We start from the raw sequence: 120,325 nt of genomic DNA, 5'->3' as shown, positions 1-120,325 counted from the left end.
AAGAAACCTTGAGCTGAGGACAAGAAACCCCAAGCTGAAGACAAGAAGCCCAGAGCTGAGGACATGAAACCCTGTGCTGAAGACAAGAAGCCCAGAGCTGAGGACATGAAACCCCATGCTGAAGACAAGAAGCCCAGAGCTGAGGACAAGAAACCCCAAGCTGAAGACAAGAAGCCCCAGAGCTGAGGACAAGAAGCCCAGAGCTGAGGACAAGAAACCCAAAGCTGAGGACAAGAAACCCAAAGCTGAAGACAAGAAACCCCAAGCTGAGGACAAAAAGACCAGAGCTAAGGACAAGAAACCCCAAGCTGAGGACAAGAAACCCCAAGCTGAAGACAAGAAACCCCAAGCTGAGGACAAAAAGACCAGAGCTGAGAACAAGAAGCCCAGAGCTGAGGACAAGAAACCCCAAGTGGAAGACAAGAAACCCAGAGCTGAGGACAAGAAACCCCAAGGTGAATACAAGAAGCTCAGAGCTGAGGACAAAAGTAAACCCAAGCTGAGGACCAGAAACCCCAAGCTGAGGACAAAAAGCCCAGAGCTGAGGGAAAGAAACCCCAAGTGGAAGACAAAAAAAAAAAAAAACAGAGATGAGGACAAGAAGCCCAGAGCCTAGGACAAGAAACCCCAAGTGGAAGACAAGAAACCCAGAGCTGAGGACAAGAAACCCCAAGTGGAAGACAAGAAACCCAGAGCTGAGGACAAGAAACCCCAAGGTGAATACAAGAAGCAAAGAGGTGAGGACAAGAAAACCCAAGCTGAGGACAAGAAACCCCAAGCTGAGGACAAGAAGCCCAGAGCTGAGGACAAGAAACCCCATGTGGAAGACAAGAAACCTTGAGCTGAGGACAAGAAACCCCAAGCTGAAGACAATAAGCCCAGACCTGAGGACATGAAACCCTGTGCTGAAGACAAGAAGCCCAGAGCTGAGGACATGAAACCCCATGCTGAAGACAAGAAGCCCAGAGCGAAGGACAAGAAGCCCAGAGCTGAGGACAAGAAGCCCAGAGCTGAGGACAAGAAACCCCAAGCTGAGGACAAGAAACCCCAAGCTGAAGACAAGAAACCCCAAGCTGAGGACAAAAAGACCAGAGCTGAGGACAAGAAACCCCAAGCTGAAGACAAGAAACCCCAAGCTGAGGACAAAAAGACCAGAGCTGAGGACAAGAAACCCCAAGTGGAAGACAAGAAGCCCAGAGCTGAGGACAAGAAACCCCAAGCTGAGGACAAGAAGCCCAGAGCTGAGGACAAGAAACCCCATGTGGAAGACAAGAAACCTTGAGCTGAGGACAAGAAACCCCAAGCTGAAGACAATAAGCCCAGAGCTGAGGACATGAAACCCTGTGCTGAAGACAAGAAGCCCAGAGCTGAGGACCTGAAACCCCAAGCTGAAGACAATAAGCCCAGAGCTGAGGACATGAAACCCTGTGCTGAAGACAAGAAGCCCAGAGCTGAGGACCTGAAACCCCATGCTGAAGACAAGAAGCCCAGAGCTGAGGACAAGAAACCCCAAGCTGAGGACAAGAAACCCCAAGCTGAAGACAAGAAACCCCAAGCTGAGGACAAGAAACCCCAAGTGGAAGACAAGAAACCCAGAGCTGAGGACAAGAAACCCCAAGGTGAATACAAGAAGCTCAGAGCTGAGGACAAAAGTAAACCCAAGCTGAGGACAAGAAACCCCAAGCTGAGGACAAAAAGCCCAGAGCTGAGGGAAAGAAACCCCAAGTGGAAGACAAGAAACCCAGAGCTGAGGACAAGAAACCCCAAGGTGAATACAAGAAGCAAAGAGGTGAGGACAAGAAAACCCAAGCTGAGGACAAGAAGCCCAGAGCTGAGGACAAGAAACCCCAAGCTGAGGACAAGAAGCCCAGAGCTGAGGACAAGAAACCCCAAGCTGAGGACAAGAAGCCCAGAGCTGAGGACAAGAAACCCCATGTGGAAGACAAGAAACCTTGAGCTGAGGACAAGAAACCCCAAGCTGAAGACAATAAGCCCAGAGCTGAGGACATGAAACCCTGTGCTGAAGACAAGAAGCCCAGAGCTGAGGACATGAAACCCCATGCTGAAGACAAGAAGCCCAGAGCTGAGGACAATAAGCCCAGAGCTGAGGACAAGAAACCCCCAAGCTGAGGACAAGAAACCCCAAGCTGAAGACAAGAAACCCCAAGCTGAAGACAAGAAACCCCAAGCTGAGGACAAAAAGACCAGAGCTGAGGACAAGAAACCCCAAGTGGAAGACAAGAAGCCCAGGGCTGAGGACAAGAAACCCCAAGGTGAATACAAGAAGTTCAGAGCTGAGGACAAGAAAACCCAAGCTGAGGACAACAAGCCCAGAACTGAGGGCAAGAAACCCCAAGTGAAAAAAAAAAAAACAGAGCTGAGGACAAGAAGCCCAGAGCCTAGGACAAGAAACCCCAAGTGGAAGACAAGAAACCCAGAGCTGAGGACAAGAAACCCCAAGTGGAAGACAAGAAACCCAGAGCTGAGGACAAGAAACCCCAAGGTGAATACAAGAAGCCCAGAGCTGAGGACAAGAAACCCCACGACAAGAAGTCCAGAGCTGAGGACAAGAAACCCCAAGCTGAGGACAATAAACCCCACACCGAGGACAATAAGCCCAGAGCTGAGGTCAAGAAATCCCAAGCTGAGGACAAGAAGCCCAGAGCTGACTACACCTTTGACTCAAATCTTGATTAAAGTTTTATTTGCCTTTATATTTTTGTTTATTATAAAAAGAAAAGTAACCAATTAAAATCATTTTATTTGATTACAAAAACTGACTAACAAGGCTTGATTTATAGTGTTTTTAAAGACGGTATACAAGAACATACCACAGAGAAGACTTCTGACCGAATTGTAAGTCATTTAAAATGCTTATAATTTAGGTCAGACTTGACTTACTTTACCTAACCTGAGAATAATAAAAAAAATAAAAATAAAAAAAACGTTAAAGGTGTTAAGATCAAAGTGCACTACACAAAACAATATGTATGAAATAAATGTATTTTAAATACATTTTGGTATAGGTTGTTTTCACTAGGGAACAGATGCTGTAAGGGCAGAATTTCCAAAGACAACTTTTGCCTACAGTGCAAACGTAACAATGAGCAATTTGAAAATAAAATTCATTTGTAAAATATTTAAGAAATACTTAATTAAATTATTTTTGTTTAATCCTCAGTTGACCTGTTATGATTAAATGTAAATGTACAATGTAACAGTTAACTGTATTTAAATTCTAAATGTTGAGTATAAAAATAGTATAGATACAAGTTTACATGAAATGTGTTTTAAGTTGAAAAAAAAAAAGAATAATTCACAATCATGAAGTAAGTTTTATAATTATGACCTTTAACTTTTCAATAATTTAACCACACTTTGAATATCAGTATTGTTTAATTCAATTCAAATTTATTTCTATTGCATTTTCACAATTTTACATGGTTGCAACGCAGCTTACATACAAATAGAATGTAGTTACAAAAGTAAAGATATGTAATTATGACAAATAATAAAAACAAAATATAGTCAGTTTGAAAAGGTGAAAGAAATTCATGTACCTGATCAGAAGTTTTATGCATTGACATGTATTATTCCTAATACACTCCAATGCACCTACTGTGCTAATACACTTTTCCTTTTAATGGCACTTTAATGGCCCGTTAAACATTGAAAAGTCCAATTATTATGAATTATTAAAATGATCCTGATCAATCCTCAAAAATTACACAAAAATGTGTCAAATAAATGAAGAAATGTTAACTGCATTAAAAATAACAACATAAAATGTATTAAAATAATTTCAATTCATGCGTCACATTTAAATCCACAGCATAATGCGAGACCGTCAAACCGCCAAATCATTTCATTGCGTTTTACATCAGGAGCAGTTGTGCAGTACTTTGAGAGTTGAATCGCACGGAGACAATCGACAGAGAAATGTTACGGATGGTTTTATTTCATCCGCACACACTGAGACACAAGCAGTTCTGCATGTTCACATTCTCTCACCAACAAACGGAACTGTCTGTTTTAGTGTGGCACAAGAATAAAACTAATGTTATGCCGGTCTATGCAATTGCTTCCTGCAGCATTAATGAAAGATCATGTCAGGAGGGAAGCAAAACATTTTGCAGATGACATTTAATGTTGTGTCTGCTGGCTTTATTTCTTCAACAGCTTCAATTTTTACGCACTTTCGTGTTCTATACAGGCCGTTTCGCGTTTATTTTCACACACCGCTTGCGAAGACAGAGCTGCTTGTTGTCCCAGCCAACCCAACACTACACCACAACTTCTCCATTCAGCTAGGTTCGTCATCCATAACTCCATCAAGGTCAGCCAGGAACCTTGGTGTTGTGATTGATGATCAATTGAACTTCACAGACCACATTGCTAGAACTGCCCGGTCCTTCAGATTTGCCTTATACAACATTTGGAGGATCAGGTCCTTCCTATCAGAGCATGCTAAACAACTCCTTGTCCAAGCGCTTGTTCTATCCAGACTGGACTAATGCTCTCCTGGCTGGTCTTCCAGCTTGCACTATCAAACCTCTGCAACTGATCCAAAATGCTGCAGCTAGAGTGGTCTTTAACGAGTGAGAGCACACGTAACTCCTCTCCTCACAAAATTGCACTGGTTGCCAGTTGCTGCTCGCATCAAATTCAAGTCGTTGACGTTTCCCTACAGAACAACCACTGGCTCTGCTCCCTTTTACCTCAGACTTACGTGCCATCCAGAAACTTGCGCTCTGCAAGTGAACGTCATCTTGTGGTGCCATCAAAGAGGCACAAAACCTTGACTGTTCCCTGCTGGTGGAATGATCTGCCTAACTCAACCAGACTGCTGAGTCCGTAGCCATTTTCAAGAAACGGCTAAAGACACATCTTTTTCGGCAACACTTGATCCATTAATCCTAACATTTTCTATTCTATATCTATTTATAAAAAATAAAATTTAAATTAAAAAGTACATGTACTGCGTTAGATTAAACTGAGAAGGGTCATAGCACTTGCATATTGTTGTCCTATTCGTTTAACTGCTTCTATTGTTCTCATTTGTAAGTCGCTTTGGATAAAAGCGTCTGCTAAATGAATAAATGTAAATGTAAATAATAACTGTTGTCCTCAACAGATGGCCAAGGTCACATGTAAAAGTGTGAGGCTGGTACAGCTGGTTGTTTGACCAGAAATGCTTCCATAAGCATTTGACTCTGGGTGTGAATCAGGCTGGAGATCTCTCTGGGAGAAAGATGCTTATGTTTTTTCGACACAGCAGAGTGAACTCTTGCACTCCTGTGTGATGCTGAAGCTAAGTGGCTAACAACAGGGCTGGGACTTTGGGACTCAGTGTGAGCATAAAACCACAGAAACTCACAGTTACGCTTCAGAGCACAAGGCTTCACTTTCCTTCATCATCCAACTGTTTCCCAAATATAAGGGGGATGAGAGAGGAGAAAACAAAAAGTCATGACTAGAAGGAGAAAGAACGGATGGTACAATATACAATTTCACTTGGCTCACAGGAGATGTTATAAGACATGAAGTCAAACGTGCCAGGGCTTCTGTCCCAAATTGATATTAACATAAAATTCAGTGTAGTGATACAATATTTCTCATCTGCTGCTGTTGATGAGTAATAATCATGTGTTTCTTTGCTCTGACTGTTTTCCCTTTGTTTTGTTGAAGTTAGTTGAAAACTTGACTATACAATATTTTAATGCATTATTCATTTTAATTTGTTTAAATAGTAGGCTACTTGCATCTTTGAAAATGTAAAAAAAAAAAAAATGTTAAAATAGCCTAGTTAAATAATTAAAAGGAGTGGTCAATAAAGTTGTTAATTCTGACATCACGCGCCACAGTTTCTGGGTCCAAAGTTCCTTCAAATCCTAAAAGCAAATAATAGACAGTGCTAATAAACACTCGCAGTTTGCTGTAGTGCTACAGAAAAATCATGATCCCAACCGTTATCTTCATGCCGAAATTTAAGTTGGCCAGACAGTAATTCATCCTTTCTGAATCGTTAAAGGATTAGATCACTTTAAAATGAAAATGTACTCACCCTGCTTAAAGCCACCCTAGGTGTATATGACTTTCTTCTTTTTAGACGAATACAATCGGAGTTGTATTCTGTCGCGACACGCGCGACAGTGACCGTTGGCGACTGGATGGGGCGTGTCCAGCGACGCGACAAAGTTGAGATCTGTTCAACTTTATGCAAATGAAGAGCGACTTTCGGGAGCGACAACCAATAGGAGTGAAGTCAGTAGGGCGCACGTGATCCGTCACTCTTCAGTGCCGAGTCCGACCGAGGCAAGATGAATGAGGAGTTTATTTTAGCAGTCAGAAACTGTCCAATAATTTATGATATGTCTCCGTGTACAGTGGTACTCGCCGTGCTGACTCCGAGCCTGAATGGTTTCGTGAACTCAGAAAGACCAGTATTTGCCCATTTGCTGCAGTTAAATAGCCGCGCCCATATGGAAAGAATCTATATGAGGATATATGCGCATATATGAAACCTATATGCAGTTTATATGCACATATATGCTGCATATATACAGCATATATGCACATATATGATAATATATATGCTGCATATATGCGTATATATGCCACATATAGGCATAATTGAGGTGCATATATGTGCATATACAGGCCATATAGGTCTCCTGTATTGCTTCTTTATATATACATATAAGCCCTATATGTACATACAAGATATGTCTCCTATAGCTCATGGCAGGATGGTCATTTTGTAGCTCATATCTCACTTTGGAAACTGTCATACATGATGCCTAGCTCAGATAGGCACATCTATTAATTCGAAGCTCACGGAGCTGAGATCAAAAAGATAAAAAAAAAAAATAAAAAAAAATTCTGTTCAGTTTTTTGTCTTATTTTTGTTCTTGTACTATTTGATTGTTCTTAAGTAAATAAATAATGTAAATTTCTACATTTTGGGGTTTTATTTATGTTGCCTACACTGTAAAAAAAAGTGTACTTTACAGGTAATGGTCTGTATTTTTTTTACAGAATTTTACCGTTTTGTCATTATAGTGAATGCCTGTTATTTTACAGATATTTGCTGTAATTTAAAGGTCCACTATTAAATTTACAGGTAATTGCTTGTATTTTGGTTTTACATCAATTTACGTTTTTTAAGGAACTTGTCTGTATTTTTACAAAGTAATATTTTACAGATTTTTTTCTGTGAAATTAGAAAACAAAGAAAAGAAGGTATAACTGCAGAAATCTGCATCTATTCAATATGTTGTCCTTACAGATTATTAAGCATGTGGGGGTTAAAGTGAGGTTTTTTTTAAGGTTAAATAATAGTATTTGTACATACAGCCTACCCTACATAGGCTACAGTAGACCTGTATTGAATTGTTTTTAGGCTATAGTCTTTTAATCTTGTCTTGCAAATAGATGCTCATTTTGATCATTATTTCATTGTCTTATTCTCCCATAATTTCATGTATATTTTATTAATATTTTTCTAAATCTCCGTTGCTGCACATTCAGGGCTTTGTGTGTGTGTGTGTGTGTGTGTGTGTGTGTGTGTGTGTGTGTGTGCGCGCGCGCGCACGCGATGACGCAGATTCAAATTCGCCGCCATTACGTTTCCGCTGTTTAGTCCCGCCCACAACGGTCAGCTGATCAGTCGACTTTGGATCTGTATCAAGTGCAAGTGGGAGATTTGAATTCAGTCTACTCTCCTGAAGTGGATTGTGAGATTAACAGGGGTTCAATATGACACCTCATAATTCAAAGCAATCGTGTTCGTCGAGAGCAGCCGTGAGCAGGAGCCCTAGCTGTTGTCAGTTTGGATTCTTCGGAAATAGCACCCTTTTCAGTGAGCCTGGTTCGTCACAGCGGACATCATGCCAACCGATCACCGGCTGAGGTAAGAGTCTGCATGTGAACGATATTTTATATTACATTTGTGTTAAGTTTACGTTACAGTTTTCAAGCTAACATTAGCATTTTAAATGATGTTCAGTTAACTGGCGAGAGCTGGAGGCAAAACACTGAAAATGTAGCATGCATCTTTACATTTTCCATCTGTTTTAAGAAAGATCAGTTGAACCCACACCTCAAAAAATACCTAAAACAAGCTTTCGTAGACTTGTTATACATAAAGTCCGTTTAATTGTGTATAAAATCTTTGTTAATACGCGATAGTATCTGTCAGTAAATCAATCTCTTAAATGGCGGGACATTTTTAAACACTGTCTGGAAGCTGAAAACTCTTCTCTTAAAAAATAGTAACCACGTTTTTGGCGGATTTTTATTACCATTTTTAATAACCACAGTTATACTACAAATAGGCCTAACGTTACCAAGGTTTTTTTTTTTTTGGTTAAACCATAGTTAATTTTCATAAGGGTTAATGTGGTTATCAAGACCGTTAAGAAAACGAATTCAGCAAATACTGTACTCGTTGATGATACAGGAAAACACATGAGGCTAGAATATGAACACCACATGATAAATTCCATATTCTGGCTGCATGCTTGCCAACACGTCAGTTGAGGTTTTGCATTGTCCCAGTGGAACATATTCTGACATATGCAAATGTAATACTGAGTTGTAAAAAAAAAATATATATATATATATATTTGTGATTTCAGGTCAAGTGGAAAGCAGAATGATCATGGCAAACAAGGTATGGGAAGAAGTAATTTAAAATATTGTAATGGCCGAGTCTTCTGATTCCATATGATTGCACTAAAAGTGGCAGAAAATTTAATTTGTTTTATACTATATTTTCCCATGTGAATATTCATTTGATCCTTGTGAGGCCACTGGAGCTGCACAAGGTTTGGTTTTGCTTCAGTAAGACCACGATTGTGTTAGATTCCACCCATCTATTATTATTATTTTTTTGTATTGTAACTAGGCTCTGTCATTTAGAAACATGGGTTTTCCTATCACTTATAATGACATATATCTCTACCTTTCATTCCAGCCAGAGGATCTGACGGTTGCTGCTGGCATCTCAGCCTACCTGATGGAAAATTCTTGCTGGATGAATGACCTTCACCTTCAATTCAACCTTGCCAAGACAAAACTGCTTATGGTTTCACTTTCAGCCAAACCATGCGATCCTGCTGATTTGCCTTATACAACACCAGAAAGATCCGGCCCTTCCTATCGGAGCCACACAACTCCTTGTCTAAGCTCTTGTTCTATCCAGACTGGACTATTGTAATGCTCTCCTGGCAGGCCTTCCAGCATCAGTCAAACCTCTGCAACTGATCCAGATGCTGCAGCAAGACCTAAACTCACTGCTTCAGATCTATGTGTCTCCAGAAGCTTGTGTTCTGCAAGTGAACGTCGCCTTGTGGTGCCATCATCCCAAAGAGACACAAAACCACTTTCACTGACCTTTACCTGGACTGTTCCCTGCTGGTGGGATGACCTGCCCAACTTAACACATTTTCAAGAAACTGCTAAAGATCCATCTTTTCATAAACACTTGACCCAATAATACTAAATCTTTGTTTTAATAATAAATAAATAAACTTGTATACTGTGCTACACTAACTGGGACTTGTCACTGCACTTGTTGCTTCTATTGTTCTCTTAATTTTTAAGTCACTTTGGATAAAATGTAATTGTAAATGTGTAAAATAAGTTATATTAGAGTATAAAGGCATACAGCAATTGCCTTTTAATGTAGATATTTTTACATGTTCTAAATTATATACTAAGATTGTATTTCCTATCATTCACATATCTTGATGTTCAGTGTTTGTTTAATGAGTAATACTGTAAATGTGCAGGTATTTTGTACTTATACGTTTAATTAATTTAACAGAAATTGACTGTACATTTGCTATTATTAAGTACTTAATTAGAGATTGGTCAAAGTTGTGAAATTGGAAATGCCTTAACTGTAAATATACAAACTTTGAATTTGAATTTATGTATTTAATGCATTTTTATACATAACTTCATAGTTATTATACACAGGAAAAACTATATATTAAAAGATAATTACTGTAGATAGACAGCATTATTATAAAATAACTTTATAAAACCCTAAATTTACAGTTTAACTTGAAAGTTAAATGTTTTTTTTTAAATGTAATTTGACATCATTTATCCGTTTTTCCACGGTTTAATAAGCCATTATCAACAGTAATGTACTGTAATTGAATAAATTTTGACTGTAAAGTCAATTCTGTATTTTCACTGTTTTTGCCTGTAATTTTGTGAAATGGTTATTTGCTGTAATTTAACGGAATCCGTCTGGAAACTTTGCTGCCAGAGATTTACCGTTTGTATACGGGATTTTTTTTTTTTTACAGTGTAGGCCTAGTAGCTATGGATTTTAATAATTTTACTAATATATAGTAGGTAAACATATAGGTGCATATATAGGTGAACATATAGGTGCATATATATGTGAACATATAGGTGAGCATATATAGGTGAACATGTAGGTGCATATATGTGCATATATGTACATATAATATAGGAAAACGGCCAATTTTATATATGTCACATATATTAAAAACATATATCAAAACATATATTAAAACATATATGTTTATATAGGTTCTTTCCATGTGGGCGATAGCAAAGAGCACTCGCTGTTTCTCATTCAACTTTAATATTATGCATTTTATGTAGTGATTCCATTTATATTTAGACTTTTCCTTCCAAAATGTTAGCTTGTAGTGACAAGAAAACAGATTTGTTGTCTACAAACATAACCATAACATCTGTGAATGGCACTCACAAACAGTAGGCAACCAGTAGTTGGATGCAGCGACTAAAGCCTTGTTTATACTCGACGCAGCCGCAAGATCGCGAGGCGCGCGCGGCAAAAATGACGTCATTGACCGTCATTGGGCGGTCTCGCGCGTTGGGTTCGCAAGACCCAATTTCGCCTGGCGGTGTGCACGGCACTTTTTGTAACATCGCGCGCGGCGCCGCATCCGAAGATAAACGATTTCGAGGCGACTTTGTCCGAGCTGGTGCGTCTGTACCAGCATGTTTATGATCCTTCCATGCGGGACCATAGAGACAGTCAGATGGCACAGAATTCCTGGAGGGAAATTGCGAAGACGTTGGGGAAGGAAGACGTATTTTGTCGAAAAGTTTGGAAAAATCTTAGAGACAAATTTGTCAAAGCCAAGTTTTAGCTGACATGCTTGCAAAAGTGGACCCAAGGAAGAAGCTTGATGTAAAGTTCAAGCTGAATCAGGTCCTTTTTGATGCACTGAGGGACAACGATGCATAGACTTTGTTTGCCATTAGGCTACACACATTACAAAGTACTTAGAATTTTAAATAATACACAATAGATATTTTTTTTAAATTCATTTACAAAAGAGATTTGTATTTATAGTTTGCTGTGAAATAAAAACAAAAACTAAAGATTTTATTTTGTGTTTGCATTCTTAAATGTCTTCATAAATAAAAGTGAGGCAGTACACTGATGGTAACAGACAGTGATTAACCTCATTCTTTTGTCTCTATACACATAGAAACATTTACATTGATGGCGACCAATAAAAGCCTCTCATTTTGTGAATAGAAACACATTTCTATTAAGCACCCAGTTTGCACTTGTCTAAAGTAACTGCTTACATTTACAGTAGCAGAAGTTTGCCCTGCTGATAAAATTAAAGTTTAAACACTCTTCAATAAGGCTTCAGCTGTTTTATTTAGTTTGCATGCAGTGAAAGTACAATAAACCTACTGCATGTAGTTTTGTATTACAAACTCAGTTACTGTAAATGCTATATTAACAAAAAATAAAAACTTATATTTTTATTAACATTGCCAAAGAGTAAAAAGGTAACGCATGTTTTTATGTTAGTTAATGCCACATGACTACATTAGTCAACATTTTAAGTGGATCTTAAAAGTTTATCAAAGTTGTCTTAAGACAGCAACAGGTATCATTCAAAAATAATTGTAGAATTTTGATGAAAGGTTTTGATCCACGCAAACTACTTATTCACTGCTGTTTCCCGGTGGTTTAGAGGTAAATTACTCCGAGTCGCCCCCTGTCGTTTCAAAGAATAACACAACGGCGCGCGCGTCAAGTATAAATGCCTCGTCCGTCTGGAGAGGTGCGCGCGCGGTCTGCGGTGACTCGCGCTCTTGCGGCTGCGTCGAGTATAAACAAGGCTTAAGTCGCTTGTAGTGTGAACGCAGCTTAACTGTTACTACAAATTTAAAGCTCTTTCTGATTATGCTATGCAAGGCATGGGACAATGTTACTTGTGGTAAATCAAGAAAACAAGTGTTGAGCTATATAACAATTATTCGTTTTCTGATGATAAAGCTATCCAAACATTTGCTCACCTGTCTAATAAAACATATTATAAACGGTTAGTTCCTTGATTCTGATTGGTCAATAGCTGTGTTTTATTCACGATAAAAGGCTATGACCGCTTCACCCAAAGGTTCTATGCATCACTAAGTTAACAACACCCCTAGCAACCACTTAGTAATTTAAACATTATGTTCTCATTTATTTTGAAGCTTATAGAGTATCATGAGAGATCGAGTTCGCTAGAGTACCTGCATTAACAGTAGGCTAGATATAGCATTTTCCTACAGGTCAGTCCTATTCGTAATAAAAAAAATTGTTTGAATGTCTGTTGCATATCTTGTCCTTTTAACAGTTAAGGGGTTCTCTTACGAGAGGTCTCTCGTACTTGCGTAAGATATCTTACGCTAGGGGAAAACCTCTTTTCCTCGAGATATTGAAGCCAAAAATTATCCTTAATTTTGCAATAATGTAAAACGCATTGCAGCAGCATGCAGACATGGGCGAGACAGCTCGCGCGCCCATTGGCTGCTCTGCGGCAACTGCACCAGCCTATCGATAGAGGCTCCTCATGACGTCAGAACCAATGAGGGCGCTTCGCGCCCATTACGTCATGTCCCGCCGAAATCGGGTGGGGCCAGGGCTATAAATACGGCCCAGAGAGGCTGGTTTGGTCAGTTTTTCATCTCTTCAGCGGGCTCACGCATCGCTGGATCCTGAGAGGAAGCCGCGCCGTCTGATTGCAAGCACCCAGCGGGATTAGTGCATCTGAAGCTGCTGGTCGACATCTCGCCGCCTTCAGTCGCCGTTTCTGCTGACGCTTTCCGGCGTACATATCCTTTTCTCTGTTACTGTGTTTTGTGTATGTGTGTGTGTTCGCCGCCGCGACACACACTCTCATTGCACTAAAAGAGCCGGGCGTCTTTATCAAGACGCCCCTTTCCCCCCCCAACCCGCAAAGCTCGCCGGTGCGCCCGCTTGCCTTGCCTGCTTGGAGGATGATACCTGCTCTCCCTCTGTTCGAGCCGCGCAAAACGCGCCGTTCACAGGGGATGTCAGGAGCGGACGGTCACGGGGCTAGTTTTCTCTCTCCCTCTGTTCGAGCCGCGCAAAATGCGCCGTTCACAGGGGAGGCTGGAAGCGGACGGTCGGGGTTAGTTTTCTTTACGTACAAGAAAGCTACTTCTGTGCCCCATTCACGCGTCAAACGCCGAAGAAAACATGTTGACGCTCTTATATGCTCGTGCATCTGAAAGCCTTTGTGTTCTCCCCTGTGGCTCAGTGGCGGAATCTTTGGTTTTTCACACGAGAGACCGGAGTTCGAATCTCGGTCTAACGGCAGATTAATTATGCCTCCAATGCTTCGCTCTGTCAGTTCCCTGAAAGGCGACTGCAGATGTGCATTTTGCAGCCAACGAGCGCGTTGTACAACCCGCTCGCCTGCACCCAAACACCGTTTCTATGGTTTCCGTGCGTCACTGGCGAAAGGAGAAAAGAGTGATAATGTCCCGCTGCGGCCGGGCCGAATTCTATTTCTTACACATTTCTCATTCCCCTCTGAAGTTCAGGCGACTGGAAATGTCATACTGCAGTGAGCGAGCCTGTTGTAATGCACGCGCGCCTGCAAACAAACGCCAGCATGTTGACGCTCTCTGTTTCTATGGCAACTTCTCGCTCGTTCAGTTCCCTGAAAAGGCGACTGCAGATGTGTATTTTTGCAGCCAACGAGCGCGTTGTACAACCCGCTCGCCTGCACCCAAGCACCGTTTCTATGGTTTCCGTGTGTCACTACCTCCATTCTCACACATTTCTCTGGAAAATGTCAATATTGCAGTGGACGAGTCTATTGTAATACACGCACACCTGCAAACAAACGCCAGCGTGTTGACGCTCTCTGTTACTATGGCAACTTCTCGCTCGTTCAGTTCCAGTAAATGCGACTGTTCCAGTGTATTCTGCAGTAAATAAGTCGGCGACACAGCCCGCTTGCCTGCACACAAACGCCGCTTTACGGCTACCCAGATAAATCCCATAGAGTGTATTTTCTGGTGTTCCGGCCACGGCCGATGGTGTTATGAGTGTAGACAAAATGCCCAGTGCTCATTCCTACACAGAAACACAGCCCGTCACACAGGGCTCGCGCACATGAAATCGACCCAGATCGATTGCGCATTAAATGTGGTAAATGTGCCCACTGCCCAGTGCCCACAAACACTACGTTCTGCATGTCTCAAGGTTTCTGTAAAACGAAACCAACATGCATTCGCTCTGCTCAGGCAGACAATGCTCTCAGTGTTGTAAATGTGCCCGCTATCCCACGCCCACATTCAAACATGGACATGACAGGTCTTACGGGACTCGCCCAGCCCTCCCCCTCTCGATTGACCACCGCAGAGGAGTCGAGCGCGGGCAATCTGCCCGCTGTTATCAGCGCGCCCCCTGCCTCAAATGTCATAAGCGCGACGCTTATGTTGCAGCACACTGAAGCCCCTCTGTCGCTGAGCGACCAGAGCGCGCTTCGCATTCAACCCCTAGCCATTCGTGCAAACGCATGGGCAAGGCTACCCGGGGTTTCGAAGTGGGTGCTAGACATTATAGAAAGAGGCTATTCGCTACAGTTCGGTCGACGCCCGCAACGCAAAGCGGCGCGAATCGATACTACGGTGAAAAAGGAAGTAGCACACCTACTTCGGGCCGAAATAGCGAAGTTACTGAGCAAAGGGGCTATAGAACCCCTATCACAAGCTCAGAGCGAAGGGGGCATGTACAGCAGATATTTTCTGGTACCAAAAAAAAAAAAAAAGACGGGGGTCTCAGACCCATTTTAGATCTAAGACGACTAAACAAAGTACTTCTGAAACGACGGTTCAGAATGCTCTCGACCAAGAAAATCCTCTCGCAAATTTGCCAAGGGGACTGGTTCGTGTCGATAGATCTGAAAGACGCTTATTTTCAAATACAAATAGCGTCACGTCACAGGCGATTTTTGAGATTCGCCTTCGAGGGCCAGGCATATCAGTTCACAGTCCTGCCATTCGGCCTATCCCTGGCACCTCGCGTATTCACGATGTGCATGGATGCAGCGCTCGCACCCCTCAGGCTCCGAGGCATACGAGTGCTGAATTATTTGGACGATTGGCTGGTTCTAGCTCGATCACAGTCGGAGCTCATAGAACACAGGACCATATTACTCGATCACCTCGAGAATTTAGGTCTCACAGTCAATTGGGCAAAGAGTTCACTGTCTCCCAGTCAGAAAATATCTTTTCTGGGCACAGATCTGGACTCGCTGTCTATGACAGCACAGCTGTCGCCGCAGCGCAGACTAAGTATTCAGCGCATGACAGAGATTTTTTCGCCACGGCACTTTAGTCCCGCTCAAAAAGTTTCAAAGGATGCTGGGTCTCATGGCTTCAGCATCCTCAGTGCTTCAGCTGGGTCTGCTTCGCATGCGCCCGCTGCAGTATTGGTTGAAAGCGCGCGCCGCGCAGAGCTTGGACCTCGCGCGCCTCAAGGTCGATCAGAAATGCGTCGCAGCTCTGAAACCTTGGACAGTGACCGACTGGTACCGGTCAGGTGTAAGCCTGGGGACTTCCTTGAGTGTGAAGGTGGTGTCTACGGACGCCTCAACCTCGGGATGGGGAGCGCTGCTCGAGGGCAGACCGTTATTCGGCCAGTGGTCGGAACGGGAAAAGCTTCTGCATATAAACTGCCTGGAAATGATGGCAGTCGACAACGCGCTGAGGCGTTTTTGGTCCCCAGATAAAAAGACACCACGTCTTGGTCCGTTCGGACAACATGTCAGTGGTGGCTTATATAAATCACCAAGGAGGTATCAGATCCAGAATCCTTCACAGGCTGACGGAACGCCTCCTGGTCTGGGCTCAGCACAACCTGCGCTCGCTCAGGGCAGCGTATGTGCCCGGCCATCTGTATGTGGGACCAGACAGACTGTCCAGAAACAATCTGCCGACAGGAGAATGGTCTTTACATCCACAGACAGTCAAAATGCTATGGAGGACATTTGGCAGAGCGGAAATAGACCTATTTGCGTCTCAAGAGAACGCTCATTGTCAGGAATTCTTCTCCAAGAGCAGGGATGCGCTGGCTCACGCTGGCCCCGCTGCCCGCTCTATGCGTTTCCCCCTGTCACGCTCCTACCCCAGGTGTTAGAGCGAATCAGGGAGAGTGGATGCCCAGTGCTACTCGTCGCCCCATTTTGGACAAACCAAGTCTGGTTTCCAGTCCTGAGGCAGCTGACGAGTACCGCCCCGTGGCCGATACCGGTGAGGAGGGATCTCCTCTCGCAGGCGAACGGCTCGATCTGGCATCCTCGCCCGGAGCTTTGGTCCCTACATGTGTGGGCCATCAACGGGTACCCATTAACCTCCCAGCGGGAGTGTTAAACACGATCACGCAGGCTAGAGCTCCATCTACGAGGCGGCTCTATTCCTCAAAATGGTCTGTGTTCACTAGCTGGTGTACAGCGAGTGGCACTTCACCCTCACGCTGTGGGGTGCCGGAGGTTCTCTCCTTTTTACAAGAGCTTCTGGATAAGGGCAGAACCCCATCCACGCTCAAAGTTTATGTGGCGGCCATAGCAGCGTTCGCTGAACCACCGCTTGGCCAGTCATTAGGAAGGAACGATCTGGTAATTCGCTTCCTTAGAGGAGCTAAGAGGCTGAACCCGCCCAGACCACCCTCAGTTCCCGTTTGGGACCTTTCCACGGTTCTGGAAGCCATGAAAGGTGCCCCATTCGAGCCAATACAGTCAATAGACCTGAAACCCTTGTCTTTCAAAACAGTGTTTCTTCTGGCTCTCGCTTCAGTGAAGCGCATAGGGGATTTGCAAGCGCTCTCAGCGAGCACGACGTGTATGGAGTTTGGGCCGAATGACTCGAGAGTCATACTCAAACCAAAGCACGGATATGTTCCTAAATCCCTCAACACACCGTTTAGGGCACAGGTTATCTCCCTGTCGGCCCTGCCGGTATCTGAGGAGGAAGGGGACGCAGGCTGCCTTTGCCCGGTCAGGGCGTTAAGAGCCTTTGTGTCTCGCTCATCTGTTTTCAGACAGACGGAGCAGCTCTCTGTTTTGTTCAGCTGACGTTCTAAGGGACTAGCTGCGTCAAAACAGAGTCTATCCAGGTGGATAGTTGATGCTATAGCGCTAGCTTACACATCCAAGGGCCTGCAATGCCCGATAGGTTTCAAAGCGCACTCCACAAGAGGTATGGCCTCGTCGCGGGCTTGGTCCAGTGGGATTGCCTTGCAAGATATCTGTAGGGCGGCAGGCTGGGCCTCCCCGTCTACATTTATAAGGTTTTATAACCTCGAGGTTCCCGCTTTGCAAGCTAGGTTGCTCTCGGTTTAATTTTTCAGTATTGCCCGCCCGATGCTGTCGGCTCGGGATGCTGAAACTGCTAGAGCGTCGATCACTGATCGCCTATATACTTCTGTGGGCAGTACGTAAGTCCCCCATATTTACCAGTCCAGGCTGAGTTCGCCCTGGCTGTGTGGAACACTTGATATAACATGCTCTTATCAGAGCTCAATATTACAGGAATGATGCTATTCTAGCCCCTCTTCCCGGATTCTCTGTGAGTCCCTTGTGATTAGGCACTGTATGAGCCCCGGGCACCTGCCCTTGGGACTTTAGTGTTATGTCTCAAGCACGCACGGCGTTTTACATTGTGTTCCCCTAGCGTAAGATATCTTACGCAAGTACGAGAGACCTCTCGTAAGAGAACGTACTCGGTTACTAACGTAACCTCGGTTCTCTCTAGAAGAGGGAACGAGTACTTGCGTATCTTGCCGTGCATGCGTCATGTTCTGATTCGCTTCAGCGATGAAAAACTGACCAAACCAGCCTCTCTGGGCCGTATTTATAGCCCTGGCCCCACCCGATTTCGGCGGGACATGACGTAATGGGCGCGAAGCGCCCTCATTGGTTCTGACGTCATGAGGAGCCTCTATCGATAGGCTGGTGCAGTTGCCGCAGAGCAGCCAATGGGCGCGCGAGCTGTCTCGCCCATGTCTGCATGCTGCTGCAATGCGTTTTACATTATTGCAAAATTAAGGATAATTTTTGGCTTCAATATCTCGAGGAAAAGAGGTTTTCCCCTAGCGTAAGATATCTTACGCAAGTACTCGTTCCCTCTTCTAGAGAGAACCGAGGTTACGTTAGTAACCGAGTACGTTTTCCGTGCTTGTCATTTGCATCAGTTTCAGTCCTTTCAGTATAAAAGTCTTCAAAAGACAGTATTTGCTGCCATCTAATGGCGAAATAATGTAACTTCTGTTGCTGTTCACGGTCAGGGACTATTTTTTCCAGCGGAAGGAAGGCTTGGTGATTTTACTACATGAATTGCATTGATACATATTTTTGGGCTTTAATATTGTGCGGTAACCGTTTTATAAAAGCAATACGGTATTCGCGATCTCAAACATATTCTCAAAACTATCATTTTCAACATCTTTAAAATCAATATTTTGACCGCTGAAAGCTTCTTCACCAGATCCACCATCAAGTGACAGTGACACTAATATTTTATTGCGTTCAGTACTTGCTCTGCAGTAAATCGCTGAGCCATTTCAAGTTTTGATGATCTATTTTTTTGTTTTGTTTTTGCCTGCGGTAACTCACTTCATCATTATGTATCAGACATGGCTACCTTGTGGAATAAAGGTGAATTGCACTTATTCAGTCATCAAAAATTGTATTATTGTTGTGCAGAAAAAATACACTTTCACTGTTACACACCTCGGGTCATTAGTGACCCTATACAATTTTTACAAAAAATTAACGGGAAAACTTTTTTTTTCTTCTTGTTATATTGTTTATAATAAATTGATTGAGGAATACTAAGAAGGTTGATGTCTAACTTTAAAAAATGAACGAGGAGAAAGGTACTGTATGTGAATGACATCCCAGGTCACTAAATACCTGAGGTATGTTTTTACGGGTTACCTAAAGCGACTTTGGCCTTTCCATGGTTTCCACGGAAGTAAAACCAGAAATCGAAGGTAACGAGGATATGACGCCATTGACAGCCGATGCAATGACAAGGGCCGTTACTTCGGTTAAAATAGCTGATTTCTCTGGATTTAAACATTGTTGGAAACATTTGGGATAATGTAAGCACACAAGTCACAAAATATATCACATTGTTCTAGTGGTTTTATTATGTTAATCCAAAAACCTTTTTTATATTGTCTTACATAATCTTACATACAAGGCATGCAAATGAATAGTGTTCATAAATGGCTGTTGAGAGTATTTTAAGAATTGTTACATTTCACTAATATTCCTAACAACTACTGACATTTCAAATCACTAAACTTCCATGGAGAGGAATTGCTTTCTCCAGGTATTGTAGACCTCTTCGAAAAGTACCATGTCCAAATGTGTCCAATGTCACAGATTTGCAGCCCCAATGGATGTTCAAAGTCTTGTTTTATAATGTGCAGGGGAGTGAAGCAGTGTGGTCGATGATGATGTGCATTCTAAAGTGCTTTCATTTTTAATAAAGATACAAATCAAAGGGGGATAAAAGAGTTCAAGAGAGAAATGGCATGGTGTCCTTGAAGCTAGAGGCAGGTGCTTAGCGTCTTGTCATGACCTCATAGGAAAAGTACAGCACATTGCTGTGTTTATTAACTTCATGTGCCTCATTACATTCTATGAGAAACATTTATTTTCTTCTTCTTTTTCTTTTTTATGGCTACATAACAAGAAAAAGAAAATCCTTGATGGCAGTTATATGAGACAGGATATTTAATAAAAGGGCATGCTATAGAATCCAAGCTTAAAAGATTCGAACTGCCCCAACAAACAACAAATGTTGACTGTTGAGTTTTGTTGGATCAGTTGTTGTTTGTGAGGGTGAACCGGACTTAAGTCTGAATGAAATCGCCCCTGAACAACATAAAACAAATCTCTGTTATCATTTATCTGCTGCCTGTTATTTTATTTAACCTCTGAGATCAATATATGACCATCTCCCATACACAATGACAAAAGGATAATTCACGACAGTATGAATAATTTATTTATTTATTATTATTATCCATAAAAACAGGTTTACAGAAATGAAGCAAGCGACAAGTATTTGTGATGATTATCAGGGCCAGTATATATATGGAAAAGCTAATAAAGACACAAAAGCTGTGTTTACATTTACAAGTCTTCACATTTAGTTTTGCACATGTAAGTAGCCTTCATACTTTGAATGAGATTATAACATTATTCCCCGATGCTGATGTACAGATCAAACGTTAAATCTGAGGTAGTAGAAATATATTTCTCTCGGTTGTTCAGTTCTCTTACGAGAGGTCTCTCGTACTGTGTAAGATATCTTACGCTAGGGAAAATCCTTTTTCCGCGAGATATTGAAGCCAAAAATTATCCTTAATTTTGTAATAATGCAAAACGCGTTGCGGCAGCATGCAGACATAGGCGAGGCAGCTCGCGCGCCTATTGGCTGCTCTGCGGCAACTGCAGCAGCCTATCGAGCGAGGCCTGGCGTGACGCCAGACCCAATGAGGGTGCTTCGCGCCCGCTGCATCACGTCCCGCCGAAACGGGCGTGGTCTAGGCCTATAAATACCGCTCGCAGGCAGCTATTATCTGATTTTTCATCCTTCAAGCGAAGCACACGCATCGCTGGAGCTGGAGAAGAAGCCGCGCCGTCTGAGAGAAAGCACCTTCAGCGGGACGAGTCACTGAAGTCGCTGGCCGCGCCGCCTTCCTTGCCTTCCTGCTGCGCTATCCGGCGTTATATCCTTTCTCTGCTACTGTGTTTATGTATGTGTGTGTGCTCGCCGCCGCGACACACATTCTCATTGCACTAAAAGAGCTTTTTAGTCCCTCCGAGGATGGACTGACCTTCAATTTCTCATACATTTCTCAGTTCCCTGATCAGGCGACTGGAAATATCAATATTGCAGCAAACGAGCTTGTTTTAATACAAGCGCGCCTGCAAGCAAACGCCGAAGAAAACATGTTGACGCTGTTATATGCTCGTGCATCCGAAAAGCCTTTGTGTTCCCCCTGTGGCTCAGTGGTGGAATCTTAGGTTTTCTGCACGAGAGACCGGTGTTCGAATCCCGGTCTAGCGACAGTTAAATTATGCCGCCAATGCTTCGCTCTGTCAGTTCCCTGAAAGGCGACTGCAGATGTGCATTTTGCAGCCAACGAGCGCATTGTACAACCCGCTCGCCTGCACCCAAACACCGTTTCTATGGTTTCCGTGCGTCACTGGCGTAAGGAGAAAAGAGAGTGTTTCTGGTCCCGCTGCGGACGGACCGACCTCCTTTTTCTCGTACATTTCTCATTCCCCTCTGAAGTTCGGGCGACTGGAAATGTCAGTATTGCAGTGAGCAAGCCTGTTGTAATACACGCATGCCTGCAAACAAACGCCAGCACGTTGACACTCTCTAATAATACTTGCGCTAACTGAGTTACAATGTGTCTCCCCCTGTGGCCCAGTGGTAGACTCTCAGGTTTTGGCGTGCGAGAGACCCGTGTTCGATCCCAGGTCTACCGGCAGATAAAATTATGCCGTCAATGCTCGCTCTGTCAGTTCCCTGAAAAGGCGACTGCAGATGTGTATTTTGCAGCCAACGAGCGCGTTGTACAACCCGCTCGCCTGCACCCAAACACCGTTTCTATGGTGTTCCGTGCGTCACTGGCGTAAGGAGAAAAGAGAGTTTTCTGGTCCCGCTGCGGACGGACCGACCTCCATTTCCTATACATTTCTCATTCCCCTCTGAAATTCAGGCGACTGGAAATGTCAATATTGCAGTGAACGAGCCTGTTGTAATGCACGCAGGCCTGCAATAAACGCCAGCATGTTGACGCTCTCTGTTTCTATGGCAACTTCTCGCTCGTTCAGTTCCAGTAAATGTGACTGTTCCAGTGTATTCTGCAGTAAACAAGTCGGCGACGCAGCACGCTTGCCTGCACACAAACGCCGCTTTTACGGCTACCCAGATAAATCCCATAAGTGTGAATTTTCTGGTGTCCCGGCCACGGCCGATGGTGTTCTATGTGTAGAAAGAATGCCCACTGCCCAGTGCCCATCTCTACACACAAGCACAGCCCGTCACACAGGGCTCGCGCACATAAATCGACTCAGATCGATTGCGCATCAAACGTGGTAAATGTGCCCACTACGCAGTGCCCACAAACACTACGTTATGCATGTCTCACGTTTTCTGTAAAAACGAAACCAACGTGCATTCGCTTCACTCAAGCGATCAATGCTTTCGGTGTGGTAAATGTGCCCGCTATCCCGCGCCCACATCCACGCACAGGCATGACAGTTCCTACGGGACTCGCCCAGCCCTCCCCCTCTCGGTTGACCGCCGCAGAGGAGTCGAGCGCGGGTAATCTGCCCGCTGTTATCAGCGCGCCCCTGCCTCAAATGTCACGAGCGCGACGGTTGTGTTACAGCACACCGAAGCCTCTCCATCGCTGAGCGAACGGAGCACGCTTCGTATTCAACCCCTAGCTATTCATGCAGATGCATGGGCAAAGCTGCCTGGGGTTTCGAAGTGGGTGCTAAACATTATAAAAAGAGGCTATTCGCTGCAGTTTCGCCGACGCCCTCGCCTCTATACGGCGCGCGTCGAGACCACGGTAAAACAGAAGTAGCACATTTACTTCGAGCCGAAGTGGCGAAACTATTGAGCAAAGGGGCCATAGAGCCTCTCTCTCAAGTTCAGAGCGAAGGAGGGCTATACAGCAGATACTTCCTGGTACCGAAAAAAGACGGGGGTCTCAGACCCATACTAGATCTAAGGCAACTGAACAGAGTGCTTGTGAAGCGACAGTTCAGGATGCTCACGACCAGAAAAATCCTCACGCAGATTCGCCGAGGAGACTGGTTCGTGTCAATAGATCTGAAAGACGCGTATTTTCAAATACAGATAGCGTCACGTCACAGGCGATTTTTGAGATTCGCCTTCGAGGGCCAGGCATATCAGCACACAGTCCTGCCGTCCGGTTTATCCCCGGCACCCCGTACATTTACGAAGTGCATGGATGCGGCGCTCGCACCCCTCAGAATGAGGGGCGTGCAAGTACTGAACTATTTGGACGATTGGCTGATTCTAGCGCAATCTCGCTCAGTGCTCATAGAGCACACGACCATTTTACTCGATCACCTCAAGAATTTGGGTCTCAGAGTCAATTGGGCGAAGAGCTCTCTGTCCCCCAGTCAGACGATATCTTTCCTGGGCACAGAGTTGGACTCGCTGTCCATGATAGCCCGACTATCACCACAGCGCGCGGTAGACATTCAGCGCACAGCAAGCTCGTTCCGCTGCAGCGCGTCTGTCCCGCTCAAGAAATTTCAGAAGATGCTGGGTCTCATGGCCTCAGCATCATCAGTGCTCCAGCTGGGCCTGCTCCGCATGCGCCCGCTGCAGTTTTGGCTGAAAGCGCGAGTCCCACGCCAAGCGTGGGCATCTGGTCTGCTTCGCCTCAAGGTCAATCAGAAGTGCGTCACAGCTCTGAAACCTTGGAGAGCGGACGACTGGTACCAATCAGGTGTAAGCCTGGGGACTTCCTCGAGGGTGAGAGTGGTGTCCACGGACACATCCACCTCGGGATGGGGAGCGCTGCTCGAGGGCAGACCGTTCTTCGGCCAGTGGTCAGAACGGGAGAAGCTCCTGCACATAAACTGCCTCGAAATGCTGGCAGTAGACAACGCGCTGACGCGTTTTGTCCCCAAATAAAAGGACGCCACTTCCTGGTCCGCTCGGACAACATGTTTGTGGTGTCCTACATACATCACCAGGGCGGCCTCAGGTCCAGGAGCCTGTACAGGCTAGCAGAACGCCTCCTGGTATGGGCTCAGCGCAACCTGCGCTCGCTCAGAGCAGCGCACGTGCCAGGGCTCCTAAACATAGGACCAGACAGACTGTCCAGGAACAATGTTCCGGCAGGCGAATGGTCTCTACACCCACAGACAGTCCAACTGCTGTGGAAGAAATTCGGCAGAGCGGAAGTAGACCTGTTTGCGTCTCAAGAAAACGCTCACTGTCCGGATTTTTTCTCATGTATGGCCCCGCCGCCCGCTCTATGCTTTTCCCCCCCGTCTCTCTCCTGCCTCAGGTGATAGAGCGGATCAGGGAAGAAGGATGCTCAGTACTGCTTGTAGCACCGTTTCTGGGAAAACCAACCTTGGTCCCCAGTTGTGAGGCAGTTAGCGAGCACTGCCCCGTGGCCAGTGCCAGTGAGGAGAGACCTCCTCTCTCAGGCCCACGGCTCGGTCTGGCATCCTCACCCGGAATTGTGGTCCCCTCATGTCTGGGCCATCAACGGGTACATGTTGAACTCCCTAAGGGAGTATTAAACACGATCACGCAGGCTAGAGCTCCGTCTACGAGACGGCTCTACTCCTCGAAATGGTCAATGGTCCTACTAGAGCTGTTGGATAAGGATGGACCCCTTCCACGCTCAAAGTTTATGTGGCGGCTATAGCAGCGTTCTCAAGAACAACGCTTGGTCAGTCAATAGGAAGGAACGATTTAGTCATCCGCTTCCTTAGAGGGGCTAAGAGACTGAATCCTCCCAGACCTCCCTCAGTCCCCGTATGGGACCTTTCTGCGGTACTGGAAGCCATGAAAGGTGGACCATTCGAGCCTTTACAGACGATTGATCTGAAACATCTGTTTTTCAAGACTGTGTTTCTGCTGGCTCTCGCTTCAGTGAAGCGCATAGGGGACTTACACGCGCTCTCGGTGAGCGCGACGTGCATGGAGTTTGGGCCTAATGACTCAAGAGTTATACTCAAACCTAAGCAAGGTTATGTTCCGAAATCCCTCAACACACCGTTTAGGGCGCAGGTTATCTCCCTGTCAGCCCTACCGGTCCCTGATGAAGAGACGCGGGCCTCCTTTGCCCAGTCAGGGCATTGCGAGCTTATGTGTCTCGCTCGTCTGTTTTCAGACAGACAGAGCAGCTCTTTGTTTCGTTTAGCGGGCGTTCTAAGGGACTAGCCGCGTCGAAACAGAGCCTATCCAGATGGATAGTTGATGCTATAGCGCCGGCATACGCCTCCAAGGGCATGCAGTGCCCGTTGGGTGTCAGAGCGCACTCCACGAGAGGCATGGCCTCTTCGTGGGCCTGGTCGAGTGGGATTGCCTTGCAAGATATTTGTACGGCGGCGGGCTGGGCCTCCCCGTCTACATTTATAAGGTTTTACAACCTAGAGGTTCCCGCCCTGCAGGCCAGGCTGCTGTCGGTCTAGTTAACCAGTATTATCTGACCTGATGCTATCAGCTCAGAATGCTGCATCTACTGAGCACAGCTCGATGATCGACAGTGAAAAGCAGTAGCACAAGATGTGCCTGGGCAAACCGTACCCCGCCCTGTCTGTATGATGAAATTCGCGTCTAAGCGACGCTGCCATATGTGGAAGAGTGCGGCTTCGCCCCTCCCTCTTCCCGGACTCCCTGTGAGTTCCCTGGGTGATTGTGCACTATATGAACCCCGGGCTTTCGCCCTTGGGTCTTTGGTGTCAGATCTCAGCATGCACGGCGTTTTGCATTGGGTCCCCTAGCGCAAGATATCTTACGCAGTACGAGAGACCTCTCGTAAGAGAACGTACTCGGTTACTAACGTAACCTCGGTTCTCTCTAGAAGAGGGAACGAGTACTGCGTATCTTGCCGTGCATGCGCACGCTCTGGTTGCTTCGATGATGAAAAACCAGATAATAGCTGCCTGCGAGCGGTATTTATAGGCCTAGACCACGCCCGTTTCGGCGGGACGTGATGCAGCGGGCGCGAAGCACCCTCATTGGGTCTGGCGTCACGCCAGGCCTCGCTCGATAGGCTGCTGCAGTTGCCGCAGAGCAGCCAATAGGCGCGCGAGCTGCCTCGCCTATGTCTGCATGCTGCCGCAACGCGTTTTGCATTATTACAAAATTAAGGATAATTTTTGGCTTCAATATCTCGCGGAAAAAGGATTTTCCCTAGCGTAAGATATCTTACGCAGTACTCGTTCCCTCTTCTAGAGAGAACCGAGGTTACGTTAGTAACCGAGTACGTTTTCTCAATTTTATAGCAGTGCTGTGCTAGACTGGGGCTTCCCTCTGGATTCTCCTGCCGGCAGACTCTTAATGTAGCTTAATGGACTAATACAGTGATATAAAAGTCCAAACTCGCACCTTATTGGTAATGTAGGCTATACTATATAGGTTACAGGCAAGCAGATGGACTCAGGAATTTCATGCTAAGTGTTTCCCAGTGAAATACTGGCATAAAGTTGGCTTGACATCGAACGTTTCATATTTGCATCTTTAGGGACCATCTCTAAAGTTACATATGACAAGTTGTATACAGGATTCTAACTTCAATAGCATTTGAAGAGTTAGAAACTGGAATACCAATGTCGTATGTAACTTTAGAGACGGTCCCTAAACTAATATCAAATATCAAAAGTTCAATGTCAAGCCAACTTTATGCCTTTATTTCACTGGGAAACACAGCGTAAAACTTTGCCCGTTACGTTTATATTGCTACAGAGTCCATCTGTATGCCTGCAGCCTATAGCCTGCATTCCCTGCAATAAGGTACGAGTTTGGTCTTTTATATCACTGTGTTAGTCAATTAAGCTACATTAAAAGTCTGCAGGGGAATCCCGATGGAATCCCCAGTCCAGCACAGCTGCTATAAAGTTAAGAAAACTGAACAACTGAGATCAATATATTTTTATTACCTCAGATTTAACGTTTGATCTGTACATCAGCATCGGGGAATAACGTTATAATCTTAAACGTTGTAACCGTGAAGCTGCACTTGCACCTCGATCCTGCTGGTGATGTCGACATTATGAATCGGCAATCTATTGATATTCCTGCAGTTCCCCGATGTATAATGTTGAATTGAACCACTGAATTTGTGGAAGCGATTTTGTAAAGTGAAATAAAATGGACAAAAAATTGCCTGTCGAATATTATAGGTTGTATTTTTAATTAGAATTAACATTTTATAAGTGAAATCTGAAAGGTGAATATGGATTATTGAATTTTTAATAATGTGTGTGAAATGTTTTGAATTGAAATATTCACAGCTTAAATATTCAACCATGTTAAATTTCAGCCCATAAAAATGCAGTCCCTAAAAATACAATGCATTAAAATGCAAGCACGGGTAATGCAATGCATATTTTGTTCAATTAGTGCAATTCAACAAGCTTTTTTCTTTCAAAAACATTTGCCATTATTTTACTTCCATACTCTTTTGGAAACAGATTGACAAGTTTCCCAGCTAAAGCCTGTGCACTCTCTACGATTCATAATTGTGCCATCTGAAACAAATGGTTTCTTTCATCATGAGAAGAAATTGTCAGTCTTTGCTTGCTTTGTGACATGCTAACCTAACTGTATTTGTGATGAATCCTTGCCTCTGACAAAGTGTCATCATGTAGCTGTGTGTGTGTGAGAGAAAGAGACATTCACTGTTCATATATGATACAACGCATATTATGTATTGTTTATACAGTCAAAATTACCTTTAGTTTGCTCTAAAAAATAAGTTTGTGCTTGTGCTGTTTCATTTTAATTTTGTATGTACCAGATAAAAACACAGACTGGTGACTTACTTAAAACGTCCTGCTGTTGTTGATAATGTCGAGTGTCACAGATGCATATCATACAGTCTGACATTAAAGACTGTTGATTTCGCACCAGCTCATATGTGACCCTGGATCACAAGTCGCACAGGTATATTTGTGTCAATAGCCAACAATACATTGTATGGGTCAAAATTACTGATTTTTCTTTTATGCCAAAAATCATTAGGATATTTAAGAAAAGATCATGTTCCATGAAGATATTTAGTAAATTTCCTACCGTAAATATATAAAACATTTATTTTTGTGAGTGAATGCAGCACAATTGCGAACATAAATGCACAACTTTAAAGGGTTAGTTCACCCAAAAATGAAAATTCTGTCAGTAATTACTCACCCTCGTGTTGTTCCAACCGCGTAAGACCTTCGTTCATCTTCGGAACACAAACTAAGATATTTTTGATGAAATCTGAGACCTGATAACTTCTCCGTAGGCTGCTAGGTGGCCCAAACTTGCTGGCCCAGAAAAGTTATTAAAGAGATCGTTACTACAGTGGCTCAATCTTAAGTATATCAAGCGACGAGAATACTTTTTGTGCGCAAAAACAAACAAAAATAACGACTTTATTCCACTATTCATTTCCTTCTCTCTGGGCCTCGTAAGTGTTTTTGCGCAGCGCGTCTGTGTTACACGTCACCACCACGTAGGCTCACTATTGGCCGACGCTGGTCATGTGTGTGACGCGCAGCGCAAAAACACTACGCGAACCGACTAGTGGCCCAGAGAGAAGGAAATGAATAGTGGAATAAAGTCGTTATTTTTGTTTGTTTTTGCGCACAAAAAGTATACTCGTCGCTTGATATACTTAAGATTGAGCCACTGTAGTCACTTGGACTATATTAACGATCTCTTTAATAACTTTTCTGGGCCAGCAAGTTTGGGCCACCTAGCAGCCTACGGAGAAGTGATCAGCTCTCAGATTTCATCAAAAATATCTTAATTTGTGTTCCGAAGATGAACGAAGGTCTTACGCGGTTGGAACAACATGAGGGTGAGTAATTACTGACAGAATTTTCATTTTTGGGTGAACTAACCCTTTAAAGGCGATTTTCTCAATGTTTAGATTTTTTTGCACCCTCAGATTTCAGATTTTCAAATAGTTGTATCTTGACCAAATATTCTCCTATCCTAACAAACCAAACATCAATGGAAAGCTTATTTATCAGCTTTCAGATGATGTACAGATCTCAATAAAAAAAAAAAAGACCTATGTGACTGGTTTTGTGGTCCAGGGTCACATATCATATCATATGGTCTGAAAAGCAAAAAGCATAATTTAAGATGTTCTGCAGATGATAATGGAAAGACATGCTGATCCCTGAACTTGCTCATAGTTCCAGACTAACTGATTTTTGAGCTGCTTAACAAATTGAAAGTCGTGCTGCCCTTGAAGGTGCCTTTTTTCAATGAGTGTATAAGAATATAATCATATTCTGTAAATGAACATTAAAGGTCACACACACATGCAGTTTCTATAATCTAAATCTGCTACTAAAGAGTGCTACGTATTGATTACATTGGCTATGGGTCAGTCATGTCTGTGCCTTTTCAGGCTGACTTTCATCTAAAGTAATTCTGTGCCAATTCTGGAGTGTTTTAATGACAAGTATATAAATAGTCAAGAATGAGGACAAGCCTCAAAGTTCTTGTTATTTTTTTTCTTTTCTTTAGAGAGATACTGTGAAACTATAGCGATGAACAGACATTATTCCAGGTTTAATCAAGACATGTTGTTTTATGTATGAAGTAATACAGCATTTTGAATTTTTCTAATGGTACAAAATGGGTCAATGTGTTTGGACAAGCTTAAGATACTCTGCAATCCAGTTAATGTTAAACAGTGGAAACAGATAATCAAATTCTGAGCACATATTTACTTGCTCACTTTTTTAATATTCCAAATGTATTTAATATGAAGCTTTATAAAGAGCAGTTTGAATCCATTAATTTACTATTTCTTTCTTTAGATGAAATATAAATTCAAGTCATGCACAATTCATTTGCTAATGACACTAGTTGCAGCTAATAGCCCAGTTCATTTCTAGCTCTTTTATGGGTGTAATGTAACAAATTTAGGTCATAGGTTACTGGATAAGAGGATCTGTCTGAAATAAGGCAAAGGAAGACTCATTAATAATGGCTTAAGCAATTAAACGTTTTTGTCTTTTTTTTTTTTAAGTGTGAATGTAATTTTCCCACTATGCTTAATTTGACAGAATCAATGTTAAAATGCACACTTGATTTACATCCCACACTATCATTATGTAGGTGACTCGGGTCAAGACATTTGCAAGTTGTGAATAAATCAGTGGTATTTCAGTCCTTGATAGCTCATTTAGTAAATCAACATTGAGTTCAGGTGTAAGATGGATGTGTTGGAGGAGAGAGAGAGAGAGAGAGAGAGAGAGAGAGAGAGAGAGAGAGAGAGAGAGAGAGAGAGAGAGAGAGAGAGAGAGAGAGAGAGAGAGAGAGAGAGAGAGAGAGAGAGAGAGAGAGAGTTGAATGATTAAATGATTAAAGGTAACCAATAATCATATATTTAGTAAATAAATGGACTATCAATTTTTAAAAAGGACGAGAAGATCTGTGTTTTGTAGACATCAAAGGCTGTAAAATTAGAAAACAATATTAAATATTAAACATAATCAAATGTATAAATAATAAATAAAATAAATAAAATATTTGTTAATAAAATAAAACATAAAATTGTTTGGTTTTTTTTATAATAATAATAATAACAATATTAATGCATCTCAATGTTGTCTTTTGAACAATACATTTTGGTTGCCATTTGATGTGTAATGTAGTCCAAAACCAGTAGAGAACATCTGCACTACATATCATTATCTCTCTCTTCTCATCCCACATCTTTCTTTTCCTACATTCTTTACCATCTCTTTTTTGCTATCACCCCGATTCCTTATTCCTTCTCTTCGGGATGAAGGAGACGGATTAGGCGTGCAGCCCAGGTGGGGAGGCATTCATCTTTTCCGGCCCAAATGCCAGCTGGAGAGGTGCCCTACAAGCGCTTGAGTATATCAAAGGGGTCCTTTCTGAGGCACCTAGCATGGCGAATATGGATGACAGGGAAAGAGTTTCTCAAACTAGTGCACGAGAAGAGCTCAGCAAGCAACAAAGAAATTGTATTATTTCACAGAGAGAATCGATGTGGAAAGCATATCAACTCGGATCTAGTACTTCAAGTGTGTGTCAATTCTATAAAGAATTCAGGTATTTATTCTTACCAATTTTCATACTTATCAGGAGAAGAAACTGTTAGACAAATTAACACCATGCGTGCTAATGTGAATTATTAGACAAGAGGCCATTATTATTCAAGGGACCACTTGATGAGTAAAACGATTTCCGCAAATGTGCTCAAGAAGCTATTTTACAGCCATTACACCAGGGATCCAGAAGAGAGAGGCATTATCAGCCTCTTGCTCAGGGCAACACAAACTCTCTATTAAAGCCCCCCACCTCTTTTGATCCTACAGCAGATTTCCAGGGGTGCATTGAGCCAATCTGGCAGATGCAAGAAAGCCAGATGCCAAAACTGTGTGTGGATCATCTCATTGAAAGATTTTTGACTTTGAATGCAGATTTCCAGCTTTGTTAATCCACACGGCTTGGGTTCTGGCTTTGGCTAAGGATCTTTGATGATGGAAATGTACACCAATCAGGGCTAAAAACAGCACACAAATCTGGAGCTGAAAACTATGGCGCTCTCCAAAAACAAGAGATTGGCTAGAACGGATCGTGATTCTGTCAGACTTCAGAGTGAGTAAGATTCAGATTTATAAATGCAGTAATTACTGCTTCAATAGCCGAAACTGTTCAGAGATGAACTCATAGAACTAATTAAAAGAGGGTCTGAGTATATCTTTCTCAGTATTTCAAGATACAGATGTAATGGCATGGCATGATCTGTAAGTATTCAGATCACAGTTCACATGTTGACTACTATCTATGACCCACTGGAGAGCACTGTCAGTGAATTATGTTAGGTATGACTAGTATCATATGCTTCCAGACATTGGATTACTGGAGCCTTTAGGTTATTTGAGTAGTATGTGACATAATTCAAGATTTGGAGACAATGTATGAAAATATCTGATTATTTTTCCACAGAACAGCTACTTGGTGTACTTCACTGAACGTCTTACTATTTTTTGCATATTTATATCCATTTTTTATAATGGTAAATTGCTTAATTATTTATAAATATTATTTTAAGAAGACTTATTATACCTCCAACATCATTCATTTTAATTACTTTTATTTTATTTATAGCTATATATAAAATATAAATATATAAATATTTATATTTATAGCTATATATTTTAACAAAAGTTTGGCTCCTTTCCTAGAAAAAAACAAAAACAAAAGTTTGCATACACAAACTGCATAGGACTCAAGAACAGTGAGTCATTTAAATTGGCAAGACAGCAGTAACTCTGCTATGCAGGTGTGAGTCAGTTCAGTTTCTATCTATCTATCTATCTATCTATCTATCTATCTATCTATCTATCTATCTATCTATCTATCTATCTATATATATTATATATATATATATATATATATATATATATTTGTGTTGTTTGTGTGCTACTTTGTTTTCCCTTTTACTCTAGAATGAAAGACAAACAAGGTTTCTCCTCTGTTCTTATCGTCTGTACCACAACTATCCTGAAATTGACCTTCTGGTCCACCTGGGAAATATATTGGCTTGCTGGAGGCTGCAGGCCTTAATACAAGCCCAGCGTAAGAGCTGTCAGCCAGCCTGATTACATTCATATACACAAACACCTGCTGCCATCACACACAAACGCTCCACCATCTCATCTCTAGGTTTCTGCTTCTGACTAGAACTGTACACAACTGAGCATGAGATATGTATATAGACAACTCCAATTAAAACAAATAATTGAGGCCTTGCACACATGCAGTGGCGCAATTGCATATCCATACGTATTCTAAATATAAATGTTGATTATAGCCATGCAGTTTATTACCCTCACAAGAAGAAAAGTCCCACTCACTCTCATTCACGCACACACACACACACACACACACACACACACACACACACACACACACACACACACACACACACACACACATACTGTACAATCTCTCTCTCTCTCTCTCTCTCTCTCTCTCTCTCTCTCTCTCTCTCAGACAAACCCGCCGTCTCCCGAGCAGAGACTGTCTGCCCCACTTTCAAATGGGCAATTTTTCATCAGGCCCCCTGAAAATTTCTCTATTCTTACCACAGGAAAGCTAATGCACATCATCTATCTCAGAGCAGCCAGCAGGAGCCAGAGAATCCATGCTTATATATGGTCTCATTAGCCAAGCAACTGATACCTCAACAAACTAAATATGTTGGTCGGTGTGATCTTACAGCAGCTGGCAGACTTTGAGGATGGTTACTCTTACAAAGAGACATAAAAGATTGTGGAACCTAAACGACAGACAACATTTTGGACAATAGGCACTATTTTCACAGACATACCTGGAATTATTGTGACTGAGAGATTTGTGGAATATCATTTTCATGTGCAAACAGACATGCATATGACAAATCCAACGCTACCTCATGACCAAATCGTACGAGTGAGTAAAAGGTGGCTAATTCGTACTTTTGTCTAAACCCCAGTGATGGGTTTAGGGGCGGGGTCAGTGGTAGGTCATTCGTACGAATTCATATTGGACAACTCGCAAAATATGTACGATAGCCACCTCATAAAATTCGTACGAATTGCCGTGAGATCAGGTTGGACAAATCCTGTGTTAATCTGAGTGCAGAGCATATTTGTAGAACATATACTTGCAGCAAGAGTGTTTTGTTGAACTTATTGTTGACTGAAGCTTTGTATATTTGCAATTCAAAAATTAAACATTATCACTTAAGCATAAATAGGCTATCTCTTTAGGGGCCAAACACACATGTTGTATTTTTGTATTTAAAAAACACAGGGCAATGGAATAAACAATTTTTTTAAATGCAAGTAGAGAAAGCTTTTTTTTTTTTTTTTACTTCTTTTAATTTGAGTGATTCCCTTTAAAACATATGAATCCCCTGCATCACTTTTAGGAGGTGTGTTCAGTTCACAACCATGTGAAGGTTTTGGGTACTGAAGATGATGGGTGAGATTATACGTGTTTAACGTTGCGTTAATAATTTGACCACCACCAGTGACGCATCTGCCTGATTTGATATTAATGCAATTTATGTTACAGAATGTTTGTTATTTTAATGTGCTATGGATTGCATTTTGAACCATGGTAAAAAAATATTGGTATGACTGTCTGTCAATACTCGAAGTGGAGCATTCCACTGACAAAAATCCATTGCATTATTAGACAGTTTTCTAAGGCTGTGCGATTTATTAAAACCATTTAAAAATCATAATGTAGCATATCATAGTGCTATCATTTATAAACATATATGCTAACACAGGAGAATACATATGTTTCTAAATATGCAAATTGATGTTCACCGCGATTGCAAAATAAAAGTTTAAAACCTTGCTATGAGTTTGCATGTTTTGATGTCCACATGTCAAGAAATGACAGTGGCTGTAGCATTTCTATCGCAAAGAACTGGAAAAATATCAAAGATTTAGTGGACTTTTTAATTAAATGCTGTTTGGCCAAAAACAAGGAATTGATCATGCTGTAACGTGGAACAACAACACTCACCAAGACGTTGGCGCCCTCTGCAGGCATTTGTTATAATACATCATGTACATAAGTTGATTGTTTATATTATATACATCATGTATTTTAACAGTGTGGTTCAATAAAACCATAAAATTACTTGCTTTTGATACTTTCTTTAAATCAATTATTATTGCCTCATTGTTAAAATGCATTAAGTAATTTTAAATCACAACAACACAATTCTTCTTAGGGCACCCATTTGGCCAGCAGCGGCCCTGCGCAAGTGGATTCCAAAAACACATTTTGTGTGAACGGTCCTTTATGCATGCCATCATTTTAGTGTGCACCTATAAGTAAATAAATACCTCGACAGGACATTTGAGAATTACAGTGTCTCTGATCTACCCACAGCAAAGCTGTGAGGCTTTTTAAAGAGGAAATTGGAGCTCCTACATTTTAAAAGCATATAAATCTGTCTCTTCTAAAGCTTTAACTGAGTCTGTTCTAGAATGACCAAAGATGTGTCCCCTATTTCAAGATTTTAAAAAAAAAGAAGAAAAAAAAGCATTGCAAAGTAAAATGGATAGCAGACATTCCAGCCGTCTCGCTCCTGCAGCAGCTTAAAGATTAAGACCCGAGAGTCAGTAGGTTGAAACGCAGGTTAGAACTGTCATTAAGCAAGTAATGAAATGATAATTTGCTGCTTGACTTATACCCTGTAGCTTAATTGAATAATCATAGGTTGCGTCCTACATCACATACTCTCGAGTAGGTGCTTATTTTGAATAAGTAATTACTTCACAACCACTAAAAAAGTATGTTCTATATAGTATGAATGTGTGTAGTATGAATGTAATCTAGACATACCTCATTTGCTATCATCACGTGACCTACCAGTGTCAGTTACATCGCTTCACTGTCATTCACAATGACAGTGTGAATATCTGTCATATTCCCTCACGTGATAGTAAAGTGTCCACCGTATGCAAACTTCAGAATCTTGCTGGAAGTAGTAGGTTATCCGGTTACTTTTAGCCTACTCTTTTATGAGTGCTGTGAATCCGGACATATTACTTTTGTCACTATAGTAGGGGTGTTTCAGAACGGTTCGGTACGTATGTTTAGGGAAAAAAGGACTACTGTCAAATAAAAATAAAGAAAATAAGAACAAATAATCAAACTACAGTACAAGCACAAATAAATACAACAGAGCAAAGATACAAATAAAATAAACAGTGCTTTTCCAGTGTCTAACAGTAATACAGAAATGTAATCAAATGTAGAATACCATTGCATATAATCGTCACTCTTTAGATTAAATAGAGATTAATCATTATTAAAGTTACAAAAGCTATTCAGTCAAGAGCTGAGTGTGATTCAATTGTTTTTTGTTGTTAGATTAGCATTAAAAACACAGACAGCAGGAATATTAGGGTGCTGTCACTTTAAGACATAATGCACAGATCCAGTATACAAATACTGATACACATGCGTTGTCTTTCTCGACTGTTTACATGCACTCATCTACTATGTTTGCTAGGATACTCAGCAAGACAGCATATTGATGATTTTTGTGTGAATTTGTCCATTCAAGTACAAGACTTGAAAGAGAACCTAATATTTGCACACTGTCTGAGACACGGTTTACCGTTTGCGCGCTTCAGTGCACACACACAAATCTTCACACAGCATGCGCGCGTTCTCTTTCGCATCCTCTTGTGCTTTCATTTTTAAATTGGCAGGGCTTAAATAGTTTACACAGATGGCAACGTGTGCTGTTCAGGTCTCACCCACACACGCACTATCAACACCAGTCCTGGGAGATGACCATGTAAATGACTGTTCATTTTAGAGCATACAGCACTCGATTTTTTTTTACTGAGATCAGTTACACCCCTACAATGTACTACTTTTGCAAAAATTTGCAGGATTTAAAAAAAAAAAAAATTATTTCTACCACTTTCTTCTAAAGAGTATTGTGAAGATTTGTTGTGGATTTCTGTGCTTTGCCGAATGGATGGATAGAGAAAGTGCTGGAAAAAACTAATGGCTGATTTGAGTATGTGGGATTTTCCTATTCATGAATCAGAGCTTTAACACCTGTCCCCTGGGGTGGCACACTTTTATACAAGCTAATGCACAGAAGTTCAGGTTGATCTACTAATCTAATGTTTCTGCTTTTGTCTCCTGCTAATCGTTCGATATTACATAATCACATAAACATACACATTTTTAGTTGGGTGGACAAGTCTTATAAATCGTAACCCTCGGTGAGAGGACACACGCCCACAGAGCTCTCACTGCTGGAGCCCAATTACATCTCCCCAGCACATTAGCCAGCATTAGCGTGCATTAGCAGGGGAGCTAAGCCTCCAGTTCATCTCCTGGACTCTCGACCTCCTACCTACCAGAACAGCGATTAGCATGCCGGCTAATGTGTACTAATGTGAATGCTCCCATAGTGAAGCTGTCTCACTCACGTTCAGTGTAAAATTAAGACCCTCACTGAGCCTATCAGGCTGATTTGAAATCTTGCCAGCAAAGACACTTTTTCAGGAATAAGAGATAAAAACCAAGAAAGAGTGCTAACAAGAGCTGTTAGGACTGTTGATGAGAAGATTTTAAGTTATATAAACTTTAGTACAACTTATTAGGAGCTTTGTTTGGTGCATATGTGGGCAGAATTTTCTTGCTGTCACTTATGCGTACAAAAGTAGTGTACTCTCATGTCAAATTGTATTGTAAAAATCAGCAAATTTAGCATTCATTTCGTTTAATAACAGTGATTTAAAATTGATTTTCAGCACTTGAATGGCCACCACTGTCAGATATATAATACAGTGTAAAAAACATAAGATTTTGCACAGCGTTTAAACTAAGCGCAATAGTCCTTTTCTCCCCTCATGTTTGCAACTATAATAATGTATATTTTGAATTAAGGTAATTACCTGACAATCAGTCTACCAAGAGTTGATTTATCTTGCAACTGGTAGCAAGTAAATTATTGAAAGATTATCTTGATGGAGGAAGGCAGGAAAAAGGCTGACTTTGTTTTCATAAATATCTGTTTTGAAATAAGTTAGGGACACACATGTGAACACATATAAAACTAATGAAAGTATATCAATATTTAAATATCCTTTTTTAAAGATGCATATATTTTTGCTTTTCAGAGTTTATACATTGCCGTTTAAAAGTTAAGGTTTATTACGATTTTTTCAAATTAATTATTTTATTCAGAAGGGATATTACATTTATCAAAAGTGACAGTAAATACATATTATAATGTTACAGATGATTTTTACTTTAAAAAAAGGCTGATCTTTTGAACTTTCTATTCATAAAAAACAAAGATCTGTTTCCCCAAATGCTGATTTTATTTTATTATCTGTCAGGTTTCGTACAGGAAGCAGACAAGAAGGTAAGTTTAAAGTGCTTTATTTGCAGAACGGAACGGATCCAGTGGAGAATGGTGAGTATGCTGATAACAGATAAACAACGGTAACTTAACTCAATGATAATAATGTCTCAATTGCATAGGGATGGCTGACGCGAAACAGTCGTTCCGAAGCTTTGCGAGATCCCGAAGCGCAGATGTTTCGAAACACTGATCCGAAGCGTGATTCAAAACACCAATGTCACGTGACTATTGCCAAACGAAGCCTCGAAGTGTTTCACTAAGGCTACGTTCACACTGCAGGGCTTAATGCTCAATTCCGATTTTTTGAAAAAATTCGATTTTTTTGCAAGGCCGTTCACATTTCCAATTAAATGCGACCTTTTGTGATCTCCTGTGTGAACGTGAAATGACCCAGAAGTGACCCGCATGCGCAGAAGAGTACTCAACAGTCAACGACGTCACTTGTTGTTTGCGGAAGTAGCTAAACTTTAACTGTGATTCTCTCACACACACACACACACACACGAGCGCGCGCAGCGACCGTTACACAAGAGCCAGACAGCAGCCGCTGACCTATCTAATATCAGATTCAGCACAAATAAGTTAACATAACGTATATATAATGGCCGTGGGCTTTTTTTTATTTATTTTTTTATTAACGGGCTCGTCGAGGTCGACCCGTTCGGCAGATTTACCTCAGCTCGACGAATATGCAGTCCGTTTTCAAACCGACAACTACTTCAACGCAGGATTATGACGTTTTTCGCGTATCAGTGACGTGCGGGTCGGATACATGCGACCTGGCCGTTCAGACTGAAGTCGCATTTGAAAAGATCGGATATGTATCGGATTTGGGACCACATACCCAAGTGGCCTGGGTCGCATTTGAAAAGATCGGATCTGTGTCGTTCAGACTGTCATGAAAAGATCAGATACAGGTCGCATAGGGGCAAAAAAATCGGAATTGGGTCGTTTCAGCCTGCAGTGTGAACGTAGAAGTGTTTCATAAGGTATGGTCCGCCGAATCAGCGTTTGATTGACACGGTCGGGAACAGACCACACAATCGCACATCTGTATAAAAGTCAAATCAACGCATATTGACCTCGTGGGTTTTTGTGAGAGGAGTTTGATTTTGAGATAGCGGATTTTTGGTGATATAGTGACATAGTGTGATTTGATTAGTTATAGGCTATTTAGGCTTACATTTAAATTTACACAACACATTGACTGATAGGCTAGAGACAGACAGAGTATACATATGACACATTAATAGATACATAGATATAAATATATAGACAGCTAGATTAATAGATAGATACATATATAGATTATAGATCATACATATATAAATACATAGATAGATTATAGATAGATACATATATAGATTATATCTAGATACATATCTAGATACATAGATAGATTCATATAGATAGATAGATTTGGATAGGCTAGATAGATAAAATGGAGGCTCCCCAGAAGAGATGCCGTACATCTGTGGTGTGGGTGCATTTCCATTTAGAAACCCCAAATAAAGTGAGATGTGTGTATTGTGATATTGTGTCAACATCAGACCCATCATCATCACCATCACAATCAACATCAACACCAGTAGAAACACAGGACAGTTTATGGGGACTTTTTGATACTCGTATCCATCAAACCCAGATGATACACAATGCTACAGCTGATGCCACAGTGGAAGTGAAAAAATACCTAATGCGTATTTGCCCAGAACTCATGATCCCCTAACTTACTGGAAAGAGAGAGCAGTAATCTTTCCTCATTTGTATGTCCTAGCTAAAAAATATATTTGCATGCCAGCCACAAGTGTCCCTTGTGAGAGGATTTTTTCAAAGGCTGGAGAAATTATGTGTAAAAAAAGAAGTAGGCTAAGTCCTTCCACAGCAGAGAAATTAATATTTTTGAATAAAAATATCTAAAAAAAGTGAGACATTGTGGCTTGATTTCTTTTATTAATATTGTATTAATATAAATATGTATCAACAAGACCAGACCAGGAGTGAAGGGAGAGTGCTGAATATATAGGGCTTGTTAACGAGGGAGTGCAGGTGATGATGATGATGGCTGATAGAGTGCAGGTGTGCCAAGGAGGATGATGGGAAGTGTAGTGCACACACAGATGAGGAAGAAGACGGTGAATGTGACAATTATCAATGTTGTACTACCTAATATTGGTAGTACAACATTGATAATAAAATCAAATCAGCATATAAGAATGATTTCTGACGGATCATGTGACACTCAAGAATGCTGAAAATTCAGCTTTGCCATCTCAGGAATAAATTACTTTTTAAAATATATTAAATTAATTGAAAACAGTTATTTTAAATTGTAGTAATATATCACTATATTACAGTTTTTTACTGCATTATTGATCAAATAAATGCACTTGGCAGTTCAGGAGACTACTTTCAAAAACCTTCAAAAAATCTTACTGACCCTAATCTTTTGAACAGTAGTGTATATATTTTAGTAGTGAGTTCAAGGACAGGTACTTTTAGAGGTAGTGAGCAATCTATTGTCATCAAAAAATCAAATAAAAATACATTTGTGTTAAGAACATTCTGATTATATGATAGATTTCTATGTTGATTTTTTATTTTTTAAACAGATGATAGCTAAAGTTGTGGGACATGTTTTATCTCATGTCATGTATCTCATGTAATAATTAGTGTTGATATAACACTGTAAGAAACTTGCTTTAAAAGTGCTGATGGTGATGGGCTTCCCTCCTGGTGTTACTCACTGAAACTCATCTGTCACTTTGCTCAAAGTGAGCCTCCCTTTGATCGAGCACCGTTTTGAGTGACGTAGAACTGCTGGGCATGCAAACAATGTGCCTGTTACATGAAATGGATTGAAAATTTAATTAACCACTGCGTGGCTTCCTCTAATTAATTATGCTTCAAAGACGAGACATGAAGCACCGTATCATGATGTGCTTTCAGAAAATGTGACTACAGTTTCATGACAGGGAGAACGGTAAACTGTAAATTACAGGCACTGTATTGTTTACTGCTGTAAACACATACTACTGAGTGCTTGAGCGTGTCATTCTCCAGTCCCTTAGATTGCTGATATACTGTAATAATGTTATTTATAACCAACAAACTTATCAAAACACTTCTTCTAACATTGGAAATGATCAACTAGAGTCATTCAGTTGCACTCAGCTCCACTTCTTCTATTTAACTGAATACCAGCCAACAATATGCTGTTTGGTAGTTTATGTTAGCTTTGATTTATGAAGCACATCTTTCATAAATGTCATCTGCTGTCCATTCCCTTTCGTCTGGCTACGGTGATAAGCTAGTCGGGCTTGACTTGACATTCTCAGTTGAATGCAGGAGCACAGGTCACTTCCTCTTTTAATTTGTTAGTGCTGGAATTGTTTTGAACGGTTCGAGATTGAACTGCCAAACTGGATTTGTGGCTAAACCCTGGCTAAACCTTTGACTTGGTATTTGGCTCTGAGCCTCTTAGCATGTAAATGCAACAACTTACAGAAGGAACAAAACAGATAATGTGAAGGAAAAGTTATATTGTACAGGAAGTACAATATATTTAACACAGTCTTGACAAGTTTGCTGTTTTGTCGTTGAATCTTATGGCAGGATATTGTTACTATGTGAACACATGAAGAGCTTTACCAAAGTGTGTTATTGAAAAATGCATCTTGAAATGAGATAAAAATAGAAAGTAAATATGTGGTTACTGTTTTGATTTCTATATGTACTGTACATAAATATGTTATCCTTGAAAGAAAGTATTTATCCACCTTTAACATAAGAATGACGTGGCCATTTTTAATCTGAATGTGCAAGGCTTCTGGTCTCAGCCACTTCCAGTTATTTTAGCTGTACAAAAATAGTCTGTTTTGCTGTTTGTTGATGTTGCAAACTGGTATTTGTTATTATATATTGTAATTTAGTGTTGTAATCATAAACACACTGGTGGTGTATATAGTTTTACCATTTACTGCACATTTGTGTAATTCATTTAAAAAACTGCATGTTAAACAACACAGAAAACACATGCAAAATAAACAGCGCTATAAGTGGGAGGCTTATTCACCGTGGATAGAATAACAGTTCCCTTTCAAATGGGAACTCACGCTGTGTCCCCTAGAGGGTGCTATGGGGAATGCTTCGGCATGACCGGTGTCTGAAGCATGAGTCCAAACACGACAATGAACTTGACATTGGCAGGCGGCAGCCTATGACGTCACTACTGGTGCGACCGTCAGTATAAAAGGGCACCTGTGAAATATGTCATTCGCTTTCTTGTCTTCAGCAGGGGCCATGGGTGGCCAGTGCCACCCCTGATTGAAGCTTGGCCACCCCTCTGTCCACCCCTGTTGCACAAGCATTTTGATGGCTTTAACAGCTGTCTTTTCTCTGTTCAAAAAACTATGACACTGGCACAAATGCCATGTACACACTCCAGCTGAACAAAGTTGTCACTTCACCTATTAATATGGAAAAATAACAAGTCCCAAGGATGCCTATAATAAGTGGACATGGCAACGCTGAAAATGAGCGCTCGGTGAAGGAGCTTTACAAGCATAAACAAAACATTGCAGAGCAAGATGCGAGCGCAATGGTCAAACATGTACTTCAAGCGCATGTTTACATAGAAAAAGAATAGAAAAGTAGCGCAGTGGAATGGAAATGGACATGCTGTGGGATTTTTAATAACTTTTAAAAAACTTTAAACATTATTTTGCAACCAACTACGAGCCTTTTGATCGGTTATAGGCTACTCAAGAAGCTCGACCAGTTATATTATGGATTGATCGCTTCCGAGTTGTTAGACTTTGCGAAGCCTCCTTGGTAAGCTGTTCTGAGCGTAGGACGCCGATAGGCCTCCTCTCACTTTAGAGAGTCACCATATTCCGGCCTCTATCCCCAGAACTCAGCAGGCAGTAGTGCTGAGTTTGGGCTCTATTACCCCTTTCCCACCAGCATGATCCGGGTGCTAGTTCAGAGCCAGAGCTATTGCCAGTTCGTTGTTGGTTCGACTGATGAGCTTTCTAAGAACCAGTTTGCCTTTCCACAGGCCAGAGAGCCACCACAGAGCCAGATCTTACGTCACTGTATACATCTCATGTTGCCCAGCAATGCTAGCACGGCAGTGCCATACACAAACACACCAGGCTTGTTCAAGATGGTTTGGCTTCTCGCAGACCGATCGGCGCATGACATCAAAGCACAAAAGCACAAGGAGTCGTATGCTCTCCAAACACTCCCGCAGCTCCGATCGGTCCGCGCCGCCCGATGTATCTCGAACAAGCCTTCCATCAACAATGGGAGTCGTTGCGTTGCTATTGATGCTCATGGCTTTGCGAACCTACATCGGCATCCAAACACGGCGAATTCAACGCGTTCATGTAGCTCGCCGTAATTTGCATAGATGGAGATCACAATCAAGCTGCTATTAGCTCGATTAGCTGCTATTTAAAAAATGGCGGTCGCAAGTTTCTGTTCGTCTTGTTTTGTCATGGTAACCCCGCCCCCATCCCCTGACGCAAGTGGTTCTTACTTCTAGACCAGCAATGTTTTGGTGCTAATTAAGAACCACTTTTCCTGATTCAGAGCTTGTGCTTTGGGTGTCGAAGATCCAATAAGATTATTGGTTTGAGTCTTATATTCCCCGCATACACTGGTGCATGAATACATTAAATGGATGCATTGTTTGTCTGTTTGCCAGTTTTATTAACATTGTAGTTGTTGATTTTTGATGTCAAGTTTATTAACAACTTGTCTTGTGATGTCAAGATGTATTTGTTCCTCTATGACCACCTAGTTGATTGTCATCCTTGTCCTCTTGTATCATGTACCATGTGTTGAGGTCTGAGTGTGTAGAGAATTGTAAAGCTTCATGTGTCTTAAAATTTAAATTACATTTTACATGATCTTTTATTTTATTTAATTTTTTTACTTGGACAACAGACTAACAAAGAGCAGACATAACGCTGACACTATACTAATACTCTGATGAGAGTTAGTAGACATGTAGGTGCAACGTTACTTATAGTAAATTGAATGTGTTAAAGGGACCATCAAAATAAAGTGAAACCGATAGTTCTTTTATCTCTGTCATCCTGCCTCAGTGTGTGTTGGATTTACTTTGACAACGTTGCACCATATGTTGTAGATTTAATTTATTACCCTGATCACAGAGGGCCACCACCAATATGCATGGTTTTCTAGAGGGGTTTTCTTTGTAAATTACTCCTGGCACTCAGTAGTAATAACAAGTCATTGAGATATTTATTGGGAAATCCTTAGAATGTTCATTGGAAATAAAGGACATCCCATCAAATTAGGGTAGACTGAGCCAAGACCAAGGGGTGGTTAGCATGGGTCCAGTTAGCCCCTGCTGGTAGATTATGTAATTACATTATTCTTTGACAGCCATATTCAACCTTTTTGCAACCCACAAGGCAAAAAAAAAAAAAAAAAAATTATGTGCATACATACATACTTGATACATACTTGCATACATACATTCATACATAGAGAATAATTAAAAATATGGCTTTTCTACTTCAAAGTGCTATAGGAAGTCTAACATTTTCTTCTATTGAATATGCTTATTTCCTATTCTGAACAGATATTTTCATTTCATCAGGCTCTTAATGAGTTATGTAATCTTTTTGGATATCAGAAAGCCAGGTTTTCCCTATCAATCATTATTAGAAAATAACACATTTTAGAGAAAGATTGGTCCATAATTCATAAAGGTCCAGACTTTAAAGCTCTTGATTATATTTTGTACTTTTGCCCTTATAAAATGTACCATATTTCTTGTAATTGTGGCATTTGTTAAAGCTCAAATTAATTACAGTTATGACCATGCTGAGAACCGTAACTTATCATTAAAGCTCTGAACGCATGATATGATGCATATTAAATAATTCCTTATATGTTTCCTTTAAGTATGGGGGTGTACCATCACCATACATGCTTATACACCTCTATGAGCAACAGGTCAGAAATTATCAGCTCAGGTGTAACATCCCATATTCTCTGCAATGGCAGTGGCCAAACTCTTTCAGTGACCTCTCTGTACTTGGACAGCTTTGACTGCCGCCACAACATCACCTGCTGTTTCGCAGAGGAGTGCTAATTAAATTTGGAATCCAATTACAGCAATGGTAATGAAATTTCCAAATGGGGAAACTCTTAATCTGTTCATTGAGGTGTTTAATTACTAGTGAGTGTGTGAGTTAGAGATAGACTGCACCGCTGCATTCCAAGACGGCCGTCGTAGAGAAACACGAAGAAACGTGCCTGTATAGGTCTGTGTCCAACATTTGACTGGATCCACACAAAGAGCTTTAGCAGACCTTTTTCACACCAAGGGTTTGGTATTTGATGCCAGGCTAATTTGAATATCTGGAAAAATGAGAAACTGGAGAAGCTTGGTATAAAAAATGGGATTAAAAAGGAGGTAGTCTAGTCTTAAGACTTTAGAGTTTAGTGATCAACTGTTATGAAAGATTTATCTTTGCGTTTCTTTCTCTTTTTTTTATATATATATTTTTTTTTATCTCAACTTAAAATATGTGCTGCTAAAATGAACCTCGCTGAAATCCCTTCTTTTAACCCCAAACTATATAGGGTCAAAATTGTATGTCAAATTTTATTCTACATTTTTCACAAGGTGATCTTTTTGTCTGACACTGTCACCAACGGTTGCAGGAAACACGATGAAGATCAGGTATAATGTCTTTAATAATCCACTCAGAAGGTAATACAAAACAAGATAATCATATGAAACCAACCGATATGTGTAAACCTGACCAGACAATGGGTGATACAAACACAGCAACTTAAATAGCAAGGCAAACGAGGGTAATTAATGACACAGCTGAACTGAAAACCAATCATATCTGTTAACATGACACCTAAAGAGTGGCGGGAAAACTGAACAAAGGAAGACAGGAAACGTGAAAACAACCTAAAAGTCCATGATAATGAAACTAAGAATGAGTGTCTGTGACACACTAGTAATTCATCAGTTATAGCATATTTGAATGTTTTATGAAATAAACGCTTTCAGATGTAGCTATTTTTTTAAATTGTTTTATTAATAGGGCATTTGATATCTTAAAGCATAACTCCTTTTGAAATGTAAGTTCTGTGGTTTTCATGGCTCTGTTGGATATTGAGAAGAAGCCATAAACTGGTACTAAATAGCCCTATTAAAGGCAGTTTAGCGGCCCTCATATTGCTGTGTTGTTCGTGGTTGGCAGTCTTTGATTGTTCTCATGAAATGCTTGCTGTTTAGTGCACAATCCACAACACCTATTTGTAGTATGACATTTTAACTGCTGCTTTTACACCAGACCCTTAATAAAAGAGTTGTGCTGAATGCAAGCAGAGGCCATTTTCTTTTGTTCACATAAGCTATTAAATGCTCCATGGTTACTATGAGATATGTCCTATTTTAGACATAGGCTATAAAGAAACATATTTAGTCCTGGTACTGATACACAGAGCAAACGTAAAGCTGATTCACATGTGAAGCTGAAGTTTTTGTAGGTTCCCTGAATAAATGCACTCACTAAATGCCTTAAATGTTAAACATATGTTTCATATAGAGTGGGAGGATCTAGGAGCAAAAAACATGAGTTAAAAAGTTCAGATCGGGGGCAGTGATGCTGTCGGTTTACATAATGTATGTGGGGGCATGTTCAGCTCGATAAAACAAGCACATTTTTAAGAATATGGATTTTACACAACATCTTACACATGTGAATATTGCATTTTATCTGTGTAAAAACTCCACTATATTTACTTCACTGAAATTGCATTTACTGATTAACTTAAATGAACAACTTACTAACCAATGCAATTTAAGATATATATTTAATATCATTCAAACTTGATGCAACTTACAAGTGATGATACTGTTTTATTTTGTGTTCACAAATGCTGTTGCAGTTCCTTTAATGTCCACAAGAGGCAGAATGGGATGCTTAAAGACTTCTGCAATAAACCCATGAGGCTGTGCAGGGGTTGATGGGTAAAGCCTGTGGAGCACAAAGGTTCGGGCAGATAAGGCTGTTGTGTGTCCCCATGGTGAATCAATATTTTTCATCGTAGCAGCTTAGCCAGAAAAAGGAGAAGGAAGCGTTGGATTTCACAGCCAGAGAGCGTGACATTTCTGCAGGCAGCTTGCTCAGCCTCACAAAGTATCAGAAAGCTCTATGTCGCTCAGATTTCGAAACGAACACTTTTCCCGCACCGTGGATGAGTTACACTTGCTGTAAATTACACTCAGAAGGTGGCAAATAAAGAAAAGAAAAACAGAAAAGTAAACATTTCAGCAAGTATAAATTGACAGATTTAAAAAATGTGAAAGAGCCTGTAGCTTTTTCATAAATCTCACAGTAAAATATAGCTTTTTAATTCAGATTCTTTTAAATGACAGGAACTTCAAATGACAGATTTAATGTAAATTCGGACCACGAATCTGAAGTAATTTACCTCAGAGAACATTGATCTTCTTAATCATGTGTATAAATCACCTCTAACTCTGTGGTAAGTTAAAATACCACAAATACCATAAATTACATTTCTGCTTATGAACTTTCTTTAAATAGTATCTTAATCTTAAAAATGAAATAAAACATATATATTCTAAACCTTTTGTTTTTAAATTGTGGTCTCTGTTTGGGTATTAAGCTAATACACTCACCAGCCACTTTAGGTATACACCTTGCTAGGACCGAGTTGGACCCCCTTTTGCTTTCAAAACTGCCTTAATTCTTCATGGCATAGATTCAACAAGGTGCTGGAAACATTCCTAACATGTGAAACTATTAATGTCTGGTAAAATAATAAGCTAATCAGACATCTATACATCTCTGTCTAGAAGCTGACTCTTACTGTGAATTTTTTTGTCTTTGATGTAAAATTTACTGTTAACATATCAGTTTAAACCATATATGTAATCAGTTCTTAATAATAATGCATTCTTCTTGTCTTTGACTGAGTCTTTTGAAGGTTAATAGATGTCAATGCCTGTCAACTCTCATTATGGAAGTCTTCTATCCTTCACACATTTGCTTTGTTATATGTCCACTACAAATGTGTTATCCAATTCATTAAGGAACTCAGAAATATTGGCTTTCATCCAAGTGTCTTTTTTAAGACTGCAGTGCTGTGACATTAACACAAATTTTTAGGTTCAAAACCTGAGTCGTCTTTGCTTTAAATACCTCTTGTACTGGTAGAATCTATAATTGCAGCAATTATGTCACTTTATGACATCATAGTAATTAGCTTATTTCAATCAATGATTCAAAATATAACAAAATATAATTTGCATCTCTGCTTTAGACAAGAACAGTTGTATTTAAAGTTATGATTACGATAACTCACCATCATGGCTGGAAATTGATGCATTTATAATGTGATTATTGATCATAATACTCTAAAAGCCAGATGAGGTTATGACGTCTTAGTGAGGGACTTTCTGATCAATAGATGACAAGCAAAAATAGATGCTGTGCAGTTTTAACCAGGTTATCAAGTTATTGTTTACATGTCGGTAGTCCACAAATAGCAGTCATTCAGATAACAGCTTGCTATAGTCAATATCTCTCATCTTCAGTTGCACTCATGCACAATAAACTGCAATGGATAAAACTCTTTTTCTGCATCCTTTTTTGGAGTTTGACAAGCCTACTGTCACCATACACTTTCATTGTGCCTAATATTTATCTCGATCCAAACTTATCATAGTGTTCCCCAATAACTTGATGGGACCATCTCTGTGCTCGTATTTCACACTGTCATCTCGTATCCAGTGTGAAACAAGCACCTTCTCTGTCAGTCTCCGCCACAGCAGGACTTCAGGGCCCCTAGCCGACAGCTTGAAGTGGCAGTCTGCCAGAGGTCCTGTTATTTTTTACTGCTGTCGATAAGGCTCTAAACTGGCAGTAACCCATGACTACAGCTGATTGGCAAAACTCACCCATGGCCAAGTTATGGTGTGACAGTCCAATAATTAAAGAGCTCATGAAACTGGCCATGTTCAAGCTCGTGATCAGATAATGTGGTGCATCAGTGTAGATGTGAAGTTGCATGGTGGTGTGCCAACTGATGCTTTGATGTGATCATTTTGTAAATAGGTGAAGGAAAACATCTTTCTGATTCAATATGGTGCCAGACAGCATCATGCTACACTAGCATTCACATTTATTTACATTTGTCCCTAATTTTTCAGATTTTATTTTTGCGGTATACATGAGGTGTTTACATGAAATTGTAGCTGCCTTTATATTTTAGGAACAGGGTCTCTCGCAAAGGGATAATCATATTTGGGGCATCAGAAAACCCCCTGATTTAAATCGAAATCTTTTAATCTTTGTTTTTCTGGTAGTTTACTTTATTTAAAATGCTTTGGATGCCAACCTGCCCGTACACAAGCTACTCCACATTTGTCATCTGCATTTTTTTAATAGCCAAACATGTGACCATTACACCACTTATTGACAAATCTTCTCTGAAAGGAGTAAACGTCTTTTTTTTTATAGCTAATTAATCAACAAATTGCTTATATTAGTTGCATCATTAATATCAAACATTTATTCAATTTGACAACCTTGGGAAATTTGAGAAATTTAGCAACAGTCAGGTTTGCTCGTTGCGCAGTTCAAATCAAATACAAAAGCAAATCAATGAATTCATAAATATCTCTAACAAGCCATATAATTTTCTTAGCATTTGCCTAAGATGTCCAAGAAGGATGATAGCAATCAATTTGTTACTGCTGAGAAAATCCACAGCTGTACTGAAATCTGTGTGTGATATCCAGCAGCAAAGAACAAAAGCATCTGCTCATCCATCTATTATGAGGGAATGAGGTTTAAAAAAACCCAGCTGGTAAGCAGGAGTTCAGCTGTGAAAATAAAATCAATTAATTCATAAATATCTCTAAATTATTCACTTCTCTATATGGATTATAGATTGCATGCGTGTGGTAGAATTATGTAATAAGTCATTTAAAATTGTCCTTATTGAGCTATTGATCTAAGGGGAATCTTGGGTATAAAAATATCAGATTAAGAATTTACCTTTTTAATGTAATTTCAGAACATACATTCCTAAATGATCCCATGCAAAGCAAGGTATTTTTTGGTCATGATTATTTTTTATTTTTTTATTTTTTTTACATATACAGATAAAGAGAAGAGCTACTCAGCAGGATGACAGAAGCACCAGCAGAACTTAAGGGAGCGTTTTAAAATGCCTGCATCATTAACGGATCCCATGCTGCTAGAAGACTCAAACACCACACGCTCCCTCCAGAGATGTGACCTTCTCACTGGTCCCCAGGCAGCCTTCCTCATTAACCTGCTCACCATACTCTTCCAGCGAAGACTTACATAGAATGAAAGTTATGAAACCGTCTCGGGTTACGTTTGCAACCCTTGTTCCCTGAGAAGGGAACGAGACACTGCGTCGTTAGAAACAACTCTTTGGGGACGCTCCCTAAGCGTACGTCTCTGAAATATGAATTAAACTATTCCCATCCTGATTGGTGTTGCATCATGACATAACGTGACGGCATACCCGTAAGTATAAAGTGACGCCGGCACACACACGTGTTAACCTCGCGATGAAGCAGACGTAACCCGAGACGTTCCCTTTCGAGGGAACTCGCACTGCGTCGTTGGGGAATGAATGCCCACTATGCCACGCACCAGATATGCCTGCCCTAGTGTGACACTTTATCAGCACTCGGCGTATTGGGGAGGTGCAAACTATAAAACCTAATAAAGGTTTGTGGGGTAGCCCAACCGGCTGCCTCACAGATCTCCTGGAGGGGCACTCCCGAGTAGAGGGTCCTAGAGGAAGCCATGCCCCTAGTGGAATTAGCCCTCACGGCCAAAGGTGAAGGCAGATTGCGCACCTTGTAGACCGAGCTAATAGCCTGTACTATCCAATTGCTAATTGTTTGTTTGGATGCAGGGAGCCCTTTCTTAGGTGACCCAAAACACACCAACAGTTGGTCCGACCTCCTCCAAGAAAAGGACCTCTCAAGGTAAATACTCAGTGCTCTGACAGGACAGAGCACATGGAGCCTCTCTTCTTCTGCCGACACATGTGGTGGAAGATGAAATGCCTGCAGAACCGTAGACCGTGCCATACTGGAGGGCACCTTGGGCACATAGCCAGTTCACGGATGCAAGATGGCCTTAACTCCTCCCGGGGCAAACTCCAAGCAAGCTGGTAATATTGCCAGGGCCTGGAGATCTCCCACCCTCTTAAGTGAGGTAATGGCAAGGAGAAAAGCCATCTTAAGAGTCAGGTCCTTAGCTGATGCCGACTGAAGTGGTTAGAAGGGGGCCAGGGATAACCTTTCAAGAACCACCGCCATCCCTTAGAGGTCCTACCACTCCGGTTAGGACCTCTTTCCCGAAGCCTTCTTCGCCTGAAGGACGGCCCTCAGGTTGCCCTTCTGGTCAGAGGACTTCGAGTGAGAGCGTTTCCTCAGTTGCCAGGCTCCCAAGGGAGGGGGCTCTAGACACAACGCTCTCCTTCTGTTCTTGGTGGTATGAGGAGCTCAATGACGGCTGAGGCTGACCGCTTTGTACAGCCTTATTTGATTTGGGTCTTGAGCAGCGAGGGAGATATTGCTGGAACGCCGCAGATTGCTTCCTCACCTCCTGAAACCTGTCGACGACAGTATTAACTGCGTCACCGCACAGGCCAGAAGGCGAGAGCAGCGCATCCAGAAGAAATGGCTTGTCTTTTTCCTTAATACCGGATAGGTTCAGCCACAGATGTCTCTCCGTGGTTACCAAAGCTGCCATGGAGCGGCTGATGGCACGGGCCGTCTCCTTAGTAGCCCGGAGAGACAAATCTGTGGCTTTACGCAACTCTGCAATATCCTCTGGAGTTGGTCCCTCGCCCTCATCCAAATCTTTTAGGAGGTCGGCCTGGTATGCCTGCAAGATAGCCATAGAGTGCAGACATGAACCAGCCCGACCTGCCGCCATATAAGCCCTGCCAACCAATGCTGAGGTGTCTCAGCATGGTTTGCTGGGCAGCAACGGGGCTTTCAGGGATGATGCCGCTTCAGGACAGAGGTAAATAGCGAGAGCCTCTTCCATCTGCGGCATCTTCCCATACCCCAACTCTATCGCGCCTACTACATGGCTATAATCCACCACAGATGGATTCGAGACGCGAGAGGAGTGGGGTTTTTCCCATGATTTAGATATTTCATGATGTAGGTCTGGGAAAAATGGTAAACACCAGCGCTGAGGTTGTGAACGGTGCTGCAGGAATCGCTCATCCAGCTTGCTTTTATTCAGCGCTTCCTGCTTCTCATGCGGCCATGCAGCTGATGTTAAGTCTGGCCACAGCACGCGTCACAACCTCAATGAGCTCTTCATAGGCGGAAACATGAACCAGTGAGTCTATTTCACGTTCATCCTCCTCAATGCTGAGCACATCCACTTCCTCAGAAGCAGACAGCTCGAGCATCGGGCCCTCGTCACGGGCATAAGAAACCGCAGCGCGGGCTTCTGCACCATGAACAGGGGCCTCGGAACCTTCAGATGAAGAATGAGAAGGTGCCGCAGCTGTCTCATTCTCATCTGCAAGGCCCCTTTACGAACCCCACGATCTGAGTCTGGGCCCGAACTGCGGGGAACGCGAGCCTGGCCTTCATCATCGAAAATAGCCAGGCGAGAGCGCAGCAGTCTAATAGGGAGTGCTTCACAGTCACCACAAGCAGCCCCCTCAAGAGCTGCCCGGGCGTGCTGCACTTCCAAACAATTCACACATAGTTGATGTGTGTCCCCACCCGTTAGGAATCTAGGGAAGGGGTGCACACATCTTCTGAATTGTTCACTCGCCATTATAATAACTCTTTTTCTGATACGTGAAAAACAATACCAAATAGAACAGACAACAACAGAGAGCGCTTGCTGAAGAGCGAAAGCTAACTTTCATGCACTTTCATGCTCACTTTATACTTCCAGGTATGCCGTCGCGTTACGTCATGACGCAACACCAATCAGGATTGGAATAGTTTCATTCATACTTCAGAGACGTACGTTAGGGAGCGTCCCCAAAGAGTTGTTTCTAACGACGCAGTGCGAGTTCCCTCGAAAAGGAACATGAAGTTCAGTTGCCATGTCAACTCTCCAGGTATGTTCCACAGGGGATTTTTCCTGTCCGGGTTGGAGATGACATGTTAGATGTGATGTAAATGATTTATAAAATGTATGGATCTAACTGGGAGGAACTGAACAGTGACCAACAAACTACAGTAAGTGTGTCTATACCCGTGAGTGGAAGAATATACTGAGAATATACTGCACTTGAAATAAGTCCAGGTTAAAGAGTCTAGAGAGAACAAAGACAAGCTTCTGTAAATGTAATTTGTCATTTTATCTTTGACATCATTACTAGTTCATACACTTAATTAAACCAACATTATACCGAGTATATTTCTTTGAAAATGTAGAAATCTTATAGTGTTCATTGATTTCGAATATTTTTGCTATATCAAATAACTAAAAGCAGCAGAGGGAGACGTGCCAAGACTCCTTTTAAAATGGTTTTTAATTTCATATGGATCTGGAGTTGATTCCTGACCTCTTTATTCCTATCAATGAAATAATTGTCTAGTCCTTTAAAACTCCACTCATTGCCTTTGGTTTGAATATCTTAAAAAAATATTTTCTGAACAGGTCCTTATAGAGGACATTAACTTTTCCACGTCTCCTACAAATCTGAATGATTAATTAATGTTTCATAGTCTTAATTACAAGGTCAAATCCATCATGTGATACATGATACCGCACTGAGAAAACTACAGAAATCCTATGGCAAGGGTGTGTTGTTTTATCTGTCAAGAGTGTCTGTCGGTGATAGCCCAGAGCTAGCTGCTCTCCAGCGGAGCTCTGAACCATGCTAATAATACTGAGCTGGTATGAAGCCAGACTCCAGGAGAAATGTGGGAATGATCAGGTAGAAGAGAAGTGAACAGTCGAGAGTATATGTTTTGTTTTGTTTTTCTTGAGGACATGCCCAGAAGTCCACATTTAAACTGTTGAAGCAACAGGTTTCAGACCATTTCCAAATGTGCTCTTCTCATAAAGAGAAAATACAAAAGTGACTATTCAAAGAAGTGTTATTGGGGGTTATTATATATATTATATATATATATATATATATATATATATATATATATATATATATATATATATATGCATTTTTTTGCCTTGCTATGAATTTGACAGGTGATTCATGTCGGCATGTTGTCGTCATTTATTAGTGTTGCTCTCAAACAGAGCTTAAAATTTGTTACATTTCTAAAGATTTAAATTTCATAAAGGCCAGTGATTGAAAAGGCGAATAAAAAATTCCAAACAAGGACCAAAAACACAATAAAATTGTCCATAAGAAGTGTGCAGTAGCCTACAAGCTCTTACAACATTCCAAATTGGTATGAGGACACCTCCCACCAGGTTTGGTGTCAATTACACCAATGCCATTGGTTCTCATTTACCTCGTAAACATACTCGAGCTGTGAAGACTGGACAAAATTCATGGTGCTTTTTTTGTCCCCTGGTCAATGCTGCTTTCATTGTGTGGGAAAGTTGCACAAACATTCTTCAGAATTTCTCTTTTTTGTGTTCTACAGAATAAATTCAGTCACATAGGTTTGGAACAACATGAGGTGGGTAAATGATCCTCAAAAAACTCAGTGACCAAGAAGGAGACTCGGGAGGGAAGCCACTGAGAGACCAATGACAGAGCTGAAGGACTACAGACTGAGTTTGGAGAAACTCTGCAATAAACAACAGTTGTCCAGGTTATTCACCACTCACAGCTGGCAAAGAGTAAGCCACTGTTTTAAAAAAGAAGAAGCCATATATGAGATCTACAGTTTACCAGAAGGCATGTGGAGAATTATGAATCAAAATTTTGCTTTTTGGCCAACAGACTAATGCCAGATTTCAACTGAGCATTTATATTGATTAATCTAGTTTTGCTTAAAAACTGTAGGCTACTTGTACTTTTTATTTTATTTTATTTTTTATAAATAGTTGCTGGTAGGCTTGGTTTGATGGTTTGTTATTTTAAAAACATGTAAAGTGTGCAAATATTTGTGGGACAAGTGTAGTGCCGTCTGCCCTGGGGGTTCAAAGTCGTTGACTTTGCCCTCTCTCTATTTACACAGGCTAACATATTTCTCTTTAACTTCTCTCTGTTAATTTAATAAAAATAATAATAATAATATTAAAATTAAGTTAGCAAGTAATAGCCTAAACAAGATAAAGAAGATTTCGGCCATTTCGCGTTTGGTCGGGTATCATGTAGGCTATTGTCATAACAACGGTTGCCGTGCAAAAACGCAGCCTACATTGACTTTCTCTTATCATTTGAGTCAGTATGAGATGGAGAAAACGCAGTCTAACCAGCTGTAGCCTAGCCTACTTCATGCAAGTCGGAAACATGCAACTTGCAAGTGGTGGTTGCGGTCGAAAGTGATGCTTTATTATCGTCGATATACGCCTCGCGAAAGTAGATTTTCAGATACGAAATGATACGTCATTAAATGTCGTTAAAAAGGCTCCATTGCTCAGCTCGCGACCATTAAAAAAGCTTCTGCTTATTTATTTCCACCGCCGTGAACATCTGCGAGAGTCGTGAACTCCTCATCGTCCCTCGGTTTTCTCATCTTATGCTGTATAGGCTAGTCTTTTGTTTAGGACAGTGGGGATCATTTCACAACACTGCAAGTTTCCAATCGATTTCTGCTGCCACCGTGCTCGAGCAGCAGTGCTCAATTATAGGCTACTGGAAGACTTTCCCTGAATGGCCCTTCGCCCACGCGTTTGCAAACCAAATCTCTGTTAAAGTAGACCACAGGGTACACTATTCTGCACTGGCCGTCGATAAGCTCGAGCTGGACCATCGCCTCGCTCCTGACACTCCTGCATCCCTATCGACCAATCAGAGCCGCGGCACCGTCCCGCCCCTCCCGATCCCTTCAGAACACGTGATGCGGAGCGGTCTGGAAACCTGCCGCTCGCCTTCAGTGCGTTATTGTGGTTCACAGGTACAGAGGAATGGCCCTCCGCGATACTCTGATAAACTCACGGCTCTCCGCGAGCGCACGGACTGAGGACGGAGGACAGTCTCTCTAACCGGCGCTTCAGTGGATGTTGTAACTTCGGCATGTCACTCGAATGGGATATATGATTTTTGCCCCATTTGTGTCTCTTAAAAACACCCCTTGCGTCTTTTTTATTTTTGCCTTGCTTTCTGAACACCTCGCTTACCCACTCTCCTCCCGAAACCATCCCCTCCCCTGTCATCGCACCCAGTCCTCTCTCATTCCGCATCTGCACCTTCTCGCTTCGGGCGGATCCTTGCTCTGGTCATCTAGAAACAACTGCTTCATGGGGCACACTACTTTCGTCGGAAAATGTCCCCCTCTTGGCTTCTAAGCGCACCGGCAAAGTTGACAACATTAGGACCAGGGCGCGTCTGTGAGCAGTGTCGGGGGAACTGAGATGGGTGTCTCGGTGGCGGCGGCCCTACATGAGCCCCGAAGTCCGCACCAGTGGAGCCGGATAGTGGGACATTGGGTTTGGATTGCAGTCTTGTCTTTTCTCGCCACTTTCCCTGTGCAACAACTTGGCGCTTTCCCATCCTCTCTCAGCGACTGTCAGACTCCAACTGGATGGAATTGCTCAGGTAAGGTGTTCATATAGTCCGCTGCTCCTTGGGTTGGAGGGAATACGGTTTGAAGTTCCCTTGACAACGGAAGACGGCTGTTTATCGTACAAGTAGCATAAGTTATGGACCTAAATTGATCCTAATGTGTGGTGATGCAAGCTTTTGCATTTCACTGCTGCTCAAAAAAAAAAGAAAAAAAGAAAAGATGTTTAAAAAAAATACCTGTTTTAGTGATGGTCAGGATCGTATTTGGTGTGTTACCGTATAGCCTAGTTATTTCCTAATCGTCTTTTTAACCCTCACGTGATATGTAAATAATGATTTTTCATGAAAACAAAAATGTATCGCTAGCCTACAGTGTCTGACACCACATTTCCTACATGAATTGACCTGTTTTTCAAGTTCAGTGCGTTTAAAAGAAAACCAAACGGATGGTGTGTATAGCCTATGTCAAACACAAGTTTTCACCCATGAAGAGCAAGAAACACGTAAATTGGCTAATTAGCCAGAAAAAGTGGTAAATAGGCATACTTGTCATTCTGTCTTCACATGTGAATCAAGTTTCTGTGGATAATTTGAGAATCAGAGACTATTGCTTGTTTATTTTCAAACTTGGAAGATAACTAAGGCTATTTATCCGCATTTACCTAAAACTATTATTTCTATAGGCCTATTTCTGTTTTGTTGAAAGTGGTGGTGATATTTTGATGGTGATAATAGGTTTCAGCCTTGAATGTGGGCTACGTGTAAGAAATCATTTAGAAGTCAAGTCATACTTTTCTTGGTAACAATTCCATCAAGCCAGCATAATAATCTCCGTGCATCAGTCCGTTGTAGACTCGGATATTAAGTGGGATTTGATTTGGATTGCGCCGACCTCTCACCCTCACTGTCAGAGCGCCGTTCAGATGATTGCGGATGCACGTGAAATAATCATCATGCGCGCCCTGAGGCGCGAGAGACGCGCGGAACTCGCCGCATATTTCTGCGCAGTTTCCCGCTGTGGCGCCTGACTATCAATCAGCAGGTCACCGTGGGCAATTAGGTGTCGTTCCAAAACGTCTATCCTTACTATTGCCTGCACTTTGGTTATACAACTCATGGCAATGGCATGCATGAGACGTGGGAAACTCTACCACAGGCATGCCTGAAGGCCACTTCATTGTTTCCATGATTTACAAAAAGGTGTTGATAATGGGCTAGGCTGTATGATGCATTTTCCTAAATCCTTACTACAAATGCAATCATACAACCATTGCAGACTACGAAATATAACACTAATTGCCAGAATCAAGCACCTAATGGTCTATTGTATTCATTTTCAAACAGGTGTGGCCATTGTTTGAATTGATAGAGTTTTTAATAACTTATCTGATTGTCATGAGTGTCTAAAAGCTTTTACTGACTGTTTTTCAAACAGCTGTCAGTCACATTTGACCAGAATTTCTTTCTTCTGTGGAACACAAAATGAAAGTCAGTGGGACAAAAAAAGAAAAATACGATTCTTCTAAATAAATGTAGTGTCTTCTTACAAAAAAGTTGAGGGTGAGTAAATTATAGTAGGGCTATTTTCATTTTTAGGTGAACTATCACTTTAATTAATTTGCTGAATTAAGAGGATAGTGCAAAGAGCAAACAGAATGCCAATATAAATTGGCATTATTGCATTTATCAGGTCTGAAGAGAGGAATCCGTGTTATAAAACCTGAAGTTCCAACTGACTGAATATAGTTTAACTCACCAGCACTTAATTATGCGCTGAACACAGCAATAATGTCCAGCAAATCAAATGCAAGCCAGCTGTTTAGTCAACAATCCTAACTTGCGGCGGTTGGCAATGGACACAAGCGATGTGAATACTCTTGCAAAGTAAGGGCCTTTTTACTGAAATATCTTCCCTTTGCATGATTAGAATTCTGTAAGCTTTAATTGTATGTACTGACTCAAAACCCACGACCCAAAGGGCAGTACGCTTTTATTTGTATTTGTCATAGATATCAATAGCTCTCCTTTGGAGGACCTTTTTTTTGTTTTGTTTTTTTGTTCTTTTTTTTTTTGTTGCAGTTTTTGGTAGTTAAACTCTTAAAGGGATAGCCTAGTTCATTAAAAAAAATTATATAATGTTTACTCATCATTTACTCCTCCTCATCTTTCCAAACCTGTACATTACTTTCTTTCTTCTGTGGAACAAAAAAGAAGATTGTCAGTGTTTTTTATCCATACAATAAACGTCCAATGTTGAGAACCCCATGGTTCTTTCAAAATATATTCATTTGTGTTCCTCAAAACAAAGAAAAATAAAGAAATCATAGTGCAGAATGACATGAGGGTGAGTAAATTATGAAAGAATTAAAACATTTTCAACTGTTTTTGAACATTTGCTGTATGTCTGTTTCTGTTTTCGAATTATCAAAGTATTTTCAAATTACTTACAATGTGTCGAGATTTTTCAAAATGCACTCCATCTCTAAATAATGGTGTTGCGTAGTAGAGGATTCAGAACAGAATATGTAGAGAAATTCTCTACTACACTATATACCATTCTTAGAGATTTATATTACACCTCAAACAAAAGCTAAACACATTTTTAACTGATAACAATGTCCTGGGGTTTGAATTCCAGCTCTGTACTGGCCAGACATCTGGTCTGATGTCTCACTCATGGAGTTGTTTATACTTCACCTTTAGAATATTCGTGTCTCTACCAACTTACTCCTTTAAATTATTCACCTCAATGCAAGGCCGAAATAACAATATGCATCTCCCCTGATACTCACCCGTTTTGCACATCATGAGACGTAACATTGGCTCACACACTTCTAGTATGTTTTGATAAAATTACAACACTCTGTAGAAGAGCGAGTAGACCTGCAATACCAGGTGTTTGAGCTAAACAACAGTTCTTATTTCACTGCAGATGAAAGAAACAAGCAGCTGAAGGTGGTACTGGCAACACTTTTAATTAGGATTGTTAGAGCTCCATTACTGAGGTTGTTGGCTATAATATTGGAGGTGAAAATATGAATTAGTATATGCTAGTGTTATTCATAAGTATGTTATGAAGTTCTGTACATTCTCTAAACTGAATGCATTAATCTGCCCTTCACCTTGTCACTATAAAGCTACAGCTGTAACTCACAACCCATTTGTTTTATATTGCCATCCATTAGCCACTAAATAGCTTTTATGCAAAAGTGGCCAAGCCATAGGGCAAATTATGCTGCTCCAAACACCTATCCAAAAGCAGTTACCAAGGTTATACTGATTATACAGTTCTTTAAGGAAAGTTTTGCTACAGAATCTTAAAATGACTTGTTTGTGGGAAACCCAACTTCTGGGGAAATATGCAAATCTGGCCTTATATGGGATGCATAGGATTCCACAATAAAATGAAAGTAGCAAAAGACCGTTTCTTCCATATTGTGACGCATTCCAGTGTAACAGATTATCAAAAAATATTAAAATAAAAAATAGGGCAGGGACTTGGTTCTATGAAAAACTTGCTGATTGGATTTTGAGATGTGGGTGTCGAATATAGATGTCTAAACAGTCTACGTGATTGGAGAAGTCCGGCATACAAGGTATGACATTTTGATAAAATAAATTCTGAGTTTAAAAAATATATAATATCATGTTAATATCACATAAATATGAAACATATATATGGATGAATTGTTCACAATAAGATAACATGCATTAGCCTATGTAACATTTATTTACAAAATAGATTGGGTGCACATTCTTAAATCTTTTAATGTGAAGTGTGTCGTTTTTTTTATATTAAAATGTTTTCGTCTATATTAATCTGTCACTATTATGTTCTGTCCTGTCTGCACCTGTTCTTGTTTGTCCCTGATTAGTTCATCCTCCACCTGTGCCTGGTTAGTTCCCTCATTTCAGCCTGTGTATTTATACTCCCTGTTCTGTTTAGTCCTTTGTCAGTTATTGTTTGATGTAATGCTGTTCTTCATGTGAGTCACCAGAAAACTCAATTTTTTATCGTATCCAGTGTTCCTTATTTTCCTTCATCGGCTAAACGTTACTTAATCAGTGCTTAAAGACAGTGTAGCCCAACTCCAATTTAAATTCCCCAAAAACAACCAATGGCATGAGTTTGGGACAGGACTATTTGTGTTTGTGACCAATGTCAGAATGAAATATTTGAAAATTTAGTCATTATTTTGGCAGTTCTGCTTAGTGACATTATAGTGGCACAGATATTTATTGATGGTTTTAACCACTTTATTGTTACTTATTTGTATCATATAATACTATACTATAAACTCTATAACCTTCCTTAAGTCTATATCATGTACTTGTGTTTTGTACTAAATGTCAGTATAAGGCTGTTTGTTGGGGGGTTAAATTATTTGCCTGGCTTGTGACGGCTCCAAAAAAAATAAAAAATCGCCTCCGCAAATCATTGTTGCGAAAAGTCATGCATCAACTGATCTTATTTACGGCCGTGTGTCACGCAGGCTGTTTGCACAGCACATTTTGCTATACATACCTTGAACTTCATAAGATTTTGAACTTACAGAAAGTCTATTTTAGATTCAGGAAGAGTTGCTTTACTTGTTTTTTGTGGGCCGTCAGATAGAGCATCTTAGGATGAAAGATGTAATTTCCTGTTTGGCTGCTCTAATCATTGCTCTGTGACTTCAAGGAATGACTTTGAGGAATTTTTATTGAAATTTGCAGGATGTTTCTTGTTGTCCACACACATACTGTGCTTTCTTCGCAAAGAATAGAAAAACAGATATTATCTATTCGTGTTGACAACCAGGCTACTGAGAGATTGTCCTGCCAGAGAGACTTTAAAGAGAGCAGAACAAAATTCCTTTCCGCTCATGGTAACTCGTCCCTGCTCAAAAAGCATTTTTAACAGACTTCCTAAAGCTTATTTACAGTTAATCATATTATCTGACTGATGTTTGGTTAAGTTTAAAATCTGGTTAAGCATTTAAAGGCCTCTCAGTGTCCTTGATGAAGAAATTAACGTAATAAAATTTCAAGGATGCCACTGCCTGTTTCCAGAACTCATTTCCTCTTGTGTGACCTTCTAACTTTCTTCAGTCTCTGTTTTAACTTTGACATCCCAACCTTATGGCTTTGAACTTTTTGGTGGTCCAAACCAGGAGTAGGGGGTACATATATAAGCAGCTTCTTAGGGGGGGAATTGAAGGGATAGTTCACCAAAATGAAAGAATTAAAATTCTGTCATCATTTACTCACCCTCATTTCTTTCCAAACCAGTGTGACTTATTTATTTTGTTAAACACAAAGAAGATTTTTTGAAGAATGTTTCAACTGTTTTTTGTATTTTTTTCTTCCATACAATAATGAATGTTTGACTGGACAAAAAGCACTGAGACATTATTTTGTGTGAAAGACATTTTGTATAATGCTAAATGATATAACGTATAATGTATGCAGTAAAAGGAACACATTTCTTTTTCTTTTATCAAAGAAAGGGTACTTCAGATTTACTTGTGGGGCTGTGAAGGTTCATGTGACAAAAAAGGTTGGTAAACAAGTCCAGACTGTTGAATCGCTCTCACTATAATCAGTGTTTATTATGTTAGACGGAATATATCTTCTCAAGTGCGGTTGGTGGTTGACTCTTTTGTGTGTGCTTTTTACGTTTTCTGAAACGGTGGCACCTCATGTGTTGTTTTTTAACGGAATTTGCTTTCTCAGTGTAGCTAGGATGCACTGCTTCAGATTAATTAAACTGAATGGAGGGATTTTGTGTCTGGTGAAAGAGAATCTCCTGTGACTGTTCTTCTCCGATCAATTACACCATTTCCCCATCCTGCTCCTGTTGCCTCGTTGTTGAATGCTGCACGTCTCAGACATGCACTATCGTGAGGTCAAGCTGTATCATGACACAGCTATGGAAGGGCAGCCAAGCAATAGAGGTGTGACAAAATGCCTTGCATCTGTATGACTTCGCAGAGGTAGTGCTCGCATCAATAATGCAAGCAGATGCATCATGCTCGCTCAGACCGACGAGGTAGAGTACGTGCCACATCAGATTTGTGTGCCAAGTGCAGCTTCCAGAACAATTGTTTGATAATAAAGTTGCATGAACACAAAAGAAAATATTGATCTATACTAAGAATATATATATATATATATATATATATATATATATATATATATATATATATATATATATATATATATATATAGATATAACTTTTTTTTGTTTTGAAGAAAGTCATACTGGTTTGGAATGGTAAATTACCACTTTTGTTTGGAATGGTAAATGACCACTTTTATTTGTAGTGGTAAACCATCAGAGGGTTAAAGCACCAAAAGAGCCAAGACTTCTACTGATTCCGCCTTAAAAATGGTCTGTGATCCCCCTGAATGCGAGGAAAATATTTTGTGTAAAAGGTATTAGACTCAAATTAAGGCATGAATTCTTATTTTATCAGTAAGCTGAGGGATTGATGATGGTTTTGACTAATTAGCTTTGGCAAATACTCTGACTTGTATTTGTTGCTTCAGTAAGCTGAATTGATTGAATGTCAGTTTATCACAGCTCCTTAAGAACAGATTGTGAACAAGATGAATTTAAATGAAACATGAAACTCTAATTTTACATGAGAGATTAATGCACATACCAAGAGCCAAAATCATTTCTCAAGGCCTTAAGAACTGAGGCACATAATGTGAATATTGCAACCGACGACTGTTCTTTTTTTCCTCCCAGTAGCGTTTGAGGTCCATTGATAATTTCTTTAGCTGAAATGCAAATAAGTGCACTAGGTTACGTAAGACATTTTTCTGCACTGTATGTGGCCCTTTAGCAGGGGCCTAAAGTAGCTGCACGCCCTCTGGTGTTGTCGTTACAATGAGCAATGTTCTGGTTCGTTCTAGCTTCCAGGGCTCACCGGATAACACAGGGTAAAAATACTGTGTAGCACTTGCAAGAAGCTTATTTGCTTTGACAGCAAAAATCCCAGGGCACACGAGCAGACCCACTGTTTTGTGTCGTGTAGTTTATTATGATGATGTATGGCTCTTTGAGTCGGAATATATGCGGGTAATATGGAATGTTTCATAAGATATTATTCTTTGCGTAATGTTTGTGTCATTTTTATGATATTAAGCAAATGATAGAGATGCTTATTCCTTACATAATTATAAAAGGTATCAGATAGGGTCTGAATGATGTAGTGCGGGTAAATGGGTAAAGTCATTATTTTGGGAGCTTATTGTTAAATGAACAGCAGTCAGCTTCTGTATGCTGAATAGTAAAATTAGGTTTTGACTCAGCGGTGGTCTGTTTTTAGAAACAACTCATCTTAATTGTAATCATCTTAAGGAATCCTTGTGGACTTAAACTGTCTGCGAGCTCTTGATTTTTGATGAAGTGCTATTTTTCGGAGTCTGTCCAGCTCCTCAGCAAATTGAGAATATTTCACAGAGCCTGTACTCAGCTTATTATAAAAGCTGAATAAGGTTCTCATGCGCCTATTCCAAGAAGTTCACCGTGTGCTGAATCATTATTCCTCCATGAACACTTGTTTCATTCCCGATAAGAAAATGTCTCAAGAGCAAAATATGGTCTTGGCAAATGGAGTTGCTCATTGCAACTTGATGAACCCTTCAGAAGTCCTGCCAGCCATCCTGCTGGGATGACGTGTTCGCTCCGATAGTTCTGCTGAATTATTTTTATCGGAAGTGTCTGTACAAAAAGTGTTTTGACACTGCTGTGTTTATGCAGAAACTCATGATGTTTTCTTTCTCTTTGGGTTGTTGCAGGGGATGATGACCGGGACACAGATCTCTTCCTTTGTGACACCAACACTTGCAAGTTTGATGGCGAGTGTCTCAGAATCGGGGACATAATAACATGTATATGCAACTTCAAGGTAAGACCACTTTCACTATGAACCAGCATCACTAATCCAGGTTTAGTGTGTTGTGAAGGGTCAGGGGTTGTATGACAGATTTATTTTATCACTGCGTCAGTATCGCATTTTGTTACAATATTTTTGATTATATATTTAAAATCTATTTTGTATTGAATTTTCTTTTCAGCAAAATATTGTAACAATATTTGATACTGTCACAAAACCATGTGGTAATGCCTATCACAGTTAATTAAATACTTTATAAATAAAATTAGTTTTCTTTTTCTTGATAAACTTTTGCAAGACCTATCATTCATGGCAACAACATATCACTTTGTTAAGTAGAAACGAAACACTTAAAACTATAAAAGGATTAGTTCACTTCAGAATTAAAATTTCCTGATAATTTACTCACCCCACGTCATCCAAGATGTTTATGTCTTTCTTTCTTCAGTTGAAAAGAAATTAAGGTATTTGAGGAAAACATTCCAGGATTTTTCTCCATATAGTGGACTTCAATGGGGTCCAACGGTTTGAAGGTCCAAATTGCAGTTTCAATGCAGCTTTAAAGGGCTCTACACGATTCCAGCCAAGGAATAAGGATCTTTAGTGAAAAAAAATAAAAATAAATAGTAATAATAATTTTATATATATATACTTTTAACCACAAATGCTCTGCGATGCGCCACACATTACGTACTCACGTTGAAAGGTCCCAACTGAGAGGCGAATTTTAAAGTCTGAGCGGCGGTATGTCAGTCTTCACCGGGTTTCAGTAAAATAATGACGTGGTTACAAGGTGTGTATAATTTAAACTACTTTCTTCACTGTAGCAGCTGTTCAGTTTGCATACTGCTGCTCTCCTACTTGATTAAAGCTCCAGGTGAAAGGGTTGCCAGTTATCACAAAAATGTTTAAACAAGCCCATTAAAAACGTATTATAATAAGCATTTAAGCCATATAACTAGTACTCCTAGTTATATGGCTAACTCCTACAAAATTAAAAGAAAGTAACTGTAATTTATTATGAGTAGAATAGTTCAATATAAAATGTTTAGATATTATAAACTGATTGATGAAGTAAAACAATAACATGAGATTAAAAAATAATTCAGCAACACTTTATTTAAAGTTTAATTACAGCTACGAGTTGTATTTAATAACAATCAGTTGGGGGCAGTTCATCTAAAAGTTGAGTGTTTTTCATTTACTATATTTAGCTATCAATATAGTTTACCAAATAAATAATTTATTTCAGTTCTAAAGTATTTGGGTTTATTTATTATATAAAGCCCTTTTTGTCGTTTTTTCCAGAATAACTACATATATAAATAACTATATCGTGAAATATACCATTACGGTGAAATAAAATGAGTTATACCGTGAAACAGAATTTTGGTCATACCCAGCCCTAATGCCGGGGACACATTTAACGACTAGCTGAAATATTCTACGACTGAACTGATCTCACTTACAGACTGTTTCAAACACTGTTTTAAATACCGAATGTGAACACAGACTAACGCAACTGTTTTCAAGTTACTTTTGCGTGTTTGGGCATGATCAGTTGTAAGTATCAAATTACATTCATAATCAACCTTACAGTCGTTAAGTGTGTCCCCGGCTTTAGCATTCTTAATGTCATCATGAACTCAAAATTGACTCTTCTATTTTTTTATGGAATGTTGCAGTGTTTATAATGAATGGTTTATCTGTGAACATAATTTGTTTTTAAATACGTGCCACTGTAATCTTTAATCATACACATTTACGTACGCTCCCCCTCTCAAAAACATTTCTTCTTTGATGATGTGTATGTCAAGTGCCACGGTTGTTCAATGGCCAGTTTTCTTTAATTAAAATTGATGTTTGAATCCTCCCAGAGCTTGTCTTTTTACAACAGTTGTTTTAAAAATAAATGTAAAAAAAAAAACGTAGGAATTTTTTTTGGGAAAACACAATTTAGATGCAAGTCTTTGATGCCATGATAACTGCGATTTCAACTATCCTTCAGTATATCTGCCTTTCGCTGTTTTCTGTCCAACCTAGGGGACTACTAGAAAGTGGCCCACTTTATCTGCTTTGGCTGTGAGATCACAGTGAAATGAAGACAGAGAGAGTCGTTGCTAATAACATCTGAGTTTGGTCTAAATGAAAATGCATTAGAGTCCCTCCAAGGCACTGAGCACATAGGCACTCAATGAGTCTGTTATTTTTATCCCATTTCGCGAAGGAACATTAGTTTCTTTGGAGAGATAAATGGCATTACCTGTTTGTCCAACCCCTCCTCTTCTTTTTTGGTCCAAATAGGCCTCAGACTTTTCAGACTCATGATGGTATTCTGTTTTTAGGACAAACCCCATTCTTTGTCTGGCCTCAGTGGGTCACATTGTTTTAATTTGTTTTCAAGTGAGGGACTAATGCCATCGGCGAGAAAAGGATAAGCTTGATTTAGGCATCCTGGACTGTGTGCCACATGTGTGCAAGTGAAGCTCTGACGTCAGCTAGCCTAAACCTAATAATGGTCCATGTCTTTATTCCATTAAGTGAAATAATTCATCAAAGAAGGATCGTCGAGTGGCTTGTGATGGGTATGAAGCCCAAGGGAAGTCTACAGTCAGGGAGGTAGTGTTGCTGAAGAGAGGAAGAAGGTTTGATCTGCCGATGAATAGAGGTCATTCAGCCCCTGATGTCCATTGAGTGATGTTTATTCACCTCACACCAGCTCTCAGAGGCGCCTAGCACATCACTCATACTGTGATGTTTACTTAAGATTGGCTCTTTAATGGTTTTTTAAGTGTTCATTATGTCTGAATGTTTGGTTGAATTTTACTTTCAAGTGTGTCTTTATGAACCGTACCACTGAGAAAAGAGAAACCTCCCATTATTTGAGGGAGATGGACCACTTTTACACTAATAAGTCTATCATTCTGCCCAGCTGAATTATAATTCACTAACCAATGTGGCCAAAGTGAAGCAGTAACTACTACAATGTGCTCATAATTGGGTTGGATTTAGTGAATTATTATTATTATTATTATTTTATGGGATGAAATACAGATACTTCACTTTGGTCTTGTCTTGCATGTGCTGGAAAGTTTTTATTTTTTATTTATCTATATAGGAGTAGTATATACACTATCTTTCAAATGTTTCTTTAAATGTTTTTGAAATAAGTCTCTTTACATTTACATTTATTTTGCATTTAATCATCTAGCAGATGCTTTTATCCAAAGCAGCTTCCAAATGAGAAATACAACAGTCCTCAGCAAGGCTGAATTTATTTGATCAAAGATAGAATAATAATATTGTGAAATATAAAAAAAAAAAAAAAAAAATGTTAATTGTATTTTAATATGTATTTAAGACTAATGAATTAAGACTCCAGTCTTCAGTGTCACATGATCCTTCAGAAATATGCTGTGATGAATTATATAAGTGATGAAAACAGTTTTAACAGCTTAATATTTTGTGTGGAAACTGTGATATTTTTTTTTTGATTTGTTTATTTTCTGTTTTCTGTTTTTATTATGATCCATACATTTTTGAATAAGCATGTTGAAGTTTAAAAAAAGAAGTGTGAAATGTAAAATTGAATCTAGCCAAGAAAATGAATCAAATGCACCGAAGTATCCCTGCGGCTGACTGAAAAGAGAAATTGAGAGCAATGCAAAAATTAAAGTCAGTTCATTTACGTAAGTACTTGTAATACTTGCAAAAACTTTCTTTAGCACCTTATTGCATTGTGAGAGGTTAGTTAACCCCAATATCAATTTCGCCGTTTTTATGTGATTTTACCTGCTGGAAAACATGCAGTAAAGCAGTACAGTTTATGTAATGCAATTTGTAGTATGTCTTTGGACCATGAATAAGTTTACTTTGAAACCCAGGGGCACAGCATGAATCTCATAAATAGTTTTCCGAAACAAGTTTGATGTGGCAAAGCAACGTGACTATTAAAATGACTATTAAACATGCATGTCTCTGAAAACCGAAGCAGGAGTTCTGGAACTGTGATTTTAGGTTTTGTTCAGGATATTTTCAAGTGTTTTGACTCCTTAAGTTTAGGGTATTCTACAAGTTCTATAAAAACTATATAGAACTATATTCTATAATAACATTGAAATTTGCTGCCAGAATGGCATAATTACATTTTCTACCAGAATGAGCTTACAGAGTCATGCTAACCAGCCAAACTTTGAGCTCTTGGTCTCTTATATTCTTTTTGGCAAATCCTAGATCATTAAAGATTAACAAAACAGAAAATTGTTGTTCCAACAATGAAATGTTGTTCCAACAATGAAATGTTGTTCCAAGCCTGTATGACTTTTCTTCTGTGAAGATATTTTGAACAATGTTTCAAATGTTTTTGAATGTTTCAACTGACATAATAACATTGGGGTGAATAAATGAAGACAAAATGTTCTCTTTTTTAATATTTTGAAACTGTGCCATAGTTCTGTTCTGTACAGACAACATTTAAGTGAAATCCAATTTCAAAAAGCCAGCAGAAAAAGAACGGCTTTTTTCCCTGTCAGATTTTTCCCTCTTTCTAGCAAATCTTTGATTGTCCTCATCTGGACATGTACCATCATGTCATAACGGATCGTGTTGTGATTCTGCATGTTCAGTCATGCCCGTGCTGATGACTCGCTGTGTTATGACACCTCTGATCCAAAGCTCTGATGCTCAGTCATTCATGTGCACTTTCATTGCCTACTCATGTGATTCATTAATGGGGGGTTATTGCTTAGCTCACAGACTGCCTGGGCTTTTTGTGATTCATTAATGGGGGGTTATTGCTTAGCTCACAGACTGCCTGGGCTTTTTGTTTTTTGGCTTGTTTGCAAGCTAGTTTATGGAATTGTCCCTTGCCTGTTGATGATGTGTGGTCTTGATTCAGTTTAACTGGACTGATCAGTTATCATAGCCATCTTCTCTCTGCTTGGCTCGTCTCTCAAGCACTGTTTCTGGTTGATACACTATCCTTCCGGCCATCATTGGATAACTGAGGTGTTGCCATTTTCAGATGGATGTGAACCGGTTGATGTAGCAAACAGCTTCTAGTTTGAGTTCTAGCCAAGGTGCTGCGCTCAAGTGAACTTACCCATGAAAAACTGCGTCTCCTTCAGTTCTCCTTTAGCGTGAACTCTGGGAATGAACTCGCAAGGCGCGCAGACAGTGGCAGAAGGTGGACGACTTCCCTCCGGGCCTTCTGCTGCCCATCATAAGAGCCATTTTCAGCCAGACCTCTTTGCATATATTACCATGCATTTGTGATCCTTTTATTCTTCAGTCATATGGTTTCACCGTAGCTGGAGACAGATTAAAAGTGGGGCTTTATTCCCTGGTGCCATTAGACAGTCCTACAAGACTATGACCATGAATCATATTGTACAGGTGCAATACCAAAATGTGCTTGGAGTGCCTGTAACTGCAAATTCCAGTGTCTTCTCATGTTTGTGTGGAGAAATAGGCCATGAGACGTTTTGTGTTACAGTGATTTCACTACAGGTAAAATGGTGTTTTTCAGTATGAGCACCTAAGACAATAATGACCCCATTTTCCTTACTTTGCAAGCACACAGTGTACATTAGATGACAATAAAAGGGTTAATGATGAAGGGATGACTTTGAATAAAGTAATAAAAAGATTTTTCTTGGTGACTTCATATTTCTTTTAAATCTGGCATCTATGGTACACCATCTGGAGCGCACACATGTTTGCTTCTTGTTTCTTGATTTTTCATCCATTTTGTATTACTGGAGTAAATCTAATAGATTATCAGTGTACAGTCTGCTACTTTAATGTTTAGTATAACAATTGTTTTGGTGTTTTTAATTTTTTTTAGTATTTTTCTGATGAGCAAATTGTATTATGACATGATTTTCCAAAATATGAGTGACTGTTTTTTCCCCCATTATTATTATTTCCATTGTTGCAGAGTCTCCACCAAAGAACAAACAATAAAAAAATTAAAATAAATATTGTTTTTCAGAATGGTCTTTGATTTAAAACTAAGGTCTATTTTATGCAATAAAAGTTAATCAAACAACATTCCTTTTATAATGTAGGGCTATTCCTTTTATAATGCATACAATAACAGTAAAATCATTATTGTATGACTAATGTAGAATTCAGGTTATGTGCAGTCACAGGTGTGTGGATTTATTGGCCATTTTATATTTTATTGTGGTTCCTCCAGTCAGAACTCAGAGTCAGAAATTAGCATTTTAGAAATGTGTTTAAAAGTAAAGTGTGTAATTTCTAACCCGTGGAAGACGGAGGTAGTGTTTGAAACCTGTTTAAAAATCATTGGTTTGGCAATTGCGTTTGGTGCCACTAGTGGTGTAGAAATCACACTCTTCTGCTTTAAATGACTTGCAGAAATGCATTTGAATCATTTTGGGTGACGAGCATTTCATGGCAATCCATACATGAGTATTTTTTTATTCAGCCTATTTTTCTTTTTTTAAGTCTAATCTTTTTTTCCTGTGCTCTTTTTTTCATGTCTTTCACCCCTAATAGCTTCTCTCCATGAGCTGCCACAGGAGATAACTTTCACCAATATATCAAAAATGAAGCAATTAAAATCAGGATGGAAGTTATTTCAGGGTGGAATTAGGTCCAGTTTCCTGTTTAAGTCAGTCTGGTGGGATTGGAAAATGCAGTCATACCGGCAGCATCCTGACTATGTTAGATGCGGGATGTGTCATACATCCATGTACACCGAGTCCCTCGGCTGGCATGTGCCAGACATGAGATTGGTTGGTGGTTTGGCAGCTGGAGAGTCGGGGGTGTGGGGATTCTACAGAGGTAGGTGATATTCGCTTGAGCCTGGTGCCACTCAGGATAGCAGCATCTGTATCAGTCCCCGCGTGGCTCTCCTCAGCCTGTCAGACGCTATTACCGAAGAGCCGTCTCCCCTGACAGGGCCCGGGAGCTCCTCGCTGGGAAGAGCGTTGCTCTAATCAAGAGCAGACTGCCAAGCGGTTACGGAGTGAGGCATGAGCCTTTCTGCCCTCCCCATAGCCTCCCCCAACCCTCATCAGAGGCAAACAGCACGCACATGGGCATCCTAGGAATGGGGAATGTCACTCAGTCACACAATGGCAGGCATGTCTCTGTGTGAGGGGGCGCAAAAAATACATCATCTGGTGAGACATGCACCAGATTCTTTTTTTTTTTTCTTTTTTTTTTTTGTGCCTCTCCGGGATATCGTGGCTGATCTGCTTCTATTTTTTCCCTCCCATGACCCTGTTGGCCACCGTCCCTGAGAGCTGTCACAGATAATGTGCTTCTTTAAGAAAGCAAGTGTCGAATCCAAACGCATAGACATAGTTGATCTCTTACTTTCCCCAGATGAAACTGGAGTTAAATGAATATTCCAGGTTCAGTACAAGTTAAACTCAGTTGACAGCATTTGTGGAGTAATGTTGATGGCCACAAAAAACTATTTAGTCTTTTGTCTTTAAAAATGTAAAGGTTATGGTGAAGCACTTATGGGCCCATTTTTTCAGAGGATTTAAAAGCAAAACTGTGAATCTTAAAATTGTTCTGAAAGCATTTACATACATTTTCTGTTAAACTTGTGTATTATTTGACATTTTCTAATTATAAACATCTGCTGATAACATTTTCAGTTTTAGAGAGCTGAATCGTACGAAACAGCTATTTTTAATTAGCACTCTAAAATGGTCACTGTCTATTTCGTGCACACAATGTGGATAAGCTACAGGTAAACTAGGGCTAGGTTGACGATATTGATTTCTCGTTTTTTATAAATCTTCATTTTGATGAGCCAAGATCGTTTAGTCTTTGCAGTTTTCAGATGATCCATTAACAAAGCTTCACTGAACATTATTTGTAGTGCATCTACCATCCATTATTCACAATAAAGTTTGTGCTTTGTTATTTTGAAATGAACAAAGTGTGAGCTTTCAAATTTAGTTAATGAAAACTTTGCCTTTCCATTATTAGTAGCAGAAATGCAAATGCTAATACTTTCTCTTATACCATTAGCATTTAACAAATACACATTTAACATTAACATGTTTGAATATCTAAAGTATTTAAAAGTGAATACATTTGTAGCCTGCCTAGTGCCTAAAAATGTGTAATTAGCAAATTAACATTACCTGCTCTTTATTTGAGAAAATGCTACTTACCAGACTGCACTGTTGGTTACAAACTTTTTGTTTGTGTGTGTGTGGTTTTAATAAATTATTTATTTGTGTAAAATAATATAATAGGATTACAGAATCAATAAGATGCTTTCTAAAGTATGAATCAGAATTATTTTTCAGATTAATTTTTTTAATCAAGTTCAAATATTTTTTTCATGTTGATTCATTTTTTTTTCATTATGGAGAAACATGCAGGTCAAAATAATTTTTTATGGTAACCAACATAATGCCAAAAGTGCTGTTGCCTGAGCTTAACTTGAACTGTAATTTTCTTTTGAATTCATCATTTCAGATAGCTATCTCAAACCTTTTCTAACTGATACGAGCAACATTTTTGGAATGATGAGAGAACAAAACGCATGTGAGTGAACATTCACCCTCGCGTCCTTGTGCGAGACTCTCCCGTTCACATTCCTTCACTGGTTTAAGGTCAACTCATCCCTTTGGTATGGGACTAATGATCTGACAGAAAGGCCCAGTTTTCCGTCGACATTCCCTGGAGCTTTTACTCTGTCACAAACGCTGTGCCAGACATCCATCACTCCACAGACCCAGCTGACAGGGCCACTCGAAGACGCTATCTCTGTCTTTTGTCACGAACCACAGGTGTTCCAGTGCCTGGAACATTAAGTCTTCTTAGTGCAAGTGCCACTCGTGACATCTGAGATTTTCAGATTTCAAGGTTCGGACAGCCTTGTGTTTTCCAAGGAAATGGTGGTTGGAGGTAGTACCATGGATGTCACTGGAATTCAAAAAGACGATGCCCTGACTTGTTTCTCCATTCCTCAGGGCTTCGACTCCATCTTTGACAGATTTGTTCTCCTGATAAGGATCAGCTGATGTTACTGATGTTGCGTTATCTTAATGGAAGAGAAAAAAACAGACCGGGCAGACTTCTTGTCTGTGACTGTCTCTGTACATGTCAGATTGAGCTGTGCGCGTGTGTGCACGCGATGTCTGTTTGCTGTCACAGCCGCTCACTCATGGTGCACTTTGAGCATCGTTCTGGCCTCTCATGTTTCTCGAGTCGTGCTGTTTCAGCCCTCATAATGTGCCCAAGGGTGAAAAGAAATGCTACATAATGCTTAATGAATCAAATGGGTTATATCATGTTCCACAATGCATAATTAACTCGCTATGCCTGTTTCATCTCAAGCTGTTGTGTACCCACTGGAAAGTAGACAAGTACACACATTTGCTTTTCTTACTCCGTATCAGATCAAGACTCCTTTAGCACTTCTCAGTCTGTTGGACCATATGGGAGTTTTGCATCTGCACTCAAGAAACTCCGCTGTTTTAAATATGACACTCAAATTTCACACTTCCTCGTGGATGTCCTTACATTCAGAGTTTCATTCCCTCACAGTGTTGTACAATAAGCACATATGACAACCTCACTTCTGTATTTGTGCGGGTACAAATCAACTGCCTTTTCACCTGTTCACCTGTCTCACAGTCTTTGACATCCCAAAAAGTCTCATTCTCATCTCAGTTTAGAAGATTCAGATCTTTGAATATTATCGTGTTGATACAAAACACGAAAGTGAGTGACTTGTGGATGTTTATTTTTTCACCTTGGCAGCATACAACTTGAATTCACTTTTTTAATGAAATTTCTATGATGCTTTTATCCTGTTGTTGGGACAAGAAGTAACCGTTGATAACATGAAAATAGCAACAAAAAAAGCTGCCATGATATTAAATTTGCTCTGTAGCAAAAGACATTTTGCAGCAACAAAAAATGTTTGGCTTCCAAACGCCATGAGAGTGATTTAGTGATGACAATTTTCATTCTTACCCCAAATAACCATGGGTAAACTAATGGAGTCCTCCAAAACCATCTGAATGTGGGACCAGAATGACTTTTGTATATAGCACAAGAGTGACATTTTGGTGGTGCAGGATACAAGTCGCTAGACTGCCGTTTTCTAATGGGAGTGTGTTGTCTTAACATGTCAGCCACTGTACGGTAGTTTTCAGTGCTGTTAGCGCTTCCTCGTACAGAACTGTAGACGCAGTATGCAGTCAGTCTTATCACCGCTCCGATCGCTTCTGCTGCTCACTGTGTCTGACTTTAATTGCCTGTCTTGGTTCAGTCTAGCCCTACTGCTTGAGAAGTTTCTTTGTGTAAGCTCAGGCAGTACAAGCGGTGCCTAGCATAGATGGATTGACTTGTCAGAAAGAGAACAGCTGATTTGTGCCACTGAATTGATGAATAGATCAACTAATAGATGGACTGACTGATGTGGGAATGAATGCCTGGATTGGGGAAAAAAACTGATGGATGGGTGAAAAACAAGGAAATAATGGGCTGCCATTTGCTAGCTCTAATACTCACTCTAATAATGCTGCAACACTTTTCTGTTGGCTTCCTGCCTGTGATTTAGTGTGACATCAATTCTAGGTATAGTGTAAATGAAATGTTAAAACAGGGTAGCACAGGTGTCTCTGAGTGATGTTTGTAGGGACTTTTTCGATGTTTTAAAGAAACACAGGCTTCAAAATAAGTAAAAGATAATGAGGGAAATTGGAGCAAAACAAGACCTCTTTTAGCCAGAGCACAGCCCCACAGCAGCCCCTGCAGGACAAAACAGGAACTTCAGCACCACTGATAGAGGTTAAAATCAGAGGTATCAAAACACACAATGCATTACAATAAAGAGTTTTAGTTCCCTTGAGCAACAAAGGCAAAATATTGTAAATATAATACATAAAGAATATTGTATACAAGAAAACCTGCTCACATATACACAAATAGCTTTGAAATACTGGAACATCACAAAAACTGCAATCCCATAGCATTTAAAAAATGCATACAAAATAAAACCGAGTTACTAATAAGCTTGAGAAAAAAAGGTAGGTTTTAATTGATGCTTTAAAAACTTTTAATGTAGGAGAAGCTCTAATCATTAAAGGTAGTGTGTCCCAACGTTTTGGAGCATAGACTGAAAAAGACCTATCTCCTTTTGATGTCAAACGAGCTTTCGGGACATTTAATAGCAGCTGAGATGAAGATCTAAGGGATCTCTGAGGAGAATAAAACTTCTGATATATAAATAGGGGCAAGTCCATGTAGAGCTTTAAATGTGTAAATTAAAACCTTAATATCAATTCTTTGTTTTATAGCCAATGGAGAGAGGCCTGGATTGTTGAGATTATGTTCCCTCTTTTTTGTCCCAGTCAGGAATCAAGCTGCAGCATTTTGGACAATCTGTAATCATGAGAGTGATGACTGACTAATTCCAGCATACAAGGCATTACAGTAATCAGGTCTTGAAAATAAAAGCGAGAATAACAGTATCCAAATCCCTAAAAGTCAGAAGTTGCTTTAACTTTCGAAGTCGCTTTAGCTGGAAAAAGCTGTCCCTGACCACTGAATTTATTTGTTTGTCAAACTTCAGGTCTGAATCAAACATTTTTTTTACATTAGAGTGATTGTTTGATTGAAAATTCCCCAAGCAAGCACTGTATTTGTCAATCTGCGGTTTGGAGCCAAACAGGACGGCCTCTGTCTTGTTTTCATTCAATTGGAGAAAATTTTCATCCATCCATTCTCTAATATCCTTTAAACATGCTAGCAGGGAAGAAACTGAATCACTATCAGAGTCTAATGGTAAATAGAGCTGGGTATCATCTGCATAGATGTGATAGGAGATCTTATTATGCTCAAAGATCGAGCGCAGTGGGAGCATGTAAAGAGAAAATAAAACTGGACCCAGGATCGAACCCTGTGGCACCCAATTTTACAGATATACTCCTATTTGAAAGATAAGACTCAAACCACTCTAAGGCAGTATCACAGATGCCAACTTCGTGATTTAATCTTTTTAACAAAATACAATGGTCTAAGGTGTCAAAAGCTGCGCTTAAATCCAACAGAACAAGGACTGCACAGTTTCCAGAGTCAATTGATAACAAAATATAATTTGTCACTCTTAAGGCGAGACCAAAAACATTGATTTTTCATGCAGTGGTCAGTTTTGAGATTTTGGGCTAGTTTACTCCTTCAGTATGTGTTCTTTCAAGCTGCTATAATGAAAACGTAGAAAATATACATTAAGATGTTTATTTTATTACATTTTGTTTACTTGCGGCAGTAATTTTCTCCCGAATTTACCAAGAAGTTAGCATTCCAACGCGACATGGCGAGTTCCGTCTGTTTACTGAAGTCTGTCGTGACCGGTATCGTTGTAAAGCTCTGAGTCTCCTGCACAACGCTATGTAACCCAAATATGGGCATTTCCTTTCTATCATTAACCAGTCGTGAATGTCCAAAGGGCGATTTAAAGCTAATGACGAAATCTAATTTAGAGCTATTTAAATCTTTAAATGCCGTTTTCTCCATAATGAGAGAAATGAGTTTTTTTGTCATTCTCCAGTACAAACATCTCAGCCTATGTAGCACCTATGTACACCAAACATCTCAGCCTATGTAGCACCTATGTACACCAAACTTTCCAGTTATACACTTAGCAGTATTCTGGCGATATTTTCAGAGGGATTTGTTAATAAATCATTCCTGGCCTGATTTATGTGACTTTTTTTATTTTCTTTTTTTTATAAGGTGAAAATCGACAACAGTATATTTTGATTTCCTAGGTAATGAAAGCATATATCCTGAAATCCCTTAGATTTAAATTTGTTTTCATCTTGTGTGTAAACAAAATAAAAAAAGAATTTTGCACCTGGCTTTATCATATGTTCAGATCTATCTACCGAAAATAAATGCAAAATTTTGCATATTTAATGAGATAATGCCTAATTTGCATAATTAAACATACACAAGTATATATATAAAAAAATGAATTACATGTTTTTGAAATTTGTAAGTAATCAACTGAGGAAGTTTCATGGTGATATATATTATTTTAAAAATGTACCCTATTCACCTGTAGTGTATCGCCTTAATAGGGCAGACTCAATACTGTTCTTAGCTTTAAAAGCAAACTGAAAAGGATTTAAGATGTTATTTAAAATTTAATACGGTGTAAGTTGATTTTAAAACCACTTTTTCCAGAACTTTTAGCAAAAAGGGCAACTTTGAAATGGGTCTGTTTTTTTAGCAAGGGGTGAACCACAGCATGTTTTAAACAGGAAAACATGCTGTGGAAAACCGGAAACTGCTGCTATGCAGAGAGGCATTTATAATGGAAAGTACACTAAATTGAATACCTCCTTAAAAAGGACAGCATTCGAACAATCTTGTTTTTAAAAATAATAATACATTTTATTTGTAAAGCGCCTTTCTCACATTTCACATTCTCACATCTCAAAATAGAAAAAGTTGGCTTAATAATAAAATTAAAGTACAACAATAGATTTAAAAAAAAATCTAAACAATTATACATCCAGCTTAATACAAAGGAATAAACTAATTTATTAAAGTGCTCCTATTATGCTATTTTAAAGGTTCCTAATTTTGTTTTGGATGTCTCATACAACAGGTTTACATGCATCCAAAGTTTAAAAAAAACACAATAATTGTTGAACCGTTTTCAGACTCGAAATGAGGTGATGTGCAGTGTATATAATGACACTGTACATCACCTCATTTCGAGTCTGAAAACGGTTTGTTCGAAGATTCAGGGTGTATTCACACCAGGAAAGTCCGATAGTTCACTTTCTTTGGTCTGGACCAAATACAATGTTGATTTTTGTTTTGTTTGGTACGGTTCCCTTTCACACTGCTCTTTTTGCAAGTGAACCAAAATTTGTAAACAAAACCACACGTGTGCTAAGGTCGTCCATTCATTGGACAGGAATTCTCAAGCAGGGAAAAGCAGGAAGTGCAAAAACAGGCTCAGCATGGAGATATTTTGTAATGCAATATTTGTTCTTTTACTGATTTGGTGTTATTCTCTAAAAACGCAATATGAAGAAGCTAATGAGCATCATATGATACAATGTCATCTATACGATGTTGTAATTAGGATTTTGAGAAGATGACGATGTGCTGCAAGACGGTTCCGGCGGAGAGAACATGCTTTTAAACCATTTAAGCACGATAAGACAAAAGAGAACAATCTGTCTGTGAATGTCCTGATGCACACACGACGCGCAGAAAGACGCGCAACAGTATCGTGCGCACAGACAGCTCGCCGGAATTCTCTTTCTCTTTCGCGCTTGAACGAACAAAAACACACACCATTATGCCAACATTTTTGTTAAGTATCCTCATAAGAGCAGTCAAATAAATTCTTAAAGGCGCAGTACTTTTTGCAATTGGGTCGGTTCTTGTTCACACCATAAACAAACCGTACCAGAGTTCATTTGGAACCGTACCGAGACCATCTCTTCAGCTGGGTCTCGGTTCGGTTGTTTGGTCCGCACCCGAGTGCGATTGCTGTTTTCACACCTGCCCAAAAGATCCGCACCAAGGGGGGAAACGAACTTGAGTTCAATTCAATCGAACCAAACAAGGCAGGTGTGAATACACCCTCAGTCTCTCTAGACCCCTCCTTTCCGAGAGCCTACTCTGCTCTGATTGGTCAGGCGGCCCAGTCTGTTGTGATTGGTCGACCGCTTATAGCACGAGTCAGAGACAAAACGATCATTACCATATCACAATTTCTGTTCCATATGGCTTCCTCAGCGCATGATACACAGTATACGAACAGGAATGATGGCATCAGTTTTTCCATATCAATTCCAGCGTGAGTCTTCATCCTTTTGAAGTGCATGCAAAGTGGATTTGCAGCACTGAAAAGAGCGTCTCCTCTGCATTTGTTGGCAGCACGAACCAAACTCTTCCAGGCCTCAGCAACTACAGTATTTGAAGGCGGGTCAAAGTAGACATTGTTCGCAGGCAGCCAATGAAGATCATAGCCTGGCAAATCTGTTATATTGTTACGTAGGTACATAACAGGAAGTGAGACTGGAATTACTGATGACTCGTTTCGGCAGTCCAGAATTTATTCTTTCTTTTAGGAGACAATAACTTTATTTGTTGTGCACTTTGAACTTTGCAGACCTTTTACAGTCACAAACAGCTATATTATGCACTGCATGAAAGGTAATATTTGAAAAAGCATAATAGGGGCACTTTAATCATTATAAACCAGTTTAAAAAGATGAGTTTTTAATTATTTCTTAAAGTTGGTAGTAATATTTCAGACTTCCCCTACTGAAGCAAATAGGAGCTGTACTTGCCTGTTATCTACATACACCTTCCTGTGGTGTTACAGAGATGCCAGTTCAGTAAACTGACTTGACTTAAAGGTACTTAAGAGCCAAATTGTGTAGTGAGTCATTTAGTTTTTTTTGGATGAAGACATTTGTCGGGCCTCCACCATGAGTGTTTGTGTATCTGGCCTCTGTTGGGAGGCTCAATGCGTTAGATTGCTTTCGAACACATGCTGTCTGGCCTTATGTTCGTCACTTACATGTTTCTTTATCTCTGTGGTCTTTTTGCTCCTTCCTATGCCTGTACTTCTCTCACCGTGTCCCTTACAGTTTCCTTTTCTCCCCCACTTTGTCTTAAGTTAACCCTAGAATGCAGGAACCAAAAAACCTACACGAATACATAAAGAAAAATGACCTGAATTGGAATTAATGGTTTTCTTCAAAAACATAAGTGTCATATTAATTAAATGATTAAAATAATATTAGATACACAAAAGTTTTAATATATCAAACATGTTTATTTGTTCACTTTCCTTTTATACTGTATATGCATTACAAAATATGAAATTTATTCTTTTTAAAGTGCAGTTGTACTTTTTCCAAACAAACTCTAAACTAATTTAGGCATATTTGGTTAGATTAAAACAAAATATTAAAGAAATCTCAGCATGCCAGGTCAGTTTGACCCCCTTTATGGAGAGTTAAACTGGTGTTTGTAATATTATTTTTATTTTATTTACGAAAATACACTGTTTTGTAATGTAATCTTTTTCCTGTTCACTGGACTTTGTTATTTTTCTAATCTATAACCGCTAATAAATCAGAAGTCTCACATATTCACATGAAAAAGCTTACTTCTGTATTGAAACCGAAGGTGGATAAGGAGGCAGACGGATAGCCAGTATCTTTTGGTTTATACACCACAGTTGTGAACCATGATTTGCTACTTGCTAGTTAGTTGCAGGTGATATTTATAATTTAGGGGGTTGGGTCAAACTCTTTCTAAGCTCATCTGATTGGACAATAATCTGTGTAGTGCAGAATGAGTCATCTTTATCGTTGTTCCATATTTGTTCAATCCCGTTTCAGTCCATTGCTTTTTAAATGCAAGAACACAAGTGTGAACGGCACATTAGAAATTCTGGGACTGATGTGTAGTTGTCTGCAAACAAGAAAAGGCTTGTCTAATGCTATTTCTTATCATGGCTAACTTTGAAAAGATCAAACATTTTCTGCAGTGGAATGGGACAGATATATGTGTATTAAATCTATCATCCTGCTTTTCAGCTTTTTCGAGGTCCTTTCATTCATCAGAATGCTACTTCAATCCTACTCATCTGACCTGCAAGTGAAAAGCAGTTTTTTGTTGTAGCTGAAGTTTCTGTCTGCTCATTTAACTGTTAGTGTGTCAGAGACTCATTGCTTGCCCTCAATTTATTTCAATGAACTTTTCTATCATAATCACCAGTTATTTTTCCTCAAAGATGAAGTGCTAATGCACTCCTTCCCCTCAAGAGGTAAAGTTAAAAGGACTAAACCGCAGGGGCTCTGCAAAACAGGCATTTCTCGGGGCATGCTGGGGGCTGTCTGGGGCTGGCCAGCCTTTCTCACTATTGCATCATGCCAGGCCAAAAGATTGATTGAACACTTGAAGCTGTAAAAATGTCAAAAAAGGAAAAGATTTAAAAGGGGGTAATATCCATTTCACTCTCTCTCTTCCTACTCCTCCTCTCATTTTTTTTCTATGTTTATTTCGAGATCATCTCAATACTTTGCTCTTCTGAGATTTCACTCTGTTTTTCTGTTCGGGTGTCTCGGTTGCATTTTACTGTCACTCAGTCTTTTCTAACACTCTCCGTCTCAGGTGTGCTAGTTGTGGATTATTTTTATCAAAGAGAACTCAAGTCGCATTTGACCTTTGTTGAATGATCATTTTTTTAGTTGGAAAACAAATCTGTCACTGCTCAAGGGCATTAGATCAAAGATTGGCCCTTGCAATGTTCACCCTTCACACCTACAACTTTTTTATTATCGACCCAGATCTTTAACCACTATGGCACACCAACCCCAGAATGTTTAGTCATATCAATCCATCCATTATTCATATATAACATTTTAAAATGATTAACTACAGTGAGTGTTTTTCTGAATTGAAGTCATTGAATTATTTACTTGACTGATTCATTCAAAATCACTGATTAATTCGGGAACTAAATACTGTGTGTTGTGGTTTGTATTTGTTTTGACTTTGACCAACAAAAATAGTACCAAACAAAGTAATGTGGTCTACACCAGATGCGAGCGACAATTCAGTAGGAAACAGAATCCATAATAATCATTGAATACTGTCATTTGCAACGCAACAAGTCACCAACAGTAAACAGATGACCCATTCTATTTCTGGTTTCCTCCACGCTCTTGCATTTCCAACACAAAGGTCAAATGGATTTTGGTCGTTTGCTTCGACACGTCCAGTGTAAACAGCTTCAGGAGCCGTTCACACAGAACTTATTTGTGCATTCCACTGCACTACTTTTCTATTGATTTTCTATGCATACATGCGCTAGAAGGACGTGTTTGATAGAGTTTCACGTGCTTTGCAAAGATGTGGCGTGCAAGTAAAAAAAAATTTAAAAAACGTATCAATAGACTTTGCATTGTTTTCCTTCCCCCACCCTTCTTCTTGTGTTTTTAAACACAATACACACACACACACACACACACACATATATATATATATATATATATATATATATATATATATATTCTAAAATTAACTTAAATTCTATATGTGGCAAAAAAAAAAAAAATGTTTATTCATTCATGTCTGTCTTTTTCCTTTTTGCTGTATTCCACTCATTTCTATTCATCCAGTATAATCATCTCCTGTAGACCTAGTTTTTCCCTTGTTCCTCCTATTTCACTCCACTCTCTCTGGATCTCTTGCCAGTGTTGGCTCAGAGCTTTCTCATCCTGCATAATATTGCTTCTCAGCCGATAAAACAGCGAGTACAAATCCCGCTCCAGAATCGATGGGCACAGTTATTCCTGTGACCCCTGCCAACCAGCTGGCTTCCAGCCACACAGTCCCTCAGCCAACATGTGAGCTGACAGGCCACTGCAGCCCTGCACTGTACCTGCCTCCCCAGGGGCCAGACAGACCCTGCCTGCTGGACCAGACACAGTGTGTCTCTGTGTGTCCAGGTGCATATGTGTGTGCGGTCTGGTCAGACTCTTCCAAAATACCTGCGTGAGGTTTGGAACAGCTTCATTTTCCACCAGGCCACCCAGTGATTTTAAACTACCTGCTTCTCATGAAGTCAAGCTTTAGTGGGTTTTAAAGAGATTCACTGGAATATTTGAGAAGTTTTTTTGTGCATTGAAGTAGATTTTCTTTTGTCTTTCATTTTGAATAATTTTGTTTGTCATAATTCTGAGGATGAACTGATAATGAAATTATTTCTGATACAGATTTAATCAATTTAAATCTGAATTAATTAATTATTCATTATGTATGTTATGGCCTTTATGTTATACCCTGTTATGGTTTTTTGTTTTCACATTGATGTGTAGCCTAATTAATCCTTTGTTGTTGTTGTTGTTGTTGTTGTTGTTGTTGTTATTTCTGTCAGATCATTTTAAAAGTCTGCAATAGCATTATTATTTTGTTGTTTCCATTGTTTGCTTCTATTTTTTAATTCTATTTTTTTGGATAACATTTTTGCGTATATTGTGCAAACCTAAATTTCCTCTTTAAAAGTATAACATTTTATAACATAAATTTGCAAATGTTTCACGGTATTTTGTGATCTATTCCTCCCTGGCGTTTTCTTACACTGTAATCTTTTTTTTCCACTGCTTTGGGAACGTGGGCAGTGTAGTTGGCAGACTGTATTTCGACCCTTCAGAGCTCACAGTAGCTTAATTCGCATTCAGATCACACAATTCTTATTCTAAGCTCATCTAAAACTCCCAAAATAAAGCGGTGCTAAAACATCACAATTAAGCTGTGAGAGATATGTAGGTCAGTTTCATGCTTAATTATTATTCTTGCGTAATATAATACAACATGTTCTTAAAGAAAGACTCCTTTGTTCCAATTTCATGCTATACTTGCATAAAATATGAATTGGATTTTTTTATTTTTTTATTAAAGCTACTCGTAATATTAATACCAAGTATGTTTCAATTAATGTTTTATTATTTATTGATTTTTATTATATTTAAATTATACAAAATAACATAATCAGATAGTTGTAATACTAAAAACGTATAATATATAATCGTGTTTATCCAAATGTCTTTTGTTACTAATGCTTGTAATCTTTGACTTGAATTTTGGCCCCATGTTTTCTTAATCTAATATTGTTCTCATATATTTTCTAATGCTTAAAATCCCTTCTTTTTCAGTGCAACATCGATTATGTTCCTGTGTGTGGCTCCAACAACGAAAACTACGAAAACGAGTGTTTTCTGCGGAGAGACGCCTGCAAACAGCAAACCGAGATCCTGGTGGTTTCTGAAGGATCCTGTCCAGCTGGTACGTTCAGTCGTGGGTTTGGTGCGTATGTCTCTTGAAGGTTAATCCACAGCCTAATCATTTTCCAATTACATTTTTAACTGTGAGTATGAAGTTATCAGATTGAGCAGAATTTCAATTTATTCATCCCTGTGGTCTGAAACAGACAGAGCGGCATATCTGTGTTGTGTTAAACATGTTATACTTCAGTCAGACAATACCCATAATACCTTTAACAGGCTAGAGCTGTGTATTACTGCTTTGTGTAAAGCTTTGCTATGTTTTAAAACCTAGTGAGCTGCATTCTGAGCTTTTTAAGGCATGAATGCTGTTCCACAAGACTGGATTGTTGTTAGAAATTATTTCAGATAAACATCCCCCTTTTTCCTTTTATATTATGTTCGTGATTGTGAATGGGTGTTGCATGTTTAAGGCAAAGCAAAAACCAAATGATACGAGCGAAAGTGTGCTCTGTGGTCAGTTAATGGTATATTGCAGAGAGTAAAGCAGATGTTTGGTGCTCTGGGAGTTGCTGAGTCAGACTCCATTAAACAGTGCCTAAACACACTGAAACCTCTAAAAAGGATCTCTAGGGAGGAGAGAGAGTGGGAGGCAAGTATTTGTGCTTATGGAGCATCCAGAGAATGAAATGTTCTCTTCTCGTCGTGTGTGCCTGTTTGTGTGTATACAGGTAAAGTCATAATTCAATCCCAGCAGGATGTTGGTTCTCATTTATTCCTGAATGTTCGAGCATGTACTTGTCTGTAGGTGCTCTCTAAGGTAAAAAGCTAATTTACTGAAACAAGACGCAAAAAACAAGAGTCTTTGTCTCTGTGATGCTTGAATGGCGCCACTGAATCATCTCTCTGTTTGGCTGTCTCTCTCTCTGAACACTTTCCTGTCATCTTTTGTTTTTATTTCTCTCTTTATGTTCATGCATTGAGTGTACATCAGACCAGTCCGGTTTAAGTACCTCATGGATATAAATCTGAAAATAAAGCTACAATTGCAGTTGTGATCTTGTTTACTTCCAAAGTGTCTCAGAAAACTGGAGTTTTTATTTTTTATTCCTTTCAATGGTTTGATTCCATGAACCTCACAAATCGGGCAACTAGTTCTTCTGAATTGCCTGTAACAGCTTGGTACTTTGTAAATATTTCTTCATTTCCTTTGTTTCCTTCACTATAGTATTGAGGAATCTAATTAACTACATATATTTTTGTAGAGACAAGTTAAGTTCCTAAATGAAGATCATTTAAATACATTACAATATTGTGACTGCGGACTTGCAGTCCTTATTATGAAATCCACATACAGGTCAGGGGTTTAATTGCTTAAATTATTTATATTTTTTTTATAAAGTTATTTACATTACCATTCAAAAGTTTGTTTTGGAAAGATTTGTTTCGTTTTTGAAAGAAGTCTCTTATGCTCACCAAGGCTGCATTTATTTGTGTAAAAACAGTAATATTGTGAAATAAAATTTAAAATAACTTTTTTCAAAAAACAATTTATTTGAAATAAAAATCTTTTGTATTATAAATGTCTTGACTTTCATGTTTGATGTTTGAAATTCTGACTATGTTCAATTCAGATTTAATAGTTCATTTTACATGAATCATTATATCAAGGATTAAATCTGAAAAAAAAAATACTGATTTCTGTCCAAAAAGAGCTTTATGTTAGACCAAAATAATATACCCGCAGCCGGATGAGTTTTTCACACTTTCAGCCCTGAGGGCGTTGAGGAAAGAGACAGAGAAATGGACTGCCTCACAGTTCTGATGCTTGTACCAGCTCATCTAACTCTTTGACACTGATTTCCTCTCCACTAATTCCCTGGCAAATGATCCAGCGGCTGACAGATGACCTACAGAGATAAGTGAAGTGTATCACACTCTGCTATTTTCTTTATTTCTCCAAGGCTGGTTGCAACTTGGCTCCTCTGTCTTCATTCATACATCAATATCATAACTGAAAGTGAGCACCTTCATGCACCAGGAAATAGAACATTGATTGTAATAACTGGAGAAAGTATTAAAGGCGTCATATCACAACATATTACATTTTTATAGTATGTCATATTTTCCACTCTCTGTCTGACTCTTAGTATTAAATGCTGCTCTTCCTTTAAGAAATGCCATTGGCATGTAAACACGGACAGTCATGTGTTAAAGCATTCATCTGTCACAGTTTTTGTTGTTTTTTGAGTTAAATCAGACTGCAATTGCTCAATCATTACACAGCTTTACAGAGATGCATTTATATGTATGTCCACTACCGATCATGAGTTTGGGGTCAGTAATATTTTTTAAATGTTTTGAAAGAAGTCTTCAGATTTGGTTCTGTGTTGGGTGCTCTCCATGGTGCTGAATACCATTCCGCATGTGTTGAGTGACGCTGAATGGCATCAGAAGCGTCATTGTGCTTGTCAGTTACAATCCTTCAATTCAAAGTATATTGTATGCATTAAAAGTTTAGATAATATTTAAAGTCTACAAGTTACTAGTCACTAAATTTAGCTGTAATCCCATTCACCAACAGTCACTTCCAGTACTGTTTGGTGAAATCCTGTTATTCCCTTGTCCCTCTAAGTAATTTCACCTCAATTACTGTCAAACCTCTCCTCCATCACACTTGGCTACTAAAATGCTACTAGAGTGTTGCTTAGTTTCCCAAAATGAGTCCTTGATGTGCTCTGCTGACACTGTGCCAAATATTGAGAAGTATCACAGAGGTGAGTATATGCTTCTCTCTTTTTTCTGGCATTGATAAGTGGGCTATTTACCTCAAAAACGGTAGCGAGTTCACCGCTGTGCTGCTGTAAGATCAGTGTGAGTAATGCACTGATTAAGGAGACGGGCCAGTGCTTATATTGAGTTTTCAGTGCGGCACAGGGCAGCTAGCCATTAGCTTAGTGGTGCGTAACTGTAGAGAGGAGTAGGCACTTCATTTTCGACATTAGAAATGGAGGTTAAGATAGCCTTTCTGCGTAATCGCACTCCAAATAGTGCTAAAGTAGCTGATATGCAGGGAGTATGCTTCATATTCCAAGAAATGTCTAGTTCTTTCTCAAAACATTCACATAAACGGAGGACTGCAAGCTCAACAGGCTGTTTTATCAATTATTCTGTGTGCCTGGTACTGATCTTACTTGATGTACATGTCTGTCAAGCGTGCTGTTCTTGAAATAGGTAATTGTGTGTTGTAACAGCGGTCGTGGCATGTTAAATCACAGCTGCATTTGTCTCTGCTGACAGAGACCATCTGCCTCTGAGCCACGAGCTCAAGTTTTGCTCAACCCGTGGCATCGTGGGAGCCCGAGGAAAAGTGCAAAGTCACCTCATCACACATTCTTCCTGATAAATGACAAAGGGGAGATGCGTAACCCGCTGATACCTCTGAATGAGAAGCAGGTCTCTTACTTTAAATAAGACTCCTGCCATTGTTTCATGCCCGCAGACTCAGCAGAGTCCAGTCTCACAGGAAGAAGTGTGCCGGGAAACAGGCTGTTCGTCTCGCTTTACTTCCATCCTCACTGTGAAATAGTCTTTTTGATGTACTAGGGAACTTCTTGATTTTTTGAGGCTGTGGAAGGTTTTCCACTTTTTTGATCCAATGCTTCTGGACAGATTCATTGGTTCTGTATAATGCTTTTATGTTTTTGTCTTTTAGGTCTTCAGTTTCTATCAGGAATTTTGAATTTAATACAAGGATGGAAAATTATAATTGATGATTTATGTTTATGCATTCTTTAGTTGTTGATTGTAGACTATATTTTAAATAGTTTTACCCCTATATATATACTAACATATAGATATATAGACCCCATATAGATATCCTATTTAAACATAGCTTTCTAATATTCATTTAGATATATTTATTTCAGTCATCTTTGTTATTAGTTTCATGACGAGTACATAAAATATAATGTACTGTATACAGCCTGCTCTCTGTTATAATAAAAATCTATTCGATTTTAATAATATTCTTGCTAACATATTAATTAATTATTCGTGATAAATGTACATGTTTTCTGTCTAAATTTTCAATAGATAGTATATCTATTTACTATTTATTTATTTTTTCTATTTTACTATTACTAAATATTTTTTTTCCTATTTACTATTATTTATATGCCAGGCTTTAGAGAGTTAATATGAGTCATATTTTCTAATTGTATACACGTACACAGGTGATACTGTTGTGCAAGCATATCAAATATAGGCTACATGTGAAAGTATTTGGTTTAGACCTATTCTTTGTATTAAAGCCAAAGCTGAGCGTTTTATGTCCAGATGGCTAGAGAGCATCTTTTAGATGGTCAAAGACAGATTGTGGGCGACATGTCTCTGATTCAAGAACGTAACTGTCAGGCAATTAGAAAAACTGACAGCAAATAAATCAGTTTGAACTTCTGTGTGTGTGAGTGTGCTTCCGTAGGTGATTTTCTTTAAAAATAGAGCATTTTATTTTGTCTAAGGGATTGAGGATGGTATTCATGCTTGATCTAACACATAGTCCTACACAGGTAAATTGTAGTATGTATGTGTTTGAACTTTGAAGATGCATATGGTTTTATCTTGCTATCAAATCAAAATCTATTTATAAAGCACATTAAAAACAACAGTAGTTGACCACTGTGCTGTATAAAATCTTGCTAAAAATAGACAAAAAAAATGCATATAAACAATTTAGACAGCAATGCAATAGAGTAGAGTATTTTTAAAAAAGCCAGGGGAAAAATAAGAAACTAATCTGAGTGAAACCGGAAGACTACCCTTCCCTCATTTTCACTTGAGTGTCATTTTGTACCTTCATATCCAGTCAGAGGACATACTGTAATTTACATTATAATACTTTATTTAGTCCCAAATATTGTGGCAATATTGTGGTTATAGTTTCTATGGTTTCAGTTGAAACACTGAATCTGAATCAGACTGTGGTGAATTCGAGTGTATGCATTTGTAATATCTCCCTCTTGTATCATTTGTACAGCCCACTTCTGCCTACAGAAGCCAAATGGGTCACATATTCACCTTTGATCCTCCCACAGTTCATATACACAGAACCATATCTGTAATGTATATTAGAATAGTATGCCCGGACTCCAGAGACCCAGATGAGCAATAATGTACATGTTTTAATCCATCCATCCATCCATCCATTCATTTTCCAATTCGATCGTTTTCCAATATTTCTGTTGTAAATGGTTCTCCAATATTGTAAAATATTCTGCACCCCAAGAAAGAAAAATATATATTTTAGGAACCGATCGCTGAAAGATTCTTTGTGGAAACCAAATAGGTTCTTCTATGGCATCACTGCAAAAAAAAAAAAAAAGAGTGTAGTGTCCACGAATAATGGACATTAAAACAAAAAATCAAATAGATCAATCAAATTATCAAATAGAAACCATCAGACTAGATATTAATCTCACACAATACAATTATTTCAACATTTTAGTTTATTTCAAATAATTTAAATATTTTGTATTGTGACAATTGTTTAATGTGGTCTCTCAGTTAACGTAAAGCCTTATAAACGGCATGCATAAGATTGATAAAGAACTAGAAGAGAAATGCTTTCTAAATTAGTTTTGACCCTTGGTGGATTCACTAAAATGATATAAAGACGTTGGAGAAGACATTGATCTAATTATCTGCTTTTTGTGTTTTATAGAGGCTGGTTCAGGATCAGGAGATGAAGGTAAGGCAAACCAGCTCAAACATTTTCCCATTTGGACATTTGTGTGCATGCTCATTAAATCACTCTGCACTTGTTTACACTTCCCACAAATGATGCTCATAAACACACACTCACTTCCTCTCGGCCTGTCAGCAGTCATCTGCTCTCCTCCACAAGCCGCCCACTGAAACTGAGATTCAATTACACCCACTCACGTATTGTTCAGATAAACAGAATTATTACACTCTTCCCCCAAAGTGCAATGTCTGACTGACAGTAGAACAGTCTGCGGCTCAAACTGTATATTAGCTTCGTTTGAAATGTGTCACTCTTCTTTGATTTAATCTCTCGCTCTTCCAGTCAACCCTTTTATTCCTCTCTCTTGACCGAACAGGCCACATCCGCTAATTGAGTAGTGTAACCTCCCCCTATACTGCTGCTTATTGTGGTCTTATTTTGCCAGCCATTTCCTGTTTGCTCGATGTGGTCTGTGCTTTTTTGCAAATAGCAGCAGCATGGTTGGTATATGTGTCATTTGGACGGGACTATTTTCCCTGAGGAGGTTAGGTAAATTTATATTTCACAGTACTTGGAGTTTTTAGAGAAATTGAATCCCATCCGGATAGGAATGTCTGTGATTGAATACTGTAACTAAAGCTAAATATCTTGTTGTGCTGCCTGTTCTATCTTCATTATAAAATGAATCTTTTGCTAAATTTTAATTGTTGGTATGTCAATTGTGTCAGAACATGAATTGTAGTAGCAGCATCAGGGATGAGATTCTCACACTAATTTCTCTCTTAATTGTATACATCATTATAATTTCACATATACACTACCAATCAAAGGTTTGGGGTCGGTACGATTTTTTTAATGTTTTTGAAAGACGTCTCTTATGCTCACCTAGGCTGCATTTATTTGATTAAAGAAACAGTAAAAATACCATGATGTTTCTCTTCAAGCTTGTTTACAACACTCTAATAGTCAAGTCAAGTTTATTTGTATAGCGCTTTTCACAATACTGATTGTATCAAAGCAGCTTCACAGTATTAAATTAAAATAATACAACAAAGTTTGTTTCAAGAGAAATTTATTGATTGATAAAATTAAATTAAATATCCCCAAAATATCCCCAACTGAGCAAGCCAAAGGCAACAGTGGCAAGGAACCGAAAAACTCCATCAAGTGACCTAATGGTGTCCTAAAACTCCATCAGGTGACCTAATGGAGAAAAAAAAAACCTTGGGAGAACCCAGGCTCAGTCGGGGGCCAGTTCTCCTCTGGCATTTATGAGCTAGAGGCCGGATTGTAGTTTGAACTGTAGGATTATATGAATGCCTGGCTGAAGAGATGCGACTTTAAACTAGTTTAAAACTGGGAGAGCGAGTCTGAGCAACGAACAGTATCAGGAAGACTATTCCAGAGTTTTGGAGCCAAATGTGAAATTGCTCTCCCTCCTTTGGTGGTTCTGGATATCCTAGGTATGACCAAAAGCCTTGAATTTAGTGATCTTAACAGGGGGTAGAAAAGTGATTATTTAATGCAATATTTTTAAGATACTCTAATAGTTAACATTGGCTTCACTTCTATAACAGTATAAAAGCCAATTATTTTGCAAACAGCATGTTGACTTTAAAATATTGCACTTAACATTTCCTTACATAAATGGGTGTTTATAGCTACCTTTATATTCAGGTTCCATGACAAAAGTTTGTAAGTCCTGGTTTAGAAAACTTTTCCTCCCGGAATAGTGCTTATGAAGGACTTAATTCATCATGAACTTCTCATTTAACAAGTATACCAACTAAGAATGTGTAGATATTTGTTAGACAAATGCCTTAATGCCTTAATGTTAGTAGATGACAATAACTAGCTCTCTACAGACCAGAAAAATAGATTCAATGCAGTGAATGTGGAGAAGACGATATGATGAGGGGAGAGGAGAAAATATGGATAGAAAGAGAAAAGAAGAGTGATAAGAGACCGGAGAACGTGCACATCGATAAAATGGGTGGAGAAAGGAAAGTAGAGGGAAAGAGAAATGGAAGGCTGATAAAGAGAAAGATAAGTAAAGAGGAGGAAGAGAAAGATGAGGGCGATAAAGGCTGGGGTAAATGATTGCAGTTTATGGATGGAACAGAAAGGGAGTGAGAGAGAAGGGCATTAAGGTAAGCACAGCACCATCGGTGTGATAAAAATCAAATGTATTTCAATGGCTGCAGATAAATCATATGGGTCGCCATACTGGGCCTGGATGTTGCTGGTCACTTATGGCAAAGCACAGAGAGAAGCTTCTCAGGCTGTTTGAGTGTGACATGCTACATGCAGCATAACACTATTTACATTCTAGACTAATGAAATATAGAGAAACAGATGATTATTGTGGTTGATGGCAAGAGATTAGGCTGTCTGCTGATTATCAAACATTTCATAGCAGTTGATATTAATTCTGATTCTAATGAAGTTTATTCACCAAGTTATTAATATATTATTATTCTCATCACCAGGTCTTTATTGCGCATTTGCACACAAAAATTGCATTACATGAATACACAGATAGTTTGGAATGGTCGTTAATGGAAAAGCATGCTGTTTGGAATCAGAAGGTGAAGCTATGCCATCTAGTAGCAGGTGCTAATGGGCGGATTTGAAGAAAGACTGCGAGACATTACAAAAGAGAAAAGGTCAGAGGAATATCACTGGAAAAAGAAGGGTTATGATCAGGCAAGAGCTTTAGGACCCGCGTTAATATTAGAAAAGCTTTCCAGCGCTGGAGAGACCTGAGGTTGTGTTGTTTCTGCTCCATATACGTGAGTAACATTGGTTTTGAGTTTGTGCTGCTGGTGACTAACATGAACTCTTGCTTGTATATACTCGTATGTACTGTATGTTCAACAATTTGTTCTTCATCTTCGATTTGGGTTGATTTCAGATATCAACAGTGTTCAACAATGATGTTCAGAAATCACTTACTGCAACTTTAACGCCTGGTTTCATGGACAGGGCTTAGATTAAGCCAGGAGTAAGCTAGTTAAATAGGACATTTAAGTATCTTATATAAACATGCCTTAGGAAATAAAAAAAACTTTACTGGTGTGCATCTTGAGACAAAACAAAGGCACTGACATATTTTAAGATATCTCAGTGCAAGTTGCTTTCAGTTAAGACAGCTCAAACATGCATTTTAGTCTGGGACTAGGATTAAACCTTGTCTGTGAAACCAGCATGTGTGGTATTGTTGTTTAATTTAATTGTAGTCCTAATGTTTAAATTGTGTCATTAGATCTCAAAAGGCCTTTATCACACTTCCGCATTCGAAAAGCGGAAGCTTCAAATAGGAGTGTAAAAAAACTTCCGTTGCTGCCTGTATCAATGGTTGTGCCCATAGCACGTGATTGTTGTGATTTATTTATGTAAAATTCAGCACAGATCTTCTTCTAAAGACACACCAGTTCCGACGCATATTTCGGGATTTAAAGGGGGGCGCTCAAGCTATACTCTGTGTATGCACAATATTTCAGAGTCTGATCACCTTATTTTATTGCAGAACTGTAAGAATACAAAACAAACAACATATGACATTAAAGTGCATTAAAATGAGACAAATCTTAAAATATTAATTACAACTAAAGTCTATTTTGAGGGGATTAAATTAAAGGTTTGGGGGAAATTTATTGTATTAAACAATAATTTGTAAAAAATTTCATGCTCATACTTTACGATGCAATCATTAATAATTAGATCAAATTGAAGTTATAAAGAAATATTTTCCGCCCATAGATGATTATTAAGAAATAATTGGTTTGATCATCTTAAATGAGTCTGAAAATGTCTGAGTGCAACGATTGTATAGCATTATACTGTAGAAAATAATGGGTGGGAATATAATGCAGAAATAAACTAAATAACATTAAAAATAAAATGAGATCAGTCTGATGATTCCTTGGGTAGTAACTTGAGCCGCGTGCTGCTAGTTAATCTCATGACTGGCAGAACACCGGCAGTGTCTCTTACATAATGTTACAATAAAATAATAAAATGACTACATAGTAAAGTCTAAATAAACAATATTGATGACGTTTATTGTTAAGTTCAACTAAATTAGTTTAATTTTCTTCTGCAGGCGGAAATTCCTTTACGCTACTAATCGGAGCAGGATGTCACGACAGGCGGACTGTGACAAAGGCCTATATGTTCATTTGCTGATCACTAGTTTTCTCCTTTTTTGGGGTTCTCCTGACAGAACTAACTTTTTATTTTTATTTATCTATTTTATAAACTTTATTTATTTGTTTGTATTTTGTTATTTTTTTTATATTTTTCTCTCTCTTTTAATTCAAGAAGCAAATATCTGTGTTCCATCACTGTAAAGCAAGGAACGCCTGATTTTATTCAATGATTAATCGCTGTATCACTTCAGCTGTCAAAACTGCAGCAGTACGGCTCCACCAGCACTTCATTATTTATAATTACCTCCAAATGAAATCCATTTACTGTGTATCCAGGGCTCTGCTTCAAGGATCCATTATGTTTTTAATTTTGGTAGATTTTCTATAATCAATACAGACACAGGAAGCAGTCTTTAAGGGAGTTGGTTTGTGTGCTTTGGGTTTTCGTTGTGTATTTATTTAGTCTTTGCAGCTGCGGTTGACCGTGTTTGATCTTTCACATAAAATGGTTGTTAAGTCGTGCCTTAAAATGTTCTAAAACACTCCGCAGCTTTTACCAGAGGGAAATTAATGACCTCACGTTCCTGAGGTGACGATAGTCAGCTGCACAGCCGTCTCCGGGTGAGGACCTTCCTCAGTCACCGTGGTATCACCATGGTAACAAGCTTAGAGGAATGAGAAAGAGAATAATCTAATCTCCCCATTTCAGCTGCTGCGATAAAGGCGGGCGCAGTGCCGTCTGGAATGGGAGGTGAAGACTAAGGAAAAGTGTCTAGCTGTGCTCAGAGTTTGCGTGCTTAACATTCAAGCTGAGTGTGAACATGTGCACTGTTTCCGTACTACAGTCCTCACTGAGTTAGACATGGTGTTTATCAGTATCTGGCATTGCGGCTGGAAAAGGCTTTTAAAATATAACAACGGAAATAATTTCATTTCATATAAGTTCATAAATGCCCTATTGAAAAGCTCTTGGACTGGGATATCTTGTCCATAGCTTCAATGAGAGGGTAGTGTTTTATCATGGATTATTGAGTTTATATACTGTATCGAAGACTGAATCCAGTGCTTAATTTAAGCTGGATCCTGTTCCGCTTTTGGATTTTGGGTATTTGTTTTTAAATTATATGGCATTAACAAGTGCATTTCAAGGTAAAAGAATGTGTGTGTGAGTGGGACAGTGTAAGCACAGGTTTATGCAAATGTTTTTGGGGGTTATGTTTTGCTGTTGGCTCTCAATGTACTATATATATATTTTTGACCAATCAGCTGTCTTAAGTTCAAAACCACTCTCATAGGTTGGTGCTAACTTGTTTTGCGTGCAGTGAGACAATGCCGATTTTTACTTTGGATCTTGGGGAGTGTTCATTTTAGGCCCTGCTAATCAGGATAGCAGACACAAGCAACAAGAGTTAGATCAGACAGAAACCAATGTAATGGTAGAGGCAACATCGTCATCGGTGAGAGAGAGTATCACTGATCAACTAATGATATTTGGTCTTAACGTAGCTTTATACATGACAAAATAATACACCAGGTTGTGAATGATGCTCTTATACAGTAGTTGTGCCATCACCGTTTAGTGAAGTCATTGTATGTTCTGGGAAAACTGAAGCTGAATGGTTAGTGTCGGTCACAGCGCCTTCCTAATTTATGTTTTTGATCTGGCAAATTACAAATTAAGCACTGACTGAAATCTATTTTAAACCATTGACTGAAGGATGGAACATTTATTTTAATTGTTAATCTGACTGAGTAAAATTAATATTATCATAATAATTATTTCTGTTATGGAAAGATGTTATTTTTTTTTCATCTGTTATGGAACGATTTGTTTAATATACTTTGTATAGGAAAAAATGTAACCGAATACTCAATATGGCCCTTTATAGCTCAAACCAAATCATATATGATTTGTCAATATGTGGCACATTGCATGAAATCTTGGCTTTCGATTAAAACATAAAAACTACATTATATTAACTAACAAAACATAAAGAGGAAAAACAGATATTCAAATTTTAGACAGATATTGTATTGAATTACTTATGTGGACTGGTTTTTGGAGAATGTTTCCTCTCACCTTTGTGTAGCGCTACATTTATTTTGAGCTTCCATTGCAAAGAAGTTGCTAAAGCAGGAATTTACTCTCTCTGTTATTTTATTTCTCTCAGAATTCATAAAGTGCAAAAAAATAAAAAATTCCTGCTTGTTCAGTTAACTTGGTTAAACTGAAGCTATTTTCTTGATTGTGACAGGAATACGGGCCATTTACAAAAAAATAAAAATAATTAACTTGATTTGAAGAGTAAAATGTTGAAATTTAGAAAGGGGGGACTTTAATGTCCAATTATGATTTGATTTAGAACAGTTTCCATGAAGAACATTGCTTTTCCATGAAGAACATTGCTTTAGTCAATGAGCTATTATTTAGCATGCGGTAACATGCTTTTTGGTAGATAGCTAGGTAGTAATCTAGTAATATCTAGTAATGTGACACAAATGAAAATGGATCATGGCGTGGGCAAGCATAAAGGCATGTTGAGGCTGCTGAATTGGGTCACTAAAATATAATTATTCCATTCCACAATTCCATCATGTTGAATTTACATGAACAAGTTATGTTTTCTAACAGAGAATTATTGAACTAAACCGAGAAGGAAAACAATAAGTAAACTTAATTGATTTGTGTGGAATGATGTGCATGATCAAATCATGTAAATTCAAAGCACTTTTTTTTGTGTGTGTTCTTATTCTCCATAGCTGAATGAAAGGGATTTAGCGCTTCCTTAAAGTATGAAAATTGAAAATAACATTGAAAATATAAATGACTTCATATTCCACTTTGTTCTTATCACAAACAAGACATAGATTTGCCCTTGTTGCCTTTGTGAAAACCCATTTCAGAGACTAAGCTATTTCCAGCCCCAACAAGAGAAAATGCAATCATTTTATGGCAGCATCTACTCATTCGTGATTCGTTCCGAGCTCTGACAAATACCTCCGGAGTTATTAATATAGTCAGGGTCTCCACAGATGAAATGTAAATCTCAGGCACACGTGGAAGGAGCCAAATCAAATGAGACAAAGGTGTATTGGGGCTGTTTGAACCTTCTGTCGCTCAAAAATAAATGTGCTGTTTTAATGTGGGTCATCCTTGGGGCAGAAGGGGATTTCTATTAAAATGTATTTTGGGAAATACAATATAATGATACGGGCAGGCTGGAGAAAGTGGGAAAGTGGCAGAGAGGATGAACAGGAATCACACTAGACACAAAAAGATGAGCCGTTCACGGTAATGGTGGGATTATATGGAGATTAGCGCTCTAGACGGGTCAGGAGACATTGTGATTGATGAGCCATGGCAGGAAGTGACAAAATGGCCCCAAGGTCACAAGAGAAAGTGAAAGAAAAGAGCAGAGTTCATTTTGGCTTATATACATACAGTAGAACCAAACAGAAATGGCAGACAAAGAGATATTTCAATTTTTTCTGCAAATAGACAGAATAAATTATATCAACATAGAAAATGGAGATTTACAGTCCAGGAGATGAGAAAGAAATGTATGGAGAGAAAGATAAGGAGACAGAAGGAAACACTAGAAGCATTTATACAGTAAGTGGGGAAAATAGAGTTGTTTTTCAGCGGCTGCATCTATGAGGAGTTTAATCCCTTTCCAGTCATGGATCTTACAAGAACACTATTCTCTGATAATAGTGAGCTTCATTTCTTGAGTGCCACTAAAAACTAACCGACTGCAATCTGTTCTGGTTAAAACCAGTAAAGCATCAACCCTCGTGGTGCAGGAATACCCATCATAACAGCAGTCTCCATCTCCCAAATTACTGGAACTAGCTAAGCCTGAACTCCTTGGAGACAAACCTCTGTGTTTGAAATGTAAACATCTAAGGGCTTGGTTGTTTATAGCTTTCAATTCTTAAAGGCTCATTTATCCTGGGATGCATCTGCAAAATCCGCTGAGGTTGGTGGTTTGTTTATCTGTCTTTGAATAGAAAATCAAAATAGAGAAGCGAGGAGCTCCGCTGGGCTTGAGTCTGGAGTTTGTGCTGGAGCTGGAGGTGTTTTGAAATGGAAAATAATTTCACATTTCTGCTGTAACATGGTAGGGGTTATTTGTGGGCTAGAGGCATAATGGATGATTATATTTTAACATCTGTTGTCCACTTTCTTAAGGCTTTTTGCAGCTGGTTCAGGATTATTGACTACTAGTGCCTTCTGTTTATAGACCCTGTTTCTGTAATCTAATCAATGGTTACTGGTGCAAATGGGCTCCAAAGTGATCAAATCACTCAAACCAAACAGAGTGTCAGAAACATGTGACCACGTTCACAAATGATAGTGTAATGCTACAGCATAGCAGTGAAGGACCACCTACTCGCCGGTCAATAAGTTACTTTGCTAAAACAAGTGTTAAACCTTGCTGATTACATCACGCTTCAAAATAAAAGTATAATCCTAGAGGCATATATACATGCATAGAGGAGAATGGGGATGGAAGTAACACTTTTTGTTTGAGCATCAGTAACTCAGTGGTTGTTTGTTATAGATCTCTCAAACTTTGATACACATTAGCCACATGTGTCTACTACAAACAAAACTCACTTGGATGTGTACTACACAATTTTGAGCCCTATTTTAACGATCTGAAATGCAAGTATCAAACGCGAAACGCATTAACTTTGTGGGCGGATCTCGGGCGCTGTTGCTATTATACCGGCGGGATAAATGACTCTTGCGCCCGACGCAAATCTAAAATGGGTTGGTCTGAAGTAGCTACATTACTCATAGGTGTGGTTTGGGCGTAACGTGAAATAAACCAATCAGAGCGTCATCGTCAGGCGCACGCCAAGAGCGGTTCACAGCCGAGGAGACCGACGTTCTCGTCAGGGCCGTAAAAGACAGAGAAGTGACATTGTATGGATGGGAGAAACCCACCCAAATTAGCTTCGGTTAAACAGGCGTATAATAATTTGGCTAAATGTGTAAGCTAGATTTATGCCTATTTTTTCACATCTTCATGGACTCTTTTCGCTGAACCGCCCCCGGGAGTTAATTCCCTAATTTACCGACGTGCGTCTGTGGAGGGAAAAGTCCGCTGTGCGTTGGGTGCAAAATAGGAATGATACATTGTGTACAAAGTCAATTGCGCTGGGTGCAAGATAGGGCCCTATATGAGCTTATGTCAAATACAAAGAGTTCTGTTGTTACAACCTAGTACTGAGGTGAGTTGTACAGTAACACAAGCTGGGGAGGTAATTAAGATCCACACTATCTAATTTATGCAATAACTTTATTGAAGAACAAAGAATAATCAGTTTTGAATAAAGTGAACGATTTAAAGTGACAAAAAACATATTGTATTTCTTTTAGGACTTTAAATTTAGCACAAAAACAGTTGTGGTGTGTGTTTGTTTGAGTGTTTGTTAGTGTGTACTGTATTCCTGTCACATAAAGGTTCAGTCACTATTTTAGGATATCACATAAAAAACACTGAATGGAAACACTTGATACATCAAGTGTTATATACCCAACTCTTATGATATTTCCCATCTAACCATGTCATGTCAACAAATGTAAAAGTCAGGCAGCTATATTTATTATCATGTTAATTATTGTTCCTTTCTCCCCAACAGCAGGGGTGCCTTTTACCCCAAATACCATACTTTTACATATTCTCCCGTTATTGGAAATCTGTTACTTTAATTACCTTGAAAAAAACTGAAAATCATTAACAAAACCTTTCACCTTCCTGATGCTTTCATTTGTGTTTCGTTTGTGCATCTGTTGGGTGTTAAAAGGTCCCTGGTGGGCAGATGTTGTTAAAGGCCAATATCTAAATTTGGTTTAAGTCTCTGAGCAATGACTTCATATTCCTTTGAGCTGAGAAATGACCTTTAACTTGATAGAGAGAAAAAAACTAGTTGTTGTTCTACTGAGGTGGAAAACCTCACGTCGTCCTTGCTAAATCATTCATCGTCAAATGAGTTCATAAGATCTGCTTTAGGGAAAATAACATTGTTTTTTTTATAAATATACAATCAGAACAAAGTGAATGAAACATGGCATTTTTATGAAAGAGATCATATTAAGTTCCATCATATTTTATGGAATCCTCTCTGCAATAGCCTTTAGCAGATAGAACTTGTGTACCAGAAGCTTGCATTGCACTACTGATTTGAATCTTTTCTAAAGATCAGCGGGTAAAACTGGAGTGAAAGATTGGCACTGTGGTGCCAGAAGGATTAGTGGGGCTTGATGGCAAAGATTGGCACCAACAGTGCTGGAAGATCTCAACTGCTCTCTGTGCCACCCCACTGTGTCTGGGAGTTCAGATGGAAAGACAAGGTGCCAGCATCTTTCTGCTCGGACAAACATGATTCACTGCAGCAGGGGGTGCGCTGGGAGAATTTATTGGGGGGCATAAAGAGGTCATTGTATAAGGAAATCAAATGCTCCTTGATCTTTTAAGACACATGCTTTATGTTCTTAATCCATTTATTGAAATTAAACTGCAAAACTTGCACAGCAGCAAAACCTGCCTGTTTATTTCTGAGGATCAAATGATCAATGAAAAAGGTCATGAAAAACTATACTGTATATATATATATATATATATATATATATATATATCCTTTAATGGACATTTCAACATTTCATGAAAATAAAGACCACAAGGAAGTGGAAACACAACAGTTTAATGTAGGCTTTGTTATATAGCAGAAAGCTGGAGCCTATCTTCCTTCAAAGTTTCAAAATTCAGCAGTCTTTTTCCACAGCTATGCATGTAAGAAATCCTTATCAAATGTTTTTTATTGTTTTTTTATCTGTGGTATTTTAGGGTCTCATATGAGAGTGTGGTTTAGGGAAGGTCATCCAGTGGGTAAAGCACTAATTGATATGGCCATTAATTCAAATGTTAATTTCAGCCTCAATCCTGGTCAGATCCCTTCATCAAGGCTGGCTTCTTAGCTTGCAGAAAGTGACACTTTATTGACTGTCCATCGACCGCCGCTTGGCTGCTGGAGATGTTTTCTTCTGTCCCTTTGTGTTTTTTTTCTCTTTCAGTCTGTCTCTTTGTCTCTTATTCTTGATCTGTTTTCGAACCCTTTCCGTCATTGTCATGTTTACTTGGTTGTATTGTTTTTCTTTCTTTCGTTCTCTGTGCTACATACCACAAACATCAAATGGTGTTCATTCCATCCTGTTTTTCCTCTCATTTCTCGTCATCCTCTACTTTTCATCTCCTTTCCTTCCCCTGCACTCTTCTTCCATTATATTACTGAGAGTGGCTCCATCACGAGTGCTATTATGGGTGCCATCAGGGGCCGATCATAGTCAGAGCTGGAGATCAGCACACGTGCTGGTTTGTGTGTGAATGTAAGAGGCTCTGAAACTCGTAGCACTTTTCATGGGAGTATAATGGAGAGCTCTAGAGACACAACACAGCTGTATCAAATGCAAGTGAAATGGTGCTTATGTGGGGGGTATACATTTAATTTATATGTGATGGTAAAAGTCTTTCTGAGTGATATGGAATCTGTGTGTTTATTTTACATGGTTGACCTTAGTGCACTGTAATAACCCAGAGTGAAACTGATTCGTAGATCTTCTGCTGGGTCTTATAGGCGCTCAATGGAAGACTTTCAGCGAGCAGCACTTAATCTGGTCAAAGCTGGAAAAAATGAAGTTTTAAGCCGTAATTCCTCTCCTAATTCTTCTTCCCTAATCCCTAGAAGAAGGGCAGCCCGTTTCAGGCCTTCTTTCCTGAATTTCGCACGTTGGCTCTTACTGCTCTTGCCAATTCAAACCCTCATCTGGCTTTCAAAACGCTCTCCAAAAGCTGTCTGCCAGTGGAAGAAAAGAGCCTTGGGAGCACTCCACAAAATTAGACACCTTCGCTCTGCGCCACCGTCGTCAGCGGATTGCTGTAATTACATGCGCAAATGGGTCATTGGCAAGGTCTTCTATGCTGTCAGGTGTGGATAGAAGAGGCAAAGTGCCAGAGGGGTTTTTACGACATGCTTTTCCCAATTGGACGGGGTTACTCACAGAGCCTTATTTGTGTGAAGTGGGTTATAATGGACCCAATGTGGTGAAGACTCAGTTGATGACTACATGATTGGAACATTGAGAGCCTGGTACTGTTTTTATCAGACAAGTTTGCAGGTCAAATGTAGAAATATACATCCTTTCAAAATGTTTAGTCATATATTACATTTTGGGGATTTTTGTATATATGTTATACTCAACTTCAAAATTATCCATCCAAAATATGAGTAATCAAGTCCTCTGAAAGTAAAATAAGTAAAAAAATAACGAGTAGAGATGACAGATACATGAAATTTATATGGAACTAGCAGTAATGGCTAGCAACAATGCAATAATGGTCATTGAATATTTTCAAACAAACAAAAAAGACTATCCCTTTGTTTAAAAAAAATAATTACATAAAAACAAGGTTAAAAATAACATTTGTACACAGATACCCATAGCTTAGAAACCAATTTGAAATAGTATCATTACACTGATGCACATGTAAAAGCTCTAAGTAATCGATTTACAATATTTGTAGTGTTTTTACTAGCCGGATTGAGCTCAAGTCAATTACTCATGCACGGGCCTTTTTTGATGCACAAACACTTTGTGATTCAGTCATTCCCTGAATTTTGCAATCATAAAAAAAAGAAAAAAAAAAGACATTTTACTGCAATACAAAGGGAGGGGAAAAAAATTCATCATTCTGAGATTCTCTTGAGAAAGTAAGTGTTAAGACGATTCTATGGATCATGCGTAATGCTTAAATGTCACATTAACCGCATAGAAGAAGCATCATTAGCTCGAAGAGATCAGTGGAAATCCAAAGATCCTCTTTCGGGCTATCATCTTTCCACTGTAAGCATTATGCTTCCTACATTCTCTATTGATTCAAAGATGTAATGTGTCCTCTCCATCTGTGGAGATTCACTTGACCTTTCTGTCCCTCAAGAGCTCATCGTGTTCTTGTGTGGAGCTATCTCTTCAGGGAGAATATGGAATACAGGCTTTTCTTACATTACACATTTGTTTTTTCATAGTTGGCTAATAGAACATTGCATTTCAGTAACATGTTAATCACATGTTAACCTTTAAACTGCAAAGTATATGCATGATCAAATGTGATCTTGTGGAGTCCCAGAAGAGCTTAACAAAGAGAGTCTCATGATTCTTTTTGTTTCTGCAAATGTTTAACTGCGTTGATCTAAACTCAACACAAATGGTGTGTGTCTGCGTGCTCTGAGCTGCTTTTTGTTAGATGACCCAGGAGTTATCATCCATCCATTCGTTCATTGTGTACATTGCAAGTAATACCACTCAGAAGATTCATTTTCATCTCATGTTCATGAACGAAACGATTTGGTGCAAATGGGGTAAAACGAAACGATCTACAGTACAATGTGCGCTGCAAAATAATAATATTTGTAAGCAAACTACTTAATATTATTAGAGTTATAATTAGAAAAATTGTAAATTCTGAAAGCAAAACTTTTATGCAGTCTTGACTATGGAGCCCCACATTTAGATATTGTGGCCATAAAAAAAAAAAAATTGGCCGGTGGTTGTTTTGAAATGTCTGTGCAATAAACCCTGCCATTCAGCCAAATCAAATGCAATATAAATGTGACTCTTTCCCATGGATTTATGGCCACATTTAATTAATTGAGTTAAATCATGACAAATTTTTTTTTTTTTTTTTTTTTTTTTTTTGCTGGGCTTCTCAAGTAAAACTGATCTAATTTTAAGGATGTTGATATGTATTTCACTGGAAAACAAGTTAAATATACTGATTAGGAAAAATATATGTTCTACCCAGTCTCTTGGTGCTATTTTTACTTCTCATGGTGTGATCTTTGTTCATATACACCTCTTCCAACCCAGACTGGAATGCTACACTCATTCTTGCTATCTGTTGTGAAGGTCAGTTTCCATACACTGTGCAGGAGATGGGTGGCTTCATTCATCATCTGTCTGACAGCCCATGTTGTGCCCTAAATCCACCCCCACCTTTCTCCTTAGTTTCTGCACAAGTAGGTTTGTCCCATTAAGAGCCATTTTCTTGGACACTCACCATCTGTCTTCTGTTCATTTGAGTATATCCTTTCCATCTACCATTTAAAGCAAAACCTATTCCTCTGCTCAGCGTGTGCTCAGATTGCTACATTTTAATGTATAAAGCAAAGACATTTAAGGTTATGATTCTGAAACATTAAAAGCACTTTAAAGACAACAACAACAAAGACTTAAGAATTCTACCATTATTCACAAAATATATATTAAATCAATCATTGACCTTGAGTGTTCACACACAGTGTATCATAAATATTCTTAAACAGGGTCAGAAGCAGGATTTTTTTTTTGTCAGAGGTTGTAGATAAAAGCAGAGGGGGTTGGTGATTGACTGTGTTTCTGGTCAGGGAAAATCGATTCAGAGGGTCCATCTAAAGCTGGAGATAACTGTTACTGCCCCTTCCCTCTGACACGTCTCTCATTTCCAGACCCTTGGTCCATGCAGCCACAACTCAGGGAGAAGCTGGGCACTGGGTTAATCAGCTCTGGTCATGATGCGGGACAAGATATGTGTTTGGAGCAAAGCTTGATCTATTAGTGCATGCTTGTGATGTTAATGGTAGCATTGTCTTCACACAAAGTAATCAAAAAAAGTAAAATTATCTTATACTTACAGTTTTGAAGGGACATTTATTTTACTCTTTTTCATGAATTCACTTGTACTTTTCGTTGTGCTTTTCACCAGTACTTTCCGTTGTTTGTGTCTCTCTGGTTGTCTGTTTTTGAGCTTACAGACTGTCAGTATTAGTGGCTCATTTTTAGTGGCTCTGCAGGTTGCATCACTATGCCAGTGGGTGTCTTTTGTCTTAAGTCTTTGAATCATTCTCTCAAGTGATTCGTTCTAATCACTGATTTGTTCAGGAACAAAACAAGTGGCTGTTTTTAAAGTGAGTGAGGCACTGAATCATACTAACTCATTCAGGACAAAAAAAAAATGGCTATGAATGAATGATTGAATAATTTACTCCATTTGTCAGAACACTGATTCATTTAGTATCAAGACACAACAGTTGATTCTTTTCATTTTGATGCCAAACTACTTGTTTCTAACTATTTTCATTGGTGGAGTAAAATGCACAAATGAATGGCAATATTGTGTCTAAAATGTAAGTTACTTAACTTTATGTTGTTAATGATGTTATACGGTTAAAATTACTAAATATTAACAGTTTATTGAACTGTTGTACTGAGCAGTTGTACTAATTCTCAAATTGCTGAATTTAAACAGTTTAAAATAACTTAGCATTATTTTTTTTTTCTTTGGTCTGTGAAAGAAAAGAAAAATGTCAAAAAGATTCAATAGAAGGACAAAACATATAGCAAAATAATGACTGATACACCTGTGACTTTAACGTTGTTCTTAGTATATTTCTTTCTTTTTACTTTTCTTCCTTTTATCCTTCTGCCTTTCTTTTCTCATCTCTCTGTCTTTGCAGTATAAGTTTTAAAAATAGCACCTCATAATGGAGGGTCAGGATCCAAAGGGGAATGATGATCCTCCGAGGAGGAGACGTAATTTAAATTCCATGGCGTACGGGATTGCTTTTCCCCGTCCACTGATGAGGGCAGATATGCGATAGCGAGGGGCTTTAAGCTCCGGCTCCTGGGAAGCCTCTATCGCCAGGGAGCAGGAGCGGCATATCAGAAATCATCATGATGAAATGAGGGGTGAGGCTGAGGAAAGATCAGTGGGGGATTTGAACTTCTCATGAGAGCCAGAGACAAAGGCAGAATGAGAATAATGTCTGTCCTCTGTCTCTCCATCTACTCATGCATGTTTGCGTGTGTGTGTGTGTGTGAGAGAGAGAGAGAGAGAGAGAGAGAGAGAGAGAGATGGACTGTGATTGCCTGCTCATCTTGCCCCAAATAATATTTGTCAGACCTTTAATAGCTTATGCTGTCTTGTCTCGTCTGTGTGTATCCAAGCAGGGAACGAGGGTTCGGCGGAGAATGGACAGAAGGAGACGTCCACCTGTGACATTTGCCAGTTTGGAGCGGAGTGTGACGTGGATGCAGAAGATGTCTGGTAAGCACAAAAGCAAACTGTAGGAGAACTAATACAAAATAAAAATGCCCAGCCAAGCATTTCTTTAGTGAATTAAAAAAATTAATAAATCATCATATACTCACTGTATTGTCATTCTAAACCTTTATGACGTAATTTCTTCTGCGCAACACTTAAGAAGATAATTTGAAGAATGTTAACACTGCTCTATTTCATACATTGAAAAGCTGATGGGGACCAGAGGCTGTTAAGCTCCAAAAAGGCCATTCTGTGTACTATATACTATACGTGTTCTGGGGCATATTAACATGTCTGTGAGAAATCAAATAAAAAATAATAATAATTGTCATTCACAAAATTCTTGCTTTGAAAATCTTCCTTGACAGCCCTGGTGTCCATATACTTTCATTGTATTGAATCTGTTCAAAAGTGTGGGGTTGGTATCTTTTAATGTTTTTGAAAGTCTCTTGCTTACCAAGGCTGCATTTATTTGATCAAAAATACAGTACAAATATTACTACAATTTAAAATTCCTGTTTTCCATTTTTCTATATTTTAAAATGTAATTTATTCCTGTGATGACAAAGCAGAATTTTCTGCATCATTACTCCAGTCTTCAATAAATTGAGGCAATAACTGTTTCTTTAATGTGAATGCTTTCTCTGGTCAGTAACAAAGAGATTTGTTGGTTGTATGATTTGTTGGTACTGTAATAGCATAATGGAATATGGGACACTATAGGGCAATATGAGATTCGTCCACATACTTCAAAGAATCTCAGTTCTTTTAATTGGAACTCTGAGAACTTGCCCGAGAGAAATGAGCAATAAACAAGGCCAATTATGACAGTTTCATCTCTGCTGATGAATGGCTGTTTAGCCCTGATGCTCCAGCTCTGAGAACTCTGTACTGTAATATTAATTTTAAAAAATAAGCAGAAAACCACTATAAGCAGTCAATTTGCTCTTCTAACAACATCTTTGTTCTATTCAATGAGAAATGGTTATAATTTCTAGAGAATCTATTTGAGTTGTAAACAAAATATCCTGACTCACATCATATATTTAAAATCCACACGTGGATGTGGAGAGGAGGTTTTCATTGCCCTGGGCATCAGTGAACAGCTCAAACTGTCAGCAAGAAGGAACGAGACTACTCTTTAATCCTAATAGAAGTAGGCCTCTCTTCCTCCCTCCTGCCTATCTCTCTCAGGGCGTCTGAAGGGAATTACATGTCGGCCTTGGCAAAGACAGCCTGTAGATTCACTAAAGATTCAACAAGCACTGGCTGGAGAGCTGGGGTGTTTGGAGGCATCAGAATGAAACAGCCCGGCCTCTCCCTCCTCAGAGATATCAGCACAATTTGAGGCATTTATGCCTGAGTCGTAGGGATGGTCCCATGACAGGCCCCTCGCTCTGATACACTTGACTGCAGATGACTCACTCACCTCACTGTTCCTCCACCAAAAAACACTATACCTCTATCAGCAGTCCTTCTTTTTTTAGTCTCGCTCCATTTTTCCATCTTCCTGCGTCATTTGAAAGGATTACTGAAAAAAATGAGATGAGAGATTATAAATAAAATCAGTGCTAGAAGATGCATTAATAACATGTCAGTGTGTGTTTGTGCACTGATTGTGTGTGTAGTGACAAGCACCGGATTTGTTTGGCTGTTGTTTAGGACTTAGAATAGATAGATAGATAGATAGATAGATAGATAGATAGATAGATAGATAGATAGATAGATAGATAGATAGATAGATAGATAGATAGATAGATAGATAGATAGATAGATAGATAGATAGATAGATAGATAGATAGATAGATAGATAGATACATAGATACATAGATAGATACTATCTACACTACTAATCTAAATCGAACATTTGAAACATTGGGTTAAAGTCCCTGTAAAGTCAAAATTAAGTATGTGTTCTGAGTTTGTCACACCACAGAAAAATGTGTTATTAGCCACCCAGCCAAATTTGAATGATAAAAAAAAGCAGCCAAGTAAATAAAATAAGCTATCAAAATCTTGAAAAAATGAGCAGTGGCCTCTGCTCTCAAACGCTGGGGGTGTGTCCGCTGGCTGCGCTGAAACCACGCCCGATGATGGCATCAGTCGGCACGACGGGAGGATGAAGGCCGAGGTGGGAGATAGTCGGCTCGGCCCCCATTCACCAGTAACAGCGGATTATCAGTGAATTCCATTTGTCTCCGACGAATGTTTATAAAACTATCCTGTGTAAAATGATCACAACAGAGGCGGGTGTTGGTGGTGATCCTCAGCTCTCCATCAAGGTGGCTCTTCACAAAATTAATCCACCTCTTGTTGATATGATCGTTGTTCGGAAATTTAAATAAGGACACCGATCTGTTTTGTAAGTGATCGCATCCAGGTAATACGCATTTCCGTGACGAAGGCAAAGCTAGCTAGCAAACTGTATGGCTGTAGTAGTAACTAATAGTACCCACTGTAACTTGCGATTGAGCGGCGAACTGATAGGGGAGGGGGCAGCCTCAGTGGCTCGAGTGCGTCATCAAGTAGGGGCGTGTCCAGGAGCTCAGGGGCTCCAGTGCGTCATCAAGCCCCCGTTTAAGCCCCGCCCAAAAAATCCGGAACACAGCAATGGTGAAAAACTGTTTAACCGTCTAACTCCACAATTCAGTACTTCCCAGTTCACAGTCTTTGTAATATGTTTTAGCAATACATTTCTAACATTTCTAATGTGTTTAGATTTTTTTTTTAGTATTGCCTTTACAGGGACTTTAAAGAAACAAAACTAAACTACAAATTACCCTGAAAACTATATTGATCATCAACAAGTACGGAATCCATCATCATAATCCAGCCAGAGAAAGAGAGAGAGAGACTAAACTAAAGTGTTTGAGTAAAGGGCAGCTGGACAGACAGGAAGCCCACGGGCCATGCTGAAAAAGTTTAGATAACAGAGAAACCACATGGCTCTTACAAATCAATAAGACATATCCCCTCACTCAACAAGATAAACATACGCTCACACACACACAGAGGCTACCATCCAAACAACCTACATTTTTAAAGGAAATCTCATCCCTTCAGTTGGACTCACTCGCAAATCCATTTTTACTTGATTTGCTATTGGAAATCTTTGATGTGTGCGTGCGTGCGTGTGTGTGTGTGTGTGTGTGTGTGCGTGCGTGCGTGTGCGTGCGTGCGTGCGTGCGTGCGTGCGTGCGTGTGTGTGTGTGTGTGTGTGTGTGTGTGTGTGTGTGTGTGTGTGTGTGTGTGTGTGTGTGTGTGTGTGTGTGTGTGTGTGTGTGTGTGTGTTGTTGATGCAGTGCATTTGCAGTGTGTGTGTCCAGAATGTGAGAGTCGACATTAAATATTCATGCTCTCAAGACACATTAGCCTTTATGACCACTACAGACGGTCACATTGGAGAGCAAGTGTGTGTGTGTGTGTGTGTGTGTGTGTGTGTGTGTGTGTGTGTGTGTGTGTGTGTGTGTGTGTGTGTGTGTGTGTGTGTGTGTGTGCGTGCATGATGCGTGCGTGTGTGCGCATGTGCTTGTGTGACCATTACCAGTGCTTCATAATAAATACATCTCAATATCATTGCGCCTGTTTGTTTTATCTCACATTCAGCACTCCCAGGCATTTATCTAAATTACAATGCATTACAGATCTCAATTAGCACTGGCAAACAATCAAAGCTGCCCTTGAGTGGACTTCATACCATAGTTCAATTCAGTCAACGTCTCTATTTAAAACATATTTTTATCTGCAAATTTGTAGTCAGTTCACATTATTCCAGTAGTGCCAGAATACAAAACGGCTCCTTACTCCACTAAAGCTCACTGGCAGGGTGGAAATATTAAAAAGGAAAGTTGAAGAAAGAAAATCACACACACACATACAAATAATGACAGATTTATAATTATACTGTCGTCCGTTTGCTGCAGTGAGAAGTGACTGGGGACGGCAGTTTAATTGTCATTTCTGCTCAACATGTTCCTGCAGTGGCACACAGATGACTCATACACACTTTAGAGAGAAACTACAGCAGAAACACCTGAATGCTGAAGATACAGACCACAAATTCATATCTGTCATGACAACTATTGGAGAGTTTGGCCTTGTAATGAGTGTGACAATGTTAATGTGTTTGGTCTTGGCGGAATAGATCTGCTATGCTGCTACTGCTGCTGTTGTTCATAACTACTGATGCTGTACAAGCATACGTGAATCACCATGCAGCAGATCTATACAGGTGGAGCTGGGGAAGCTGGAGGAGGGTTTCTGAAAGCGCGCTGCAAACTGCTGCAGCAAATGATAGGCAAGTATTTGAATGTTGAACAGCGAGCTCATTGGCTACTGATGCAGCAGAAACCAATCAGCTGTGCCCAACAGAGAATGATGTGACTGCAAGCAGATTGGGTCAAGGACCTATAAGCATGTGCCATCTACAGTTTCATGACAGAACTTTGTATATCAACTCCTCTGAGAAATACCAAATAAACTCACATAACATACACAGTAAAGACAAGATGACAGATTTTTTGTTCTCTCAGGCAGAAATGAATAGTTCACACACGAATACAAAGTCTGTGTGTGTTGCATGCCTGTCGCTAATGTAAGAAACTTTGTCCGTTATTCAATGCGTCTTTGTCTCCTTGTCAGAAGCGCATAGCCTTTCATCCGTGCATACGCACATGCACGTAAGCGCTCATTACCATCACTAATGAAGGTATGTGAATAAGAGCAGCCATTAAAACGAGCGAAGGAACATCAAAGCATTGAAACTCATCATTCCTCTTTGAAACGGAGCGTTGTATTATTCTCCGCTGATGTGTTCGCAGTGCTTTGGTTGCTAAGCCAGTCCTCTGTGCTAGTTATTAAGCCCTGAGATGATAGTCTCAAGAATGTGCTATAGGTTGAAAATCACTGCTGCATCCAGTTCAATCCCATCCACATTCATTCCCGAGCTTTCCCTTCTAGCTTCACGCTGATCCGAGTTGATGAAAAAAGACTTTACTCATTACATTTGCAATCTTGACACCCTTATCAACATTTATAGAGTAGACAGATCATAAAAACACTGTTGATGTTGGTGTTAATCTATTTCTAATGGTAATTCACTCAGCCTCAAGCCAAATGGGTAATTATGAATGTCAGTTAATGTTTATGTGAGGTTACCGTTCCCGCTGATGCAGACCTTTTGTAAAGAGGCCTGTATTTTTTACCATTGTAATCTGTGTATGTTGCAGCACTGTAGTCTCGCAGGATGAATGTGAAAATGCTGAGCTTAACACACTCATGATGGAGAGGTGTACATTAAAGTCGTAATGTTCACCCTTTGCAGAACTGGCTCTTACAAAAGCAATTTTCTTGTAGGCATAAGAACAAGTGTTCGTGTGATTGATTGAAACTACCAGCAACAATAGAATACACAAAATACTTAAAACTGTCCATTCCTGGCAGGTGTTGTTTGTGGGACAGACTTTGCTGTTTAGATGTTCTTTATATTTTTCTTTATATATATATATATATATATATATATATATATATATATATATATATATAATTTTTTTTTTTTTTTTTTTTTAATTCCACCAAAATAATAAGCACAATGGCTTTCAACACTGATAATTACAAGAAATGTTTCTTGACACCAAATTAACATATTATCATATTATGATTTCTGAAGGATCATGTGGCACTGAAGAGTAAAGATGCTGAAAATTCAGCTTTGCCATCACATGAATAAATTACATTTTAAAATATATTACAATAGAAAACATGTTTTAAATTGGAATAATACTTATATAACCGTTTTTATTGTAATTTTGATCAAATAAATACAGCCTTTTTGAACAAAATAGACTTTCTTTTAAAAACAATAAACATCTTACCAACCTTTTGAACTATAGTGTATAAATGTGTTTTAGGGATGTCCAGAGCCGATCTCAAGGATCGAGATCAGGGCCCGATTTAGCAATTTTTCAACTGATCGGTATCGGCTATCCTAAGTCCAAGTGTCATGCTTTCTAACCTTAATTTCACTTTTTTTTCTTTTTTTTTTTTAAAAAACAAAACAAACCTTTGTAACATTTACATCTACCAATGTCTTTATACTGTGAGTGCATACATACATTATACACTCACCTAAAGGATTATTAGGAACACCATACTAATACTGTGTTTGACCCCCCTTTCACCTTCAGAACTGCCTTAATTCTACGTGGCATTGATTCAACAAGGTGCTGAAAGCATTCTTTAGAAATGTTGGCCCATATTGATAGGATAGCATCTTGCAGTTGATGGAGATTTGTGGGATGCACATCCAGGGCACGAAGCTCCCGTTCCACCACATCCCAAAGATGCTCTATTGGGTTGAGATCTGGTGACTGTGGGGGCCATTTTAGTACAGTGAACTCATTGTCATGTTCAAGAAACCAATTTGAAATGATTCGAGCTTTGTGACATGGTGCATTATCCTGCTGGAAGTAGCCATCAGAGGATGGGTACATGGTGGTCATAAAGGGATGGACATGGTCAGAAACAATGCTCAGGTAGGCCGTGGCATTTAAACGATGCCCAATTGGCACTAAGGGGCCTAAAGTGTGCCAAGAAAACATCCCACACACCATTACATACACCACCACCAGCCTGCACAGTGGTAACAAGGCACGATGTTCTCATTCTGTTTACGCCAAATTCTGACTCTACCATCTGAATGTCTCAACAGAAATCGAGACTCATCAGACCAGGGAACATTTTTCCAGTCTTCATCTGTCCAATTTTGGTGAGCTCGTGCAAATTGTAGCCTCTTTTTCCTATTTGTAGTGGAGGTGAGTGGTACCCGGTGGGGTCTTCTGCTGTTGTAGCCCATCCGCCTCAAGGTTGTGGCGGATGGGCGAAACAAAATGCTTTGCTGCATACCTCGGTTGTAACGAGTGGTTATTTCAGTCAAAGTTGCTCTTCTATCAGCTTGAATCAGTCAGCCCATTCTCCTCTGACCTCTAGCATCAACAAGGCATTTTCGCCCACAGGACTGCCGCATACTGGATGTTTTTCCCTTTTCACACCATTCTTTGTAAACCCTAGAAATGGTTGTGCGTGAAAATCCCAGTAACTGAGCAGGTTGGTAAATACTCAGACCGGCCCGTCTGGCACCAACAACCATGCCACGCTCAAAATTGCTTAAATCACCTTTCTTTCCCATTCTGACATTCAGTTTGGAGTTCAGGAGATTGTCTTGACCAGGACCACACCCCTAAATGCATTGAAGCAACTGCCATGTGATTGGTTGATTAGATAATTGCATTAATGAGAAATTGAACAGGTGTTCCTAATAATCCTTTAGGTGAGTGTATATGTGTGTGTGTGTGTGTGTGTGTGTGTGTGTGTGTGTGTGTGTGTGTGTGTGTGTGTGTGTGTGTGTGTGTGTGTGTGTGTGTGTGTGTGTGTGTGTGTGTGTGTGTGTGTGTGTGTGTGTGTGTGTGTGTGTGTGTGTGTGTGTGTGTGTGTGTGTGTGTGTGTGTGTGTGTGTGTGTGTGTGTTAGGCCTATGATTACTGTAGTAGTAGTTCTATTGGAAACACTATGTAGTGATATATAGATATATAGACCCTTTATTACATTTAAGCCCCTGAGAAACTCTCTGCACGGCCCTGTATACATTGGATTGATTTTAATAACTTGAAGTGTGCACCAAGCATTAAGAAAATGCAAGTATCGGATCGGATCGGGACTTGGTATCGGCAGTTACTCAATATTCAAAGACTCGGATCAGGGGCACAATAAACCTGATCAGTACTTTGTTTATTTTATTTTACTGTTATAAATGCATTTGCTGCAGGCCATAAGAAAAGTTTGATGATTGATTTTTTTTAAATATGGGTTAAATATCGATCTTCAGTTAAACTTGATATTGATTCTTAAAATCTGTATTGATTGTGATGCATTATAAAGACAATGTACCAACAAATAATATCTTTCTATTAAGTTAGAAGAGAGAGAATCATTTTCATGTGTAAGAAAAATGGACATTGATATATAGCTGAATGAATTGGAATTTAACTGAATTGAGCTTGAGAATTAAAATTGAATCAGGAAATCTGCAATGATACCCAGCCCTTGAGCTGTGTTGTTGTGCGCTGCTCATTTGGCCGGCCAACATTCCAATCTGACGTTTCTTGGATATTTCCTCCTCCCCATCAATTCCTGTCCTCTCTCTCCTAATTAATATTCATAAAATTGGTAAAAGGCCAAAAAAGATGCATTATTTCCAAAGAGGCCATTAAAGATTTTGCTTCAATATCAAATGTGAAACATTGAATTCCCTCCAGCAATTATTTTAAGTCCCAGTTTGCATGTCTGAAGTGTTATTCTAAGCTGACAGCTTGATCAAACAAGGTGTGACACTTATTTAATGATCTTTTTCACCGTCTTTGATTTGACAGTAATTGGCATTTACTGTGTTGTTTCTCCCTTCACAGGTGCGTCTGTAACATCGACTGCTCCCACATCAGTTTTAACCCCGTGTGTGCGTCAGATGGCCGTTCGTATGACAACCCCTGCCAGGTAAAAGAGGCGTCGTGTCAGCGGCAGGAACGAATCGAGGTCAAGTTCCTGGGTCACTGTCAGGGTAAGAAGACCATTTTGAAATCATTTATGATTGCTTTATATAATGTATTCATTTCTTATATTGTTACATGATGTCTTCTTCCATTTAATTTGCATTTATATAAGACAACAAGAGAGAACACATGGAAAGATGAACATTATAAATCACTGTTACATAATCAAGTCCATTCATGTTCATATCATTAGTCTCTGGAATATAGCAATTTTCCAAATATCATCTTCAAAATGACAATGTACAAATGAAAACAAAAAACATGTTTTATTATATAACCAGCAGACTGGCAGAGGCAGATTTGTTCATTTTAACATCTGAATTCATTTCTATCCTGTAGGCGACATGATTACAGGCACCAAAGCAGGAGATGGACAATATGCCAGGACAGACTACACAGGTGAATGTGTGTTTAATAATAAAAAGTTGATTTTAACATGTATGTGCTGTGGTTCTGAAGATGCCCTTGGATTCCAGCTGTTCTGACCCACTTGTGTGTGTGTGTGTGTGTTTGAATTATAGAGGAGAAGCCTGAGGTTTCAGAGGTGGCGAGAGGATTGTACATCCCCTGCCCTGAGCACTATAAGAACTATTGTGTTCACGGAGACTGTGAATATCCCAACATGCTCTCAACACCGTCCTGCAGGTACACTCACACACACACTCTGTAACTCTATATCACAGAACTTTGTCTCCCCCTAGCGTTCAAACCACGAAAGATCTGCCTCGTTTAAAAAATATATTGTTTTTATTCATTTTTATTTAGTTTTAGATTTAAGTATTTCAACTAAACAAAAATTAGAATTTTCCTTGGCAGCTAGCTAAAAAAAAGGTTACTTTTTTGTTTGTTTGATTTTAACTCAAGTTATGAAAATGTGTTTGTGTGTGTGAATAGAGATATTACAGAGACCGTGTGGACTCTTTAAAACAACCTAAATAAGTCCACAGAGTACTAAAACATATCTAATCTAACGAGTATATAATGCTGTGTTTCTTTCTTCAGCTGTCACTCAGGATTCAGCGGTCCGCAGTGTGAAACTAAGGAATATAATGTGCTGTACGTGGTGCCTGGCTCTGGAAAGCTCCGCTATGTCCTCATCGCATCTGTCATTGGGGCTCTGCAGGTGGCCATCATATGTGTAGTGGTGCTGTGTATCACCCGGTGAGTATAAACACACTACCTCATGTAGATCACACACACTCGCAGCTCTTTATAGAGTGCGAGGTCCTGCCAGCAGGAGTCTTTTTACACTCTGTGAAAGGTCATTGTTGAAGGATGTGTGTGTGGTAGTGAAATCTAAAGCACTTAGTAGCACTAAATAACTCACCCATCTACTGAAATGAGCATCAGAAGAGGGAGTGTTATCAGTATGTTCATGGATCATGATTAGAAGTGATGGGTGGATGATTAAACCGCAGATCTTCAGTCTACATACACTACCAAAAATAGTAAGCAGCACAGTTGTTTTTAACATTGATGATAATAATAAGAAATGTTTTTTCGGGCAGCAAATCAGCATATTAGAATGATTTCTGAAGGATCATGTGACACTGAATACTGGAGTAATGCTGCTGAAAATTCAGCTTTGCCATCACAGGAATAAATTACTTTTTAAAATATGTTAAAATAGAAAACATTTATTTTAAATTGCAATGATATTTCTCAATATTACTGTTTTTACTGTATCTTTGATCAAATAAATGCAGCCTTGGTGAGCATTCAAATCATAGCTGTGGAAATCTGTCTGATGAATACTAATGCAGATGAATACATGAAACATTCTTTTAAAAACTTTTAACAAACATTAGAAGAGTTTTTTATAGCAAAAGTTCTGAAATATTAGTTTTTTTCTTCCAGTCATCGTTTCGATTAGAAATAATATAGAGCTGCCTGGTGGAAGCAAGTTACATGTAGGCTATTGTTAAAAAAGAAAAACAGCAGGTTGTGATGTTTTTCATATTATGCCATGCACATATTGTCACTTAAAAATCTGCTCAGTAAGGTCATAAGTTATATGTACGATAAGGACGTCCTTTTGCTTCCTCCACAGGAAGTGCCCACGGACCAACAGAATCAACCGGCAGAAGCAGAACACAATGCACTACAACTCTGAAAACACCCTGCGCGCCTCAACACGCCTCATTTGAGCCCCGTGACCGCTCGTGAGCAGAGAATCATGGGAAACGTAGTTTGGACAGAAAATAAAAACACTCAATCTCCGTCCCCACAGAGACACTGCATCCTGCTGGATGATGGGATGGAGGGACGGAGGACGATGGGTTCTACACACGATGCCTTGCACCTGTGGCACAGGACACAAACAGAGAATTTTAGGACAACATGATAGGACAAGTCCTGTTATTTGGTTAAGTATGGGTAATATTTCCAATAGTTAATTTGTTTGTCTTGATGGGGTCCTTTTTCTGTAATGTAAATAAATAATTTATATCACAAAGCACTGTGTGTTTATTCTTTTGTAGATGATATGACTTTTGAAGGATCTGGCTTGAAGGTCATTTCAGGTGATTCTAGTGGGACTGGAAAAATGATTTTCTACAGATAAACATTGCGAGGCTTCGTCAGGCCCAGCAAAATCAATCTCAACAATTATTTTGCTGTTTTTAATGTAATGTAATCATGTACACTACTGTTCAAAAGTTTGGGATCAGCTATTTTTTATCATTTTATTCAGCAAGGATGTATTAAATTGGTCAAATGTGACAGTTAAGAAATTTAAAGTGTTACAAAAATTCTGTTTCAAATAATAAATGCTTTTCTTTTTAATATTCTGTTCGTCAAATAATCCTGAAAAAAAAAAGTGTCAGTTTCCACAAAAAATATTAAGCAGCACAAATGTTTAAAATATTACAATATAGAACAGTTATTTCCAATTGTAACAATTTCACTGTTTTTATTGTATTTTGATCAAATAAAATCAGCCTGGATGAACATAAGAGACTTCTTTCAAAAACATTGCAAATAATAGTGGTACATTTCAAAATGAACCTCTTAATTTCCCCAAAAAACAACAACAAAAAAACAAGGAGAAGAAAGACAGATGTAGAGTTATAATGTGGCTTCTAACTTACTAGCAACTACAGATGATGTACTGTCAGTCTTAGATTTTTAAACAAGGTGTTGAATTAGCTGAGCTGTTCAAAAGATGAGAATATTACTGACCTCTAAAGGTCATGTGGAGAACAGGAGGACCTTTGAGGACAAAGAAATTCCAGACATTCCTTGTCCGGGGACTTCCTGTCCTGTCAGACAGTCTGTGTGCCACAGGGGTAAGAGAGAGAGAGATCCTTAATGAAAATGAGCATGCATGTGTCTATGTGCACAAATACTGTATGTGTTTGTATTCTGCTTCCACTTAGAAGAATCTTTATCCTCAGATTCATGTGTCTTCAACAATGCAGGAAGAAATTGAAGCCCTGGTGACACTGTGCTGCCGTAAAAACTGAATTTGCAAACAATGTTCCAGTCAAACGGTAAAGTGCAAGATTCAGGTACATAGTAGACATACTTCGCATTTTTAGCAACACAGAATCAATTTCCAAGCCACGTGAAGAAAGCAATATCTGATCCATTCCAAGACCTTCATAGCATAATTTCACAATTAATACATGTGCTTTTAAATGAATGTCATTGTTTCATTGTATCTTATCATCAGACAGAACCATTTAAACATTTTGAACCAAACCATAAATGTGTTTCTTATATTATATTTCTCTGAATGTCATTTATAGCATTTGCATTACTGATTTTAAAGTGGCTATTTTACAGTAATTCACTTTTAATATAACCCTGGTTGGGAAAATCTGCTTTAAAATATTAGACAACAATTATTTGACTCTTGTTGTTGCATTCTTGAAGAACAAAAAAGGGTGAATAAAATAAAACTAAAACTGTCAAATCTTGCCAGGCTGAAATGCAAGGCGAGAAGCATTTCATGTGGGTGGTTGAGAAGGCTTTGAGAAACACTTTTCTTCAGGGCCTTTAAGATCTGAGGAAAATTGTCAAATTATCTCTCAAATGTCTTTACCATCTTCTGCTTTTTTCATCACTGGTCAAAAGGTCCCAGAGACGAGAGGAAGAAATCTGTCAGCTATCATTCGGCTAATGAAGGCTGAGGTCTTTTCCTTTCTCGTTACTGTGTGCAATCTCTCACCAGAGCCTGAGTTTACACTCATATTGGAAAACCTGTTACCAGTAAAGCCATCCAAGATTTAAACAAAGGTAGCAATTAAATGCAACACAAGCATAGTGTGCTCTGCAGTGACATGTTTCTGCATACTCTGGAATTTTCCCATGATGCTGAAACACAAATCAATCATGCAACACTATGAGAAACATCTCAATAACAGTCACGAATAGAATGAAACTAAAGAGAAAGACGATCTACAGACTCTCATTAAAAGGAATCAACAACAGGATGTTTTTACGCAGCGGACAGGAAACGCTAAACATTATTGAGATGTTTTACAGTATCATTATCCCACAGCAACGTGCATTCATTAAACTAAATTCAATTACTGAAGTATGTGGTCCAGCTTCCAGTGTAAAAGTGATAGTGATAGTGAATTAGGTTGAGGTGAAATAGTTCCAGGTTAGTGAATTTATTTGTTTATTTTGTTTTGTTTTTGTTTTATTTTATTATTGTTGTTTTCTTTTTTGCAGTAAGTACCTTCTACCTGCAGAGGTCAGGCCTCACTGCACTATATAATGGGTGATTATGGAATCTCTTTGTTGAAAAGCTATTTAATGAGATACTTCTCCCAAAATGAGACTTCAGTCATCATTTACTCACCCTCTTGTCATTCCAAAACGGTTTGTCTGTCTTTCTTTTGTGGAACATGAAAGAAGATGAGAAGTGTGTGTGTGTGTGTGCGTGTGTGTGTGTGTGTGTGTGTGTGTGTGTGTGTGTGTGTGTGTGTGTGTGTGTGTGTGTGTGTGTGTGTGTGTGTGTGTGTGTGTGTGTGTGTGTGTGTGTGTGTGTGTGTGTGTGTGTGTGCGCGCGCGCTTGTTTTTCTATCCAAATGGGGACTTCAGCCTGAATACACACTGACTTATGGGTACTTGTGTCATTGTGGGGAAACAATCTTATAAATCCGTTTTTTTGTTGTTGTTGTTGTTGTTGTTGTTGTTTTTAAACTGCATAACGTTTTCTGTGAGGGGTAGGTAGGGTTAGTGTAAGGGGAGAGAATGTACAGTTTGTACAGTGACCTATAAAAACCATTACGTCTATGGAGAGTCCCCACAAA

At 39.3% G+C, this 120,325-nt stretch overlaps 1 protein-coding gene and 1 long non-coding RNA gene across 5 annotated transcripts; both read left to right on the top strand.

Moving 5' to 3' along the window:
- The first annotated feature begins 7,162 nt into the window (after positions 1 to 7,162).
- Positions 7,163 to 10,102, top strand: LOC309502175. Its single transcript, XR_014207177.1, has 3 exons — positions 7,163 to 7,912; positions 8,640 to 8,674; positions 8,978 to 10,102. It is a non-coding gene; the product is annotated as an uncharacterized lncRNA (long non-coding RNA).
- Positions 10,103 to 55,672: 45,570 nt separating this feature from the next.
- tmeff2a (transmembrane protein with EGF-like and two follistatin-like domains 2a) lies at positions 55,673 to 118,078 on the top strand. Of its 4 annotated transcripts, none has more exons than XM_082174911.1 (10): positions 55,673 to 56,779; positions 64,538 to 64,647; positions 84,348 to 84,498; positions 90,139 to 90,165; positions 106,366 to 106,462; positions 114,921 to 115,069; positions 115,401 to 115,460; positions 115,583 to 115,706; positions 116,064 to 116,222; positions 117,112 to 118,078. In XM_082174911.1, the coding sequence occupies exons 1-10, from the start codon at positions 56,596 to 56,598 to the stop codon at positions 117,206 to 117,208; spliced, it is 1,158 nt and encodes a 385-aa protein (XP_082031037.1). In that variant the 5' UTR covers positions 55,673 to 56,595; the 3' UTR covers positions 117,209 to 118,078. The 4 variants fall into 4 exon arrangements, with proteins under 4 accessions (XP_082031037.1, XP_082031036.1, XP_082031039.1 ...); XM_082174910.1 differs by having other exon boundaries at positions 55,675 to 56,779; positions 106,363 to 106,462; XM_082174913.1 differs by having other exon boundaries at positions 55,676 to 56,779; positions 84,348 to 84,477.
- The last annotated feature ends 2,247 nt before the right edge of the window (positions 118,079 to 120,325 follow it).

Source organism: Leuciscus leuciscus (assembly GCF_965113295.1).
Source record: "Leuciscus leuciscus genome assembly, chromosome: 7".
Taxonomy (NCBI): domain Eukaryota; kingdom Metazoa; phylum Chordata; class Actinopteri; order Cypriniformes; family Leuciscidae; genus Leuciscus; species Leuciscus leuciscus.
Note: the sequence above shows the minus strand (reverse complement) of the source record. Positions and strands in the feature narration are given on the sequence as shown.

Excerpts from the sequence above, each read along its gene's own strand:
- tmeff2a (XM_082174910.1), top strand. The coding sequence starts at position 56,596 with ATGGGTGTCTCGGTGGCGGCGGCCCTACATGAGCCCCGAAGTCCGCAC. Across the intron at positions 106,463-114,920 it reads GTGGATGCAGAAGATGTCTG|GTGCGTCTGTAACATCGACT; the intron begins GTAAGCACAAAA and ends CTCCCTTCACAG. Across the intron at positions 116,223-117,111 it reads GTGGTGCTGTGTATCACCCG|GAAGTGCCCACGGACCAACA; the intron begins GTGAGTATAAAC and ends CTTCCTCCACAG.